The sequence below is a fragment of the Rhipicephalus sanguineus genome, chromosome 2 (genome assembly GCF_013339695.2).
Source record: "Rhipicephalus sanguineus isolate Rsan-2018 chromosome 2, BIME_Rsan_1.4, whole genome shotgun sequence".
Lineage (NCBI taxonomy): Eukaryota > Metazoa > Arthropoda > Arachnida > Ixodida > Ixodidae > Rhipicephalus > Rhipicephalus sanguineus.
In genome coordinates this window covers 52058983-52203161 of record NC_051177.1, presented here as the reverse complement: position 1 = coordinate 52203161, position 144179 = coordinate 52058983, and the positions used below count along the sequence as shown (strand labels likewise).

General features: G+C 46.1%; 4 protein-coding genes across 4 annotated transcripts; all 4 read right to left on the bottom strand.

Moving 5' to 3' along the window:
- Positions 1 to 2329: 2329 nt before the first annotated feature.
- Positions 2330 to 11881, bottom strand: LOC119381585 (cytochrome P450 6B3). Its single transcript, XM_049412835.1, has 7 exons — positions 11835 to 11881; positions 8067 to 8175; positions 6807 to 6898; positions 5488 to 5628; positions 4736 to 4898; positions 3503 to 3618; positions 2330 to 2470 (listed from the first exon to the last, which is right to left on the bottom strand). The coding sequence occupies exons 1-6, from the start codon at positions 11879 to 11881 to the stop codon at positions 3520 to 3522; spliced, it is 651 nt and encodes a 216-aa protein (XP_049268792.1). The 3' UTR covers positions 2330 to 2470; positions 3503 to 3519.
- A 3088-nt stretch (positions 11882 to 14969) lies between these two features.
- LOC125757343 (cytochrome P450 3A1-like) lies at positions 14970 to 40953 on the bottom strand. Its single transcript, XM_049412834.1, has 4 exons — positions 40895 to 40953; positions 22479 to 22575; positions 18895 to 19020; positions 14970 to 15248 (listed from the first exon to the last, which is right to left on the bottom strand). The coding sequence occupies exons 1-4, from the start codon at positions 40951 to 40953 to the stop codon at positions 14970 to 14972; spliced, it is 561 nt and encodes a 186-aa protein (XP_049268791.1).
- Positions 40954 to 66709: 25756 nt separating this feature from the next.
- Positions 66710 to 96971, bottom strand: LOC119382948 (cytochrome P450 6B1). Its single transcript, XM_037650885.2, has 14 exons — positions 96891 to 96971; positions 91885 to 91981; positions 91169 to 91221; positions 90932 to 91028; positions 82827 to 82952; positions 81318 to 81555; positions 76696 to 76826; positions 75866 to 75953; positions 74922 to 74991; positions 74235 to 74343; positions 72411 to 72502; positions 71571 to 71711; positions 68837 to 68999; positions 66710 to 66844 (listed from the first exon to the last, which is right to left on the bottom strand). Exons 1-14 carry the CDS (start codon positions 96947 to 96949, stop codon positions 66722 to 66724), a joined length of 1587 nt encoding a protein of 528 aa, XP_037506813.1. The 5' UTR covers positions 96950 to 96971; the 3' UTR covers positions 66710 to 66721.
- A 2755-nt stretch (positions 96972 to 99726) lies between these two features.
- LOC119382949 (cytochrome P450 3A14) lies at positions 99727 to 128622 on the bottom strand. Its single transcript, XM_037650886.2, has 14 exons — positions 128510 to 128622; positions 120425 to 120521; positions 119613 to 119665; positions 118843 to 118939; positions 117327 to 117452; positions 115219 to 115456; positions 112627 to 112757; positions 109196 to 109283; positions 107234 to 107303; positions 104313 to 104421; positions 103282 to 103373; positions 102380 to 102520; positions 101527 to 101689; positions 99727 to 100518 (listed from the first exon to the last, which is right to left on the bottom strand). The coding sequence occupies exons 1-14, from the start codon at positions 128566 to 128568 to the stop codon at positions 100429 to 100431; spliced, it is 1554 nt and encodes a 517-aa protein (XP_037506814.1). The 5' UTR covers positions 128569 to 128622; the 3' UTR covers positions 99727 to 100428.
- Positions 128623 to 144179: the final 15557 nt, after the last annotated feature.

Genomic DNA, 144179 nt, shown 5'->3' with positions numbered 1-144179 from the left:
GCGAACAGCGATTACGTCGAATAATTTTGAATCGAATAGTTCGAATAGTATGTATCACACATTATATAAAAAAAATTAGCATAAATATTGTCGAGGCCCAACGAACCTGCACAGCGTTTTTTTTTTTTTTAATTGGAACGAGGCATGTGCGACTGTCATTCTTTTTGCTGCAAGTAAAGGCTACTAAACTAAGCGCTACGCTACTAAATGCTACGTTTAGTAGCGTTTAGTAGCATCAAATAGCAGCAGAATTTCAATTTCAGTAAGATGCAAGTTATAACCGATAAAATACGTCACACTTCAAAAATTACTATACATATAACATATTATAACATATAAGCCCGTATAACAAGCTTTTAAACTTAAAAAAATGTCAGGGGGTAGCCAAGAGGAGGGTTGGGGGTTTGAACCCCCCCCCCCCTCGAAATTTTTCCATTTTGCTTGCGCATATATTCACGCACACATACAAACACACGCACGAACATACATAAAGTATGGTTGAGGCCCCCCCCCCACCCGAAAAAGATTTCTGGTTACGCCCCTGAAAATGATTAATCTATGTCGGAGTAATATGTTAATTTAACCTTGAAGTGGGGCTTCGCGGCTTTGCGCAATTTTGTTGGTTAGGTGCTTTCACGGCATTGCAATTTCAGGCTGCAGTGAAACCACCTTCACAGGTGGGTTACATGCCGTCCAATATACGCCTATTCGTTCATTATGAATACTTTGAAATTTCGGAACCTTAAATTCGTGTCGAAGCGAATTCGAATACTATAATATTCCTTCGAACATTCCTAGTGCTCGAATATTCGCACATGCCTACTTCGCGGCAAACAGACGCAGACAGTCTGCCAGTATGTCAGGACGGCAGCAAAATATTTTCTACCCTCGTTGCTCGCGAGGGTAACATGCACAAAGCAACAAATTTAACCACTCTCGGCTGACCTGAAAAAAAGGTTAAAGATTTAAACCGCTCACATAGAGAACAGTGGTAGTTGCACGCTCCCCAGGCCTTCTGTAAACGCATCGTGTCTGAAGAAAAAAAGATCACAGTTTCACCGCAAGCGCGAAGCAATGAATGCAAAGGCAACAAATTGTAATGTTATACGAAGGAAGGCTGGCAGCTAACTGTTTTGGATCCGATCTCGCGTAACTATACAAAACGTTGGTGTAAGAGAATACGGCCGCTCCAGGGAGAGGTGCGCTTTTCGCAGTCTCTTCGCGTTGAGAGCGCGCGTAAAAGAGTATACGAGCCGTTTGCTGATGCCTGCGAGATAGCGAGCGCGCAAGCGATCGTGAACGCGCTTTTAGGATCAAAGTTCGCAGTTGCTGCTCAAGCACCCCCCCCCCCCCCTCGCATCCCTCCATGCTCATTCAAGACGGGCGGGGCGTTTCGTTTCTGCTTGAGCAGCATCGACGGCAGGTCTAACACGCGGGGGGATGTTATCGCATGCGCCCTCCGAGTGACGCAGATAGGCCAGCTCGTTTGATCTCTGCATCAGCCGCTATCGTCGCCGCTGCTCGCGAGCTTTTGCTCACGGGTAGAACCTACGATGCGCGGTGGGATGTTATCAATTTGGACTTTATACTGAACATGACGGTGACGACAGGAACCCGTCGAGAGTGCCAATATAATTGCTATCGCAAGAAAAAGTATCCACGTGACGGTCTTTGGTTGGAAAATAACTTAACAGCGCAGTCAACTTTAAGACTTTTCGACTTTAGGAATTTTAGGACTTTCTTTTTCTTTAGGACTCTAGAACACTCTCTCCCTAAATAAAAATAAAGCAATATGTCCGTTGGCAGTTACGAACATGTACTCCCTATTTCCATATAATGTGAGCCATCTGTAAGTTCTACGTAGATCTTGTTCGTGGATCTGAAGGAATCTCAAGGACAGTTTTTGCAGTGCAGTATGAACGCGGCTCGATTTACCCCCGCTGTCCTAATCCGAAACGTGCTCGGAAACCATACCTTATTAGGTACCAACTACGCGATTGTGGGTGGCGACGACGCCTTTACGAAAGCCTGTGGCTGTCTCGGCTGTGCGCGAACACTATTTTCGTTCCCTTGCGTCGCATTTTTGCGGCGCTTCGCTGTCGGTGCTCTCCGAGGATCATCCGAATTAACCTTGTTGCGGCCAAGTATCACCGAATTAATGAGAGTTTGATGCCATTAAACAATGCACACGCGGCGGGGACCAGAGAACACGTCCGAATTATCCGATTTTCTGAATTGACGAGTGTCGAATTACCGAGCTTTTATTGTATAGAATTTCATTGACGATGTTTTGAGATCTAATAAGCATGCGGCTCGGTAATCACTTTTCACACAATATTTATTTGACTATTTACACTGTTCGCATGCACGTTCAGCTTGCAAGATTCTCTTTCGTCGATATGTGCAGCAAGATCCAAGGACCTTTAGCCTGTTTTGACACCATGGCTCACAGACCAATCACCACGGTTCCCTGAATGAGATGAAAAAGAAATTATTTCGTTAGTTCTTGTAGGTCAGCAACCCAGATTATCACACTGTTTGCAGCAGCTTTTGTTCTTTCACGACATTATTATTCTGCTACACTGCATACGCTGTTCTTGACATTCTCGAATTCCGGCATATTGTCCACTTCATCATTTTATATGCTCTGATTTGTCCTGGGGGCTGCTATTATGTGACCTCACTGACTGCCTTATAAAGCACCGAAATTATGGTGTGAGATAACGCTGCGCAATTTAATAATGTCCATAATATCAACCTTGGTCTTCTGTGTAGTGTGTTGATAACATTTCAACGGCCGGGTCATCAACACTGCCTGAAGCAATGTTGAGACATCAACGGATCTACGCAATCACAGTGTGCTCTATGCAATCGCACGGCTCGCGCCAGACTATACGCACGAACCTAATACAGCAGACTATTGGGTCCAGTCTACCTGGTTTTCCGCTGACTATCCTTTTGTCCTTCCTTTCCACAAGTCCTTATTTGTTATCCTAAAGCGGCTGATCGCTGATCTGAGCTTAGCAACAAAACTAAGGTGTCCGCCACACGTAGTTTCTCATCTTAGTTTCTTAGTCATCTTAGTCTTGCCGAGACACCTATACATCTTACTCTAATGTAAGAAAATACGTTCTGTAACTTTATCTAAGATTTCCCGACTTCATGCTCCCGAGGGTTAAACGCGCTGCTCAAGCTAACACAGACTAAGTAACTTGCTGCAAGCGCGTAATGTTAGTTGAAGGCCTGACATCAAAGAGAGAGCAGATGACGGAGCACGTCTAACGTCCATGACTTTTCTGGTGGTTAGCAAGATTACTCACAAGCCGCGTACAATTTCGCACATAATTTTATCGCCGTATCTTTCCGTTTTCTTTTCTGGGAAAACGTGACAGATCCTGTTCGATGTGCGTGGAAAGCCTCAGGGCATCGTATTTGAGTGGACTCCGAGTCAAGAAACGGACACCACCGAGAATACCACCGCTAAAAAAATTTGGCTATTTACGCTGATTCCTTGCATGTTCAGCTTCCAGGGTTCTCTTTTGCCAAACTGTGCAGCAAGATCCAAGGACCGTTAGCAGGTGTCGACACCATGGCGTACTGCCCAAGCTCCATTGTTCCCTGGATGACAATCAAACGAGAAATTCGTTTCCTTTTGAAGGTCAGCAACGCGTGTTATCACGTGGTCTGCAACAGATATTCTTCTAGCGCCACATCATAATTCTGCTAGCTTATACCCATAGTATAATCAGTACTGCATTATACCATTGCTGTATAACTGGGCGTCAAGATCCAAGCGATCCTTTTTGCCTTTTGGTCATCTTTCACTTCCCTCATAACTGAAGGACGCCAAAAGTGCAAAGAATCTGAATATGCAAGACCGCTCCAAGATTGCTGTCCGGTCTGTGGAATTTTGGAAGTCGGTCGCTTTGAATTGTCGCGCGTAATGGCAGCGATCGGCTAAAGAAAGAAAAAGCAAAAAAATGAAGTTTCTACATATGTGTCAAGGCATAGTTGCATACTACTTTCCACAATTCTTCCTTATCTTACCCTTTTCACTTTTATTCATCAATATTAATCCAAACCTAGAAACTTCTAGTAGCTTTGTACGTCCCATCTTTTTCAAGCTGTCAGCCAGGTGGCACAAATCGATAATGATATTTGTATATGAGCCAACATTATTTGAGAAGCAGGAATATACTGAGCGTCCTCGAATATACTTTGCATGCACGCGTATTATGTGTTCACCATCTTTCATGCGAAAGCAAGTAGCACAATCAAGCTTACTTTTCTTTATGGACGCTGTACTGGAGTTTGCCAGAGCAGTTTAGTCAGTAAGGGGCTTCCCGAAGAGAATAGTTGTAGCAAAAATCTTACGAGCAGTGAGTCTCTTAGATCAGATTCACCTTCAACAATTCTTCGCATAGGCGCTGAAATATCATTTTGCAGTCCATTTTTTCAGATATGTATAGGCACAATGGACTATTTACTTCTATTTTTCACTGAAAACATTAAATTCTTCGGTGGCCATGTCATGGCCCCTTTGGTAACAACGAGCACACCATACTATAAAACATTATACTGAAACGTTTGTCACAGTCGTGACCTTGGAGCAACAACGGGAATAATTAAAACAATGCTTGTTGATCAATTAAAGAAGAAGATTTGTGACGGGGCTTGTGATATCTTTAGGCTAGAAGCGTGCTTTTCTGTGCTTGTCTTCTCATTTGTTGCTCACCTTCTGAGATGGGCCCAGTTCCAAGCGGTACTTCTGCAGAATCTTGGCGGCGACGCACCGCATCTCCAGCATTGACATTCTCGTCCCTACACATTGTCGAGGCCCGACGCCGAAAGCCGTGTACGCCGTCTTTTTGAAGGTCCCTTCGTTATCGGGTGAGAACCTGAGGTGTCGTCACCAGAGCGACACCGTAAGTCAAGCGCCGGCGAAGCAAAAAAAATCAAGTCGAGTCAACTTAGGTTGCTGTCCATGTACATACCAGAACATACTTTGATTAAAGTAGAATCATAACACTTATGCTACTATAACTGCGGATAGCCGACATTTGCAACAATAGCCAACGCCAGCCATTATCTGACATAAAACTACTCTAGCCGGCTGGCATGCCAATAGCAAAGCTTCACTATAGCCAGAATTAGTAGCTAAGTAGTAATCATCTAACATTGTCCATCATTATAAGGGATTTTCCGTATCGACCTCTCGAGAGCGTGTCGTGTGCACAGAGGTGACTCATCTGGAACGATGTCTCAGATAATTATGGTTGCTTCACGCCTTCCTGCTTTCTCTTTTATTATCAGCCGTGTGATTAGATGTGTGAGGACGTGCTTGTCTTAAACCACGATAATACTATCTTTAAGTTCGTAATATGTATTGCACGATGTTTTCGACTTCTGTTTTCCCCCACATGCTTTTGACATTCCTTCGATTGTGCGCTGAACGCCTCCGAAATCTTTATGAAGAACCGTTCTCACCTTTCGGGTTTGAATTCCAACGGGTCCGGCCAATACCGTGGGTCCCTTTGCACGTAGTACTGTGGCACCATGAAGCACGTTCCCGCCTTAAAGCGCGTGCCATTGTATATATATTCTTCCTTGGCCTGCCGAGTAACAAACCTGTAGATGGAAAGAGTTATCAAGGATCTATAGACAACCTGCTTTATTCTCAATCGAACAACTGTCTCAGCTTTACACCCTAAATTCCTCACAGATTGAAAAAACTAAGTTATGTTTGATTTTCCCAGTGGCTCACTTTAAAGAGTCCATAAATAGCGAATGCGGGAATTTGAATTCTGGAAAAAATTAACTATACCACTTTTTGATAGCATCCTGATACGGCTCTGAACTAAACAAAAAGAACGAAAGCGTTACAATAATTCGCAATGTGGAATAGAAGCCCATTTGGTCACAATTTCTACGCATTTCTTACGCTACCCAATTAACTGTGTCGTGACCAACGCAAGAAGCTATATCATGCGTTTTTACAAAGTCAGATATGAAGATTCTTTTGGCTCCGTTTCGCTTGACTACTAGACATTGCAGCCGCAATCAATTGTGGCAGATAGCGAATATTATACTGAACTTAAAAAAGATGCTTGATGAAGGACAGAAAGTGACCTGTAATACACAGATTACGGCGTGTGTCACAGCCCACACGCACGGTCTTTAACAGGGGTCTCAAACATGCGGCCCGCGGACCTTTCACTTGCGGCCCCGGCCCGCAGGTGACTGTCTTTGTGACATATTAAAAATTGTTTAAATAAGTATGTTTATAAGCTACAGAGACATGACTGCTCTGAAGCATTTTTTCGTGAGACACTCCATGCTGTCTCCATGTGCTGAAAGATAACCGTGAAACAAATGCTCTATAAATAAGAATCGGCGTCCAGATTTTTGTCATTTTAGAGATCGGTATCGATATGCTGTTCTGCTACAGACGCCAATCCCCTTCAGAAATGACCTATATATGAAAAATGGGAACGGCCGCCTTTCAAATGCCAACTTTATTGTACTAATTACTCCCCCCCCCCTCCCACTTCCCACTCCCACCGCCCCTTCTACCTTTTTCACTCCACCCATGCGGGCCCCTTTAGCTGAGGTGAGCTTGAAACCCTCGGTCTAGCATGTTAAACCCCGTTAATTATTACCGTGAATTCATCGGTGTTTTACCCCCTTCCGTCGTTGTTAAATACGCAAATCATGGTTTCCACGAAAGTCTTGCTTCGGTTCCCTGATATGTTTATGTTGAAAGAATACTGCATCAATACTTGGTGCCAACTTTTCAGCGCACTTACGAGAGTCCCGGTGGATACAGGCGCATTGTCTCGTCCACCACTTGTCCCGTGTACTTCAGCTTCTTCATGACTGTTTCGTAGTCGAGTTCGCCCTGATAAGCATATCAGCAACATTCAGTTGTGTAATGGCGCGCGATAACGTAGAAAATGCGCATTGTACGGAACTGCACCGTTGTAAGAATGCTGCAGCACAGTTATCTTTGTTTTTTTAGACAGGAAATTAATCTCAAGCCAAATACCATTAAACTTTTAAGAACGACATTTAGCAAATTCACACAATGTCGCTTGATGCAGGCACTGAATTTTGTACTGTAATATATTTAGGAGACGTGGATGCCTTTACTTGGAACCGGCTACACTTTTTCACAGAAAATTCGGAACAGTTTAGGCCACATACATGAAAAAAAAGAGAAAACACTAAATGGTACTGTAAGCAACCATGTATAAATCAGTGTTAACGTAAAGTATTAAGCAACAAACACATTAGCACAACTCCTGTCCCACAACGACGCCAATGTTCACACAAAGTTCATGCCACACGGACATGGATATGTTGGCACATAACGCGATAGCCAGCCACGTCAAATTAAATACGGACATTGAGCTTTCATACGAAATACCGCTCTCAATAACTTTCAGTGGCTTCACTCGCTTCTAGAAATCTGCTGAGTGCAATAAGTGTATCTGTTGTCCGTTATTCAGCGGGTGAAGTTTGGTTTTAGGTTAATCATCCTGAGCGAACATTTATCTCTTACAAGTCATATTAGGCGACTGGGAACAGAAGTTCGAATATGTCTATAAGGCCTTCCTTGCATACTTTTTTTTAATATATATTGAGCTGCGTCTTAGACTCTGCCCATGGTAGCCGCTTGTTATCAACACCACCATTCTACATGATGCTTGTCGTGGTCATCGATTCTCTCTTGCCAAGTACCAGCACGCACATATTTACAACTCTTCATATTCCCCCTGAAGCTGTCAACCTGACTTCGCATATTACTCCTATATGTTGCTTTGCATTCATTCCTTCGCCCTCGCGTGAAAACTGACCTAACAAAATATGTCTCAAGTTTGCCGTGCTTTCGTTACTGCCGAGTGTTTGTGTACCTAATTGTTTTTTGGCAGTCCATGAGGAAACACGTATTTGCAAAGTGTACTTTTCGTTGATACAATAAGTATAGCGTCGGCCTCATACCATAAGATAATATTTGAAGCAGTACGCTTTCGCGTAAGTTTCCGTGGGCCACGTTTGTTACTTACGTTAGCGCCGACGGCATCGATCACTTCCCTTCGAACCTTTTCTTGTACATCTTGATCTTTGGCAAGGACGTATATCACATAACTCAGTGCCGTTGCTGATGTCTCGAACCTGTGTTCACGTCAGAATAACATAGTTAATGCATGCATTCCGATGCACTAACATTACACGTAAACATTCCGTGCACACAAGAAACTGCAAACACTACACCGGTTTGTATTAGTGCGATAGCGCTACTCCTCCCAGCACGGTCCCAGATGACAACTTTTTGTATGCCTGTGACCTTGAACCTCAGCCAAGGCCAATTTCCTCATCCTCCTCGCGCGTGCGTCGTCATAGCAACGGGCGTGAACAGTGTCGGTTTGTTCTCGTAGGTGGGCGAGAGCCGGCGGGCGCTTGCCTCGTGACTTAATAAAACATCGGCTGCCCCTGGCCTGCGACCCGGCATGCCGCCTTGCTCGAGCCGCCTTGCTTGCCGCACTCCGTCTCCAGGGTCTACCCGCGGCCTCATAAAAGGACCTCCTGCTCCCTGCACACCACCACACCCAGGTCTTCAAAGCGATTCTTCGCTTCCTTGGGGACACTGGACCGGACAACCTGCGCCCACAGCGTCCTCGGTCATAGGCGCCATTTCTCATCTTCTCCTCTCCTCTTCACATCTTTGTTACCCTCTCTCCATTCCTCAACAGGCGCTGAGCCGTGCTCCCAACTAGAGCTGCAGAAGTTGCGTCTTTTCCTCTCCTTAACCTCCTTCCTCCTCCTCCTCTAGACTTAATCTCCTGTCACGTGACTCCCGCGCCGGCAATTCGAAGAGAAATGTGGACAGCGTGCGGGTGCTTGCAGCGTGGGACACCTCTGTGGCATGCTTTCCACGCTAGTTGCTGCTGTCGCTCGACAAGCTTGGATTAACCACGTTCAACAACGGCATTTTTAATGAGTATAGTAACAATGCGAGGTTAGCTAGATGATCATTAGTATATGGGTCATTCCATGCCAACTGTCCCAGTCTGGGCGCTCGACAAAAATAAATTTCTCTGGAAAAATCTGAGAAAATTACACACGTATAGACATTATTCCTGCAGTATTTTCCCGAAATATTTTGAGCGGCAAAAATTTTTCGGGCACGTGAGCGTCATTTGAACTTCTCGATATGGTGGAAAACCAAGTACAAAAGAAAAATTCGCTATAAATGGACCATTTCACGCATTCATTCAAAACTTGCTTTTTTGTGTTTTTAGAGCATCGCGCTTTTATTATAGGACAGTTGCTTAGAGTAGCTTTATGTTTTTCACTCCTTGGCGCGTAGGTAAAATTGGGTAAATCTCAGCGTTTTCGGGAATTTTTTTACAAAAGACGACTGTAGATCAAATACATCAATTATTTTTATAGAACTTTCCATAAAACGTACTATCGCCTAAAATTCTTGTTATGCTTGTGTGCGGCGCACAGGGTTTAAAATAAAATCCAGAATTTGGAAAAAACGCTACATTGGCCTATGTTCAGACGTCTGTAGCACCCTAAGGTGGTCCATGAAAAAATAAGCAGAAAAGCGCATACGATTGAGAATCATAACAACTTCGTCCACAAAAAGTTTAATCGAAGTAGTTTTTGTTTTAATGAAGAAAAACTTTTTTGAAGTTTAGTCCCACCATTGCATTATTTTGCTATGGGGGACACAAACCGACTGAATTTACTGCATAAAAAAAAGAGGTAATGTATTCGTAGCACATGGTTTTCAGCTCCTTTTGTTAGTATTTTATAATGTATATTACATATCAAGGAGACGGTAAACAGAGGTAAAAATATAACAATACCATTGGCTTAGGTACCGAAATTCCCCAATAATGAATCGCGTTACTTATTGCATGCGGCTCTGAGAATCATTTGGCGTCAAAATAAGTTAAGTCTCAAAGTTCATGTAAATCGGAGAAAGGAGGCGTGAGCATGGTCCTTCATAGCGGGTCCAAACGGAGCTCATCTAAGTATTCCGCGACGAACGGCACATGATGTGACAATGCGCCGCGTATTCGCGCATTCCGTCCGTCGACCGCGACACTACGGACGGGATATGCCAAGCTATTTTTCACATCCTTATTTGGATGATTGCAGGCAGCAGATTTTGGTTAAAGTAGAATTTTTCAGTCTGGTAACATGCACTGTTTTACAGCTGTTATGAAATCACAACAGCCTATTTATGTGGCGTAGTTGTGCGGCGCCGCTTCCTCCGCCTCCGGTGTGCGTAAACAATGCAATAGGTAACGCGATTCATTAATGGGGGAATTTCAGCATCTAAGCCAATGGTATTGTTATATTTGTACCTCTGTTTATCGCCTCCTTGATATGTAATATACATCATAAAGTACTAACAAAAGGAGCTGAAAACCATGTGCTACGAATACATTACCCCTTTTTTTATGTAGTAAATTCCGTCGGTTTGTACTGCCCCCATAGCAAAATAATGCAATGGTGGGACTAAACTTCAAAAAAGATTTTCTTCACTAAAACAAAAACTACTTCGATTAAACTTTCTGTGGACAAAGTTGGTATGATTCTCAATCGTATGCGTCTTTCTGCTTATTTTTTCTTGGACCACCTTAGGGTGCTACAGACGTCTGAACATAGGCCAATGTAGCGTTTTTTCAAAGTTCAGGATTTTATTTTAAAGCCTGTGCGCCGCACACAGGCATAACAAGAATTTTAGGCGATAGTACGTTTTATGGAAAGTTCTATAAAAATAATTACTGTATTTGATCTACGGTCGTCTTTTGTAAAAAAATTCCCGAAAACGCTGCAATTTACCCAATTTTACCTACGCGCCAAGGAGTGAAAAACATAATGCTACTTTAAGCAACTATCCTGTTATAAAAGCGCGATGCTCTAAAAACACAAAAAAGCAAGTTTCGAATGAATGCGTAAAACGGTCCATTTATAGCGAATTTTTCTTTCGTACCTGGTTTTCCACCATATCGAGAAGTTCAAATGGCGCTCACATGCCCGAAAAATTTTTTCCGCTCAAAATATTTCGGGAAAATACTGCAGGACTAATGTCTATATGTGTGTAATTTTCTCAGATTTTTCCAGAGAAATTGATTTTTGTCGAGCGCCCCGGCTGGGACAGTTGGCGTGGAATGACCCATATATCAAATGATATTCGATACGCGGTGCACATATCCCGGTGGCCAATAGGAGGTGGAGAATGGGCTCACGTTGCTTAGGCTGATTAATCGCACAGTGAGGGCGTTTTGCTGCAGACTGCATGCCGCGATAGAATTACGTAAAGAGAACCAAAAATCATATTCATATAACTTCTCTTAACTAGGTATCGTTAGCCGCAGCCACATATTGTCAACGTGCCGCCCGTTGTATCAAGAGTACGGGCGCCCGAACGTTTGGATAATCTAGAAAAACTCGGGCACTTGTTTGGCTTTTAATCTTTAAACGTTGAATTCATTACATCAGTAAAAAAAAGCTTTTTTTCTTCACCGTATCTTGTATAACATTAAATAAAGTTTAATACAGGTTTGTGCTTTAATTTAAAGGTTATTTTCTAACCATCCAAACCCTTCTGGCATCTTGTGCTTTGTTCGCTTTGTGTTGTAGTGGCACCTCCAGAACACCTCTGGGAACATCAACCGCTCAATGGGAACAATGCCTTCTGTACACATGCACGGCCTTCGGGACGTGACGAAAAGGGGAAGCCGAGTTGAGAGCATAACTAGTAAGGCCGCTTCCATGGCCAATGCAGTGACCCCCTGAGGAAGGGACCTCACCGGTCTCCAAACGTCGGGTCCACTTCAAAGAGTGTGGCTGGAGTCATTTTCGCTTCTAGAATCTCTGGCCTTGTACAGCTCCGATGTTCACGATCGAAAAATTTTTCTTGGGGAAAGGTAACGGTGCAATATCTTACACCATGGGCAAGGTGTACAACTGTAAGTAATATTTGTCATGTAGATGGTGCATTTTCCGGCTGTTCTTTGTAACAGTGTGTCGCAAGGAATTCTGGCTCGCGTATTGTACATTCAGTTCTTACCCAGCTATGAATAGTGACGAAGCAGTGATCAGGACTTCTTCATTCGTTAGCGCCCTTGAGTTGATAATACCTGTCGAAGAGAAAGTGGTTTTCACTATTAGCTGCACGTTTGAAATTCCGAGAAAGAAAGGTAATAATGAGGCAAGCGAGAAACACCGACGTTCAGTAAGAGCGTGCTATAGCTTGTTAGGCAAAAATACAGAATCCCGTTTAAACAAACTGGTCGAAAGTTGAGCTTGCTGGTACGCGATATTCGAGTTTGGTATATGTTGGTACATCATGTCCGAGAAGGACCAGACGACTCTTATGTGTCGCCTAGCCCTTATGTGGTCGTTTTTCCTGTATTACCACAAGCCTATCCTGAACAGTGGTTTCGTTTCATTCTTGTCTCTAGACGTGAAATGCGACTACATGTATATGTAGGCCAAGTTGCGTTTTCTCTGCGCAGGATGCCCATAACAGCGTCGCTGGGGAAATGTCCATTGTTGTTTTGGCGAATTTTAACGCATTTGCGTAATGGTACCGGTCTAAGTAAAGCGATCGGTGCATGTCTAAAGCCAACGGGCACCACCTTATCCGGCGCCACATCGCCCGTGTCACGTGACCGGTTCCGCTGCTCACATCGCGTAATGACGTGGCTCGTTATAAGACTCGTCACCATCGTTTTTGTGCGCGTGTTACAATATGCACACGTGATCAACAGTATTTTCTAGGACATAGACAAAAGTCGTCGCTGTTGTCGTCCGGTTGTCAGTGGCTGCCTTCAAAGTTTGTTTTACTAACTTACATAACAATAATAGCATATGAAAGTACACTTTGGTTACAACATAGTTAATTTAATCATTTCAAACATGCTCGTTATAGCACAGGAAGTGGTGACAAAGAGCGGTAGCGTCATCAGCATCAGCAATAGACCAGTATGGCACTTCGTTCAACAAGGTGTCATTTACCTAAACAGAGATATATCTTTCTAATTGTCTTTACTAGGCCATTCGCCGTATAACCGAGGTTGATAATCTTGACTCCAATTCGGAAATTGGAAGTATCCGTGTTTTTAATTTGAATCCGCATTACCTTTATCCGCGTTGGCTCTCACATCTTCGTGTTCATTTTCGTCGACATATTCGGCGTCAAGAAGGTTTTGCAAAATGTCGGGTCTCCGAAGCTGTTTGGAAAGACATAAAAAAATCAAACGTTACTACAAGATCAGGGCCAATGTTGCGCACTAAATTGAAATGTGCCATATATTAAATAATATTTGCAGTGGGCACCCACAATAATGAGTTGATGCAGTATTACGGGTCGCGCTGTGTCTGCATTAAGACACGCTGCTCGTCTATTAACCAAGTGGGTGCGAGCCTCTTAAGAAAGGTAATTCATTTCTTCCCCACTGAGCATTATTACCGCATGTATTGTAATCAAACATTTGCCAATAATATTTGGACAATTAATTGTTTACATGTCACACGTCCAAAGAAAATTTCTGATACAGCAAAGCGAAGGATTTCCAGGACATTTTCAATGCTTGATTTTTAATGCTTCATTTATAGACGTGTATTGTAGCCATCTCGAAAGCAAACGCGAGCAGGGATAACTATGCAGTCGGCCGTCAAGCGCTTACATTTTTGACGTTCGAGAGGAAACTTTTCGTTCACTCTAACTTCCCGTCCAATGCCGTCTAGTTTCGCATCTCCTGAAGTACATCAGCTCAAACTCAAGTTTCGCCACCTACAAGGCACTTGTTGCCATCGTAACAAAGAAAAAATAAGGAAATAACGAATAGAAAGTTTATAGCCTGTTAGCCAGTATATGGTTCACAGCCATGGATCGAGCTCAGACGGTATAATGATAATAATAATTGTAGGGTTTTCACGTCCGCAAATCACGTTATCATTATGAGAGACGACGTAGTGGAGGGCTCCGGCAATTTGGACCACCTGGGGTTCTTCAACGTGCACCTAAACCTAAGTGCATGGGCCTCTAGCATTTCGCCTACATCGAAATGCGGCCTCCGCGGCCGGGATTCGACTCCGCGACTTTCTAGTCGGCAGTCGAGCACCATAGCCAAGCGCAGAAGGTATACAATTGAGACTTACGGACGGGTTGTTCTTTCGAAGCTTGATCACCTCCAATGTCTGGGCGTTCAGTGGATCGAACGAGTAGTCTCCGATAATCAACGACAGCCAGAATAGCGGTTTCATCAGCGCACCGAATCTCGTCGTGCATTCTAGACGGGACAGAAAAAGAGCGTGAAGCAATTTAGTACACGAAACTAGGCGCGCGAACCTGGCAAAGTTACCCCGTATTTGTCATCTTCGTTTCGCACACTCACAGCAAACATGTTAATTGGCTATTTCGTGACATCCGCAAAGACGCGGTCATAGTCAACTGAAGAACTGTTTTTTTTCACGGAGCTATTGTACACGTATTTTGTGTACGATTTGCGCAAGGTTATTTTCATTCTTTCTATATCCGTAGCACCTAGAAGACGCCTACGTGACATCTCTCTAGAAATGAGCGGCAAACGCTGCTTATTCGCATTATCAGTAGAAAACATCGTTGAAAATTTGCAATTTTCAACGATGCTTGCTCTACTTACAGTAGCACATACACCGAATTTTCTTGCTATCACTTTCATGTTATTTTTTGTTGTTATTGCCAACTGCACCTCTCAGAAATACACCATCACGTGTCTCAGATAACAGTTCCTTAGAGGCGAATGCGAGCTTACAAAATTAGGTATTTCTGTGCATTAGAATCATCCGGTTATTTCTTTTTCTTTATTTCAATATCCCAAACTTTTCGTTTCACCGCATGATCCCTAGTTGCTTCTTCTCAATTTACCTTGATATCCTCCAATTTTTAGTTGTCGGAGCTATAGCAGCGGCCTGAAGCAATCGTTGACGCATAACTCACGTGCGATAAAGTGGAATGGCCCTTTCATGATGTTCCTGGCGACAGCCTTCGACGTGATTATGAACGGGTGATCGGGCTTTCCCACGAAGCGCTCGTTGATGCCGAACGCACCCCTGGCCGTCAAGTCCATGGCGAGCTCTTCAAACTTGTGAAGCATCTGCACCTCCTTACCCGTGTCTGCGTACTGCTTCATCGCTTGGACAAAGACATTGAGGTCTTCTTGGATCTGGGGCATCATCTGGGTGGATCATCAGTGAAAAAAGAAGAAAATAATAAGACGCATTACCTCGTTCACGTTTTGTATGTGAAAGCGCGTCTATAGGAGCACCTGCCGCGATTTGTGAAGGAGCGATTAAATATACCCAAAGGCGTCCTCACCCATCTTGTTTAGTTCCATACTACTAGCGCACACTTCCGTGCAGGTTGATGTTGGCGAAGCCAGGCACGTAGGCAAGGGGACCTCCCCCCCCCCCCCCCCCGGAATTCGTTCAGCCTTCTATATTCCCGGGCAACTGTTTTTTTTTTCTTTTTGCCATGCAAATACTTTCTTTCGAGCAATTTGGCCTTGCTCCCCCCCCCCCCCCCATCCCCCCGGAAAGAAGTCCTGGCGTTACTAACAGCGCAAAAAAGGACGAGGGACCAGGAAGAATCACAGACAAGCGCTGACTTACAACTTGTCTCGTTTCGGAAATAAAACTTCAGTTGTAAGTCAGCGCTTGTCTGTGATTCTTCCTGGTCCCTCGTCTTTTTTTGCGCTGTTAGTAACATTATGGATCACCAACTTCCCCAACGAATTGCTCTCTTAAATCCTGGCTCTCTTAAGTCCTCCCTTAAGTCCTGGGCCAATGTAGGCTAATACGGACTAATATTGGCTAAGTAATGACTAATGTTGACTAGTACATGTAGAGAGGTAACAATCTTGAATGAAATTCCCGGAGAATGTCACCTGGTTCATCGCCTGGCTTGCTACTCCAGGTGTCGGATGATGACTATTATATATACAGTGATTACATACGCACATAAATACGTAGTCACAAACACATATGTACGAAAAAATGCCATTCATAGTAAACGCAAGATATGGCCTTTTAACGCGTCCCTAAACAGCCTCTAAAAATTCGACCCAATTCGCATTGCCAGCTCTCTTCCTTTTTTTGCGACATAGACTTGCCCTTAAGGCATAATGTGTGTTTATGTGTAATAAACGTGTGCCGTAAGACCGGTGTTGTGTATGAAGAGAAGCAGTGTCTTGTGGAATCTGTTATCATGTATCCAGCGGTCATAGCCTGTCGGGTCACTGTGGCGAAAGCCGGCTTGCAGGAGGTGACAGGAGCATTCCGACTGTAGCTCTTGGTATGTCCATACAAGATGGCATGCACCTGCTTGTATCACTGGAACGGAGCGGTACGAACACGTAGTACCCAGTGGTAAATGGGACCAGCTTCACGTTGATATGACAGCTGGTGTAAGGGCCACTCCGGCACGAAGCTGCCTAAGCACGACTTGCTCCGCCCCAGTAAAGTGGAGGTGGGCGAGCGGACAACCGAATGGGAGCTGTCTGTTCACGTGCTGGCATAATGAAGTAAGCTTTCGACTGGTCCCTGTACCAGCAATCATCATCATCATCATTATCATCATCATCATCACCATCATCAGTCTGACTACGCCCACTGCAAGGCAGAGGCTTCTCCCATGTTCCGCCAATCAACCCGGTTCTGCGCTTTCGGCGGCCACGTTATACCCGCAAACTTCTTAAGCTCATCTGCCCACATAACCTTCTGTCTCCCCCTCGGGCGTTTGCCTTCTCTTGGAATCCAGTCAGTTACTCTTATTGACCAGCGGTTATCTTTCCTACGCGCTACATGCCCTGCCCATGTCCATTTCTTCTTCTTCACTTTGACTAAGATGTCCTTAACAGCCGTTTGGTCCCGAATCCACTCTGCTGTCTTCTTGTCCCTTAAGGTTACACCTATAATTTTCCTTTCCATTGCTAGCTGCGTCGTCCTCAGTTTCAGTTGAGCAATTTTTGTAAGCCTCGAGGTGTCTGCTCCACAGGTGACTACCGGTAAGATGCAGCTGTTATATACCTTCCTTTTGAGTGATACGGGTAAACTACCATTCACGATTTGAGAGTGCTTGCCGAATGTGCTCCATCCCATCTTTGTGCTCCTATTTACTTCAGTCTCATGGTTCGGCTCCGCGGTTACTACCTGTCCTAAGTAGACGTATTCCTTTACAAATTCCAGTGGCTCACTACCTATCGTATTGCGCTGTTTTCTCCCAAGACTGTTACACATTACCTTAGTTTTCTGCATATTCATTTTCAGACCTACCGTTCTGCTGTGCTTGTCTAATTCGGTAATCATGAGTTGCAGTTCGTCCCCTGAGTTACTCATAAATGCAATGTCATCAGCGAATCGCAGGTTACTAAGGTATTCTCCATTAATTCGTATCCCTAACTCTTCCCAATCTAGGGTCCTGAAAACCTCCTATAAGCACGCAGTGAAGAGCATTGGGGAGATGGTGTCTCCCAGCCTCACGCCCTTCTTTATTGGGATTTTGTCGATTTCTTTGCGGAGGACTATGGTGGCTGTGGAGCAGCGGTAGATTTCTTCAAGTATGTTTATATATGGTTCGTTGACACCCTGATTCCGTAGTGCCTGTATTACTGCTGATATCTCGACCGAATCAAATGCCTTCTCGTAATCTACGAAGGTTATATAAGGAGTTCATTACATTCCGCGCATTCCTATATCACATGATTGATAGTGTGAATGTGATCTATTGTCCAGAAGCCAGTACGAAATCCTGCTTGGTCCTTTGGTTGATTGAATTCTAATGTTGGCTTAATTCTATTAGCTACCATCTATTAGATATTCTATTAGCTACCAAAGAAACAGTAAAATTGATCGGCTTGTAATTTTTGAAGTTCTTGATGTCCCCTTTCTTATGGATTAGGATGATATTAGCACTCTCCCAAGATTCTGGTACCCTCACCGTTAAGAGACATTTCCTATGCAGGGTGGCCAGTTTTTCTAACACAACCTGTCCACCGTCTTTCAGCAGATCTGGCGTCACATGATCCTCACGTACCAGCGGCTTTGCCTCCTTGCTTTCCCTCTAAGGCTTTTCACAAGACTGTTGGCGTAATTGGTACTTGCTTAATGACATTTTTTTCCGCGAAGGAGCACATACACAGAGCAAAGAAATAGACAATGAGCGTACTGTCCTGTTGCCGCCCGTCCTGTCGTTGTGTGTTTCCGTGTGTTTCTTTGCTCTGTGTGTTGCTCTGTGTGCAAAGAAACACCGTGTGTTTCTTTGCTCTGTGTATGTGCTCTTTCGCGGCTAAAAAAATGTCATTAAACATTGTCATTAAACATTGTCAAACACATGTCATTAAACCTCTAAGGCTTCCTTTACTTCCCATACCGTTACTACCCACCTAACTTCCTGCCTCCCCCTCGCACGCTTCCCCTTGCGGCAAGAGCTGTGCGATCGCAATCCTCCAAATATACATCCATCTGCTTAATTAAATACATGCGAAATAAACACTGTTCATCGGAACCGTGGCGTCTTGCGCGTCGAATTTTGATGCTGCCCCCATTTTTTGTTTCACGTTTTTGTTCAGTATCCTCTGAGGTGCACCTCATATACGGCTGAGATTCATTCTGGGCATGTCCTGTTGTGAGTTGAAGTTTGGGCAGCGCAGCAACATCGTGCAGCTAAGCTGGATAATAACACCGCACACGCGCAAACGCTCGTTTTAGTGCTGCTGTGGAAATGCTTTACTACCACGGTGCGCATGACTGTTTCTAGGTATATAGAGCCGCAAACACTGGAGATGCGCATAGTTGTCAATGATCTGCATATATTTGCCCGCTCACCTGCTTAAGCTTTTTAGAAGTCAGACTGAAGGACACAGACGTGCGGATATTCTTCCACTTGTAACCGTTGATGTGCAGTATCGACTGTCCCAAAATTGGGTGCATTTGATCCGTCATCATTGTGATCTAGTAGAAAAAAAAGATGGTGCTAATCAGTTATTTGCGCAGTCAAAACAGATCACTATGGATCGCTGTGGTACAATATATTTGAGCCATACTGTTTCCAGTGCTGGGCAGTATCGAAGATACATGTATCTTAGATACTATCCTAGATACTCTGTGGGTATCTTGTATCTGTATCGCGATACGTCTCGAAAGACGAGTATCTGTACCTGTATTTCCGATACATTCGATAATGTATCGTGTATTTTAAGATACAAGATACTTCAATCGCAACACAGCCGTCCGAAACCATAATCGCTGGCCAAACTCCGCTTCTCAAGCTGGTAATGGTGCCACTAAGCGATCTGACGAAGTCTAAGGGCAGTGACGTTATTTTTACGCCAGAGTCGTCCAGTGAGGGTAGATCAGGAAGACAAGCACGCGGACGTCTGCGCCCAGCCCACGTACTTTTTGTTTTCTCGATTTCTTTTCTTTTTAGTTGCTCCAATGCCGCTACACTTGCTCATAGCCACTGTCCTGCGCCGCGTACTCCACTGCGTGCGGCGTCTATCGCGCAAATTCTGATGTTGTTACAGTGTCGTTATTGCAGATTTTTTTGCGTCTTGATCCATAACGAAATGTGATGCGTGCAAGAATGGGGTTGCTTTCCGTCGCGTGGATTTTACATATTAGCCATTTAAAAGATCTCGAGGATATAAGTTTGAGATCCATGCAATGAATTAACTTATATGCAAATAAGATTCTAACAACTTTAGCACCACAGGTACTGATGCTAGATCTAATAGAGCAAGCGTTTACCTAACAGAAAATATCTTGGCGTACGGTATTTTTCACTTCCATCTGCATTTATTCAAAGAATTTATGAAATCATAATTTGATTATTAGCACAAGACAAAAGTGCTTTCTTAGCTGTAATTTTGCGTCACATACATTACCTAGGTCTCTGCACTGTTTTTCCGGTCTGGTCACTGCAGTATGTCTTGTGTAACGCGCTCCCAAACAAAGATGGCTGCTTTATTCTTCTGACTGTCTGCTTTATTTCTACTACTGTTTACACATTTAGACGTTGCCAAGGCGATTTTGAAAACAAATATATTATTATGTGGGCGTGCCTTGAGTATACAGCACAAAATATTCTACTTACCGCTTAAGAAAATAGCGAAATTGAGTATGCATTATAAAAATAGAAGAGCCATCTTAAACATGTTAGGAAGGGGATTCGAGAAACGTTGTTTTACTGAATGCTCCGTTTTACTCATAATAAATAATGAAAATAGGTGTTTTTCTCAAATAGTCAAGGTTTTCAGCAAGTGCCCCCCCCCCCCCCGAATAAATTTTTGCTTACATATGGTACCTCGCTTCTCCGCAGAACAACGAATAATGTCGTGCTGGGTGCTTCCCAACTTCCCAAAAATTGCGCTTTGTGGCGTAGTGGGTACGTTGCTAATGTACCTGTATTAGTAGCCCCAAGAGAGTTTACAACGGGCTCTAGAAATGCCGCTCTTCCAGCTTTCGCTGTGACTGTGCTGCGCTTCCCGCGCAGGCCTGGCGTTTTTCTGGTTTTAGGCCTTCTTAAATATTCTTCTTATCACTAATCGCTACGTAAAGGGAGCTAAAGGCGGCAATAGCGCGAATAGCGGCGTTGTCCTGAGACATTTCTATGTTGTACATGTTCTTTCGTTCAGGCAAAATTGCTAAAAAATTGCACGTTAGTGAGTATATCAACAAAGAATTCCTTACGCCAGCAGCTAAGTAGAACATGGAAATTCGTTGCAGGTTTACGTCATCTACATATACAACAGGCGTCTCAAATTCAGCTTATAGCCGGCGGGCCGCAGTCGCGAAAGTTAGCCCCAAAGGCCGGGGACAGTGAAGATTGTGGGGTCGGAGAGAGTTTGAACAAAATGACGTTGCCATTTGAAAGGAGGCCTTTGACATCTCATATATAGGTCATTTCTGAAGGAGATTTTGAGTCCGGGTTCCAGAAACAACGATAGGGATGTACATAACGAGTGAAATCTGGACGCGGATTCAAATATAGTTTTTCTCCACGGTTATGTTTCAGCACATGGTGACCACGTGTTCCTCACGAAAGAAATGCTTGAGACCAGTCATGTCTGTGTAGCTCAGTAACATACTTATTTAGAAAACAAAAACAAATGGAACGGAGACGGTCATGTGTGCCGGCCGGGCCGTTAGCGAACGGTCGCAAGCCCCGTATACACCATGCGTTCCCCGCGCCACTCCCCCCCCCCCCCCCCCCCCCCCCCAGGAAGAAAAAAGTCGCTATTAGCGTTGTTGCTGCTGTACACCTGTCCGTATATACGGTATTGTGCAAACTGTCTTTTACGGACAAGGTAAAAGTCTACACCGGTATTTGCGCCGTCGTGCGAAGGCTTCTTATTGACGTTATTGTAATTCCATGGCAACCCGCTAGCTGGTCGGCAAGCTGAGCAGCGACTCCCATCAATTACAAAAATGACAAGCAAGAACCGCTGTCAGCGAAGTGTATAAAGTGTTCTCCTGTGAACAAACTAAAACAAGCCCCAATAAGTTGTTTTGGAAGGAAACTAATGTACTTTGAGCAAGAAGGGCAAAACTTTTGAGATACTAACAGACACTTCATGCAAGTGAAACTAAATAGGTCACAGTTCAGAAATTTATAAGGAGACATCTTTGTGTATAGGCGTTTGCTACTACATTGTATGGATCTATAATAACAAATTTTATTATGTATCGAAGTATCTTAAGATACAATTGCCAAGTATCGTATCGGATACAATTAGTGTGGCAGTATCTTGTATCTGTATCTCCAATACTTTTTGCCTGAGTATCTTGTATCGTATCGCGATACAATTTCAAAGTATCTTTGCCCAGCCTTGACTGTTTCCTACGAAAATTGCTCATGAATATCACGGCGCTCTGATTGTCTGGGCACTAAAGAATGGCGGTTTGTGTATGAATTGCTTCTACTTTTATGCTTGCGGCTTCAAATTTGTGAATAACGGCGGCTCAACCCACTCAGGAAAACACCAGAGTTTGAGATATTCCAGACGTAAAATTTACCAGTTAATCTCTACCCGAGATTCCTCTTTAGTAAGTTCCTTTTTGACACAATATGTGGTTAGCATTTGGGCATTTGTGTGTGCTCTTTTTTATATACACGGCTATGGCAAGAATTGAGGAAGTGACTGATTTAGAAGTCCGTACTCTTTGCTTTTTAAGGATTACTATTTTATATCAGAACCGACAAAGCCGTTCGGTTATTTTCGCTTCTCTTAATATTTGATCTTGAGAAAGTTCGATTGTTTGCCGCGGCTTCTGGTAGCGTCAGAAGCATCGGTATAACACCACGGCTAGAACACACCAGCATCATACAGCGGTGATAACTTCCAAATGCCCACTTAAACCATACGTGAGATCTAAATTTCAAGACAAGAGAAATACAAAGTGTTCCTCACTCCTCGGTCCACGAAATTCTGGAAGTTGCGCACGAACACGTCTTCTATAAAGTCCAGGTCCCTTATCACAACAAAAGGCACGTCGCCGTTGAAGAACCTGCGAAGTTAAATTGTTAGTTCCTGTTAGCACTGCAAGTGAATGAAGGTGGTTGTACAACACAAAGAGCTCAGCAAATATAGTAGATATTGAATATTCTAGCGAAGCGTTCGAACTCCTTTACAATATTATTTCTGCATGGATATCTACAAATTGAACAACAATAAAAACATCACCTGCGATTTAAAATTTTATTTCATTATTTTAACACGAAAGTGTTTTATGCCGGGGTCCACCAAGTACTTCCGTCACGGTTATGACGTTGATAAAATCGACAGCGACGGGTGAGAAAGAAAAAAACTAGGAAAAAGATTCGCCGCTAAGAATCGAACCCACGACCTTGCGGCCGCGACGGTAAGCGCCCGACACTCATCCGACTAAGCTAGCTTAGGAGATGGTGGACAACTCACGAACGCGCCTTATATCTTTCACACATCCTATTTCTCACGGTGCTCTCTGTTGGCGGTGTAGGTAGGCGGGGCTGAGCGGGGCGGTGCCGCCGTCTGTGAGAGGTGAAAAGAAGTAATGCGTCACGATCGACACTTACTAGCGCTTACTCCGAGATTGCGCGCGATATCGGAGGTCATGGTTAAAGCATCTCGATACCAGCGAGGGACATTGGCCGCGCTGGCGTCGCCGAGGCACCCTAGACGAAGTTACGTTCTTTGCCTTTCGCGGCTTCGTGTTAGCGTGCGCCGGCTCATCGGAGTAGTGCAGCTTCCACATGCACCAGCGGTATTTCTCCGCCGCCGACAGCTTCGATTGCGAGAGCACAGACTAACAAAACTGCTGCAATAAGCGTTGCAAAAAGGACACGATTTCGACGGGCGAATGTCATACCTTGGTGGAGTGAGACAAAGGCCAGCGGGACGCACGTGTTTGCGGCTCAAGCTACGAACCTCTGCCTCCCCTGTTGCTGAAGCGCAGTGTGGTAGTGTATGCATGAACACAGGTGTCGGTAACCCATTACTAGTAAGCGCACACCGTGCCGCTTCTCTCCTTAATTGACGACGTTTTGAAGAAGTGCTTATCGGGTACCAGTGTTGATTATGAGCTTGTTGATGTCATCTTTACGCGCGATACACGATTCGCTGATTCCAAATATATGTTCCCAACTTCAGATACCACAACGGTTTAATCATGATCATGGGCGTTAGTCGTCGCGATGAAGACATGCCACTAGGCGTCAACATGGGTGCATCGACGTCAAACGGTGCTGTAGCTGCCAAAAACCAATGAACATTGTAGAAGCTCTCATATATCACTACACGATAAGCACAACTTCTGTGAAGACACGTTTCACTTTCGTGTTATACCGATTCCTATGACGGAGGGATCAGCCATGTTTTTTTAACACGAAAGTGTTTTATGCCGGGGTTCACCACGGCCACTGACGTATTTCCGTCACGGATATGACGTTATAAAATATAAAGACTAACAGTGAGCAAAGAAAAAAACCAGAAGAAAAAGTTCCGCCACCGGGAATCGAACTTACGACTCCTCGCTCCGCAGCGCGCATTGCGAAACGATTCGGCCACGGACGGCATGTTCTTCGCCATGCTAACGTCGAGCTATTTATATACACCATTTGCCGGTGGCCGTACTCTGAGATCTGTGTTACATAGTGCGTTTTTGTCATCACTAGCCAGATGGCGCGAAGGGCTCGAATAGCAATAGCGCGCTTTAAAGGTTGTCGCCGTTGCGATGAGCGGCTGCCTCTACAGGGCGTGGTCGCTAGTGCGCGCGCTTATCTCGTGATCGCGGTGGTTTGTACGTCTTGCGTTGAGAGCACGAAGTTCACTTGGCTCACTGCAGCGGCCGCTTTTGCGAAAGGAGCGCGGTGCCCACGAAGAAATGTTACAAATACGACAGTTAGTTCGCGCTCATCCTGTGTATGTTCGTTCCGTGCGTTCTTTCTGCTTAAGCAGCGCGTTGCAAGTTTCGAGCTGCTTGCCGTTCTTCGCGTGTCATTACAATTTGTTGCTGTAGCATTCATTCCTTCGCCCTTGGGGCGAAAGAATGCACAACAAACGCTTAACTACGTCGGTGAAGACACGTTTCACTTTCGTGTTATACCGATTCCTATGACAGAGGGATCTTTTAAATTTATTCATTATCATTTTCTGTTTCGGTGACGCGAACTGACAACTGTTTACTTTTTTACAGTGGCGCATGTTTACGCAATAACGGCAGTAAATTATGGTATCAACTTCAAAATACACTGCATTAAAGATATGAGTTCTGTTATTTGTGTGTGTATGAATACTTTTAACGACAGGCTCACTTCAGCGTGGTTCTGCGAATAAATAGTTTGAGTATAAGACACACGTTATCAAATATTGATCGTTGGAGTCGGCCTTACCCAAACACGTCACCGTACTTGTCTAGCCATTTTCCTATAACCTTGTAAATCTCCTGCCAAAGAAAAAAAAATGTAAACAGGAAATTTTAGAGCAACTCTCACTCGCGAGTAAATGTTAAGAGTGGGGCTGTCACTTTCCATTATTTATTACTACCACCTGTTTTCTAAAGTATGTTAGTTTTTTTCCTACAGGTTCCCTGGATTTGGGGACATCTGTACGTGGCGTCATCTCTCGTCGGCGGCGGCGGCGCTCTGATATAAGGGAATGGGAAATAGGCGAAAGAAATATCGGACGAAAAAAAAAAACAAACAAGTTCTCAAAGTTGCCTCCCGGGTCTATAGCAGCAGAGACCCGCTGCGAAATTGCGGTAAGATTGCAGTATCGCAGTTCCGAGGACATTGGAATACCGCCTATAAGAGCCATGTGGGTCGCGTTGTAAAATGTGAAATATTCTTAGGAAGCTACACAATTTTGACCACCCAGCTGGAATTTCACCAAAATGTTCCAATGGGCCTCTTCTGTACAGAACCTGTAGTTGATTTTGATAATTAGATTTTTTTTCGTCAGATATGATTTTTGCCGCCTTTTTCCCATTCACTTACGCCAGAGCGCCGGTGCCGCCGCCGAGAGATGACGCCACTAGCATATGTCTTAAATCCTGGTCTTACAGATGACATAGTTCTGAGGCAATTATATTTGATTCCGGTAACTTTTGTTTTTCGGCTACCAGCAATTACGAGCCCACGTCATTTTCATTGCCCCTGTAGCCACAGGATGACACTGATCAAACTGAAGGGTCACGGTCAGAAATACTGCTAAATTCTGGGCAACGCTAAGAAGCCTCTCCACCGCAATGTAAATGAGCTTACTTCACCCTTTCGGAAATGTGCTGTCAGGCGAAATGCCACGCTAACATCTACAGTATTTCATTAAGGCATTTCTCTCTCTCCCTCTCTCTTCGCGAATTTGATAATCTAGTGGAAATAATTCGCACCCGTTCGATTCGGAAGCCCTCCAATAGCGCTTCTTTAGGAGGAATTAAGACCCTGTCTCTACGACACAGGCACCTCTTCTCGATTAATGGCGCTTTTTACTGGTCGATACGGAGCAGGATATCTAGCTCCGCGGCGATGCCTCATCAAGCACGAAAAGCAGCCGTCGGCGTCAACACGAGTGATGCAGAAAATCATCATCATGAGACGACATCACTCTATGACGTCATCATTATGTCACATATCAGTCACAATTTGTCACTTTCGTCACAAATTGTGACTGTGACACTGCGACTTCACTAGCCTGACGTCACATGATGACGTCATCACATGGCATCGTCACTTTGTCATAGGTGGGCGCATAGGCGTGCGCAGGGTTCCCCCTAATGGGGGGCAAAGGTTCATCGCAGCGGCCCCCTCACCCTACTAAGTCAATGTACGGCGAAGATTTTGCCCCCCCCCCTTCTTATGTGACTAGAAGGGTCTGTACGGGTCGGATTTAGCGGCCCCCCTCTTAGATGATTAGGGGGGGCGGCCGCCCCCCCTTCCCCCGCCCCCCCTTCCCCCGCCCCCTGTGCGCACGCCTATGGGTGGGCCGATCCCGGAGACACGTGCGGTACAGAAAGCTTGCAATGCCTCTGATCTCGGAGGCGATGCTAAAGCACGCTAGGTGCAGAAAGCTTTCTGGGGCGGGAAAGAACAATACCATCAACTGAGAAGAAAAATAAAAAAAAGAAGTTAGGTTTCACCTTCGAGTCACCTTAGGCGAGTGCATAAAGGACCCCATGAGTTTTTCACTGGTCAATCTTGAGTGGGTTCGCGGGTTCCACTGTTCTTTTCGGAGCAACACGCTCCGCGCCTCATCGCTCCCACTCGCTCCGCCACCAAGTCGCGAATTCGGGCGGAAATAGCACTAGCAGCATACGTCACATCCATCATTGTGCGAGCAACATTGGTCGCGCTTTTCAGCGGCGGCCATGCTTGCCATGGAAACGTAGAGAGTGGAAGCAGGAAGTTTTCGAAACTGGTTTACTCGACGTGCGCTTAAAGAAACACGGATTCTTGGCGGGCCAGTTGGTACATACTGAGAGTGAAACAGCGCGCCGAGATGGGACAGAAAATGAACATGAGCACACATACACAGCGCTGTGTATGTGTGCTTCTTTCACTTTTCTGTCCCGTCTCAGCGCGCTGTTTCATGCTTAAAGAACTTCCGCTGTGATATCACGCGGAGCGTTCCCGTGTTCCAGTAACAGATTTGGTTTGGTGCAATTCGAATGCTCGCTCCAGGATTTTGGCAGCCGCTACAAATCTCCCACTTAAAGAAAAACACCATAACTCTTCGCATTGCCACACATTGGTCTGAAGTGCGGTGCATTGACCCCAAGATCAGCCCTTCGGAAAATCGTCGGCGCTTGCATTACTAACAAGTATTATTCATTTGCGACAGCAAACACTGCGTTTCCGAAATAACATCCTATTAATAATGTAACATTATCTCCAGATACCGTACTCGGAAGTACGGTATCTGGAGAGAATGTGTCCTATAGCATGATTAGGTAAGCGAGCATGTTGCGCATGTGTTGATGAGAAGTGGGTGTATATTAGCCTGTTTCTTCAAGGAATAAACAGTTGTAAGTCAGCGCCCGTCCTGTCTTGTGTTTCTTCTTCTGTGTGAATGTGAATTTGGCGCGAAGTTGACTATTTAATTCAGACATGTACCAACTAGCCCGACAGCGAGTTCTACTAATGTAACACAGTGTTCCCAACAACTGTTGTCTGTTCACTTATGCCGCGAAGCGGCCCTGGCGTAGTAATATTCGCGCCTTTGAAACGTTTGATTAGTGGTTCAATCATAAAAGAGATAATTTCGTTTATGTAACACTATACGGCATGTGATTCAAATTGTTAGGAACGAATGGACTGAACGGCCTTTTACCTGTATTTCATGACGGCTATTCGTTGAAAAAAAAATACTTTTTCTTTCTTGCACAACTGCAGTTCATCAACGGCCGTGCAGGTTGAAGACACAGAAATGTACATGATCGAGTTTGACATCAATGATGCGGAATGATCCACCAAAATTTACAGCTGAATGTGCAAGAATATTATATTGAGTCATCTATAGTATAGCTGGCAATTTTTGGAGTGCAACAACGGACAACTCACTTGCGGGGAAAAAAGTCATAGGTGCTTTGGCTCATGAGATACTCCTGATAACAAGCATGTGCTGCTTGTTGGGGGAATAAAAAACTAGTGAATAACTCAGCAATTTTCAGACTACTGTCACGTGGTTATGCTTTAAAGCGTGACGCGAACAATCTCGAGGCTCCCACAACGCCAACGTGAAACAGATATTTCTAGCTTTGCTACTTAATACAAAAAGCAAAACAGGGCCATATATAAGATGGTACCAGTACTTACCGCCGAATGGTACTCTCTGATGTTTCCCCAGATCAAGTTCGGCTTTGGTCCAGGGATACCCAACTCATTGAAGTAGTTAAAGTGCCGCCACCGCCATCTTCAAAAGGAAAAAAAAAAGAATGAACGCGTTGTTTCACTCGCAGCAACCGTTTTTTTACGCAACAAAAATTTGCATTTATTGCCTAGAACACCGAAACTTTCAAATCCGATAATCTATAGCTGAGCCGTCGGGGGACGTTCTTATCTCTCATCGTTTCCAATAATTCACAAATGTCCAAGAAGGACGCTTTCTGTATGCGCAACAAACTGTATTTCGAAGGAGACACGCTAGTCGGCATATCCGCTGTCTTCCTAGCTCTCGAAAGATGCGGTTAAGGCGCGATGGCTGCCTACTGGGCTAAGTAACATAACCCTAGTCGCCCTTCGCAAGAAGCTCAGACGTTACTCCATGTCCAAGGATTCAGTTTTCGCGTTGCAGAAGGTTTTGTTTGGATTTCGCTATCACCGCGTTCTCCTTGACATCGTTTGACACGGAAGCTCGTTTTGCCGAAGCAGCGACTTGACATCTCTCGTCGTACCTTTCCAGTTTGTCCTCTGTAATGAGCTTTCCCACATGGCTGCGTTTTCCATGGCATGTCTTCTATTTAAAAATTTTTATCCCGAGAATTATCCCAATCGCTCTTGCAGGCACTGCAATGATTTCGTTAGCCTAGACAATATACTCTGGCATATTGTCCTAATTGATTTGGTCCGTGCCTATGCTCTGGCATAGGCACGGACCAAATCAATTAGGACAAGTGGCTATCCGCCATCAAGCCCCCCTATGCCAGGGCTCAACCATGGTCTGTCCAGAGGGTCCATGATGCGGCAGTCGGGTTTGGCCTGACTTTCCCATTGTGGGAGCGGCCGGCTGAGTCGCGCACCTTAGTACTTTCAATAAAGTTTTGCATCTATCCATCCATCTATTCAATACACCCGACACTTGTTGACAGTTTATTGCTATTGCTTGTAGCATTTTATTTCACCTTTGATATTTAAGTTTAGTTCCAAACAACCGCGCGCGGCACTAACTCGGTGCAATATCCTCAATACCGATGCATGCAGTCTCCGCAACCGGAACGGGCCACTGGGAAGAATCGTAATATCTAGGCTATGCAATTATACGTGAGAAAACTTAAGAATGTAAAGTTACTGCCAGGTACACAATGAAAATTTCCTCTCTGCTTCCTTCGTTTTCTCATTTGCGCTTTTTTAATCCTATGCACGTATTTATCTGAAGTGAAGACAGGAAAACGAGTTGCCGACGTTGGTTAAGCAATCTTGGTTTTACTGCCTCGTGATCCTCAATTTTGTCTTGTTCACCGACGAAGCGTCGTATTGTGTACAACCCGTTTGGGCTTTCTTAAGCGCCATAAAAACAGACTGTTGCAGTGTCGTAAGTTCATTGAAAAGGAAAGGGTGAGTTCAGGGTACGCCATTGAGAAATGCAGGATTCGCTCCTTGCGTAGTAACATAGCCGAGCCGGAATAAGTATCTGCTAGCACGTAGATCGTGAAGGTACACCAAGTTACCTAAAAATCTACAGTGTCGTACTTAATAAAGACATGACATCTTCCGGTTCATCTTCAGCTAATATTATGCACACCCGGCGGCCTGTAAGTTTACGGGACGTTGGCTACATTGCAAACGTGAATTTCTGCTCTGTTAGTGTTTGATGCTTTCAAGGCCGTGTTTGCAGACAAATCAGCTTGGTCGAAAATTTCGCGTTCCGTAAACTTTTGCTGCTTGTTGTACATTGGGTTTGGCCCAAGCTGCGTTCTAATTTCTCTTCACGTTTCGTTAACACCGTACTCATTCTCAAGAATAATGAAAATAATTGGTCAGTACAGAGTGTCAGTGCAGTATATTCCACAATATTTCACTGCGTTCTCTTTCTCATCTGAATGTACCAACTATAAGCAGCTCTCTTATGACTCTCGCTGTCCGTGCAAATTAAATAACGCGCATCTGCTTGACTGTGAGCAACTAAGCTTTTTTTTCTTTTTCTCTTTTCTTTTCTTTTCTTTTGCTTTTTAAAGCGATAGCATTAAGTGCCTCATCAGGCACCTACCTTGAAATACGTGGCGTGCGGTAGAAAAACACGAGTGAGCTGAGTGAGTTTAATGAAAATGGGATATAATCATGATTCCAGCCGCAATAGAACCTAAATTTTCTGCGTGGCAGTCAAGTATTCTACCGCAGAGCCATTCCAGTGCATAAAATAAAAAGAGACCGCATACAGTCGTCATGTCGGGTAAGCAGTCACGTTAACAAACGTAATATTGCGTGGTAGAAGTGTGAAATCGCCCCATGCGCCACACCTTGTGACTTTTGTAATCAGTGTTGGGGGTTGTAAGCTGTCAAACCATTACAAAGGGCTGAGCTATAAGTCATTATCATCATTAGCAGACGCCAAGCATCAACAACGTGTGCAGGTCCACATTTGACCTCTCAAGCTCCGATTATGATGACGATAATGATAAAATAGTGCAAGCGTATAATTTTCGCGTTCTAGTCGTCTTAGGCGAATGCATAAGGGAACCAGTGAGTTTTTTTTTTTTTAATTTGCTGAGCATAACAGTCGAGCTTGGCATTACTTGTGTGGTTCGAGGAGCAGGAGAGGCATATTTTGGGCTTGTGTGTGGCTTATACTGACTGCAAAGAGCGCGGAAAGATTAACACTGGGACGAAAATCTATGTTCCGCCTGTTTCCATTTCGTCTGCGGGTTAATTTTCGCTCTGTATACTGTTAGCATTCTAAAGGCAGTTGTATCAGCTTCATCGCATAAGCTTGCTTATGTATACCAACTGCCCAGTGGTCTACCAAATGTCTACCAACTACCCAGTTGCGTTTAGTGCCTTCGACAAACAACAGTCATCTCCGCCATCCCTGTTGTAGTCGTGATGAGAAAGGTGAACGACTATACCTGATTCCTTGCTAAAGTAATCCGACTAGCCCGGTAGGAGTCGACGTGGAAAGCAGCTGCTACTTAAAGGCGTTATAGTATAACGTGGTTGCGCTTCAAATGCAACCGGTGACGGTACTGGGGAGCGCACTTCGCGATCGACATTGTGATGAAGACTACCATTCACTTGAGACGTGTCATTCCAGATTTTTTAACCTGATTAGGACTAGCGTATTGAGTTATCAGGTACGTATGATTTTTGTTGTTGTTTTGAGCTCGCTTATATCGCAGGACGTTGTATCTTTTTCTTATATTTCATCAAGGGTGATTTTTAATGGCATGACTAATGTTTACTGCTGGCCTGCGCGCGCGTAAGTATATAGAGCAAGTTGCCCGAGTTTCGAATACTGCGCATTGCTGCGAGATAAAATTTTGTGCCTGCCAACAGCTGTTCACGTGGACGCACCCCTGCTCCGATAGCCTTGACATAAATATAAATCAGGCTGACCCATGCTGAGCCATATTATTGTTTTCAAGTGCGGTGTCCGAATATTCGCAGCCGCATCGCCACAAAACACAGGCCATTAACAAGGCGAGCATCGCTTGTCGGCAGGGCGTCCTTCAGCTGTGCTAAATTTCACTTGCAGAGGCTCAAAAAATACGCCAGTTCACTGTGTACCAATTCGTTTTGTTCGCCTTCTCGGTGTAAATTATTGCGTAGTTCCGAGCTACAGCGTGCCTGCTAATCATACCGTGGTTCTGGCCTATGAAACCCCGAGATTTAATTAAATTAATCAACATGGTTTCCCTTAATAACTTCGGCAGACTGCCCTCATAGTGGCGCAACCTTTTTAGCTTCAAATCTGGAACTGACAGTATCAGTGCTGAATATCTTCAGTGTCAATGACGTTGCAGTTTAAGTCACTCGATAGCTCCACGCGATCGAGAAACAAGAGAATCAATGAATGACGAATGGGCGAAGGCATGCTGAAATAGCCGGTGGGCTACGAAATGTATGTCAAAGTGTAGAACAGAGCGCTGACTCAATAGTCTGCAATGTCTCCAGCCTGTAGTTGGCTGGACTTATTATTCTAGCGACGCGCGGGCCTGGGGCCATTAAGAAGGCATGAAGGATTCTGCTGGCAGCATTCCTGCTGGTGCATCGCGAGTTACACGTGAGGCGGATTTAAAGAGGCTGCATAGATACGCCGGGCAAATTATTTGTGTTCTTTTTCTTTAACGACGACGGGCTGTATTGCTGTTTCAGTATCTTGGTTCGCTCGCAATAAGGAAAATCGGTTGTGCACTTGTCCGTGACACTTAGTTTTCCTACGGGGAACGCCTTGTCCTCGCTTGATAGCGGGCTCGCATTCATCGTACCCAAGGCAAACGTATGATTACTTTGCGGAGCCGCTGCCCTTGTAAGGCAGAATCTGCAGCTGGCTGGCCAGGCGCCGCCGTTACAAGCGCGTACGCAGAATTTTTTACACGCATAGGCGCACCTCCAAATCGTGAGATCCACAGCACTTGCATCTATTATCCCCAAAGCAGTACTTGTTCACATTCCCGAAGCGCTGGTGCTTGAAAGGTCGTGGTCGTGGCTCGACACACTCGACAAGCTCCTCCCCTGGGTTGCAGTTTGAACTGTACAGTGCAAAACTGGGCGAATTGGTCAATGTGCATTGCAATGACAGTGTAGATGGTCAACATTATTATTATTATTATTATTATTATTATTATTATTATTATTATTATTATTATTATTATTATTATTATTATTATTATTATTTGATATATATATACGCAAGGACACAGGGGAAAAGAAGATAGGTAAGTACAGATGTGCAACATAAGACACCGTCGCCTATGCAGTCTGCCCTGCCTACATCCCTGCCCTCGGTTGCCGCAATTTTTTCGCGGCATTTATAATGAATGCTAGTCCGAATACCATGTTGGAGCTCGTCCAGTGATGAACGGTTTTTTTCACGTACACCCGTGAGGCGCACGTGTACCAGCAGTTTATTCGCCATCAATCCTGAGCTGAAACGTTAGCTCGCTTGTCTTTACATCCAAGAACAACACTTCCCGGGCAATAAAGTAGTTCCGTATTTCATTTGGCTTTGAATATTGCAAAGTCGGCGCCAACCTTCACATTTCATCCCAAATAATGTGTCTGTCATCTCAGCGGCTACAGTTTATCTATTGCAATAATTACAGGGACAAAATTGATTAAAATCACTCTGTGAACATCGGATAAGGCATCTCCTACGTTTTTCCATTTCTAGCGCGGGTAATGTCCCGCTTGATGTAACCGATTTCAGCAACTGCAGTTATGCCATTTGTCGCAGTCTTGTTAACATTCCATCTCGTCAAAAAATTTATATGCGTTGGGATTTCCTCCTACAAAGTTTACTGTACCTGATATCGCACACATATCACCACTCCTCGATTACGACATTGTCTGCGGCAAGAGCCATTGTCAGGTTTTGTTTCTCTGTTTCAAAGAAAAACAAACGTCCCCTTCTACCGTTGAATACAAACTGTACGCAACTGGGCAGCTTCACATGGAAGTTTTGATGGGATTTACGTACAAGCCATTCCAAAGTATGTAGCTCTCATTTACCTTGATGCAAGAGCTTCAAATGGATAAACGAAAATAATCCTATCATGCCTGAAAAAGGAATGCAGCGAGCGCTTCTGATCGTTCTCGTTTGCTCGCTCAATCCTGTTTTGAACACCTGTTCTTTGTAGTGATGCACCAGCTGCAGTCGCAACGCGAAACCCAATTTCTTGAGGCCCGTTCAGCAAGTATTTTCATCAGCGAGACAGGTCAGTATGATTATACACAAAGAAGTATGGACCGAGTAAGGCGGAAAAAAATCTTTGAATGCTGCAGTGAGTCACGTGGGTGGTATGCCGCAGAAATATACATACAGGAGGGTTCGGAGAGGTTAATAAGCTTGGCTTTCAAACGTAAAAACAAAAATCGTGGGCGACGCTGTAACGTACAAGCCTTAATTAACTAAACAGCTTTTCAGTTTAACCTGTGGCGTCGTTCAGTTATATGAACACATGTGTGTTTGTGTGCCAGGTGGTAAACGAAGGAAATAACGAAATAATTAAGCAAACATGAGTCATGGTTTCGCAGCAAATGCGATAGTAACAAATTGGAATGTTATACGAAGTAAGGCTAGCAGCTAACTCCATTAGAATCCGACCTCGCGTAACATTAAAAAACGCTGGCGCAAGGAAACACGACCCCTTTAGCGAGCGAAGTGGTTTTCGTGCTGTCTGTCTCCTCAACGCGAAGCAAACCGTGAGAGCAGAAGACGTACGCGGGTAGGAGCCGTCAACTAATGTCTGTCGAGACAGCCAGCGCGCGCAATCGAGCCCTTTTGATCAAAGTTAGCTGTTGTTTCCCGAGCGACGGCCTTCCACCCCGCCACCAAGCGCGCGCGCACACAAACACGGGGCGATGTTCTAATATAATAATAATAATAATAATAATAATAATAATAATAATAATAATAATAATAATAATAATAATAATAATAATAATAATAATAATAATAATATTATTATTATTATTATTATTATTATTATTATTATTATTATTATTATTAGTGCAGCGATGAGCCCTGCAGCTGCTCTCAAACCGGTTCCCTCTCCACGTGTGCCCCTACGGGTGGTGAGCTCGCCGGGCTGCGCCGCCTCCTCCTCGACGCGTTGGAGGGAATCTCGTTCCTCAGCGACGAGGTATCCCAACTACGCGAAGAAAACGAGCGCCTCCGCAAGGATCATTCCCGCGGTGTTGAACAACAAGCCCGTGTGGTCGCCTCCCTTCGTGCAGAGGTCCGCTTCCTGCGTGAGGAGCTGACGCGCCGCACGGCCGCCGTGTCAGTGAAGGCGCCTGTGATCCCTCCAGAGCAGGTGACCGTTGGCCGATCTGTGACCTCCAAGCAACCTGCGTACTCTGAACAGCCTCTGTCCAAAATTCTTTCATCTTCGAATTCGCCGCCATGTGACGTAGACACGTCCGAGCGTGTCAGTGTGATGCCTGCGACAGCCTCTTCTGCAGCGGTAACTGAGGGTGTGAGAAAGAAGAAACCCGCCTCGTTTGGAGCATTGAAGACATCCACTATATCTGTAGCTCAGCGGCCACAACGGCCACAACGGCCAAAGGCCATTTTTGTTACGAAGCTGAGCCCGGACACCACTGCTGCTGACATCAAAAAACATATTGCTTCATTCGATATGTCTCCCATTTCCTGCCGGCGACTTCAAACAAGATTCCAGTCATATTCTTCATTCTATATCGAAGTTGACGAGGAAACGCTACAACGCCTGAATGACCCTTCGATGTGGCCCCTCGGATGCCTCTTCAAGCCATTTCGTGGGGAGCTGCGCGATGACATGCTTCATCCCTCTGAGCAAGTGACTGGAAACGAAAGTGCCGTGTAACGTAGACATATTCTACCAAAATGCTCGGGGTCTGCGTACCAAGACACTGGAGTTTTTCTCTAATGTTCTTTCGTCTTGTTTTCCTATTATCGCTATTTCTGAAACCTGGCTCGGCACTGAAATTCTCTCATCGGACTTTTTTCCCCCGACTTACACCACCTTCCGCCGTGACCGAGATTTCAGTGAAACCAAACAGAAAGGCGGTGGCGTGCTGATTGCCATTGACAATTCACTGAAATCCGTTAGACGGAAAGACCTAGAAACTATCGAAGAATCGATCTGGCTAGAAATCAACCTTGAGCGCCGTGAAAAATTGTTGATTGGATGTTTCTATTTACCGCCCAGCATTTCCCCTGCCTCGTTTCACGATGTCATGTCTTCTATTGAACTTGTGATATCTTCTCATAGTGGGCACAGAATTATTGTTCTTGGGGATTTCAATGCACCTGGAATTGACTGGAGCACGCTTACCTTTTCTCATTACAATCATTTCTCAGAGAAAAAGTGCAGCCTGCTCTTGGACTTTCTGGCGTTTAATTCCCTAGTGCAACATAATTCAGTCGTCAATTCCAGTGGCAACGTCTTAGACCTGTGTGTGTCAAACGATCAACCCCTTGAAGTTTCCCGCTCCAACATCTCTCTTGTACGTCCGGACAAATTCCACCCACCACTTAACGTAAGATTATCTGCATCAGCCGAAACAACGAGCTACAGCAGTTACGTAAACAAATCTCCAAGATTTGCGTTCAAGCGAGGTGATTACACGGGCCTCTATCATCACTTGTCCACCGTTGAGTGGTCACAGGTTACTGACAAACCTAATGTTGATGACCAGGTTGATCGGTTTACGGAGCTTGTACTGAGCAGCATGCTTAATTTTATTCCCCAGTATACACCTAAACAACGTAAATATCCCCACTGGTTCTCATCTGAACTTATCAGTGCACTGAAGCATAAAGATCACGCACACAGGAAATCTAAATGTTCTCCATCCAGCGAGTGGAAGGAAGAGTTCAGCTTTTTTCGAACTCTCTCTAAACGCCTATATAAACGGGATCATAGTTCGTACATTCAATTCTTAGAAAAAAGCGCCTCTGACAGGCCGGCTGAGTTTTGGAAGTATGTGCGTAAACGGTCTAGCAAAAGCGGAGAGTCCTTCAGACTACTAGACTCAAATGGGGTAGAAGTGCATGCCGTCGCTGACTGTTTTGCCACACATTTCTCATCCGTTTATAAGGCCTCAGACTCCAGCACTGATATCAGACAACAGCCCAAGGCAGTTAGCTCATCCAGTGCTTTGTCGCTGGATGAAAATCTTATCAGCGAATGCATTAAGCGCTTAAAACCATCCTTATCATGTGGCCCAGATGGCATCCCCTCCGCCATACTAAAAGCATATGGTACTATATTTGTCCCAGTACTGACTACGATATTTAATAACTGCCTGGACACTTCCACATTTCCTAGCATGTGGAAAACTGCTCGTGTTTTCCCAGTATTTAAGTCGGGCTCTAAGACAGATGTTTCTAATTATCGCCCGATTTCTCTACTATGTGCCACATCAAAGATCTTCGAACTGGCTCTTCACAAAATATTGTCTTTTAGTGTGAAAAACTCACTGATTCCAAATCAACATGGTTTTCTTGCTGGCCGCTCAACTACCACAAATCTTGCTAGTTTCATGACGCAGATCTCCACACCTATTTCTCAGAGAGGACAGGTTGACGTAATCTACTGTGACCTGAGCAAGGCTTTTGACGTAGTCAGCCACACACTGATTATGGTTAAACTTGCGAACTTTGACGTTGACTTGTCGATTGTGAATCTCTTGCACAGCTATCTGCTCAATAGATCTTGTTATGTTGCCGTAAATGGCCAAACCTCTTCTTTGTATAAAGTGACTAGTGGGGTCCCTCAAGGGTCGGTATTAGGCCCACTCCTATTTTTAATTTACGTTAATGATGTTTCTTTTGCCATTCGTAATTCTTCTTTCCTCTTGTATGCCGATGACATCAAGATATTTAAGGAAATTCATTCAGTTAACGACTGTCGCTTGTTGCAGTCAGATTTGTGTTCTTTTTCCGAATGGTGCAACGGCAATAACCTTTCTCTAAATACCGCAAAGACAAAATTCATGTCTATCACTCGCAAAACATCTAGCGTGTCATTTCAATACTTTGTCAATTCTGTGCCGTTATGCAAGGTTTATGAAATCAGTGATCTTGGTGTTGTTGTTGACAGCGCGTTAAACTTTTCTTCTCACGTTAAGCGTGCTGCTATGCGGGGCCTTCGTTCTCTCGGATGTGTTTGTAGAATATCTCGAGAATTCAGGTCTCCCATGGCCCTACACAAATTGTACACGGCAATATGTCTTCCGCAACTTGAGTATGCATCCGTGATATGGAATGGCATTGCTCAATCCAGCGGTAACACCATTGAACGAGTCCAGAAAAAATTCCTCAGCATATATAACCATCGCTTTGCTAAAAATGACTCTGGATCTCGTTCAAATACTGCTGAGTCATTATCACTGCCATCACTTCACTGCCGACGAAATCGTTCTGATCTCTTATTTCTCTACAAGCTAGTCCACGGTTTCATATCCTGCCCTGTACTTCTCAATTGTGTTAATTTTCGAATTCCGCGTAAGTTAACCAGAGAGAACAGACCGTTTCATGTACCCGCCTGCTTCTTCCAACACTCTACCGTTCACAGAATACAAAGTCTTTATAATATTAATTTTCTTGATCTTGACGTTTTTCATAGTCCACAATCACTGTTTTTATCCGAGCTTTGCACTGTTTTGACATAGTATGGCACAGTGTACAAAGTCTTCCCTTCTCCGTCTTTCCGCATAGTTGTATATGTGCAATCTAATTTTTTATTCCCCTTCAATATTTCTCATATTGTCTTATTTTACTCCTCCCCTTTAGTGTTCATTTCTCTTTGTCTACGTGTTTTTGCTCTTTTTATTTCTGAAGACTGTCTGTATTGTATTGTTTATTTTTATTGATTTTATTTTTGCGTGCGCCTGCACAAAGACCTCACGGTTGTTCCTGGGCACGTTAAATAAATGATTGATTGATTGATTGATTGATTGATTATTATTATTATTATTATTATTATTATTATTATTATTATTATTATTATTATTATTATTATTTGGTTTGGATACGCAAAAAAAGACGAAGACACAGAGGCAATAGGGAGGGAACAGGCTGACAACTGCCACCTGAAGAGGCACGACGCTTGCCTGCTCCTTGGAGAAGGGGGAAACGTAAAGGAAAAGAAGATAGGAGGAAAGAGAAAGGAAGGCAAAAGAGGAAAGAGAAAGAAATCACAAATATATTTTAAGAACTATCCGGTTCTTGGCCAATCTCCCATCGTGGGTGTGTGCCAGAGTTTATAGGATCTACTGTGCTCTACCCTACTCTACACAGACGGGGACATGAATAAGCAGTCACATGACGGCGACGGAAAAATGCTCCTGGAGTGACCTTATAAATGCTATCGCAATAAAAAAAAATTGTGCTATTCACGCTCTCTTCCATCAATATCTATCGCAAACTTCTGGATCATTCTAGCAACGTTAGCACTTATTGTCATTACTAAGTTTTCCTTTTTTCTTGCTTGTAGTGAGAAGTTGAGGAACTGCGCAACCACCATTAAATATTGGCCCATTTAAGCTAAACTACTTACCGTGACTAATGCCACACGCAACCACCGAATCAAGCGCATACAGGGCTCGTTGTCGTACCTACAAAGTTAGTTAGTTAGTTAGTTAGTTAGTTAGTTAGTTAGTTAGTTAGTTAGTTAGTTAGTTAGTTAGTTAGTTAGTTAGTTAGTTAGTTAGTTAGTTAGTTAGTTAGTTAGTTAGTTAGTTAGTTAGTTAGTTAGTTAGTTAGTTAGTTAGTTAGTTAGTTAGTTAGTTAGTTAGTTAGTTAGTTAGTTAGTTAGTTAGTTAGTTAGTTAGTTAGTTCATGCATCTATAACACATGCTCGTCTGCATCTATAACACATGCCCGTCTGTTAGCCAGTAGTATTAGCTAGTGAGTCGCCTTGTTTCTTTCTTCAATTTTCATTGATGTCCATCACATGTTTATGCATTTTTACCCTTGTATAACCACACATCTGCATTACTTTACCTGTTTGCCTAATTTTCATTGTTGTTAATTGAAATTTCCGTGTATCCTTGCATATTGCGCTGCAGTATGTGTAAATAAACGAAATAAATAAATGACACTCATAATCGAGGAAGTGAAGGAGAAATAGAGAGCGAAAAGGCACCAGCCTTATAATTAAAGTCTGGCGTTATATGCGTCAAAAACTGCTATCTTATTGTGAGGCACTGTGCGTGGACACCCCGTAGTAACTTTCACCCCATGTGGTCGAAATTACGCAGTGCCAGATTACGCGACCGCCATGGCCGGAATAGAATTCACTCACTCCAACGTAAGCACAGTCACTTACTTAGTCACTCAGTCGCATTCTCACCCACTCACTCACTCATTCACTCGGACACTTTCTCACTTGCACACTCACTCATTATATCAATCAATCAGGTACTCAGTACCCACGCATTCATTCACTCACTCAAGCATTCACTCGCGCCATCAATCATTGACACACTCTCACACGCTCAGTCGTTCTCACTCCAACGCTCACTCACTCACACACTCCCGCACTCACTCACTCACTCACTCACTCACTCACTCACTCACTCACTCACTCACTCACTCACTCACTCACTCACTCACTCACTCCCGCACTCACTCACTCACTCACTCACTTCTATTCACAAACACGCAACAGCTCAGTCACACAATCAATCAATCAATCAATCAATCAATCAATCAATCAATCAATCAATCAATCAATCAATCAATTCTACGGCCTACGGCATTATGGAAGTTAGTCGACTGCGTACTCACATGAGCAGAGCTGTGAGCAGCGACGCGGCACAAATCGCCAAGGCTACCGTGACTAACATTCTGCGTACTTTCAGTTCTCAAACCGCCGTTCTAGCCATTTATAGCCTCGAAGTGAGGAGGAAACGAGCGAAGCGTTCTCCTTCCCCTCATTTGCCCTCGTCAAGGTGAACGCCGCCTGTCGGCCGCCGTATCAGATGACATACCTTGTGTAGTTTTCAAAAGCAATGTACGGGCTGGTTGGAAACATCTGTCCTGGGATCATCGTGTGCCCAACAGGGAGAATGCACTGCTTGCGTCATCGGAGGAACCCAAATATATCAGACTCTGAACCACCTGTCATTATCGAATAGCAGATAATAATGTAAGGCCGGATGTCGAAAGCAGAATTGTTTTGCGTTTACGCCGGTTGACAGGGTTTACCGCTCTACCAAAAAAAAAGCAGGAAAAATTGCGGCAATATCTGAGAGCAATACGAGAATTACTTCGTGTAGCACCTGGCTTGATTTCACCCCTTCAACTGCATGGACAATTCATGAGAGGCATGGCAATTCATGAAGGTGGCGACTAGATGCGACTAGATGCGATATGCACAGGAGGCGGCTAGATGCGAGACGTATGACAGCGGCTCGTGAGCACTCGAAAGACTTGTCGCCTTGATGCCTAGGCTGCGAGTTACGAATTCGCTTTATAATGTGAGCTTGCTTGGCGGGCCCAATGGGAAGTGCAGACGCCGGCAGCAGATTGTGCTACAGGGCGACTGTGACGATTACCAGCTGCAAGGGCGACACGTGCATTGCGGCGTAGTGGCAACAGAAAGAAATGCAGAGTGCGTTCGGAGGGCCAAATTCAAAAATTATTTTCTTTCTTAAAACAAAAGATGCTCTGATCAGACTTTCTTCATTACTTCGGGATGAAGTCTTCTATCGTGCGCCGCGTCATGAGGAGTTTTACTTGTACGCATCAGTACAAAAAAATGCGATCAAATATGCGGAAAATCGCATATCTTCACTGATATCATTCTTTTTTTTCGAAAATATTTGAAGTCTATTTCACTCCTATACACTTTTCTACAAAAATACTCTTTCCTGAAAACCTAGTATTAAGATTGCTTAGGGAGATATTGATTTAGTTTAAGAAAAAATGGCGAACTTCTAAGATCTTCGTTATTTTTGAAAATAAGTAGCTAGCAGTTCAACGCAGCATTTTTGTAATTGTTAAATAGCACCATTAAACAGAACGTTTGTAGTAGCGCAAGTGCTGTTTAGAAGCTCAACAAACAAAAATCGACTTTATATTCGCATTTCTGTTAGGCACAGTTTAACAAAATTAGGCACAGTTTAACAAAAGCAAGTGAACTTCGAGGGGGCGCCATGGTACTGAAATTATATATATATATATATATATATATATATATATATATATATATATATATATATATATATATATATATATATATATATATATATTGTCGAGGTGTTTATTAGACGGCAGTCGGCGACGATGCTCAATGGCGACAGTCAAGCAAGAACACGAGCTCAGAGCGCGAGCGGGAAGAGCCAAAGAGGACGACCCACTAGAAGGCTATAGAGAGCGCAACCCATTACTCATCTGAAAGGCTTCGCTACAGTTACCCCGGGTAAGAAAAGGGAGCCGTCCGGCGACCTAGCAGCTCGTCACTATGAGTGGGTCATAGTAGGCCTTGAGGCGCTCCACGTTGACTATGTCGCGCCCTCGACGGCGCATGTCCGAAGATGGTTCGATGGGTTCGATCACGTAGTTGACCGGGGATGTGCGCTCGACGACCCGATAGGGGCCTTCGTATTTCGGCAGTAGTTTTGAAGAGAGGCCAGTTGCAGTGGTAGGGACCGAGAGCCATACGAGCGCTCCAGGGAGGAACGTGGACTCAGAAGTGGTGGTGCCACCGCGAATGCTCTTCTGCCGCTCTTGTTCCTGCGTTGTAAAAGTCTTGGCAAGCTCGCGACACTCTTCCGCAAGCCTGGCTGTGTCAGAAATCGGCGCACACTCAGTTGAATCCGGCTTGTATGGGAGTATCGTGTCGATGGTGTGCGACGGGTGCCTTCCGTACAATAAGAAGAAGGGTGAAAACCCAGTTGTGCTTTGAGGGGCGGTATTATAGGCGTAGGTGACGAAGGGCAGAATGGCATCCCAATTTGTGTGATCGGCGGCGACGTACATTGAGAGCATGTCGCCGAGCGTACGGTTAAAGCGTTCGGTTAGGCCATTCGTCTGCGGGTGGTAAGCAGTAGTTTTGCGGTGAACAGCATGGCACTCTTTGAGAATGGCTTCGACGACTTCCGACAAGAAGACACGGCCTCGATCGCTGAGAAGCTCCTGGGGTGGACCGTGACGCAGCATGAATCGGTGTAGCAGGAAGGAAGCAACATCACGCGCTGTAGCCGCTGGGAGGGCGGCGGTTTCGGCGTATCGCGTTAGATGGTCAACAGCGACGATGGCCCAGCGGTTACCAGCCGATGTCAGAGGAAGTGGTCCGTACAAGTCGATGCCCACGCGCCCGAACGGACGGTTAGGGCAAGGTAATGGTTGTAGACCAGCGGGTGACACGTGCGTTGAAGGTTTTCGGCGTTGGCAATCGAGGCAGGAGCGAACGAACTTCTGCACATAGCGGTACATCCCTCGCCAGAAGTATCGTTGTCGAATGCGGTGGTAAGCTTTGGATACCCCAGAGTGCGCGCATTGTGGATCAGGGTGGAAGGACTCGCATATCTCAGAACGCAGACTGCGGGGTATCGCAAGTAGCCACTGGCGGCCATCGGCGTTGTAATTGCGTCGGTGCAGTAGGTCGTCACGAATGGCGAAATGGTGGGCTTGACGACGCAACGCGCGAGTGGTTGGTGTTGCCGATGGATCAGTGAGCAAGTCTGTCAGCGAGGCGATCCATTTATCCTTGCGCTGTTCGGTAGCGATGGTGTGAACGTCGATGGAAGAAACAACAATGTTACGTGACGAGCAGGGGGTATTGTCGTCAGGCAAGGGCGAGCGCGAGAGGGCGTCGGCGTCAGCGTGCTGGCGTCCGTTGCGGTACAGCACGCGGATATCGTAGTCCTGTAGGCGAAGTGCCCAGCGGGCGAGGCGGCCTGAGGGATCCTTCAATGACGACAACCAGCATAGTGCATGATGGTCGGTGATGACATCAAATTGGCGACCATACAAATAGGGTCGGAACTTCGTAAGGGCCCAGATGATCGCCAGGCATTCCTTTTCGGTGACGGTGTAATTGGTCTCGGCTTTAATAAGCGTACGACTTGCATATGCCACGACATATTCAGGAAACCCTGGTTTGCGCTGCGCAAGGACAGCGCCACGGCCAACACCGCTGGCGTCTGTGTGTACCTCTGTAGGGGCCGTAGGGTCGTAGTGGCGTGGTATGGGAGGCGACGTCAACAAACGACGGAGTGTTGCGAAAGCGTCGTCGCAATCTGACGACCACGAATGGAGGGGCCCGTTACTTCCGAGGAGCTTCGTCAGCGGCGATATGATAGTCGCGAAGTTTCGAATGAAGCGCCGAAAGTAGGAACACAGTCCTACGAAACTGCGCAGTTCCTTGACGGACGTAGGTTTCGGGAACTTGGTCACGGCCCGAAGCTTGGCTGGATCGGGGAGAATTCCGTCCTTGGACACGAAGTAGCCGAGTATTGTCAGCTGTCGTGCTGCAAATCGGCACTTCTTTAGATTCAGTTGCAGACCAGCGTTGCTCAAACGCGTCAACACATGCAGGAGGCGTTGAAGATGCGTGGAGAAGTCTGGAGCGAAAACGACGACGTCGTCGAGGAAGCACAAGCACGTGTGCCATTTCAGGTTGCGCAGAATAGTATCCATCATGCGCTCGAAGGTGGCGGGCGCATTACACAGCCCAAACGGTATGACGTTGAATTCGTACAAGCCGTCGGGCGTGACAAAGGCGGTCTTCGGTCGAGCGTCATCAGACATAGGTACCTGCCAGTACCCTGAGCGCAAATCGATGGATGAAAAGAATTCTGCTCCTTGCAGGCTGTCAATCGCGTCGTCTATTCGCGGTAGTGGATACACGTCCTTACGAGTGATCTTGTTGAGTCGTCGGTAGTCCACACAGAACCGCACAGAACCGTCCTTCTTCGCAACAAGAACGACAGGAGATGCCCAGGGGTTGTTAGATGGTCGAATAACATTGCGTCGAAGCATGTCGTCGACTTGCTCGTTGATTACGCGGCGTTCTGTGGGAGATACGCGATATGGACGTTGCCGCAGTGGCGGTTGGGCGCCAGTGTCGATGCGATGCGTAACGGTGGACGTGCGGCCGAGAGAAGTTTGAGCGATATCGAAAGAAGCGCGAAATTCTTCCAAGAGACCCAGAAGCTGGGAACGCTGGACCGGTGTAAGGTTGTCAGCAATGGAAGAAGCGAATACGTCATCGGGCGATGAACCAGACATGGTAACAGCACTGAGCTTACTGGAGTTGGGGCAGTACGTGTCATCTGGGTCGTCCATAACTTGTGCATCTTCGAGGGGTTCCACGCTGCCGAGACATTCTCCTCGCACCAACGTAACACTGTACGGAGATGGGTTGATAACAAAAATTGACGCGCTGCGCTGAGTGACTTGCACGGTCGCGAAAGGCACCAGCAAGCCTTTCCTCGTGCAAACACGGTCAGATGGCGAGAGGAGTGCAACGGTGTCGGAGAGACTGGCGGAGTAGACGGACACCGCCGTTGACGAGTTTGCAGGCACTGTGGTGTCGTATTTGACGAGTACCTTGCTCACAGACGATGGACTGTCAGCCGGCGTCAGATCAGAGAATGGTGAGAGCTCTATTTCAGCTGGTGCGCAATGAATCACGGCGTCGTGGTGAGAGAGAAAATCCCATCCTAGGATGACGTCGTGAGAGCATGCTGGAATTATGATCAATTCGACGGCGTACAGAGCATCGTTAATCATAACGCGGGCTGTGCACACCACTGTAGGGTGAATACTTTGGGCGCTGGCTGTACGGAGGGAGAGCCCGGGAAGTGGCGTCGTCACTTTTCGCAGTAATCGGCTAAGTTTGGCGTCAATAACGGATACGGCGGCTCCAGTGTCGATAAGGGCAGATGCGCGAACACCGTCCACAAACACGTCTAACACGTTCAGTGGGCTTCGCTGAGGGCTTTCGCAGTTCGATAGCGTCGCAGCCCTTGCCTCGTAGACTGCGACGACTAGTTTTCCTGATCACGTGCGACCGGACGTGGCCGCATCGGTGACAGTGATCGGCGTCGTGGTGACGGCGAACGGCGTGTAGATAGAGCTGGGTGAGACGACGGTGACATAGGCGGCGGTGAATCGTAATACGGGCGGCTTGACTGGACACGAGGCGGCTGCACGCGATTGCAATAGCGGGCAACATGACCGGCGCAACCGCACGCGAAGCAGATCGGGCGGTTGTCAGAAGTGCGCCATCGATTCGTCGGGGTAGGTCCCATCCATGACGCAGGACGCGGTGGACGAGGCGTCTGCTGATACGACTGCATGATGGGCTGCATCGGTGGCCTAGGTATGACGTCGGCAAACGCAGCCGGCACATTCGCTTCAAAGGCCTGAGGTCTGGCGACGGCTTCGGCGTAAGTGGGGCAGCCACAGGGATCGCTTGGGGTGGCCTGGCTACAACTTGCGCGTAACTGAGCGGCGCAGGCGCCGGAGGGGGCTGGTGGTATTCCGGCATGACCTCCGCGATTTCCTGCTGAATAGCGCGGCGTAAGGGAGGCAGCAGCGTGGTCGATGGCTGTTCAACATGCTGCGGGCGAGGGATGGCCAGTAGGGAGAACTGGCGGGCAATTTCCTCCCGCACAAATGACTTGATCTCGGCGAGCAAGGCGGACTGATCAGAAATGGCCGACAAGCCAGCGAGATCGGCGTCGCGTGGTGCAGGTCGACGGGTCAGCAACCGCTGCCGGCGCAGCTCCTCGTAGCTTTGGCAGAGCGTGATCACCTCGGCCACAGTACGAGGGTTCTTGGCGAGCAGCATAGAGAAGGCATCGTCGTCGATGCCTTTCATAACGTTGCGGACCTTGTCAGACTCAGGCATAGCTGCGTCGGCTTTCTTGCACAAGTCCAGGACGTCTTCTATGTAGCTCGTAAAGGACTCACCGGTCTGCTGAGCTCGTTCACGTAAACGTTGTTCGGCTTGCAGTTTACGAAGGGCATGGCGGCCAAACACGTCGATGATGGCGGTTTTGAAAGCAGACCACGTGGGAAAATCGGTGGCGTGGTTGTTGTACCACAGGCCCGCCACACCCGCCAGGTAGAAAACCAAGTTGCTGAGTTTGCCTGCCTCGTCCCATTTATTGGGTACGCTCACACGCTCGTACATCGCAAGCCAGTCCTCAACGTCGGTCCCATCCGCGCCGGTGAAGACAGGGGGGTCGCGGATGCGGGGGACACCGGGGCAGGAGGTCGTTGTTGGAGGAGGCGTTTGCTGAGCAGCGTCTTGAGACATGGTAGTTGGTAGGGTACGGGATCTTAGCTCCAGGGGCATCGAATGGGAGCACAGCACTCTCCACCAATTTGTTGAGGTGTTTATTAGACGGCAGTCGGTGACGATGCTCAATGGCGACAGTCAAGCAAGAACACGAGCTCAGAGCGCGAGCGGGAAGAGCCAAAGAGGACGACCCACTAGAAGGCTATAGAGAGCGCAACCCATTACTCATCTCAAAGGCTTCGCTACAATATATATATATATATATATATATATATATATATATATATATATATATATATATATATATATATATATATATATATATATATATATATATATATATATATATATATATAGCTAAACCCAACAATATTGAATCTAACTTGACCGCATGTGAGGCATGTATTACGAAACCCGCCGCGGTGGTCTAGGGGTTATGGTGTTCGACTGCTCACTAGTGATGCAGAACTATCGATAAATTGGCTATCGATATTATCGATAGTTTTTTGAAACTATCGATAGTGCAAATAAACTATCGATAGTGCAATCGGTAGTACCATCGTTAATATTACTAGAGATAATACTGCAACGCGTGTTTATTGCTTTGTTTTGACGTATTCGGGTTTCACCCACAAAGACTGTTAGCAACGTTTGACGCAGACGCGCCGTAATGTTTGAGAAGCTTCACAATTGTTTGAGATCATTCTGTTAAGATTACGTGCCGGGCGCGAAAAGTCAAGTTTATTCGAGAGCTTACGCGAGCACCAGCGATAACGCTGGAAGGTTTGATGACTGATGTATAAAGGACGACGCGTTCCACCGATGATCAGATTACTCAACGGCTGGCGACTGCTCCCGCCGCTGTCAGTGCGCAGCATGTATCGCTTGCATTTTGAGTTTTGATTTTCTGGGCACAAGATCACCCAAATAAAGAGCTCCGTATTTCCTTGTCTTGCTGGATCATTCTTCACCGTCACAACCACGTGACAATACTATCTATTGTGGTGTGAATAATGATGCGGTTGCTGGCCGGCCATATTGCCAAAATATTTGCGATAGCCTACTACCAGCTTCGCTTAATTAATGAGCAATTTTTGGCAGAGAAAATACTTATTTCCGCAGTGAAAATGGGGGATATACCATCAATAAATTTGTATCTAAAAGCAACCAGTTGCACCTTACAATTACCTTCTTGATATTTTTTTTTATTTTGAAATCATAAAATGCAATATCAATTTGAAGCCGCGCAGTCCCACCACATATAAAGGCTTCCTTTCCGCTACAGCTGAACAGTTCGACTTTATGATCATGTGTCAGCAAAGCACTCTGGTGAAGAACACAATCATGTCAACTTTCTTGCACTTCAGCCTGCTCCTCCGGCTCCCCTATTCACCACGCGCGCGGGGAACAAAGTTTATTGTACAGTGAGTCCGCGCTGTTGATTTTATACTATCGATAGTACCTCAAATTTTTTACTATCGATAGCACTATCGATAGTATTTTTCATTATCGATAGTTCGATAGTGACTCAGCTATCGATAGTATCGATAGTACCATCGATAGTTATGCATCGCTACTGGTGACCCAGAGGTCGGAGGATCGAATGCCGACCGCGGCGGCCGTATTTTCGATGGAGGCGAAAACGCTTGAGGCCGGTGTTCTAAAATTTAGGTGCACTCTAAAGCACCGCAGGTAGTCGAGATTTCCGGAGCACTCCACTACGGCGTCCCTCATAATCATATCCTGGTTCTGGGTCGTTAAAGCCCAACGATTATTATTATTATTATTATCATGTATTACGAACGCTTTCTTCATACGCAATGCTTCAGCAGCACGCTGAAACACGCAGAGGGTCACGCTGGTCCGTCATTAAGCCGGTTAAGCTTGCAAGCTTATCTAACACGCCGGGTATGATAGGAAGAAAGAGAGAGAGAGTGAAACTAGACACGATGGGAAAGAAGGCTAACGGGAAGAAAAATATTCGGTTTGCTACGCAGACTTCGCACACCTTGAGCACATTGAGCTCGATGGCGAGCGGCTGAAGGTATATCGTAATGGTATGGTATGATGAACTTTACTCAACTCCTAAAGACCAACACCTTGAGTTGTCGCAGGCGGCTCCCACGTCGGCACAGCAAGGTTTAACCTCATTGTCGCAATAAAAAAAAAGATTGTTTAAATTCTATTTGCTCCGCAGTCCCACTGTCATATTCTGTTTCTCGCAATATATTTTTATACGTGGGCACTAACTGTTCTAGAAGCGAACGTCACATGAGCTCGTATTAGTGTGTCGCAAACCCTGTCAACTTCCGCGCTTATCATCAGCACTTCACAATCTCTTAATTGACATTATAGAGGGAGGCTATTTCTTGGTCGTCGAAATAAATGTTGCATGCCACATGGAAAATGAAGAAAGAGAACTTTCTAGGGCTCGTTCCTTTGTTTGACCCAACCTTAATAAAAACCAGCAAATAATGAAGCCAAGGAGGGTATAGAAAACGTTAATTGTACTGTTTTAAGTGTCTTGTAATAATTGTTATATACAGTAGATGTGAAGAAAGTAAAGTGGACGAAAAGACAACTTGCTGCTGGCAGGTACCGCATCTCGGAGCTTCGGATCCGAAGATCGCACGTTCGGCTCCTGCCGGCGGCAAGTTTTCTTTTCGTCCACTTTACTTCATTCACAGTTATTACAGCTATCACAGTTATTACAATACACTTAAAGGAGTACAATTGTCAAAAAAAGAGTGATTGTCAAAATACCAACACTACGGCGTTGCAAAAATATATGAACACAACCTACGTGTACGCCGTTATCACGTACACATTATGCTAACACCAGACATTTCATAGGAAACTGAAGAATGCGAGTGGTAATCATTCATAGACGAGCGCAGGGTTTCTCATGAGGTGGAAGGAGGGCGAAGTTTCATCGCCCCCCCTCTGCACCCCCCCTCCTTTTGATCGAGTCCAGAAGACAACGCGCTTTACAATGGATGAAAAAATATAATAATAAAATAAAGCGGTAACGTGCTTCTCACAGTGGCCTACCCTTGGTCCCTGGCTTTCATTAGATGGGATGTAAACAGTTCTTGGAATGCAACTTCGGTGGCCTTGGGCCGTCATTATCGCCAGAAACCTGCGTGGCCATAACCGTGCTCTTTAAACAATGACAGGACATGTCCGACTTGGTAAAACTATGGGATAACTTTGAATGGGTGGCGTACTGCGCCAATACGAAGGACAGAAGGAGAAAGAGAGACGTGTGGTATATGCGTATGTGCGATACGTGGTGCCTGAAAATTCATTATTATTATTAGTATTATAATAATTCAGTTTTTTTTTTTTTGCATACGTGTGGCCGTTTTTCCTTGTGACACTTAAGCAATAGCAGAGGCTGGGGGCGGGTTTGCGCACAAGGGCGGGGCATGCGGTGTATATGCCTATGTATTGGGTTGTTGATCTGAAGAAAAAAAAAACAGTTGGAAGTCTCCGCTCTTTCCTGTTTCTCTTCTTCTATCCTTCGTGCTCGCGCAGAACGCTACCCGTTCAATGATGTGAAGCTGCAAAAAAAAAAAAAAAAAAGGTCTTACGGGATGACTTTGCACCCCCACTCCCTCCCCCCGTGCACTCGCCTATGATGGTAACTACGTTATAAGAAGAAACTCTGATATCCAACCGGCAACACTCTTTTGCCGTTTCGCGCAGTGTAGAACGATTGAGGCAGGAGAAATTAAATCGTTCAGTTGCGCTTCAAAGATGAGCAATACGGAGAGCGCAAGCGAGTGTACCAATGCGCGGCAAAAATAGGCTGTAGCCAACAGATCGCAGCAGCTGTCCCTCGTATGCTGACACGCGTACTTGTTTTTCAATGTGAGCTAGTTTCATCGACTAAAACGGCTACAGGTACGTGCTATTGCTATAAGCAAAAGCTGCACCTCAATGCATCGCAAGTGCGCGCGTCAGTTCAGAGGGACATTGACACGCTTTCTTGTTTTTATTTTTCAGTGTGAGCGAGCTTCACCCTCTCATACTGTTGCATGCGTTATATATTTACACGATCCACGACTGTGCGTTCTCGTGGCTGTCACTCTACTGCGAGTGTTTCATGCCTTGCCGACCGCAAGTTCGTCAAATAAAGAGCTCGACTTTTATTCATTAATTCCTGGGGTTTACCGTCCCAAAACCACGATATGATTACGAGGGACGCCGTAGTGGAGGGCTCCGGAAATTTCGACCACCTGGGGTTCGTGCACCTAAATCTAAGTACACGGGCATCAAGCATTTTCGCCTCCATCGAAAACGCGGCCGCCGCGGCCGGCATTCGATCCCGCGACCATCGGGTCCGCAGTCGAGCACCATAACCGCTAGACCACCGTGGCAGGTCGACTTTTATTCAGGCGAAAACCTTATGTGTCTCATTAGTTGAAAAATCCGGCGTCCGGAACAATTCAGTTGACTGAGAACGTGGATGCCATTTAGCGATTCGTGAGAGATATCTGCGCTCTCCTTAGCTTGAGCTGAAAGGACTGTAACTTATTTTTCATACCTTGGCTGCGGCAGCTTGAACCGTCACAACAACGTGACCATAGGAACGAATCAAGGATTTTTTTCTTCTTTTTCTTTTGGAAGTCGGGGGGGGGGGTGTTTCATATCACTTGCACGACCCCCTTAGTGTCATGAGATACGAAGAAAATACGAGACCAGCTCCTAACAAGCACGCGATCTTGTATCCACACGTATGTTCACAAATGACGTGCAGCAGATTAGAAGAAACGGTATGTCTCTAAATCGATCGCTCAAGGGCACTCACTTCAGAAGAGAACCAGCCCGGCAGCAAAAGATCACGCGTACGCAAACTGATAAAGTTAAGCAAAACATCTCAGATGTAACCTATCCTCCCAACACTATCTTGTATTTGTGTCTCTGTGAAATAGATGCCTATGCAGCAAGGACGATGTACTGAGTACCGGCGCTAGGCAAAACCTTGACGTTTAAGCATGCAGCTGGTTTTCTCCTATTACAGCCGCTGAAAATAAACTTACAAGGACGCTAATGCATTCACCTAAGATGACTCAAAGGCGAAAGCCCTCATCTTTTTCTTCGTAGTCGATGTACTGGTCCAACCCCACCCCCCCTCCGAAATATCTCTGCACCTAACGTGGATTCCACTGCCTCCTGGATCGAGGCATTCCAAGCTTTCTGCACTGCCTCCGCGATCGGGCCACCTTTGACCAAGTGACGATGTCATATGATGACGTCATGACGTGACGTCTCGATGACGTCTTCACATGACATCTTCGCCTGGTCATATGTGTACGGTCACACATTCTGGCTTTCTGTGACGACATGATGACGTCATGTGGTGACGTCATCACGGGACGATAAGTCTTGCATTACTCGTGTTGACGCCTGCGCTAAATTTACATGCGTGTAAGTAAATTTACAGGCATGTAAGGCTTTCGCCTTAAAAGTTCATCCCATGGCTTCCGACGAATGGGATCAAGAAAAGCCACAAACGGAATGCTTTCGCTGTAACAGTAGTTAAATGCTCGAAATTATGAGTCAGCCTGCTTGTTGCTCCCGTCGCGCTCGTTATGTGTCATCCCAAAAGCCAGTTTAATTGTTATCGAAATAAAAGAAATACTAAATTTTTTTTACCCTAACGACACACTTGAAAGGTCATATTCAGGGGAAAACTAGAGCTGTAGAAAAATTGTGTAACATGGCAATTAAGCTTTGTTGTGCGTATGAAGTTGTTCTAATGGCTATCACAACGCCTGACTGTCGTCACCAGACAGATGCACCTTTGCAACGCCGTTTTAAGGCTCCTTTCAAGTTTGGTAGCCCTGCCATATAACCTATTTTATGGTCGTGTTTCGGTGCCTCCATATTGTGCTGTTCCCCTTGCCGTTTTGAGTCGGTAACAACTAATGGAACAGTGGTACGGTGGACGTATACTCATGAAAACGGTTGGGCTGGTGCATTCGACGTTTCCTGACCTTATCAATTCACGTCACGAGATACTACAAATGAGAAAACATTGGTTTAACAGCCCAAGGTAGTTGCTCCCATTTGTCTTACGTAAAACTGTCTGTATTGCTCTGAAAACAGGTGTTCAGCATCCGGTGCGCAACATCCTGTACGCAATTAAAGGGTCATACTGAAGCAAGCAAAATGGGTATGGGAGGCTTCTCTTGAGGGATGATAACGATGATGATGATGATGATGATGATGATGATGATTATGATGCAAACTTTATTTGGGTTCAGAGAAGACGCAGGAGAGACCCCGCGACACCCGGCTAGTCCAAGGACTAAATTTTTCTTTAATTGAGCACTCTTTTACATTATTGTACACATATCAATGTACAACACTAGTCTATAAGCTTTACATTAGGTTATTTGTGTGCGGCTGTTTGTGGCTATTACTTATTGGCTATTGCTAATCACGACGTAACGGCTTCACTGCCTCATGAAATGGGGCAATTTGCGGGTACGCTCGTGTGCTTTCTGTGTAATTCGCTTCAAAGGATGTCCCGATGGCCAAAATAACCTGTAGAATTTACTCCTACCTCCGACTAACGTCAAGATTTGACGACGACGTTGTAAACAATACCATAGTAATAAGTGATACCTAAAGCGCAATATTCTGACATATTTTTGTTTTCTTGCAATTTCCAACTTCACTTTTATTCAACGCTGATTTTACTACAGAGTAGAAGTAACTGCTAACTTACACGCAAGTCTTATAAGTTATACCCGAATAGGTAAGCTAGTGTAGCGACCCGCATTAACTGGTTGTACACGTTACGTGATTTTCGGCCACTCTTTGTAGCATGAAACATAAACCACCACAAAATCTCTATAGTGAAGGAATTTCTGCGTTGTTAGAAGTATTTTAACAATAGACTGCCCTAAATAACCGACATCGTAGATCAAGAGCGTTATACCTGGCGAAGTGTAATTTTCTATATACATTGCAATATCCGGTATCAGCTAATGGGTCGCTCCTTCTTCAAACTATGCAGAATGATCCAGGGTCCTCTGGCGGGCGTAGACACTGTCGCGCACTGGCCAATTTCCAGTGTGCCCTGTATGCAGGAGAGAAAATGTACTGCTTAGCGATGGATGGTAAGTTCTTCATGGTTGTGGGATATCGTGGCAACATTGATTGTGAAAATGCTGACATTCGTGCTAAAAACAGATGGTAGGGGGACGGCCCTTCACTCGGTTTCTTGTACATGAACATCACTGGCCTGATCCGCTTCTTTAAAAGTTCCCTGGAGCGGTTTCTTGAAGTTATACAAGAGATTAAGCAATAATGATAGTCAATCATTAGCACAATAACTTAAGCTGAGCAGTTTTATCAAGTTAAAGGAGTTTGTTAACGCAAATTCTTCATTTCCTCCTCAGGTTTTTCGTCTGTGACAACACGGGCTAATCTCTGCCTTCCTCGGTCCACCGCCGGTGCGCCGTTGGTAGCGCAGGCCGTAAGTTTAGTGTTTAGGTTGTTGATCCTCGCGCCGCCACCCGCTGCCGCAAATTCAGCCGCTGCCTTTTTCTCTTCCTGTACAAACCCTAAGAATGCAATCATAGCGGTTTCTCGAGTGATGTTCAAAGCAAAAAAAAATTATAGTTCTTCCAATTACTGTTTGTGAAAAGAGAAGACCAGCGAAGCTGGGAAAGCGTTCCGACGTCGAGGCGTCGCGCGTGCGTTTTTTGGCTTCACTTGCCCGATCGTCATTGGTGGCATTGACTCGACGGCGACGCGCACACTCGCGCTTCTGGGCTTGCCGACGTTCCACGTACTGCCACTACTCCCTTTGGAACGTACGACAGGCATCCGACCCACGACTAGTACAGAGAGCAACTGAACACGTCATTAGCGCGATCTCTTACGTCACGATAAAATGAACAAACCCGATTGGTTGAACAGAGGTTTTGGAGAAAGAGTGACGTCTTATTAAAGACCGCCACGCCCATCTCAGCGCGCCTACTGGCGTGGACGCGCTCACGTGGCTGCCAGTGTGAGCTAGGTCATGTAATGAAGAAGTAAAACCTAAGGTCCCGCGAAGAGCACCAAGTAATGCACGTTTTTTGTAAGCCTAAGTTTGAAAACACCGCCAACCCGGCGTTTCATACGACGGCACGGGATGGCACGAAGTGTCTATCTGAATGAGGGTATACCTCGAACTCAGTGCCGCCTCCCTCGCGAGCGGGGTGGTGATTAGCCATTTGTCCAAGTAAGGGACATACTGAGTTGAAGTGGTTGACACCGAAGCCGCCTCTTCTTAAGGTGACGTGCAAACATGATGATAGACACGTGCGTGAAACTGCACAAATAAAAGGAACTCGGACATTATTAATACGATAGCATTAAAGGTCTCGTTTCGCAGAAATTGCGGCGTCGGTGTCAGCGTCGTTGGTTGTGAGTGAAATGTCATCATCTTGACCGCGTCCGGAAAATCGAGAAAGATGCAAATAAAAGACGGCCTGGGTTCGAGTGATCGAACCCAGGCCGTCTGCGTGGCAAGCAAGTGTTCTACCACAAAGCGACGCTATTACTTGAAACTGCTTCGGAAAAAAAACACTATATGAAGGTCTTATGAGGAGTCTCCTTAGCGCATGCGATATTGCGCGACAGAAGCGTAGAATTGCGCCAAGCAGCAAAATATGTGAATTGCGCAACGAGTGGGTGTTTTAAAGACCCACCCATTAGAAAGCGCTCAGACATATTCAGTCATCAGCTGGAAAAATTGGCCGCGTATCTGCGTGCTTCGCTGCAAATGTCGCCTAAAGACGATAGAACAGGCGCTGCGTGAGATATGGACGCCATCTGGCAATACGTCGGGAACATGAGTGCTGTGTTGCGGACTGGTAGTCCCGGCGCAGCAGCAGGCGAAGACCGGCGGTGACCAACACGACCGGCGGGGACGCCAGCCAGCCCGAACACGCGGTTTGGCGCGAAGCGCTGAAGCAGAAGAAACGTCCGCACACTCTTTTATATACACGTCGCCTGGGTAAAACAGGAATGCCAGAGCGGCGCCACATGGCATTTGTACAGTGTAATACGGAACCGAAACCGAAACACAACAATGAGCTCGTGCAGAGGGCACGGAGGAAGGCAAGTTTCAGCGCAGTCGCATTTTCAGAGCAGCTTAATTACGTATGTATACACTTTCTATTAGAGGAACACACCACCTAATACTTACCTAGTGATGTTGCGCCTCAGATATGCGTAGTGTTTGCTTTTTGATCGACAATGTACACAAGAATGAACCTAGTGAGTCGTTCAAGATGCCTGGCCCTTGGGCAAGTGGTTCAACTTTGGCAGAGTGGCTGAGTCGAGTGACGTGCTGACAAACAGAAAGACAGGAAGACAGACCAAAATTTCTCCGTTTAAGTATCCTAAGAAAGACTATCGTCTTTAAAAAACATCAACAACGTGAGCAGCTGCGTAGGTTCGCGTGTTGACTTACGGACGCGTAGTGGGCCCATCGCTGATTCGTAAAAGGAAGAATTATGGCGTAGTTGGCGTAGTGGACAACTGCACTTGAAGTAGGCATTCCAGGATATTTTGAAACGGCCCATGTTACGCGCACAGTCGTTTGTTTTCTTACGAGAACGGCGCTGTTATCAGCAGCGGCTTTTGCTGTAGCATCAGCTAGCACGTTGCCTGCCAAGCCGCAGTGTCCAGGTGCCCATTGGAAGATGATAGAGTGACCATTTCGTTGCGTGATATCGAATGTTTGTATGATTTTGGAAGCCAATACGTAATATTGTCCTTTTCGTAAAAATTCCGTATTCGCGAAGTGGCGTGAACTCTTTGTTAAGATCGCTTATGCGAGAGTTCACGACAACTTACTAGTCTAACCCAGACCATCGGCATAGGCGCCTGCGGGAAACAGACCCTCACATGACCTTTCGACTCCCGGCTAAAATAAAGCGACGCCAAGCCAGTCTGCTGCACCCGATTCGACTAGGCGTCGCCTTCACTCGACGCTACGCGCACCTTATCGGCCGTGCGGACAGCCCGAACTGCGAGCGCTGCCAAGTAGATCAAACTTTAACCCATACATTGTGCGACTGCCCTCTGTTCGTGTCCCAACGGAAGACGCTGGCTTCAACGTTGGCCGGCATCGGTGTGAACACCTTAAGTGAAACTCATCTATTGTCCGCAATGTCCGACCAGACAGCATCAACGACTGCTACAAAGGCATTCATAGGTTTTCTCAAGAGTACAGGACTTGACAATAGACTTAAGAAGACCACTGTGCTAAGTGGTTATTGTACATACGCATTACCTCTTCCTGTCCTCATCATCATCTTCACTACTCTTTTTCCCCTTCCCCCTTTCCCCTGTACAGAGTAGCAGGCTAGAGCTCTCAAGCTCAGGCCGACCTCTCTGCCTTCTAATAAATTCGCTCTATCTATCTATCGTTTGTTTTCTTGTGGCACGGTTGAGGCACGCATCGATAACCGCATCCAGGCTAGCATTTGAGAAGGCGATGCGCACAGGGCCCGATCGATTACGCTATCGCGTTCTGCTTTTGTAGGCGAAGCTCAAGCGTCCTCCAAGTTTTATTCAAGACGTCTGCCATAGCGCGTATCTGCGTACTCCGACACAACATAGCGCGTGTCTATGCTCCGACACAACATGGTGCTTTCGGTGGAGTTGTTGCCACCCTTAACCTTGCCTACATGTATCCTTTGATCCTTCCACTAGACAGCTGCGCCATGTCTCAAAGCGTGGGCGGCTGAGAACTGTGTTTGCAAGCGGGCTGCGACCTGTACGATGCGCATGCGCACTTTACACACTTATAAACTTGTCTTAAAAAAACGCCTTGCGTTTAATTGTGTTTGAAATTTTTCGAACTCCTAATCCTCGGCTTTTTTTATTATTTAAAGGGCAAGATCGCTTCCTATGTACAGTGGCCTGTACTACTTTTATCTCGTAGATCATCCCAGATTTTTGATGATGCGTACACAACTACTGCGTAGATCTCGGAGGAGATAGATCTCTAGCGCTGCGTGTTCGTTCTTTTGTCCCTTGTCTGTGTTTTGCGCTCAGAACTGTTCATTACTAATAATATGTCGCGAGACGAAACTTACTTTTTGAGAAGGGCCCAGCGTTAGGCGGAGCTTCTGCACAATTCTCGCCACGGAGTATCTTAACTGCAGCAGTCCCAATCTCGTTCCGACGCAGTTTCGAGGTCCTGCACCGAAGGGGATGTAGGCTGCTTTCATCAGGGTACTTTCATTCTCTGGTGAGAATCTGAAAAGAGAAATTCGTAGGGGCCCCTTATGCGGTTGCCTCAGGAGACGTAAAGGCGAAAGCCATGGGCAGGAGATCGCCTTTTTCTTTTCCTTCTTCGTCACCTCGGTGTCAAGATTTCGCAAAGTCACCGGAGCGGCGTCTTTACCTAATCACGCGCACGCGTGAAAGACGAAGTGGGCGAAGTTAACGCGCTCCTCGCCAGACGTGGGTCACGTGACAGGGCGAGGCACGCGAGCGCCGGTCTTGTTTTTTTTTTATTGCTATAGTAATTACATAAACAGTCTCGGCTGATTTTTGCCGTCGCCCCCGTCATGCACCGTATATATATATATATATATATATATATATATATATATATATATATATATATATATATATATATATATATATATATCAAAAAATGACCAGACGGGCACATTTTGATTCCCATGAGTCACTTAAAGGGACACTAAAGAGAAACAATGAATTGGTTTAGATTGATAAAGTGTGCTCGGAGAACTCTTGTGTAGTTTATTTCACCACCATAGGTTTATTATTAGAGGCAGGGGCGTAGCCAGAAATTTTTTTCGGGGGGGGGGGGGGGTTCAGCTATACTTTATGAATGTTCGTGCGTGCGTTTGTATGTGTGCATGCCTATATATGCAAGCAAAACTGAAAAATTTCGGGGGGGTTTGAACCCCCCCAACCCCCCCCTTGGCTACGCCCCTGATTAGAGGAGAAAACCAAGTTCAAAGTTTCATTTTTAAATTTCGCGCTGAACTTTGTAATTCGTTACGTAAAAGACTTCAAACAGCATTTACCGTATTTTGGCGCCACTGGCTCGACGAAATTTCCACAAACTCGTTATGTCAAGTCTCTGGCCCCCTCAGAGGACAATGTATTTGATTTAAACGATTAGGAACTACGTAGGCCCAAGCAGGCGCCGTCAAAAATATGTGACGTCACGGCAAATGGTGCGGGAATTCCAAGGTGGCGTCGCCACCTGTATTTTCTTTTTGCGCGTTTTCTCGCTTATTAAGCGTCTTCGCGCAGAAAGCGTGGTGTTTTTGGTTTCCTGGAAGACTACTTTACTAATGCGAGAAAAATCGTTTTGCTCTTTAGTGTCCCTTTAAGGTTTTCGCCTTAAAAAGAGGTATGTGCTCACTTAATTGGTGATGTCCTGTTCACTTCCAAGCGAAGGCTCTCTATTAACAAGAAATCCACATCTTAAAGGCTGTGCTTTTGCTGATTATGTGTGCTGGATCAGAATATTGCTCAGCCGGAAGTACGAATATACGTAATAGACACAATGTTTACGACACCGCATAAACTTGGAGCTTTGTCCAGCCTTTGCACTTACACAACTTAAAGGGCTTACACAAACTCATCAACCCTCCCCCCTGTCCCTTTTTTTTAACACGAAAGTGTTTTATGCCAGGGTCCACCACGGCTCCACTGACGTATTTCCGTCACGTATATGACGTTCTAAAATATAAAGACTAACAGTGGGCGAACAAAAAAACCAGATGAAAAAGTTCCGTCACCGGGAATCGAACTTACGACCCCTCGCTCCGCAGCGCGCAGCGCAAAACGATTTGCCCACCGACGGCATGTTCTTCGCAATGCTAACGGCGAGCTATTTATGTACACCATTTTCCGGTGGCTGTATTCAGAGATCTGTGTTACAGCGTGTTTTCGTTATCACTAGCGAGATGGCGCGAAGGGCTCGAAGAGCGCGCTTGAAAGGTCGTCGCCGTTGCGAGGAGCGCCCGCGTCTACAGGGAGTGGTCGTTTGTGGGTGCGCTTATCTCGTGATCGCGGTGGTTTGTACGTCTCCCATTTAGAGCACGAAGGTCACTTGGCTCACTCCAGCGGCCGCTTTTGCGAAAGGAGCGTGGTGTTCACGCAGAAATAAGTGACAAATGTGACAGTTCGCTCTCATCCGGTGTATGTTCGTTCCGTGCGGAGCACGGAAAACAACGTTGCCATTATTGTCGTTGCTTGATGTGACTCACCGCATTTTGTCTGTATATCTTTGTACGCCACTATTAGAACGCCTAATTCATGTTACTACCAAAATGCACAATCTTCGGGATAGGACAACCTTTTCAGGTTTTTTTCTGTCGTTCTCTCTCTCCCCCTCTTTTGGCGCTGATAGATGTTTTCAAGGGAGTTGCTCGCTTAATGCTTCCAATTAAAATGACTGCCAGCGTATTCGTCTTACGTACAGCAACCATTTCACCGTCTATAATCAGTTCAAATCAAATTTGTTTCCGTTGATTACTAAGAAAGAATCACCACATAAACGCTGCTAAACTAATTGGCTCGCCTAAGCGGCTGCCCCCACCAACGGCAATTTAGGTCAGCAGTTACACAAGTACAAAAAGCACCAGAACTGTTTTCAAGTAGTTTATTTATTTATTTATTTATTTATTTATTTATTTATTTATTTATTTATTTATTTATTTATTTATTATTCGGAAAGCCCCACAGGATTGTGGGAGGGTTTTTGGAAACGTAGCAATAAAAAACCATATCTATTACATACATAGGCGCGAACATGATTATTGACATGTTCAGGCTTCTACTCTTGTTTGCGAGCTTTAGCCTCACTTTTCTGACTTTCATATCTGATATCGGCTACTGAGGTAATTTCGGGGTTGCCCTATAGTTTTCAGTGAGAGAGGGCGTAGAAAGGTAACGATAAACAGCAGCGCAAAAGCCTCAAGCGATAATGTCAGCTTACTTGTTTCTTTTTGTATTGCTTCAAACGTTCAAGGCTGGTGACCTTTTCCAACCCTCTGCATGTAGGCCCTATGGTATTTTACAATTGGCATAGTAGCCGAGGCATTTAAATTGGCGGCGGGACGCTTGAACCGGTTCATGTGACCCGTTTCTCGCTGGGAATCTCCGACGTTGCCTAGAAGGATGTTACGATGAATGCAAAGCAGCTTACGAAACAACGTTGGCCTTACCATTCAGTAATATTCCTTGAGATTTCCCCATATTACGTTTGGCTTTGGCCCAGGAATGCCAATGTTCTCGAAGTAAGCGAAATGTCGCCGCCGCCGTCTACAAGGAAGACGCATTTTTAAACACTATTTTTTATACTAATATACGTACTGTAAGACTATCAACCACCGAAACACTGTAGTAGGTCCTTGAGGCACTGTGTGAAAGAAAACGGAGTTTTGGACTTTCGAATGGCTACGCCAAAAGAAATGGTTTTAGCTCTTCAATCGAACCTCGCAAAATACAGCTTAACACACCGTTTGACCCCCTCCCCCCCTCTCTCTTCTCTCTCCTCCCCACACCGACTATGACATAGGTTTGAAAGTTGTACCTTGCCATATCCGTCGTCGTCGTCACTCCCCCTCTTGAAGGATAAATTAAGTTCATTCCTGAAATGTCGGCAACAATAAACCCATTTTCTGTTGGGGCCATTCGAAAGTCGTAATTAATTAACTCAGCCTGAGATGCAATTCTGTAGAGATGTCGAGCTTCCGTCCTGAGTTTATCATTTACGACATTCAGACAAAATCCACGACAGTCTGAAACTGACAGCTGCCATTTGTTACACGATAAGTATAAACATGTTATAATAAAGATTCACTCTAAACCTTGACCTTTAGAACCACCGTTGTACCTCTGAACACATTTCATTCAGTGCGCTGTGAGAATTGCATATCTAAGTGAAGAAAGTACATTGCAGCCCTGAATGCTATGCACCGCGATGTATTTGGTACGCGCGGTATAGAAACAGGTATAAAATACGCATGCTCATACCAGTAAAAAGGGTTCTTTTCAAAGACTTTCCGCAGCTGCGGGAATATAACGCGAACGTTCTAAGAGAGCTATACGGCCGCCGTCTTGTGCGCTGTTCATGCAAATGCCATCTTGAGTAGCTTCATTTTACCCGTCTTAACCGTTTGCGTAAGCCAGGGAAGAAGACAACACAGAAGTGGGAACGCGAAGAAAGTTCAAATGCGGTTTAGAAACACGATTGCATAGTTTTACAAGTTCTTGTGAAACACGTCGTTATCATTGCAAACTTTCTCGTGCCACTGAGTGAACGAGAAGGGTTGTGGTAAGGACGTTGTGGCGGAGTTCCTGTGGCAGCGTTCCTAAAGCTGATAGGCCCTTAGCGGAGAAGAGTGGCACCATTTATCTTCTTTGCCATGGAAGCAGGAAAATTTTGCGAGAGCAGATATGGTGGGCAGCTCTGGTGACAGCTTTTCTTGTGGGTGTTTCGCGTGCGAGCCCCTTAATGCATGTGGCGCACTCTTCCTTGTGCATGAATACGTATACTGCCATGTTCGTCCCTGTATTTCCAGCACTTCACAAGCTGCCGTTCTGAAGCAACATACAATTATAGGACGCCGGAAGATAATAACTCTATGACTTTTGTTTTTACAGCGCAAAGCAGTTGTGAGATATAGGTCACGTCGCTCTAACGTCACGGTAATTTAGCTTACTGCTTTGAAGTCTTGGCAACGACATTACAGCAAAAATAAACATTGCTGTAACTTCAGTGCTTTCAAACCAACTCCGCTGCTTCTCTGAAACGAGTTCCCTACATTCCTTTCACAATGGCAAGCTATACGCTGTGGAAAAACATGTGCTTGAGGCTTACTGTCGACATTCACAAAATTGTTTGAACGAGTCATGCTAATGGCAGAATCTGTATCTATGAGCTCTCATGTTTTGATGGTAAACTTAGGCTTAAAATTAGGGCGCGAGCGGGTTCAAGGTCCAACCGAGAAAATAGCAGTCTTGTTCCCTTTTTTTTTCATGTCCTAAATTTGTATTCATACTTCTAATGTTTTTGCATGACCACGCTCAAGGTAGCATATATAGGAATATTAAATTCAGTCCTTATATATTTACATTCAACCTTAAAAGTGTGGTAAAAACGCGCTGGAAATAGCGGCCCAAAGAAGGCCTACACGCGCACACACCTAGCGCTATGTGTGCGCGTGTGTGTCCTTTCTTTGTGTCGCTGTGTGTAGTATACTGTTCTTAAAGATGAGCTGCCAACGGGCCCAGATTGCCACAAATGGACATGTTAAAGAACGAGCGACATGCCCATATTGGTCTCTCAATTCCAGCTATCCGTCACACAAGATCTCGTGAGAGAGAGAGAGCTAAAAAAATGAGGGAAAGGCGGGGAGGTCAACCAGAGTTATAGCATCCGGATTGCTACCCTACACTGTCTGGTGGGCAAGGCGGGTGATGACAAGGGCAGCATGCATGAACACGGTTGTTCCTTCAGAACGCTGCTTTGATGAACTTGCTAACTTGAACGATTTCACAATTGCATAAGTTTGCCAGTAATGCTGTGGATTGATTAAAGAGGCATCATCCTCTAGCATCACCCTTGTCGAAACGTTCATTTGGTCATAAATATAAAACGAAGCGCACGAATTAGGACAGACACAGACGCATCTATGCGCCTTTTACTAACTATTATAACTATGTTACCGCCAAATGCACAAAGAGTACGCCTATGGTTCGTTGGGTTATACGACTGGGGTTCCTGAGTAACGTGAAGAGGTACGTTACAGTGAGTTCCGTGGCACTCACTGACGTGCCTCTTCTGATGTTTTGCCTCTTTCGCCGTGTTCGCCTTTAGTGTGATTTATGGTGAATAATGCCCCGAGACCGATAAGCGCGGTAATTGTCTGCACTGGAGGTCATCACAGCAGAGATGAACAAACTTGAATTGACTGAATATATATATATATATATATATATATATATATATATATATATACATATATATATATATATATATATATATATATATATATATATATATATATATATATATATATATATATATATGGTACTTTGTATGGGAAGAAATGGAAGACGAACCATAAGAAGATAATGAAGCCGTCGGATGGCCAATAGCTCGCATTACAAGCAGCACCAGCAAGCAAGCCGAGAGGATAAGGAGCGTGTCTGTGAGTAACATAACTGAGCCTTTGCGCTCGAAAAAAAGGGTAGTGGTTGTATGTGAAGGGACGCTAATTTCCACAACCTTTTAGGGACCATGGCACAATATCAGAAAGCTGCGACGATGAGTAGCAGCGTCGTATTGCCTCGTTCGGAGGCAATAAGACGGCATTTTTTATTCTCCTTTAGAATGAGAAATCCGGCCAAACAAGAATCTCTCCTCTTGCCAAGGCGCCCTTACCACAGACCTAACGCAACGCGTGAATAGTCGCGCGTGCGCAGAACGTAAATTTCGAGGCTCCAGCTGGGCCTTCAAAGAAAGAACTCCTGTAATGATAGCATAACATATTAGCGGAAGTTCTCTATAGCAAAAGAGAAAAACGTATCTCTAGTTGTGAAGTTCGGCGTCTTTTTGCTTTGTGGCCAATCGTTTGGTTGATGTTCATTTTGAGAGAGCATTAGCAAGAAAACACAGATGATCTTCTACTGGAGGTGACCCACCGCGAAATGGTGACCCGCTACGTTCACTATCTCAATTAGGTTCACGTAACGGACATAAATTCCGCACATGAAGCTAACCTTAAGTTTTCGGTTAGACTAGCGAAATTACTGCTGTGATGTAGAACATGGCTCATCGAGTAAACGATGACGAAGCGCTATTGAGAAGCCGTTTCCTTGAAAGGAACCAAATGTGATAAGGGTTAGCGGGCATGAGAAGTGTGTGTGTGTGAAGGGGGGGGGGGTGCAAATGTTTGGTTGTAGACGACGCACTGCAGTGTCAGTTGCCTGCAAATGTCACACTGTTGACTGTGCTTATTCAAGCCCCAGATTATTGCTAACAAATTTACAGAGCTGACTTCGCCGTCATCTGACCTTAGTCCGCCTTTACGTCTTCATATTCCGCAGCCGCGGCGAAGAACACAGAGCGGGCCAGCCGGCCCCTCATGCCCACAGACACAATATGCACTGCCAATGCACTTGTCAATATCCATCATCGAGGTACCAGCGTCTTTTCATTCAAATTATGACAGTAAGAGCAGGAATGATCTGCCTTGCCCTTCACATGTGGTACGATCGATGCAGAGCTCATGCAAGTCACTGAATGGATACGACAGTGACAGCAACACATTCGGTACACCAGACAGTGACGCAATGACGCTTTTAGAGCGCAGCTCTTAGGCGCCCGTCCTTGCGTTGAGCGGCGTCGCCGTCGGTGACGTAAACGATAGATATCAATAAAAAAAACGAGAAAAAAATACCCATGATCTCATGAGATTTGAACCCGGGTCGAGCATTCTACCGCAGTCCAAAATTATACCACAGAGCCACGCTGGTGCTTGAAAGGCACTCGCAAAAAGACCTTATACAGGCGTCATGTCGGGCAAGGAATCGCGTTAACCTATGTAATATAGCGTGGCAGGAGAGTAAAATAACAACCAGTCATCACACAATGCTAATTGCGTAACGAGTGTGCGGTTTAATGCTTCCCACACACTGCAACGTGCTCAGCCATAAATCTTCATCGTCATCAGTCACATGCAGCATCAACGAAGTGCGCATAATACATTACAGATGTATAACGGATACTTCGCTTATCCACACGAATAATGGCGGAGCGGGTGGTGTACTACTTCATAAAAATTTTTATTTATGGCGTACTCTATACCTTGAGGAAAGCCAAAACTTCAAACACAGTTGGCCTTGCCCCAACACGAAGCTGCGCTCAGAATTCGTATTAGGCAGTATCGTAATCGTCGGTGAATGTTTATTCTTTGGGGTGCTGCATTTCTTACTGACAGTCTTGCTGCAGCACATCCATTCCGTCTTGTTGTTGGTCGGTTTGTAGCTGCACCTGATAAATTCTTTTATTGCGAATCTGTGCACATAAAACCTACCAACTATCCTCGTCTGACAGCCATGCAAGTTTACCTTTCGACGTCCTCTACGTACAAAATTTGTTGAATGGGATCATAACTTGTATCGGTCCAGTCTTCTATAGACGAAGTTGGAGACAAATCAAGCAACAAATAGTGTACCTACACGGCAACCTATGCATCCGATGTAAGTGAAAGACTAGTGGCGCCTGTCGCCGGTATCATTTGAGAGCTGTTTGACAAAAAAAAAACTTATGTTAAACCGAAAGTTTAGCATCAGTACAAATAGGTACACAAATATGATCTGTGTTAGAAATTCGCTTTCAATATTCACATTAAAAAATAGGTCTGGAACGAAAGTTCATATGCGTCGGTTTAATGATAATCATGTTAACACAGGCCACAGTAGCCGCGGTCTTAGCGACGATGACTGAGAGAACAGAACGATTTAGTACAGGGATTGCGTATGACTATTTACAGTGCGAATAATGCGAATCGCTGCCACAGCGTTCATTCGCCAAACTGTGCAGAACAATCCAGGGGCCCCTTGCAGGCGTTGATACCATAGCATATTGGCTGAGTTCCATGGTTCCCTAAAGAGATGAAGAAAATATCATGGAAATGTTATTAATCATGTATTACAAACAGCCGGTTCTTCTAACCATGCTATGACACCACATATTGGGCGTTCAGCAATGACAGTTCGCGGCCGCCTTTATGAAGAAACAAGTATAGTAAGTGGTCCTTCTATAAAGCCACCAAACATAGTTCGTTTTTATTCTCCTCGTCTCGATATATGCTTCTATAATAGCGTGTCTGGCGGCTATCCTTGAAGATCCTTAAAAGGGCACTAACACCTTTTTTCGAAGGTGAGTTTACTCTGCCAAACAAATCTTCTGTATGGAGAAATGGCTCTGAGCAAGTGTGAAGCTCAGCAAATGCTGATAAGATATTTTATTTTGCTAATAAAGTCAGTTTGTCCATGGCGCACCTACCGACATCGACACTAGCTTGACGTCAGGCTACAGTACTAATTCTGGTGGCCTTACGCAGCAGTCTGGCTAGTTTTGATGACGTCGGGTATACCAAAACTTTCAAGAAGGCCGCTTGTGCGTCAGCAAAACATTCAAAATGGCCGCTTGTGCGCTATATATTGTGATAGCACTTGACGAGAAGCTCATACCGTGTTGTGACGTCACGGTACAATAGGAACCGAAACTAGCTTTTAAAAACATGCTGAAATTACTTTTTCAGGGAGCACTCGCGTTTAGCACTACCTTTTCTAGGCTCTTGAGGGCTTGGCCTTTCATTTGACGCAAAAAAACGACAACTGAAAATTTTCGGGTCAGTACCCCTTTAAAGATGCCATAATCTTAAATACAAATACTTCTTATCCGTTGTGCTAGCTTAGAGCATATAAGGTTATGGGCTATAGTACACAAAAGTACACAAAGAATACTTCAGTGGCGGGGCAGCACAGATTACGAGCCGCGTAACTGGTTATTGCGTCAACTTTCTTTTTTTTGTCTTGTTTTCTTTTTTGGGCTTCAATAACGTCAACTTGTACATCCCGCATAATCAAATACAGTTGATAGACGACAGATTCAAGTTCTGATCCCTTTCTTTGAGTGCGCTCGCTCACATCTCTGCATTAACCATGCTCTGCGGATGCAGGCTGCGAGCCATTTCAAATGGAAGCCTGCGTTCTCATAGCTGCTTCGGACGCCGCTTCGGCACTGCGTACTTTGCTTCCGTAACGGCGTTGCTTACATAAGAGCGCCACGTTTTGCATAGAGCGCGTACGCAGAATTTCTGCTCATGCGCACTGCGCCAAGCACGGCGTTCATAAACGTACGCAACGCCGTTACGGTCGCAACGTATGTAGTACTAAAACTCATCAGGAGGTACGAGCTGAGCTGCTGAGACGTAGTAAGGAACCGCGGTGTAGCTTTCGCTAGAGATTTAGTCTCTTCTCGAAATTTCGGTACGAATTGCAAACGCACACTTCGTTGTGATGCCTTCACTAACCATGTCTGTAGAAAACGTACACCCACCAACTAAAAAAACACAAAACAACCGATTGAGCAGCACCATAAGGATGTAGCCAAAGGACACACGGTTTCCAACACCCTGGCAGAACATCATGGAAAAACTGGACACTGTATTGATTGGCAATCAGCTTCCGTCATCGAAGAAGAGAAAATAATGATCATCACGCCTGCTCATTGAATCCTCCTGCATACATTCTACTACTAATACGACAAATCGGACGCGAGGTCCACTCCTGGAGTTATAAGCAAGCGGATTACGTCTTTCAACGTATATACAATAAAGACCGCCATGCATTCGTTCATACTGAGCAAAGAACCCGTAATGGGTGCCGAAACACCCATTCTGTTGTTCTGTGCGCTGTGTTTTTTTTTAAATTTTTTTAGTAGGCGACTGTACGTTTTCGTCAGCCATGGTTTTTCCTCGCCACACGAGTTTTCGTGAAACCCTAGACTTCTTTACTGACCATACAGATGTGAAGTTACACAGCGATGTTAGTAGACCTATTATTTGTGACGCAATGAAATTATTCGCACCTTCTGAGAAGGCCCCAGTTCCAACCTGTACTTCTGGACCATCCTGGCCACAGTGTACCTAATTTTGAGCAATGCCAGCCTCATTCCAACGCAGTTACGAGGCCCAACACCGAATGGTATGTGCGCCGCTTTCGTAAACGAGGCCTCATTTCCTGGTGAATACCTGCGAAGGTAAAAGAAGAATATGTTGCACGCTGAAAAAGGAAAATCGCGAACGTTGCATGTGGCTTGGTAATATGTCTTTTCGCGCATAGCGTATGGATGTGCGTATGGGAGCACAGGCGAAGCCGCTCACCCTTTACTGTTAAACCAGATAATTCATAGCTAACGTGAGTTCGGATGATCACCAGTACCGCGTGCACCTGGCGGCGCTGTCTTGCAATGAGGGCTATGGTTCTGCGTGACGAAAGAGATAAGGAAATCTTGAAAAATGTCCCACATTTCAGACTTTATTATTATTGTTCGCCAGTGCCTTGCGTTCAGCTGTATCGGCCACACTGTTTAAGGGTGTGTTAGCTGCAAACCCTCCAAGCTTCCGAAAAAGTCATCTAACCGCACGGTTCACGGCGGCGACAAAAGCTTCTGTCGTCATGCCCTCGAAATATGAAATAAAGAAAGTAAAACAAAGTACTTCCTAGACACTTAACTATAGTAACACGTGGAAACTAATCTACAGTTTAACAAAAACAGCTTGTGGGGTGATATATTCTTTCTTCAAATATTCCAGCTATATTTTTCGCGAGTACAGGACAGGCGCTGGCTCCAACTATAGTTTCAGTCAGCGTGCATCCTTTCATGCGCTTCTCTGTCCTGTCCTCGTCAAAAATAGCGCTGGAATATTTTGAGCAATCCACAGCTGTCCTGTGAGTGAATTTTTATGTTGATATTAAAACTTTGTATCGTGTCGGAGCATATACATTACAGTGATGGATAAAATTTTTGTTTGTAAAGACATGTATTTGAAATTCAACTTTTATTACACCTCCCCCCACCTCTGGTCAGTGTGACCCGTATTTCTGTAGTACCAGGGTGGTCACGCTAACGTAAGCCGTCATTTAAGAATATAAATAAATGAAAAATCGAGGTGCAGTATTAAGTTAGATACTTTTACACCAAACCATGTTGGCACAGCAAGCCAAAACGCAATTGTTTTCTTAAACAATCGAATTGAAACTTAAGGAAATGTTCCTGTAGAGCATAGAGAAACACAGTGGTGTAATAATTGCAGCATGCTCAATATACACCACAAAGCATAACATGCTCAGACGCACACATATCTAAAGCTCTATTTCGCAAAGCAACGCATTTGTTGATAGCGGGAAAACATTACTCTGGTCAAAGATCTATATATATTAATTTAAACCTCTAATGATGATAATACACTGCTCATGAGAGATTAGAATACGCTTTAACAAAAGTACTTTATACTTTACAAAATATGTGTACATTTTAGACTAGCCTTTGAATATGAAGTAAATAAGCTCAGCAGAAAAGGCCTTTTTACAGCCACATCTGCGTACATGCCTCTCGGCTAATTATCGCAAGGCTGAATGCAGCAGCACTAATTTTTATCGATGAGTTTAATACGTTAGCACGAGTTATTTTATGCATTACAGTATAAATTACAGCGAATGAAGTATTTCCGAATGAAGCAGCTACAGCAGCATTTTAAACACCACACATGCTGATGGGGGGGGGGGGGGTATGTTTTATTACTACTTTACAGTAATGGCAGGGATAATCGCTTTGTGGTCGCTGTGGTAGACCGTGATTGGTTCCGCGGCCATTGTCAGCAAGACGAATTTGTTCGTTTCGTCGAGCATTGTATTCACGCTGTTCATCTGGTGTCTTTAGTTTCCGTGGCCTACCCAAGGCAGTCTTAGAATGAATTGAAGGAGTTGCTAGAAGGGCCTCCATTTTGTATATGAAAGAAGGAAACACACGCTGGGAGAAGGAGGGGCCGTTTGACATCATTCGAAGCCCTCGTGTGAAGTGCAAAGCAGCTGCAACCTATATCTTTACTGGAGACGCGTGGGAGGGTGTTCCCATTGTTCACAGTCGCCTTATCACTCAGCATGTGGGTTTGATGCTTGATTTGCGGTTTTGTTTATTGAAACGAGTACTGAGCTCTATGTTGTACGCCTGATTGCGAAGCAAGACATGCCGTTTGCCTTCAGTTGTTAAAGGGCCCCTAAACCACCCAGAGGTCGAAATTTAGTTGCGGCGTTGCAGCTGTGCACGAGTCCACAGCGAAAGCTTTCGCCGGCTCGTCTGTCCACCTCTCCGAATGCTCTTCCTCAGCGTCCGAGGTGAAAACGCAAGAAACGAGCGCATCTGCTGGCAGAGGAGCACGCGAGCGCGAGCGCCTGTTGGTGGTTTAGGGGCCTGGCGTTTTGTGTTTACACCACGTAGGCCACGCGTTTTTCTGCCCACGGAGACAGAACCATTTGGGGGTAGATGTATGCAGCTTCGCCGTAAAAATGCTACTTTAACACGAGAACACAAATTACCTTAAAACACTTGCTTGCCCACATTTCAAACAAGTATAATAATCGGTATCACTTATATTTCTTTCAAGTTGTACGTTCTTTAAGTTAGAAAGAGACTCGCTTCTGTGGCGTTTCAGTAGTTTTGTGTCTGTTTCCTTGCTCGCGTACCTGCTTCCTGGTGCATGTGACATGAAATTATGAGCCAAGAGAGTGTGTATAGGAGGGTATGCGAATATAATCCTAACCTGTCGGGATTAAACTCCATGGGGTTAGAGAAATATCGCGAGTCCGTTAGTATCTGGTACTGCGCTGCCATGAAGTTTGTGCCAGCCTTAAATTTGATGCCGTTGTACTCAAAGTCTTCTTTCGCTTGCCGTGTCACAAACCTGCAAGAAGAATATCAGAAACATTATGACCCAATTGAGTATGATATTAATTCATCTATAGCGGAGATGAATAATGAGTTGACTGCGAACGCTTTCAATTTGAGTTTACTTCAATCGTGATTTGCACATTTTACAGGATTATTATGAATGCAGAAAATATCTGATACTTGAGCAGCTCTACTTTATTGTTACTGAGATTGTTTGAAGGTTACGTATGGTACTGTTGTTTTGCTCATGCGATTTTTGTAACTGTACATTTATATGAAAATGTGTTGATATCGTTGAGCTGAATGACACATTTAAAAAGGTATGTGGCTAATTTATTGCGCATTACGATCATGCAGAGGGTGTTTTCCACTTAACTTGTTTGTTTTCTACAGAGCAGAGCAGTTGAAGCCAGAACACCTTTCTTAGATTGGTAACTTTCTTCGCACAACAAACATTTTGTGGTATTTAACAGTTCTGCTGACAGCGGCTATACATGACTGCACAAGAAAACGCCAGCCCTCGCCGTTTCTGTTTAAGCGGCTCTTTTGGTAGAAGATAGCGAGGCGCCTTTAAAACAGACAGTACAAAATGCATTTATTAACAAGGGAAGTTGCTTGTTGCACTTCTGCTCAGTAATAAAAGGCTCGTAGTTTTGAGCTATGCGCAGATTTTCGTAGGTTATTATCGCAGTGTCACAGAAAGCATACTCACGTTAGTCCCGGTGGATAAAGGCGTAGCCCTTCGTCTACTACTTTCTCCAAGTACTTCAGCTTCTTCATGACTGTTTCATAGTCCAAAGAACCCTATGAAGGTAGACATGAATGCCGTTTTCTTGAACATTGCGAGATTCTTGACACATGCGACGCACTGTTTGAACACCAAGAAGGACGCACAAAAAACACACGTAGTACACAGGACGAGCTTGTGTACTGCGTGTGCTTTTTTTGTGCGTCCTTCTTGGTGTTCAAACAGCACGTCACAGGTCTCAGCTATGCACAACCGACTGGCCCCTACTATGGCTCTCTTAATGCTGGATTCCCAAAAGAAGTACAAATTTCTCGTAAAATGTATCCAGCATTTCGTTAAAGCATTTCTCTATCCTTCTCTCTCTCTCGTAAAATGTAGCCTCTAACATAAATGTTCTCTCTACTCTGCTCTGGTCATTCAGTAAAATAAGACGATCAAATAATGCTCTGTTCCCCAACTGTCAATTTTTGAAGCGTAGTTTTCGTTGCCTACCCTCTAAATTTGGTGAAAAAAATGTGTTTCGTGACTTCGGCACAAAGCCGTAAATGAGCAAATACGTTTTTGCAAAATCTGATTGTGATTCTAGGTGCGGCTTTGTAAATCAAGGCAAGGCCCGACGTAGAATAATTCTGGTTATCTAGAATTTTGATGAAACCATGACCCTTCGCTGGCAAAGGCTTAAATATTTATTAATATATGTCTGCATTCGACCTGTGATAGAGTATTTAAGTCAATGTTCCGCCATTTGGACTCATATGTCCGGCGGCCTAATGAACTGTAGCATTTGCAGGGTGGTTGCAGGGATCAAGCGTCCATTCTACAAGAATTACGGCAGTTTCTTCATTTATTTTGTGACTTCCTTTTGAAATTAGTGAATTAAAGCCGTTGTCTGTGAATTCCTGTTAACATTATGAAGTACATGACAAATGACATTTATAAAAGTTGTATACGAATGCATAAAAGAAATACAGCGCTACCTTACATGGTGTTTTTTCGTCGTGTAGGCATTACAAGTTGACAATAATGCAGCCGTGAATCACGAAGAACAACTCATTTCTATTTATCTTATTGTAAAACATTCATATCTTGCATCACTTATAATAGCGCATATGGTCCTGCATGTATTTCATGATATCGCTTGTATGGCTCTATTACTGTGAATTTTACTGTGTACTGGAACGACAAGTGGACACGCTTAAAAATGATGTTCAATGGAACAATCTGTACTTGTTTAACTATAACCCGGCTATCTCAAGTATATCTGGCGGAATGTTTGTTCTGCTACGAACACAAACCACACTGTTTTGCTAGTTAATCTTTCATGTGGATACAGGCGCATCTTTTTTTTTCTGATACAAGAGCAAGGGGATGTTTACGAGTAGTCATCAAGTATATAGAAGGTATCCCCGAGGCGCTGAGAGTAATGATTGCAGGTTACAACTTTCCCCGTGACTTAAACTGAAAATTGACGTGCGTACGTCTTAGGAATCAATGGTTACCAAAGGATAGCCGAAACATAGACGAAGGCTCTCCTAGATGAAGCATTCGAGCAAGTCTGTGTCTATGGTTTGTGTGCATATGTTCGCGTGTTTCTCTCTCTCAATCTCAGGATAATTCTTCGCCCTTCATGTCTGTCCGCAAGAGAGGCTCGGATGTAAATTCCTAACATCTCTTTATACAACACAACCAATATTTTTCTATCTATATGAATATCGCCTAAGACCTCTGAAAATGATAAAGAATCACACATAATGGTTTGTTTCTCTTCCTAAAGGCGGCGTCACTTACGTTGGTGCCGATCGCATCGATCACTTCTTGCCGAAGTTTCTCTTGTACATCCGGGTGCTTTGCTAATGCGAAGAATATGTAGCTTAGAGCTGTTGCTGTAGTTTCAAACCTGCGTTCGTTCAAGTGAAGTTTGTCATAGTGAACGTGTACAGGCGTTGAAATGAAAATAAGAAAGAGACATGCAGACAGATGGAGCCGGTGTGATCAAATGTGGCCCATTGAGTGATGTCTCGAAAATCACTTTTACGACAAGGGCACTTCCAATTGTTATGTCAGCAATTACGTTCCTTGACCTCTCTCTCTTTTTTCATTGATTGACTTCCTTACCGTACATTATGCGATCTCTTATTCTCTTTTCATATTAGGCCCTGCGGAGAGTGGGCTGTATACGAGCTGCCAAAGAATGCATTTATTAAGCTCACGAAGAGGATTTCGCTTACTGAAACGAAACGTTTCCTCCTTGCAAACAGTTTTTCGTAAACCGGCGTTGAACACAAACAATTTAGCATTTGGCTAAAGCCTTTCTCCCGAAGTTTAGTGGTATATCTAAATCGAGGGTATCGCTGTATATTAGTGCCACATAACCTTGTCTGTATTCTCAAGTTGTTAAAGCATAGAATAAACCCCAATGTTCAAGTTTCAAGAGATCCATGAATATCCGACAATTCGTGTTACTTTGGTTCTTACCCAGCGATGAAAAGCACAGAAGAGGCGTTTATAATTTCTTCGGTTGTTAGAGCTCTGCTCCTAACGCTTCCTGAAAAAGAAGCGAGGAGAATGTTTAATTCATAGCATTTTAAAACCATAAGTTTATTTTCATAAGAAACAAGATTATGTTCTGGCTAGCGACGTACCTATTAGGAACACGGATATTGAATCCAGTGAAATCAACGATGAAATAGTTTTTCTATTTATATTTAATGCTAAAGTAAAGAGACCGAACGTAAATGAACGCTAACGAAGAATCCAGCATTCATTCGGTACACTCCTCTGACTCGCGCGTTTCTTTTATTGCGATAGCGATTATATGGACAGTCTCCGCTGGATTTTGCCGTCGCCGCCGTCATGCACCGTATATGTATAAGTACGTATATATATATATATATATATATATATATATATATATATATATCAAAGTCCCAAAGAAAAGTAATACATAAAAATGCTTCCGAAGCGCGGAATCGAACCAGCGACCTCTCTTTCCGCAGCGCGTGGCGCTAACCACTACTCCAGAAAGCGCAGATCCTTCAGGTAGCTAACGGCGAGCGTTATATGCACACTCTTTACCGTTGGCAGGACTCAGAGACGGCAGGCGCTTATAAGCTTTTTTTTTTTTTTTCTGCGGGAGTTATCATACCGCGATGCTCCCAAGAACAAATGTATCCTGATAGTTCACAGGAGAGCTTAAAATTCTTTTTTCCAACTGCTTAGTCATTTCTAAGCCACCTCGTTGTATTTTGATAGATCATATCCACTGCGGAATGATATCGCTATCGCGACAAGAAAATGATAAAGCGCTCCAATTAGGTCTCGTAGGGGCTCTAAGGGTGGTACTAACCAATTATCAGCTTTATGTAGTACACTTTATATCGCAAAAATGAAATGAAAACGAAACTAATGTCAGGAGCTACCATTTCCAACTTTGTAGTCGCCACGTTCCTCTTCAGCCTCGACGTACTCAGCGTCGAGGAGATTTTGCAAGATGTCAGGCTTTCGTAGCTGCAGAAGAATAAAAAAAAATGAAACGGCTAGTTTCTCGTAAGTCAACAGATGGCAATGAGTGCTTTAGCTTTGCGAGAGTATTACAGATATTTCGGACAGTAAAGTAGTTAACAAGGTTTTTTTTTTTTCAGTTTCAATGTTTGCGTTTCAGCGAGTTATTAACTCTATGTAATAATAACCCTCCAGTCGTAGAAATTCACAGTGATGCTCTTTTCGATTTGTTTGGCAAGGGCTTCTTTACTGATAAAAAGTTGTGAGTACTTGTGCAAAGAATGATTCACGAACTCAAGAAATAGCCGTCCACGCTCTGCTATTCATGCTACGCACTAACTTTAAATCACGCCGCGTACTTTAGACATAGGAGGTGCTACTGGGACCCTGACCGCACAGCTCATCATCCCAGAAGGCCATACTGACCCTTCTGCGATAAATACTCTAGGGAAACTTATCAATTGGTTGCAGTGTATAGCTGCAACGCCCTCATGTCTTGAGCATTCGAAGAATGCAACACAGTTTCTCTCTCTCTTCAGTTCCCGCTTCCATTCCCCACATGTATAAGAAGCAAACCGAACAAAGCATATGTAGCCACCCTCCCTTTCCATCACTCCCAATCTCTCTATTTCTCTCACCGCGTTTACAATAGTGTACTTTTTGACCTGTGCATAAAGGTAACGTAAGCGCAAATACATACAGGTAGCGTGCATTCTTAATTCACGATTGCAAAAAGGTATCCACTCACCGAGGGATTGCTTTTTCTCAGCTGAATGACCTTGGCTGTCTGTTTATTCAGGTTCTCAAATGTATACTCTCCTAAGAGAGGCGAGAGCCAGTAGAAAGGCTTCATGAGTAGCCCGAAGGCTGTCGTACTCTCTAAAGAAAAAAGAACGAAATAAACTGACTGAGAATGTTTTCTACGCGAGGAAACCTTCATCGCTGCCACAATCATTGTACGGCGTGTCTGCGTCGAGAGAGAGAGAATAAACGTTTATTGCGAGCAAGCGCACTGTGCGCCTAAGTTGGGCGGCTTCCTTATTCCAGGTAACCGAGGGTCTTCGCCATCTCCCGTGCCCGTTGAACCAGGCTGCGCTGATTTTTCAGGCCTGGGTCCGATAGCTAGGCCTCCCACTACTGTTTGGTTAGTGTAGCTGTGCTAGGGTTTTGTACGCATCCCCATACCATATGGCATAGAGTGTCCAGGACATCACAGTACTTGCAGCTGTACGAGAGCTCAGTCGGTGAGACGCGGTACGAGACATCCAAGACATCTCACAACATCTGACATCCAAGAGAAGGCAAACGCGGGAGGGGGAGACAGAAAGTTAGGTGGGCAGATGTGATTAAGAAATTCGAGGGTATAACGGGGCCGCAGCAAGCCCAGGACCAGGTTGATTGGCGGAACATAGGAGAGGCGTTTGCCCTGCAGAGCGCGCAGTCAGGCTGATGATGATGATGGTGATGATGATCCTGCCAAACTTGACACTTTGTGGCACTCGACAGTGCTTGACAATAAGATAATTACTTCCCCCGTATTCTTTCATGGGAATGAGCACATGCGTGGGATAATAAAGTGCTTGAAATGTGCTCGGAACGTCTAGGCATAACCATTGATCCTGCCAAGATCGAACGAGCACATCGCTTGGGCAAGTACAGCAGCGGGAAATGTCGGCCAATCATTGTGAAATTCACGTTTTTTTAAAGACAAGCAGCAGATTCTAGAGAACGGTCACAAATTGAAAGGCACGCACTTTTCAGTGCGAGACGATTTTTTCCCTTCAAACAAGGCTCGCGAGGAAAAAATTGTTGACGTTTTCGAAAACAAAAAATACGCCGTTCAAGCTCAATGTCGACAAACTTCGAATAGATAACTGTATTTATATGTACGATACTACGGCTGACTCTATCAAGCAATGCACAGAATAGCTAGCGCGTAGAAACAAACCCACACGTGTTCCTACTAATCCTCCTTCCTTGCCTCAAAACAGAAATTTACACTCGGCGCTATCACTGTCCTTCACTAACATACGTAGCATAATTCCTAAGGCCACGGAACTCTGCTCATATCTCGAAAACAGCGATTGCGATATCCTGTTGCTTACCGAAACGTGGTTAAATTTCGATATTGCTGATACAGAAGTCCTACCCGACTTAGATCAATTTAGCATCTTCAGAAAAGACAGGGACGATAGGCGGGGAAGGGGCGTTCTCATTGCTGTAAGGAATCACATCGTATGTTCCATCATAGACACTGCTACTACGATAGAAATATTATGGATCTGCATTACGCATAACATGTCTAAATCCGTTCTTGGCATTTGCTATCGACCGCCAGATAGCCCAGACACATTCCTTACTAACTTGCATGACAACATTGCCGAAATCAGAAGCAAGTTTCCAAAAGCCAATATGCACATTTTCGGTGACTTCAATTATCCTGAAATTGATTGGATTAACTTGCGTGCTTCCTCACGAAACTGTCGTGATTTTATTAATCTCACCCTGGATTTTTCATTCGCACAGTTAGTCGACATACCCACCAGAGATAAAAACACATTATATTTAGTACTAACATCTGCTCCAGAGACTGTCGGTGTCATAGGTTGTATTGATGGCTTTAGTGACCATCGCCTTCTAGAACTAACAATTGAAATACCGTCCACCACTCGCCACGCCAAGCCAAAGAACATATTGAACTATAAAAAAGCTGACTTTAGAGCGATCAATAACGGCCTGAAATCATTTTCCGAAACTTTCTTAAAAACATTTTCACACAGGTCGGTTAGTGAAAACTGGATTGCCTACAAAGAGAAATTAACGGAACTAACCCACGCTCATATACCCCGCACAAGGCTACGTGTAAGCGTATCAAAACCTTGGTTCCATAGGTCACTTCTAACACTGAAGAACAAAAAGAAACGCCTTTTCAAAATTGCGAAACGAACCGGCACAGAAGCATCACGGAAAAAACACAAGGATTTCGAAAGGGAATAGTGTAACGCTATTCTTAGTGCTAAAAAGCAATTTTATTCGCATGGACTTCCCGCCCTCATTAAAGACAACCCCAGAAGGTTTTGGCAAACGATTGCTCCTCCAAATACCCGTGATGACATAGTGTTATTGGACAGTAGTGGGAACCCTGTTGCACAAGAGCACTGCTCAGGAATACTGAATAATTACTTCACAGCTGTATTTACTCAGGAGGACCTCTCAAATATGCCACTGCCTTCTGAAGTAAACTATCAGTACATGGCACCTATAGTAATTACATCCCAAGGTATTTTAACGTTGATCAACAAACTTAAATTATCTAGTAGCTCCGGCATAGACGGCATTAACTCGAAAATCCTGAAAAACACTGTCAACATTTCCAGCACCATCTTGGCCTACATATTTGAACAATCCTTATTAACAGGTGAGATACCCAACGATTAGAAGGTGGGGAAAATTATTCCCGTCTATAAGACCGGAGATAAACGCTGTGTTACAAACTACAGACCCATATCACTAACAAGTATTCCATGCAAAATGCTCGAACACATCATCGCTTCTAACTCTGCTCAGTTTCTGGAAAATAACGACTTCTTCTTTGCGAATCAGCATGGTTTCAGGAAAGGGCTCTCATGTGAAACACAACTCATCGAATTTACTCACGAACTACACCAGAATATGGAATATTCTGGTGTAGTTCATCGACTCTGGTGAATATTCTGAATATTCGACTCTGGTTCATCGATTCTGGTGAACATTCATCAACTTTTCGAAAGCGTTTGATCGCGTCGCCCATACCCGCCTTATAGCTAAACTGTCATCTTTACATCTTGATTCGTTAACAACATCGTGGATTCGCAATTTCTTATCATCTCGCAAACAGCTGACAGTCATAGGCGATCATTGCTCCAAGTGACGTCACATCTGAAGTCGCACAGGGAAGTGTATTAGGCCCCTTATTGTTTCTAATTTTCATCAATGACCTTCCCGACGGAATTGTATCTAACATCAGGTTATTCGCGGATGATTGTGTCGTCTATCGTAAGATTTCCTCGCATACTGACCACATCACCTTGCAGAAGGATCTTGACAGAATCACCAACTGGTGTTCATCTTGGCACATGACCCTCAACACGGATATATGCAAGTTGCTTACTTTCAGTCGTAAACACACCAACTCGACATTCCATTACTCGCTTAGCAATAATTTTGTAAACGAGGCATCTATGTACAAATACTTGGGTATACATCTGACATCAGATTTAACTTGGTCTATCCATATAGAAAAAGTAACCTCAAAGGCATCGCGTACACGTGGGTACCAAAAACGAAATCTTCGGGATGCACCGTCAGCTACACGTAAACTTGTCTATTTATCATTCCTCCGTCCGCAACTCGAATTTGCATCACCCATATGGTCACCCCATCAGGCATATTTGGTTCATCAACTCGAATCCATACAAAGTCGTGCAGCTCGTTTCATCGTTGGCGACTACAGGCGAACATCGAGCGTGACTGATATGAAGTCGAAGCTATCACTTCCATTGTTAGAGACGCGTAGGAACATTGCACTTACCAGCCTCCTTCATAAAATTATCTGGTCTCATCATACATCTACACTACCGCTTATTCATGCGCATCGTATATCCCGTCGCCTTCACAACCATCGAAGTTTGCAGCGTCTGTTCGGACGAACGAAGGCTTTTAATTCATCGGCTTTGCCCCGTGCCATAAATCATTGGAATAATCTTCCAGATAATGTGGTGGACTTACGCGACCCTGACGACTTCAAGCGAGAACTTCACGTTATGTTTTCGTAACTTTTTTTTTTCTTTCTTCCTTCTTTGTGCTTTTTCTTTCCACGTACATACGACATTGTTTAATGATGTTTGCATTGCGCAAAATGTGTCGCTCTTCTTTGTTTAAACATTTGCTTACTGAAGTGTGGTTTTCTTTCCAGATGCAAGAATATTATTGCGCATTTCCTATCGTTTCCAGCCAAATCACTACTAATACGAAACGTTCAGTGTGTTAAAAACAATTGTATTAAGCGTCACTTACCTGTTCTTGATCTACTAACACATGCTCCAAACTGTTCGGATTATGATGCAAGACCTCCCTCACATAATGTTCCAATGGGAACCTGTGATGTACTTGAATAAATAAATACTCTCGAGCATATTCATAGAAAACGCGAGTTTATTCTGCCTGATAGTTTTATTCAGTATGGCTTACAACTGTGGACCTCCTGCTGAATATTGTGCCTTTAGTAATCTGCATCTCTCGCGCAGGTCGATCAGCTTCCTTTATAACCGGCAAAAAGACTGAATTAGGGACAGGTGGTGTATTTTCTAAAATTCGGTTAGTAGTACTCACGTGCGATCTTGTGAAGAGGGCCCTTCATGGTGCCCCTTAAAGTAGCCTTGGCGATGGCAACGAGTGGGTGATCAGGATTCCCTTGAAAGCGCTCGTCAATGCCGAACGATCCTCGTGCCACGTAGTCCATGGAGAGTTCCTCCAACTTGCGAATCATGAGCACTTCTTCCCCGGTATCCGCGTGCTTTTCCAATGACTTGATGAATATGTTCGCATCTTCTTCGAGGTGAGGCATCATCTAAAAAGTTTCGACAGTATATTTAGGCGATTTGTTCGGTAATTATCGAGGATGGCATACTCAGCCATTCTTTAGGCTGCTGTACTCCTATACTTCTTGCAGTGATGAACGGAGCAGAGCATCAATGTTTCTTGTAACTTGTAGGAGACACAGGAGGAGACTCCTATAGCACTGTGTCGTCGTACGTTTTTTTTATTATTATTAAATCTGCTTAAGGAGACGTTGGTACCTATACATGGCTCTGGCTACTCCTCTTCCCTTACTTATTAATTAGCACCACGAACTTATAAATAACAGTAGAGTACTGTAAAACTCACTCACGGTAATGTCCTTTTAAAATGAATGTTCTCCCGTCATGCACAATGTCCACGTTTCTTTCTGGCGTCCATGTCCCTTGCAGCGCCGCAACGAAGCTTGAGAAATGATCCTAAAACCTCCGCATCAGTAATTAGCTAACCATACCTTGCGTTTTAATATTAGCCAACACGTTGCCTTAACTTCTTCAACGTTTATTGAATGGTTTATATTTTTCTGGGTTTGTATTACTATAGACTTACGCAACTAACTAAACGCTCATTTGCAACGCATAACTCTGGTCATGAAGACTTCGAGCGCACGTCGTCGGTGCAAAGCAGTCGGCAAACTTTTCATACGTTGTATTGTCCATAAGAGATATTCTCTCCATTACGAATAACTTTAGAGGAACGTTAGCCTTCTGCTGTTCCATACGTTTCATTTCTCCGTTTTTAGCGTAAATGCAATATTCTCACTAAGCTTAAATGACATATTTAGGACTGTCACCAAATGTACTCTTGACATGTAGTAACTGTGCCATATTACTGAAAAGTATTTCTAATAACCACGCGTGACATTTTCACTTGAACTTCAATTCACGTAAACTGCAAACGCCTTGAAAACCAACGAAATAAAACAGAATAGAAGAATAATTCGCAGCTGCTTACCATGCTAATCCCACTTTTTGAGCTTCTCTATTGAAAGTACAATTGTTTCTAGGCTGAACCTTCAGAGAACCTTACTTTATTTGCAGTCATTAGAGTCACATTCATCAGGATTGATTTCTTAAGTATTTATTTCTTCTCAGTTCTTAATTGCATTGAATACACTGATAATTAAGAAGAGCAACAAATGCTAATGCATTTGTTGCTGTATTTATCAGCGTATTCTAAGCCCATAATTTCGGGCCAATACTTCGCTGCGTGTATGTGCCCTGTACTAAGAGGTCATCATTATGATCATTGTTTGATGTTCACCTGTTTAAGCTTGTTGGCACTCATCCCATAGGTCACAGACGACCGAATACTTTTCCAGGGAAGCCCTCCAACGTGCATGATGGACTTTTTCAAGACGGGATGCATTTGGTCAGTCATCATTGTAAACTGTAACAAAGAAGAAAAAACATGCACGACAGCATTTTAAGCGTCAAAGTGATCATCTTATGTAAACCAATATGTCCGTCAAGGCCCTAGGGCAGAACCAACACTATATGTTAACCAGTTTCGAGTGTTATGTTGTTTCGGCTTGACAAATTACACTCGAAAAGCTTTTAAGTAAAATTGATAATTCACCTTTCAGTAAACATCACTCCAAGAAGATCAATGTAGCATCCTATTTAAAGTACAGCGCTGTACAGCGCTGTACTTTAAAGGGGTCATGAACCACTTTTCCAAGTAATGATCTAATGGCCTCAGTATCGGAGTGTACTGCCTCCCGAATCGATTGCCGCAAAAATTTCTCGACTCCGTCAAGAATCAGCGGAGTTACGGGGGTTTGGCGCACGCTCCCAGCGCTTTCTCTCTTTTCTCGTGCCGGCGAGCGCAGTGGAAGCTAGACAGGGAGGGATTGCATGGGGGAAAGAAGTTACGCCAGCGCGCGTCATGAAACGCGATCGCTCTCCCGCTGTGATTCGCTTGCGCGAGTGCGGCTACCGTGTACTGAGGAGTGCGGCGCCGGCAAGTGGCGGCACCCCGCGGCAAGAAGCGCATCTGATCCGAACGCCGCTCTCGATTTACGTCGGCTATCGGCCAATAAGCATGCTATGTCTCTTGCGACGTACAGCGGACAGATGCCCCGCCCACCGACGAGAGTGAGAACCGGCCTCTGTTTGAAATGAGGGTGCCTGGGGAAACGGCAACTTCGCGCTCCGCTTGTGGCCATTACGCGGCGCGCACGACTGTAATATTTGGCAGAGCACTTCATAGCCGTGTCAGCTTTCCGCAGGATGTGTTTTTTCAATCAGCCCAAGGGGTGCTTCATGACCCCTTTAAGAACAAGAGAGTATGCATCGCAATTCTAAGGCAGCAACAAGGACTAGAGCAGCTGTTTTTATGCGAAATGCCGTCTTTGTGTTTAAACATCTAAATATCATGCTTTTTATCCATTTTTATCGACACTGTTTAAGGTGAGATTTAAGGTCGAGGTTAGTTCAGGTCGAGCATAGTCAACAAGCCGCACGAATAGTGCCGTTACGTATTCGTAAGGCGGAGTCGGCGTCACATACAGTTAATCAATCAATCAGTGATTGATTGATAACTCTATGTGACGCCGACTTCTCATTACAACGTAGAAGAAACTCACGTCAGCAAAAAAAAAAAAACTTCGGCAGATCCCACGCCTTGTGGGAATCGGTTTCATGCGAAGCCATCAGTGAGTACTTCTGCTCTGTATTTTATGGTTTTGAGCCAAGCGTTACGAGGTGGATCGTCGTGTTCTTGTAAGTGTAGTAGCGGTGTGAACATTGTTGGCTTACCATGCACGTCGACAACACTGGCGTTCAAAGCGTAACTTATGGTGCGACGTAACGTCAGCCCTCACGTTAGAGTACATACTCCAGTATTATCGAAACTAAGTTCACTTTATCGTGCAATAATGTGAATATCATATGTAACTTTCGCTAATATATTCCTCCGGAGTCGAGCAATGTTTCAATATAGCATGTTGAATCACATAAATACAAATGTAATATTTATTAGAATACTACAAAAGCGGAGCCAACACTGGAACCACAGACGTTAATCTGATATGACGGCAGTATCGTAGGAGTACATATGTAGTGTTTATTGCTTTCTTGTAAAATTAGATATCCAACACCACAACCACAATTGATGTTGCACCGACATTACGCCTGCATAGGCTGTTTTTCCAAGCCAGTTTATAGGCCTGGCGTGGCTGTGCGGTAGAATACCTCATAGTCACTCAAAATGCTTGGGTTCCATTCCTGCTCGGATCCTATTTTTCTTTCCATTCATCGGGTACACGCTACCGATGTCGGTTTTTCTTAACGCCCTCGCATTCAAATTACCAATGCCTGTTCTCGCAGTTCATGGGCAGATATAAACTGTCAATCACCTGTGGCGGATACCCGTACACCGCGGCCCGTGGTAAACGGGTATGAACCACACGTTTCTGGAGGAAAGGGTTTGACGACGTACGCGACAGGATTTTCACGTTATTAGTGTCATGACCCGAGAGTCATATTGATCAAATCCTCTTACCTTCCCACGCCAATATTGGTCTACACGAAGCTAAGGAGGCGATCATGAGAGCACCCAGACGTACGCGGCTAGATAGAGTGATATATATATATATATATATATATATATATATATATATATATATATATATATTAGCGAAGCGTTCCTACTGCGTAATGGGTCGTCCTCTCGAGCGCCTTCCAGTGGGTCGTTCTCTTCTCTGAGAGCACGCTCCTCGTGCAGAGTGTCGGCCCCGCTTTGACTGTCGCTGCCGTGCGCCGTCGATGAGTCCCCGTTAATAAACGTCTTGACAATTTGGTGGAGAGTGCTGTGCCCTTTAAACAACTACGGTCCGCATTCGATGCCCTTGGAGCTTCGATCCCGTACCGTGCCTGCTACCATGACTCAAGACGCCGCCCAGCAAACGCCTCCTCTTGCACCGACGCCATGTCCGGGTGTCCCCCGCATCCGCGACCCTCCTATCTTCACCGGCGCAGATGGCACCGACGTCGAGGACTGGCTCGCGATCTACGAGCGTGTGAGCGTCCCCAATAAATGGGACGAGGCAGGCAAACTGAGCAACCTCGTTTTCTACCTCGCGGGTGTGGCAAGTCTATGGTACAACAACCACGCATCCGATTTCGCTACGTGGTCCGCTTTCAAGACCGCCTCATCGATGTGTTTGGCCGCCCTGCCGTTCGCAAGCTGCAAGCCGAACAGCCGTTACGTGAACGCGCCCAGCAGTCCGGCGAGTCTTTCACGAGCTACATTGAAGACGTGCTCGACTTGTGCAAGAAAGCCAACGCAACCATGTCTGAGGCCGACAAGATCCGGAACGTCATGAAAGGCATCGACGACGATGCCTTCACCATGCTACTCGCCAAAAACCCTCGCACTGTGGCAGAGGTCATCACGCTGTGCCAAAGCTACGAGGAGCTACGCCGGCAGCGGCTGATGACGCGTCGACCTCCATCACGCGACGCCGATCTCGCTAGCTTGTCGGCCGTGTCGGACCACTCCGTCTTACTCGCCGAAATCAAGTCATTCGTGCGGGAGGAAATTGCCCGCCAGTTCTCCTTACTGGCCTTCTCTCACCCGCAGGATGTTGTATAGTCGTCGACCACACTGCTGCCTCCCCTACGCCGGGCTATCGAGCAGGAAATCACGGAGGTCATGCCGGAATACCACCAGCTCCCTCCGGCGTCTGCGCCGCTCAGTTACGCACAAGTTGCAGCCAGGCCGCCCCCAGCGCTCCCTGTGGTGCCCCCGCTAACATATGCAGGAGCCGTCACCAGGCCTCAGGCCTTCGAAGTGAGTGTGCCGGCTGCGTACGCCGACATCGCCCATACGCCCCGACTGCAGCCAACCATGCAGTCGTCACATCAGCAGCCGCCCCGTCCCTCGCGTCCTGCCACGTGGATGGGACCTAGCCCGGCAAACCGATGGCGCACTTCCGACAACCGCCCGATCTGCTTTGCGTGCGGTTGCGCCGGTCACGTAGCCCGCTATTGCAACCGCGTGCAGCCGCCTCGAGTCGAATCAGCCGTCACCAACCAGTCCAGCCGCCCGTATTATGACCCGCTGCCGCCTATATCACCGACGTCACGCCCAGGTCCATCTACCCGTCGGTCACCGTCCCCACGACGCCGCTCACTGTCACCGATGCGGCCTCGTCCGGTCGCACGAGACCAGGAAAACTAGTCGTCGCAGTCCAAGAGGCAAGGGCTGCGACGCTATCGAACAGCCAAAGCCCTCAGCAAAGCCCATCAAACGTAGTAGACGTGTTTGTATATGGTGTGCGCACATCGGCCCTTGTCGACACTGGAGCTGCCGTTTCCGTTATGGACGCTAAATTTAGCCGACTACTACGAAAAGTGACGACGCCACTTTCCGGGCTCTCCCTCCGTGCAGCCAGCGCTCACAGTATTCACCCGACAGCGGTGTGCACAGCCCGTGTCATGATTCAGGACGCTGTCATCACCATAATTTCCTCATGCTCTCATCATCATAATTTCCTCATGCTCTCACGACGTCATCCTGGGATGGGATTTTCTCGCCCGTCACGCCGCCGTAATTCGTTGCGCACCAGCCGAAATAGAGCTCTCACCATTCTCAGATTTGACGCCGGCGGACAGTCCACCGGCTGCGACCAAGGTACTCGTCAAAGACGACACCACGCTTCCTGCAAACTCGTCAGCGGCTGTGTCAGTCTGCTGCACCGGTCTCGCCGACGCCGTTGCACTCCTCTCTCCATCTGACCGCGTCTTCACTAGAAAAGGCTTGTTGGTGCCATTTGCGACCGTGAAAGTCATTCAGGGCGACACCGACATTTTTGTTACGAACCCATCCCCATACATTGTTAGGTTGGTGCGAGGGGAATGTCTCGGCAGAGCTGAAGCCCTCGAAGACGCACAAGTTATGGACGCACCGGGTGACACGCACTGCGCCAACTCCCATTCGCTCAGTGCTGTTTCCACATCTGATTCGTCACCCGCTGATTTATTTGGTTCCTCGATTGCTGAACACCTTACGTCGGTCGAGCGTTCCCAGCTTGTATGCCTGTTGGAAGAATTTCGTTCTTCGTTCGATGTAGCGCAAACTTCTCTCGGCCGCACTTCTGCTGTCACGCACCGCATCGACACTGGCGCCCAACCACCACTGCGGCAACGTCCATATTGCGTGTCGCCAACAGAGCGTCGTGTAATTACCGAGCAAGTCGAAGACATGCTTCGCCGCGATGTTATTCGACCCTCAAACAGCCCGTGGGCGTCTCCTGTCGTTCTCGTTGCGAAGAAGGACGGCTCTGTGCGGTTCTGTGTGGACTACCGACGACTCAGTAAGATCACCCGTAAGGACGTCTATCCCCTACCTCGAATAGACGATGCCATTGACAGCCTGCAAGGAGCAGAGTTCTTTTCATTGCTCGATTTGCGCTCAGGGTACTGGCAAGTCCCCATGGCTGATGACGCTCGACCGAAGACAGCGTTTGTCGCACCCGACGGCTTGTACGAATTCAACGTCATGCCGTTTGGGCTGTGCAATGCGCCCGCGACCTTTGAGCGCATGATGGATACCGTTCTGCGCAACTTGAAATGGCACACGTGCCTATGCTACCTCGACGACGTCGTCGTTTTCGCCCCGGACTTCTCAACACACCTTCAACGCCTGCGGCAGGTTTTGACGCGCTTGCGCGACGCCGGGCTACAACTGAATCTCAAGAAGTGCCGATTTGCAGCACGGCAGCTGACGATACTAGGATATGTGGTGTCCAAGGACGGCATCCTCCCAGATCCAGCCAAGCTTCGGGCCGTGACAGAGTTCCCCAAACCTACGTCCGTCAAAGAACTGCGCAGTTTCGTAGGACTATGCTCCTACTTTCGGCGCTTCATCCGAAACTTCGCGACTATCATATCACCGCTGACGAAGCTCCTTGGAAGTAACGGGCCCCTCAATTCGTGGTCGTCAGAATGCGACGACGCTTTCGCAAAGCTCCGTCGTTTGTTGACGTCTCCTCCCATTCTACGCCACTACGACCCTACGGCCCCTACAGAGGTACACACGGACGCCAGCGGTGTTGGCCTCGGTGCTGTCCTTGCGCAGCGCAAACCTGGGTTCCCGGAATATGTTGTCGCATATGCAAGTCGTACGCTTACTAAAGCCGAGACCAACTACACCGTCACGGAGAAAGAATGCCTGGCAATCATTTGGGCCCTTACAAAGTTCCGACCTTATTTCTATGGTCGCCCATTTGATGTCGTCACCGACCATCATGCACTGTGCTGGCTGTCGTCATTGAAGGATCCCTCACGCCGTCTTGCCCGTTGGGCACTTCGCCTGCAAGACTACGACATCCGCGTGCTGTACCGCAACGGACGTCAGCATGCTGACGCCGACGCCCTGTCGCGCTCTCCCTTGCCTGACGACAATGCCCACAACTCAGCGTCTCACTTTGTCGTTTCTTCCATCGATATTCACACCATCGCTACCGAGCAGCGCAAGGATCAATGGATTGCCTCACTGATAGACTTGCTGACTGATCCATCGGCCACACCATCCACTCGCTTGTTGCGTCGTCAAGCCCACCATTTCGCCGTTCGCGACGACCTGCTCCACCGACGCAATTACAACGGCGACGGCCGCCAGTGGCTACTAGTAATACCCCGCAGTCTGCGTTATGACATATGCGAGTCGTTCCACTCTGATCCGCAGTGTGCACACCCTGGGGTATCGAAAACCTACCACCGCATTCGCCAACGTTACTTTTGGCGAGGGATGTACCGCTACGTGGAGAAGTTCGTTCGCTCCTGCATCGATTGTCAGCGCCGCAAAACTTCAACGCACCTGTCGCCAGCAGGTCTGCAACCTCTACCTTGCCCTGACCGACCGTTTGGGCGCGTTGGCATCGATTTATATGGGCCGCTTCCCCTGACGTCCGCTGGTAACCGCTGGGCCATCGTCGCTGTAGACCACCTCACGCGATACGCTGAAACTGCTGCCCTCCCTGCGGCTACAGCGAGCGATGTGGCCTCCTTCCTGCTCCACCGATTCATGCTGCGTCACGGTCCACCCCAGGAGCTGCTCAGTGATCGAGGCCGTGTCTTCTTGTCGGAAGTCGTCGAAGCCATTCTCAAAGAGTGCAACGTTGTTCACCGCAAAATTACTGCTTACCACCCGCAGACGAATGGCCTCACCGAACGCTTCAACCGCACGCTAGGCGACATGCTCTCGATGTACGTCGCCGCCGAACACACGAATTGGGATGTCATTCTGCCCTTCGTCACGTACGCCTACAATACCGCTCCTCAGAGCACTACTGGTTTCTCACCATTTTTCTTATTGCATGGCAGGCACCCGTCGCACACCATTGACACAATCCTTCCCTACAAGCCGGATCGATCTTAATGTGCGCCTATTTCTGCCACAGCCAGACTTGCTGAGGAGTGTAGCGAGCTCTCCAAGACCTTTACTACGCATAGCCAAGAGCGGCAGAAAAGCATTCGCGGTGACACCACCAGTTCTGCGTCCACGTTCCTTCCTGGAGCACTCGTCTGGCTCTCAGTCCCTACCACTACACCTGGCCTCTCTTCCAAACTACTGCCCAAATACGAAGGCCCCTACCGTGTCGTCGAACGCACATCCCCGGTGAACTACCTCATCGAGCCCATCGACCCATCCTCGGACATGCGTCGTCGAGGGCGCGACATTGTCAACGTGGCGCGCTTGAAGCCCTACCAAAACCCGCTCATAGTGACAAGTTGCTAGGTCGCCAAGCGGCTCCCTTTTCGTAGCCGGGGTAATTGTAGCGAAGCGTTCCTTGTCCTCTCGACCACGTTACAGTGGGTCGTTCTCTTCTCTGAGAGCACGCTCCTCGTGCAGAGTGTCGGCCCCGCTTTGACTGTCGCGCCGTCGCTGAGTCCCCGTTAATGAACGTCTTGACAATATACATATATATACATATATATACATATATATACATACATATATATATATATATATATATATATATATATATATATATATATATATATATGCGGAGATAAAAACGCTCAAAGTACCAAAGGTTCGCTAAGAAATGCTTCGCATTTAAAATATAGATACAAACTTAACTCGCAATTGTCTGGACGACAAATTTCACATTTTGCATATTCGCACTTGAAGTTATTGTAAGGCAAACACAGCAGCGATACAATATCAACAGTCTGGCACAAAACCAACAGTATATAATCTGTCAAATAACTTTTGCCTTAAGTAAAACAATGCATGTAATAGCGAGAATTTCAAATCTGCAATTTCACTACAGCATGTAAGTATGCTGTCATGCACGGCCACTACGACGAAGTGGGATCCGTAAAAAAATTGAAAGACGGACTTGGCAAAATACTCACGCCTCGATCAACGAAGTTTTGAAAGTTGCGCACAAAGATGTGCTCGACGAAGTTTATGTCCCTAGTCACGACAAAAGGAGCGTCGCCATTGTAGAACCTGCACAGGGAAGTTGCATTGGCTTCTGTAAAATTATGTACACAAGCTGCCATGACGTGTTCTCACTTGCGAGCGTGTCAAATCTGGCCACCCGAAAGTGTGCTAGTCATCGCTCGAGAACAACTTCTCGGAATACTTACCCAACAATGTCCCCGTATTGATCCAGCCATTTTCCTATTACTTTGTAGATTTCCTGTTGAAATATAAGCCAAACATTGCGTTAAGACACCATTTAAAAACGCGAATATTCTGAAACCAAGCGAAGGCTGGCATCTCCATAATTGGCGAGTAATTGCTCACTACGCATTAGATATTATTTCGAGATGTCACCGTACGCGTACGTACGTACGTAATGAGCTCGTACCGAAAACCCATTAGCATGTCCGCCGTTGCATCTGTTTTTCCTTTCTTTTTTTTTTTTCCTTTTCTGAGGGCGAAGGCAAGGAGGGTTTTTTTGCGGTCACTTCCTGCAGGTGCTTTTTGTGCATGTGAAACGTTTTTTTTTCTTTTTTTTACGCACAGTGTCGTGAATAGCAGGGATGTTATCTCTTTCGTGAATCTTCAAACAAATGGTCTTTTTTTTTTACTTGTAGCAGCGTGCTGTAGTAAACTCTCAACCTCCCTCGATTTCTCGTGTTGTATTTGATACGATGAATTAATAACACATGTACTTGTCACACTAGTAAGTGTGAAGAATACGTGTGAGCTGCCTGGAAGCTTCGTGTAGAACAATGCTAATTAGTTATTTAGCTGACTAATTAAGAAAGCGCTGCACGTTCCTTGGGAAACAGCTCTTTTGCACAACTGCAAGGGGATACCACGACTGCAATTAGTCAATGTTACCTGTCTATCTTACCATCGAGTGATATTCCCTGAGATTTCCCCAGATTAGGCTTGGTTTCGGCCCCGGAATGCCGATCCTCTTGAAGTACGAGAAGTGCCGCCGACGCCATCTGAGAAGAAAAAAACGCAGCACAAGTTGTAGAATAATTCGAGAGTGTATGTTTGTTTGGTGCATTTTTGCGTGAATATTTCGATGCAGCGTAAAACTGATAACTGTTGGGGTTTAACGCCCCAGAACCACGATGTGAATACAGCGTAAAACAATGGGTTCAGAAAGGGCAACACGAGCACACCGCTTTCCGGCCTTGTCTCATCATTTAGCTATGTTTTCACACACGCAAGAGCCCTGCACACGCGCCATGAAGTTCAGTCAGTATTCGCAGATAGCAGCGTCTTCATATAAGCGTTGAAAGTCTTTCATAGGGCCATCATAAAGCAACAACATCGACCTTTCTCGGAATTCGCAACAAAAATAAGTGAAGGTAGACGGAGCTAGCCTATGGAGGTATCGCGACCTCTCTGTGGCTTTGAACGCCGACAACCTCTTCGGTACTTCGAATTAGCAGCTGGAGAGCTTTTGAAGCAGGAAATACTGTAGATATTTCAGTTATCTACTGCAGAAAAGTTGTTAAGTGATAAGAAAGAGAAGAGTACCACTGTGTAGGGATCAATAAACGTTCGATTGGTACACGCGCTTCTGCGCAGATAAATCGCTTCGCAGTCTTCGACCTTTCGTAAAGGAGTCCTCAGTGTACAAACATAATTGGAAGGTCCGAATGAACAGCCAAAAATAACACAGTATGTGAACGGTATCATTCGATTGTGAGAGTACTATGCAACGCAGCTCATCACAACGACTTACTTGATATTATGCCCGCTAAGAAATTTTGTTAACAAATTGGTATGTCACATTAGCTGGTATGTCACAATAAAATGGTATGTCACAATAGCTGATGTTTCAGTGACTGCTCGACATTTCGTGCCATGAGGTGCTTATTAAGTTTTTCTGGTGGATTTGCTCAAATCACTTGAGGTACCTCACGTAAACATATTTGTTTTTGACAGAGATAGAGAGAGAGAAAAGAAACATTATTTGATTAACGAATTCGATGTTCGACTGGGCTCGACACCAAGCAGATACTTCCACTGACGAGAGCCGCATGTGAAATTGCTCATTCGTACGCATTGCGTGCGCATGCTAGACACACACAAGTACACAGAAAAACAAGCGACTTGAGAGTCCGGTCGGTGCCTGTGTCCCTGAGAAAGACTAGGAGCGTCTTTGTTGCGTACTGAAGCACCGCCTGAGCTTCAATTGCCGCTGGTATGTGATGCTGCCACAAGGATCAGCGGCGTGCATTTAGAGCAGCTATTACAGTAACTTCCGAGATCACAAAGCCCGCGCAGGCGCATAAAACATGTCTCAAATAATGGAGCACGTCGCAGCCGTAGAACATATCACTTCCCACTCGCGCAGGTTTACCGAGCAGTAGACAGTGAAGACAGTGAGGCAACGCATAGCGCTGCCGTTCGTGAAGAACAGTCACGTGTACTCTGTAGCACCAACGCATACACACGCAAAGGAGCAGTTATAGAAAACTTCCGAACCAGTCATAGCCCAAGTTCCTTTTTTTTACATTTAAAGTATTCAATCACTGCGGCTTTTTCAAAAAAATGACTCTTTAGGGGAAAGTATTCACGAAGCGCTATTGAAACTGTCGTACCAGATTCTACATTTACGTAATCGCCGGTTTAAAATGTTTCGCCACTACAGACACCTTTGCAATCGCTCATCGCCTTGACCTTGGCTGTTGCGCTCCCCCGCCCCGCCTTCGTCGCCTTTTTCTCAGGAAGACTTTTTCCACGCGGATTCACGTGCGCGCGCTTTGTGGACATACACATTTTTAGCTTTTTTTCTAACTTATTTCCTGAACAGATTCTTGGCAGCAACAATGACTATAATAAGGACGTGTACCAGCGCCACTTGTTACATAAGATGTCCAAAGATCGGGTGCTTGTGCAATTTACATGGCAGAAGCGAGCGGTCGTGAGAGGGATAATGCATTCTCGAGGCCACACGTTTCAAGCCCGTTGTAGGACTTCCTTATCCGTGTCATTCGATGATACTTTCCTTCGGTTTTGGTAATGCCAGAGAAGTTAGGCGCCACCGAAACGTCGGTCTTGTCTCAGTTTCTCGCCGGCTCACTCCTTGAGAATCTCAAACGCTGATTCTTCTTCTGTCGCGAAACAGTGCTACCGTCCACATTAGGCAGCACATATACAGCACACTTTACAAGGTACAGTATTCCTGCGTGGAGGTTGCAATAATCCATGTGCACCAAACCCTTCGTTCAATTTTCTGCGATGTAAGGAATTCGAAAGGAGTTTATCATGCTGTCAACAACATTTCTTGCAAAGAAGCTCTTGTGCTTTACAGCCTTTGCTAAAGCTGAAATATATTACCTTTAGGCCGGTATGGAAAAACAGCAACATTGCGTTTATATACTCAGACATCGTGCTTATAGATCACTCTATCCTGCTAGTTTGCAAACTCACAGCGATTAACAACATATTGCAGTAGTAGTACAAGAATTCACAGTGATTATGCATGTGTGCCAATCCCTATTGCCTTCGAGCATTTAAAACAGTGTGATAGTTTATATGTTAGAATGTGTGCAATCGCAAGAACGAAGGTACAGAAATTTATACGCCAAGAACCATGATAATTGCCCGCCGCTTCGGTCTGGTGGTTATGGTGCTCGAATGCTAACCCGAAGGTCGCGAGATCGAATCCCGGCCACGGCGGCTGCATTTCGGTTGAGGCAATGTGCTAGAGGCCAGTGTACTTAGATTTAGGTGCGTGTTAAAGAACCCCACGTGGTCGAAATTTCCGGAGACCTCCACTACTGCGCCCCTTATATCACAGGGGTGCAACAGCTGGGTGCAATGAAGTGGATTGTAACAATGGCGTGATCAGCCGATGGCGTAGGCCAGGTGTAAAGGATCTTGGTGAAAAACCTTGGTGCAAAATCACCATGCACAAGGCCTTACTGGTTTCCGCAGAATTCATTGGTCTTATTCAGCATGTTATGCGCTGAAAACATGATTGTGGTAACATCGAAAGGTTCGCATATATTTTTTGTTAGTGTTCCAAAAGCAAGCTTTGTTTGTGAAGCTGCTTCAAATTTGGAATTTAGTGCTCCAAAACGGAGTTTTTTTTCTCCCGTAACCTGCTCCAAATTTGGATTTTCCTCCTCCTAAAATTGCTCCAAATCTTATTTTGGCTGTTGCACCCCTGTTATAATCATAGCGTGTTTTGGGGGCGCAAAACCCCAACAATTATTAAAGAACCATAATTCCCATAATAGCTGAACGACCACTTTTCAGTAGCTCTCTGTAGGGGTGTTTGTAGGAAATCCTATGGCATGAAACCATGTAGTGTCACGTAAGTACGTGTTATTGTCTGCCCTACGGCAAAGTGGCAATCAGCGCTGCCCTCTTTCTTACAAGGACGCAGGGTGTTATTGTGTTCGCCGCCGATAGAGCGCACACGTACTTTATCGCTTTATCATTTCCCTCGACTTTTGCGCCATTCTACAGAACCATCGTGACGTCGATAAAGGTTGCAATTCTGACACGTTGAGTACGACGCGTAGAAGCTCTATTATTCCAGTCCGCTGTAATTCGCGTAGCCTTTGCAATTCCCGAACACACTGATCCCTTATTCTACTGCATGCAGAAGTGGGTTCAAGCTGTTACGCGGTTTCTACTGCACGTTTGTCGTCACCACCATGAGACAGTGAAACCGTACGTTTGTGTTAGCTAAGCGTTCACCTGCTATCATTTGATTTATTCAATCTTACAGGGAAACCGTGTGTTTGCATAATGAATGCATTCATCCCCCACCATCTCATTCATTCAATCGTTGCGTGATACTCGCAAAACTCTCGCTAATATGGCAGACACTGTTTTCTTTTCTTCTTTTTATTTTTGCAAAAATGAGCCGAATAGAGAAACGTTGACAATGCATTGCGTGCCCTCGCCCAGCAGAAACAAGTTATGTAATATGCATATGTGCCGTCGAAGAGTGACTGCACTGCTGCCATTCGTTTATACCGCTGGTAAAAAATCTCTAGCCAATGGCCTCGAAGATGTTGAAAACCACGGTGGAAGCATACATTTCATTTGCTGTGTCCTCTGAGGCCGCATTTCGACCGCGAAGAAGAAGACCGGTGAAGTGCTACGATAAGTTCGATGACTGTGGCAATGGGAACGACTACAGGGCTCACTAAATTTGACGTGTTCGATTAAAGACGCCATAAAAATTGACACTCCCTTTCCCTAATGCTAAGCAATGCTAAGGAGAGCACAGGCGAAATCCTGTACTCTCGCGTTTAATTCACTGTTAATTCACAACCTTTCATACCCATTCATACCCCTTTGATTTCATTTGAATCTCTTTAACGTTTGATTCAATGCTCATTCACATTTTATGCACCTTTAATTAATCTTAATTCGCATATGGTTCGCGTTTAATTCACCTAAACTCACACGGGATTCCACTTAGTTGACCTTACTTCACCTTTGATTCACCGAATGCACTTCAAGGTCATTTGTAATTCCTCAGAATACACTGGCTAATTTAATTCACTCTAATTCACATTTTATTCGCCTTTAATTATCTTAATTTCTCACGCGGGGAATGCTAGTTTGCGCCCCAGGCGGCTTCTGTTGCCATTCGTGATGTGAACACCGGACGCCAGATTTTTTTTTTTTTTTGTTACTCACGAGCCACATAAGGTTCTCGCCTTAACAACGAACCTTCCCAAAAACGGTGCTACAGAACAACTCAATTTTCCGAGCTTACCGCACGTAATCCGGCTGTCGGCGAATATGTTATTCTTTCGTATGAGAACAATAAACTTTGCATGTCCTGGCGTCTACCTTACTTCTCACGTACAAGACAGGCGTCAGCCGCTGCCGGTGCCTCCCTCACCCATTACGATGCCCTTGACTCACATGAGAAGCGTGGCCAGCAGCAAGACCGAGAGGATCAAGAGCGTGCCCGTGACCAACATAGTCGAGTCCACGTGAAGTATAAATAAAGGCGCCGTGGCAACCACGCTTTTATTCCCTTCGGTGGCGAGAGGAAAAGCCGTTCGAGAAAGACACCTCACCGGTTCGCCTGTCTACCTCCTCGCCACTCTACCATTTCACAAGCAAATAGTGCCGCGGCGGTATAATGCTGCCGTGGCTGATGCGCTGCAGCGTATAAGTATCCGGTAACATGTAAATTGTTTACCGGAAACGTGTACACGGCCCACGAGATTCCTAGCTGTAAAGTACATGCATGTGACGAAATTTACAACCCTGGCTCCTGCGTTAGAGATCAGCAATTAGATGCGTGTTCCCTTGAATAACTGATTCGTTCATTGATTAATTGATTTAGGTATGTTTTCAGCCATTGATTGATTGATTGATTGATTGATTGATTGATTGATTGATTGATTGATTGATTGATTGATTGATTGATTGATTGATTGATTGATTGATTGATTGATCAAGTGAGTGAGTGAGTGAGTGAGTGAGTGAGTGAGTGAGTGAGTGAGTGAGTGAGTGAGTGAGTGAGTGAGTGAGTGAGTGAGTGAGTGAGTGAGTGAGTGAGTGAGTGAGTGAGTGAGAAGATAAGGCTGGAAAGCTAGCCATGGTTACACCCAACTCCCTGCCACTATGCTAAACGTGAAGGGGGAATATAACAAAAAAGGAGAATTAGTTTGCGCATACCTAAACAGACCTGTGTTCGCTGTATAGATGCACGCCTACTTTATCTTTGAAAATATCGGCAGCCGTTGTGTTCATTCCTTATCGAAGTAAACTTATTGTAGCTGTTGCTACATCCGCGGTGGTATCGAAAAACAAAAATTTACCTCCAATATCGCGTGCTTAGTTCCCAATCTTTTGTGAAAATTTCATTGCAACCTGGAGCATCGTGGCAAATGTCAAAACCAGTGAGGTAACGGCAGTTCCAACAGATCTTTTTACTCGCGGAGCATACTTTTTGTTGGATTTTAAGTATTGCAGACATTTAAGCTCGGGTACTCTCAGTAAGAATGATGTTGATATTGACATATAGCAGAATTCTATGAATGATCCAGTGCGTTTTTCTTTTCAGTGTACCTCTGAGTGACCTCAGTAAACTTGCTCTAGGCACTCCATCATGCTAATACAGCTGGTGCAAACGTGCTGTAAGTACGAGCGACGTTTTGCGGATGCGCATTTTCACATAATGTCAAGGAAAGAGAAAACTCCGCTAGCTCGCTCGAAGCTTTGAGGGCAGTCATTTTCGTGACCTTGCGGGCATAAATCGCTGTCAAAAAGCATTAGCAACATTAGTTCTGTCGCCGTCTGAAGGTAAACAAAGCGTTTAGATTCAGCCTTGTGAGTGCAGCAATAAATCTTGCCTCTTGCTACAAGCTGTCACGTGCGTGAGTTGGATGCTCGAGTGATCATGGCTGAGGTTGCTGGCTTATGCTTTTGTTTGTCCTTTCACTGCTTTTCCCACTATCAGGCGACACTCAGCGCAGTCGGAGAGCGCCGTTTGCTAAAAGGAAGAAGTGAGACTCGTAATGGCAGCCGTCAGCAACTTAGCCCGGAGGGCAGGCACGTCGGTAGCTTATTTCGTCATCGCGCTCGCCGGCAGCCCGGCCTATAAATTATGCATGAGTGGAAAGAAAGCAGCAGTATAAGTAGGATAGGTGCGCAACAGACCATGCGCCTGCGTACTGCATTTCACTTTTCGTGTTCTCGCCCACCGCACATTGAAGGTCAAGGCGGCGGCAGCCTTCACGCCTTGAAGTGTAGCAAACGAGCGTTTATCGGTCAGCCTTCAGCTTCGAAGTTCAAACCCGTCCCCGCCATCCCCGCGAAAAGAATTTCCGGCTAGGTCCCTGCCACCTGCGAAGGTTCCATGGAGGCAACACACTGACTTTTGAAACAAAAAATTTATTTCTCGTTTTTTTTTCCGACTGGGTTCCCAGGCGGTACGTATAATCTGCTTTCGGGAAGCAGTCATTTATACAGGCGGCGCTGCCCGGTGATGATGAAATAAATCCCCTTTGGTGAGGAGGATGAGTGCTGGTTGCTGCAGGCGGCAGGCAATAGAACAAAAGTACGGGTGCAACAGCTTTCTTTTTTTCAGGTTTGTTTCAGGTTTGTTTCAGGTGTGTTTAGCGAGTAAGTTGGTGAAATGACAGATACTTGAGGATGCTGTATGCCAATGTTTGGTACATTTTTACCACCAGATAAGGATGAAAAGCCATAGATCAGTATTTTTTGTATAGTTACTGTAATAATACGACGTTCGAGACACGATAAGTGTGTAACAATGTTCGAGAATGCACTGTTAGCAGCAGCGAGTACAGAACGCGCGATATGCGTAAGCAACAGCGCCCACTATGCTGAGCTTTTTAAGTTTCATGCATGTTATTCCTAAACTTCCACGTTTCCAATGTGGCAGATTATCTTTTTTCTCTCTTTTTTTGCTGAACTGATATTTCGCTTGTGCTTATTTGTTGCTGCGTGTCATTTTCATGTGCAGTTGTTTCCCGTTCTGCCACAGAGCCGCGCCAGTGTCCCATCTTCATTTCCTCCATCTCTTCCTTCCTGCCGAAAAAGTAGGCAGGCGTAGTGCCCCTTTAGGTGGCAGTTGTCAGCCTGCTCTCCCCCTATTTCCTCTGTGCCCTCGTGTACTTATGTGCGCAAATCCGATCTAATAATAATAATAATAATAATAATAATAATAATAATAATAATAATAATAATAATAATAATAATAATAATAATAATAATAATAATAATAATAATTCGCATTATTTCTCACTAAACCCGCTAAATGATTTGTACGAAAATAAGCAATCATCTGAAGGCTCTACTTTTGGAATGTATGAAGACAAGATATTACGTAGAAAACACCGAACAAAATAAAGGCATGGTAAAAATATGAAAGTATGAGACAACAAGTACTCTGTCAATTCATAAAAGAAACATACAAGTATCAAGACGTGTGCATGAAGGACTCAAGTATACTGCTTGCCAACATGTGGGTCAAACTTTGGGACAGTAGTTTGAGCAAATAATCACAAGTGACAAGACCACGTGTCTAGTGTCTAAGGTAAAGCCCTTATAATTACTAGGCTTAGCATCGCCCATTCTATATATGTTGAGTGCTACTAAATTTAGAAGCAGGAGCAATGTGCCTTAGTGATACGCGATATATGATTAGTCTAAAGAACTTCTGCAACTGAGATGTTAATTGATCGATGAAAGACGACAAACTGTGCATAAGTGACCTGCTTTTAGCCGATACCATGAGTGGAAATGTGTGAAGCCATCATTCGATAACTTCGTATGTGCAACGCTTGTGTCAGAAATGGACATGTTCGCCGCCTCTAGGTCGGTGGTATGCATTTTTTTTCTTCCCTCGTATTTTCACTAAGTGTTACATGAAATGCATAAGGCTCATCAAGAAGCCTTATCATTGCAAGTAATGGTTTCGCCATTAGTAGGTTTTGTTGAGGCGGTGAAAGGTTATAAATGGTCCTCTTGCTGGCGTCGACACCATGGCTCGCGAGCCCATGTCCAGTTTTCTCTGAAGGAAAGAAGAATAAAATTTAGTAACCTTTTTCTTGAAAGAAATTAAGCAGTAACTATATGCATGAAGGGCACTGTCGTTTCGGTTGCTTCTCTGTATTTCCTTTTTTATAACATTTTATTACGATAGCAGTTATAGGAACACTCTCGACGTGTTGTTGCCGTCGCTCGCATGTTCTGTATAAAGTTCGTATCGATAACATCGCCCCGCGCATCGTATGTTCCACCCGCGAGTAAAAGCCCGCAAGCGCTGTCGACGAACGGGGCTGAAGCAGAGATGAACCGAGCCGGCCATCTCCGTCGCACGGACGGCGCGTGCGATAACATCACCCCGCGAGCGAAGCCTGCCATCGATTGCTCTTCAACCAAGTGGAAACGTCCCGCCCGTCTTTCGTCGGGCGAAGGAACATGAAAGGACACCGGGGGAGGGGGGCTGCGTCGCTTGGGGAGCAACTGCGAACTTTGATCGTAAGGGCGTGGTCGCGAGCGCTGGCGAGCCTGGTATATCGGCAAACATCAGTAAACGGCTCATATATCCTTCTACGTGCTGTGTTCCCACTTCTTCGCGTTGAGCCGACAGACTGCACGAAAACCGCTTCTCTCCCAGGAGCGGCCGTATTACTTTAGACAGGCGTTTGACTGAGTTACGCGAGATTAAATCCAAAAGAGGTAGCTGCTAGCCTTACTTCGTATAACATTACAATTTCTTGCTATCGCATTCATTGCTTCGCCCTTGCGGCGAAATTGTGATTTGTTCTAAAAGCCTTTTCTTGGTTGACCCGCCTATAGAGAGCTTCTACATACGCACAAGCGTGCATACATACATACATACATACATACATACATACATACATACATACATACATACATACATACATACATACATACATACATACATACATACATACATACATACATACATACATACATACATACATACATACATACATACTGTGTGCCGCGACGACCGCTGTTTTGTGCGTTAGTCCGCACGTTCGATGCTCACCATCTGCGATGGGCCGAGCTCCAGGCGAAACTTTTGCAACACTTTGGCAATCGTGTACTTTGTCTGCAACGTGGCGATCCTCACGCCGACGCAGTTGCGGGGTCCTATGCCGAAGGGACAAAACGCCATCTTCTTCAGCTTCGCTTCGTTTTCTGGGGCGAATCTGCAAATCGGACAAAGAGGGAGACGTTTTTTTGTCATTAAAACGACAAAAAAGGACGCCCCAAGAGTGCAAGAAAAGCGTAGCGCATTCGGAAGCAACGTCGATGAAGCCAAAGGACGTCATCGTCGGTGCCTCCCATTTCTGAAGACAGAGCGACGAGAAAGCGCTGTATTATTACATGACTTTTGTGCCGTGACGGTTGACGGCGTTTTACGGCAGGGAGTTTTACGTTTGTGTCAGCCTTTATTTGAGTAGGAGTAGTGTTGCAGGACATTTATTAGCTTTTACAAAAATACGTACGCTGGAGGTTGCATCCCCCACCCCGCAAATTTGTTTGCAGCATAAGTCAGAGCTTTCCAGCTTATGTCATTTAAACTTGCCCAGTGGTACTGTCCCTCAGAATGTGGCCTTACATACGGAAAAACATCGTCAGTTCAGGATCCTTACCCGCCACGGTGGTCTAGTGGTTATGGTTCTCGGCTGCTGACCCGAAGGTCGCGGGACCGAATCCCAGCCGCGGCGGCCGCATTTTCGATGGAGGCGGAAATGATTGAGGCCCGTGTACTTAGATTTAGGTGAATGTTAAGCAACACCAGATGGTTGAAATACGGCGTCCCTCGTAATCATATCGTGGTTTTGGGACGTTAAACCCCAACAATTATTATTATCAGTCCAGGCTACGATTCTCACCTGTCCGGGTCAAACTCCAATGGATTGGACCAAAACCGCGGGTCTCTTTGGATATAAAACTGAGGAACCATGAAGCATGTCCCTGCCTTGAACTTTAACCCCTTGTATTCGAAGTCTTCCTTGGCCTGTCTCGTGACAAACCTGAAACCCACACAAGAAAAATATCACACATTCTATGCTGAAACTGAAAATTAAACAATATTGTAGAGCAGCGATACGTAGGAGCGAATATGTTTCTTTGGATCAATCAATTATGTTCGGAAAAAAGTAATACGTGAAGACATCAATTAGCACTAGCTAGGGTTCAATGTTATGTAAACTTGCGCACCTTATTTATTGAAACAAAGTGTCCGAAAAACTCGTTCAAGCAAGAGCTCTCCTGTTGGTTGCTCCACAACTTAATCTTTTTTTTTTTTCTGCGGCATACTTCATAGTAATTCAGTATCACGTTTTTGATGGAATGCACGAGAGCTTTTTAAGACGGCTTTGTCCTTCGGAGGACCCACATTTACGTGAGAAACGGATAAAAGCAGCGTGTGACTTTTCACCATCCGGGTGTTTCATGCGATGAACACTCTCTATTGACCGCCTGTCTTAATAATGGGGATTTATTTCTTTGGTTATCTTGATATTTGTAGACCGCGTTTCTCTTAGTTTTTTTTTTCACGTCTAACGATACGTAATTTGCGTTACCTTACGCTGTGTCCTGCCATAAATATTATGTCACAATAATACGAAACGTCTACAATGTTGTAGAGTGTCAAAGACAAAGTTTTATCGTATTAATCAACCATCGTGAGTACAAGAACGCGTCATCTTCAGTTATGGCCTTTTTTCGTATACTCTCGTCCGCAAATGAAGCCTTCAGTTAAGGTAGGCAAAAGTGTTGCTTCAATACTCACGTGAGGCCCGGTGGATAAAGTCTCAGTGTTTCGTTCATAACTTGATCCAAGTAATTAAGTTTCTTCATTACTGTATCATAATCCAATTCACCCTGCAGCCGCGATGCAGAGAAGAAGGGTAGCAAAATTTAATATATTTAGGCGCTGATTCACAATCAAGCACATAGCCTTTGAGTTAATAGTGAAAGTTCTTGGCCGCCCATTATTGAGGCTTGTGTTCTTCATCTAAACGAGAAAAAATGCACACAAAGGCTTCTTCATAATAGCATACACCTGACGGCACGTTGGACGTTGATGTCATCTAGCATGATGCTCAAATCGAAAGTAAGGCTTATGATTGCAAAGTGTGTGCGTGTGCAGAGTGTGTTACTCTCGCATTGTGCTTGTGGGCTATTAACATTTTTCTGATGTTGCGATCGCCAGGCTTTACTTGATGTAAAGAAGAGAGAGAGAAACGAAGAGGAAGTTACAACGAAGACAGGGGTCGAACTTGTTAGAATGGTAGCTTTGCCTGCGCTCTGAAAAAAAAAAGAAAAAAAAAACGAGCGCGTAGAACGCCTGTCTTCTTGTCCAACAACAATAATCGCCATCTGCCTTGCTGGCGTTTCCTTTCTTGAAAACTCGGCGCTCGTCACTTTCTCGTGAAGAACGCTATGTCACGCTGACAACGCTCATGCCGTTCGTGACCGGAAAGTACACCGCGCGCTCGACGATAATGCAAGGCAGGCAAGATAAATGCTGAATATTACTGTGGGACAATAAGGCACACTTTTCACGCGGTGTTTTTGTTTTTTTAGAGTGCATTTGGTGATTTAATATCGACATGTTTGCACAGCGCAAATGGAACGGGGATAGAGGAGAGGACACAACGCAGCCGCTGTGTTGTGTCCCCTCCTTTGTCCTTGTTCAATTTGCGCTGTGCAAACATGTCGATAAGGGTTTAACGCCGTTTAGTCGCCGCAAGGTAGTTACGATAAAATTCCGTTAGGCAGCAATGAACTGTGTCACTGCACACGCTTTCTTTCACTTACCCCTTGTGAGATGACATCTTCGATTTCCTGGCGTGCCCTCTCTTGGACGTCGGGATACTTTGCCAGCGTGAAGGTCAGGTAACTAAGAGAGGTGACGATTGTTTCGTACCTGCGTTGTAGTGCAGATTGTGTAAACGCACGGTTTTGAATAATAAGACTTCTCTCAGTGCCTTAACCAAAGAAATAAATCTTTAATATATTTTTTATCACTACAATATTACTCAATTGCTGGAATTTGATTTTTGTTGATTGGAATTGTCTGGCCATGTGCGGACTAAACAACGCCTACACATTCGCTCGCCGCTGTAGAATTCTCCTTCATTGCTGTTATCAACCGAGTTTGATTGTGTGATTCAGTTTTCCTAAGAACTTCGATGGTGTTAGAACGCCCTGAAGTTAGGCATTTCCTTACGTCTCACCAAGCGCACCGTCACGTTCCCACATGCGTTAAAGGGGTCATGAACCACTTTTCTAAGTAATGATCTAATGGCCTCAGTACCGGAGTGTACTGCCTCCCGAATCGATTGCCGCAAAAATTTCTCGAATCCGTCAAGAATCAGCGGAGTTACGGGGGTTTGGCGCACGCTCCCAGCGCTTTCTCTCTTTTCTCGTGCCGACGAGCGCACTGGAAGCTAGACAGGGAGGGATGGCATGGGGGAAAGAAGTTACGCCAGCGCGCGTCATGAAACGCGATCGCTCTCCCGCTGTGATTCGCTTGCGCGAGTGCGGCGCCGGCAAGTGGCGGCATTCCGCGGCAAGAAGCGCATCTGATCCGAACGCCGCTCTCGATTTACGTCGGCTATCGGCCAATAAGCATGCTATGTCTTTGCGACGTACAGCGGACAGACGCCCCGCCCACCGACGAGAGTGAGAACCGGCCTCTGTTTGAAAAGAGGGTGCCTGGGGAAACGGCAACTTCGCGCTCCGCTTGTGGCCATTACGCGGCGCGCACGACTGTAATATTTGGCAGAGCAGTTCATAGCCGTGTCAGCTTTCCGCAGGATGTGTTTTTTCAATCAGCCCAAGGGGTGCTTCATGACCCCTTTAACTGCTGATGCATGACTGCGGACCTTCGGGTCAGCAGCCTGAGCATTGTAACCACTGTACCGCCGAGGCTGACCAGAACGCGTTTTTTTAGCCGCTCTACAGGCGTGGTGTCACAACTTTCCTTCGCTCAGATATAAAATTTTGCGATACTCCCAAGCTGGTGCATCGAGTTCGACACTTCCGAAGGACTGCGATGTGGTTGGATACAATCGACTGGGCACAGCAAGGTAACTGGATGCGTGTCTCTCACACTGCGGCTCGTTAAGTTTGCGATTATATAACTTAAGCGCTACCGGTTGTGCGCAACGGGCTCTCGCCTTCGAGTGTTAGTGTCGCATGCTGCCGAACTGTTTTTTTTTTCAGCAGTGTATTTCATCCCGATCTTTGCAGCATGTCGTGCTTCTAGTGATTCAGGCTATTTGTAATTCTCTCGACCTGCATTCTTGACATCCCAGCTGTCTCAAATCTACCGCACAGCCAGCGAACTGCCTCTTAAGACCAGTGAACACATCTCAAGCCCGAACTCAAGCTGGTAAGTAAAGCGGACGTTACGTGCAACAAGAATTGTGTGGAGATTTACTATATACAGTTGGAATTCATCTGGCATGATTATTTGAATTCGAACTTATTAATTATGGACCTTACAGAGAGAGAGAGAGAAGGAGCGATGAAGAGGATGGCCGGGACCTTACATAGAATACATAATTAGATCAGTGCTCTTGTTGAGTAGCTCGATTACGTACGTAAAACTCGAAGGATTCCGAGAACAAAGTCGTGTCATGATCATTGTTAGCCTATTTTATGTACACTGCAGGCGAAGGTTTCCACTTGTGAGCTGGCTCTATTTTATGCCTGCGAACTTCCTTGTCACTGCATCTCACCCTCTGCCGTCCTCGGCTACGTCTTACATCTATTGGTGACCATCCCGTCGCTCTAACTGACAATAGGTCAACTGCCCTTCGAATTTCATGACCTGCCCAGGTCCACTTTTTCTTCTTAACGTCATCTAGACTGTCAGCTAACACTGTTTGTTCTCTAATCGGCTCTGCTCTCTTCCTGTCTCTTAGTGTTATACCTTTCATTTTTCGTTCAGTCGTACGTTGTGTGGGTCTTAACTTATTCTCGAGTAACTTTGTTATTCTCCAAGTTTCCGCCTCATATGTTAGTACCGGAAGTATACAATGGTAGCACACTTTCTGCTTTCGGAGTACTGGTTAATTGCCTGCCAACATTTGGGAGTGTCTGCAGTAAGCGCTTTAGTCCATCCTTATTCTTCGGTGACTTTCATGTTCGTGACATTTAGCATAACTGCCATACAAGTTGATGACGTTAAAATCGCAACTAGAACGGAGACGAATGAAGAACGTAGGATCCTTTTCGTGAGTAGGCTCCTCAGTCGGTAATTCGCCTGGGCCTTGTACCGACCTACATCGATAGAAAAAAAATCTAAATATCTGTTTACACGAATAGTTAACAGGTTCTAAATTGATGTGCAAGTCATACGCCATCGACACACAAGCCGCAAGTTGACAACCTAAGTTCGCATGCTAAAACACAAAGTGCGGTTCAATATACAGACAAGAAAAGCTAAAAAAGGAAGGAATACATAGATACCACCACCGTGTACACCTTACGCCGCAGTGTAAGATGGCAAAATGAACAACGAACCTAGTAGAACACATCTCTGGAATCGGGAATATGCGGAACCCCGCAGCAAATATCTATGCAGGTGCCTTCTCTTGAACTTCAAGATGTCTCTGATTTGAAAGTCACACTATTTCTAAAAGCACTCTTCGTCAATTTGTCATGGTTGACAAGCGTGCGTAACTGACGTTAGGGTTGTTATAGTAAACTCAGCGTTTCTCTTGACTTACCCAGCAATGAACAGTGTGGCAGCGCTGGTTATTACCTCTTCAGTCGTTAAGGCTCTTGTCTTCAGCACTCCTAAATGATACAAGCAAAAATACGAAATTCAGAAAAAACACAAGAATATTGAATGTGAAACTCGCCACATTATATATGTACGCCGTAGTTACACTGGCGTTCGTAGAAAAGTAAAAAATGATAACCTCGCGTGAGCAATTGCTGTCACATCATTATATGCTCCTTCCTAATCTAATGAATGTCTAAGTAATTAATGTCAAATGCTGTTAACATGTGACTTCGTACACGTGACTGTGCTAATGGAACTTAGCATTGTAGTCAGTGATGAAACTGACCCCGATATATTAACGAACAAAAGATAACGCACAGACGACAGAATTTCTAACACGAACGTGTTTTATGCCGGGGTCCACCACGGATCCGCTGACGTATTTCCGCCACGGATATGACGTTGTAAAATATAAAGACTAACAGTGGGCAAAGAAAAAAACCAGAAGAAAAAGTTCGTCACCGGGAATCGAACTCACGCCAGCTCGTTCCGCAGCGCGCAGCGCCAAACGATTCGGCCACGGACGGCACGTTCTTCGCAATGCTAACGGCGAGCTATTTATATACACCATTTGCGGGCGGCTGTACTCAGAGATCTGTGCTACAGTGTTTTCGTTATCACTAGTGAGGTGGCGCGACGGGCTCGAAGAGCGTAAGAAGCGTAGAAGAGCGATCTCGAAAGGTCGTCGCCGCTGCGACAAGCTACCGCGTCTACAGGGTGTGGTCGCTGTAGCATTCATTCCATCGCCCTTGGGGCGAAAGAATGCGCAACAAACGCCCAACTACGTCTGTGAAGACACGTTTCACTTTCGTGTTATACCGATTCCTATGACAGAGGGATCATCCATGTTTTTTTTGTCATTTTTACGTGTCTTACGTTTTGTTTGTCACAGTGATTCCAACATAAATAGTCCTATTAACGATATTAACTCCCTAATTAACTTCCAACACTGTACGTAGTGATATTGTGACAACCAGAGAGCTTTGACCAAGAACATTCTGAGCTTATAACTGCTGCTAAAGTGCGTCACAATGTTGCTTATATACAGGCTGAGTCGGTGCTGACTCTCTCTTCTGCAATCATCACCCTGCGTATTCGTAAAATGCACTTTAACCAGAGACTTGTTTCACGTTTTCACCGGTAGAGTATCGAGTATCTATCAAGAGCTTGTTTCGGCAGCGGCCGGTGTTCTGCTCAGACTAGTGCCAGTAAACTTCCACGCTTAGGTAAACAATTGTGCTTCATCTGGGAGGCTTCGGGCCGTGGTGGCCCTTGCACTTTCTGTCCTCTCAACGTGGAGCTGGTCGCATTTATCACTACGTGATACGTGTCCGTACTGATCTATTGCAGTGATGCAAGCAGGTGCGTACTATCTTATATGGACATGACAACGGGTAACAGTAAGAACGCTCCCGTCACCTCCTGCAAGCCGGCCTTCGCTACATTGACACGACCACTTAAGACCGCCAGGTACATGATAAAGACTTCACAAGACATCGCTTCACTTCATACGCAACACCGGCCTAACGGCGCGCATCTAATACACGTACGCATGCAAAATATTATGCCTGATGGGAGAGCCTATGTCGCAATAAAAAAAAAGAAAAGAACTAGAGTTACCGCATTCCTACAGGTCCTGAATATATATATATATATATATATATATATATATAATATATATATATATATATATATATATATATATATATATATATATATATATATATATATATATATATATATATATAATATATATATATATATATATATATGCTAAATGAACGACTCCAAAGCAAGCATTAAAAAACGCGCTTGTTCCATGTACCTTGTCCTGCAAGGCCTTCGCCTTGCGGGTTCTTGTTCCGCACATAATTCACAAAAATGCCGAGGCCGTGAAACTCACCATTTTCCCCTTTGCTCGAGCCATCGCCGGATTGGCTCTCGACGTACTCTGCGTCGATCAAGTTTTGCAGTATATCCGGCTTTCGGAGCTGCAACAATTAAAGAAAACAGAGGAGATGTTGCGACAAGCAGTGCCCTAAGCCGATAGGAGGACCGGCCGCAGGCCCTCTATGGATTACGAAACAATATCTTACACTAGTATGCCATGGCAGATGTATAAGCGTAGCTGGAGAAATTTCGCCATCCACCGAAGCGCAAGAAGAATGAGTTGCGGAAGAAGTAGAAGCGCTAAGTAGAAACAAGTAGAAACGCTAAGCTTGCGCCATTTCGTAACTTATACATTTTACTTATTTCTTTTTTTTTTTTACTTTCCCGCTAACGCAAGTGAGCAGGTGCGACCACTGGCAATGAAAGACGTTAGCTGGCGCATAGAACGAAAGGTATTACGTTGCGAGTAACTGTTACAATATATCTGCAAAAGCTTAAACACGTTTTTTTTGTTTGTTTTTGCCAACTATACCAACATAGTAGCTTTGCATTAGGAGTTTTGGGACTTGCGATAAAAGATTGAAACAGCCAAAATTTGTCACAGTCTTTTTAGCGAAAAAAAGAAGGAAAGGAAAGGGGGAAAAAACGATGACTGCGCTAAGCAGTTCCCGTGCACTATAGTCCTTCGCATGACTCAACGACCCTAGGCATACAACTCAAACAATGTTTACATAAGCCAGAGGTATCATACATGCGGCCCGCGGACCTTTCGCTATCGGCCCGGCCCGCCCATGGCTGTCTTCGTCACATCCTTTTTTTTTTAATTTCTTAATAAACATCTTCATGAAATACAGATATGACTGGTTTCAAGCATCCTTTTCTTCAGGCACATCCCAACCGCTATCTGTGTCAATACGTAACCGCAGAACAAAACCTATATATTTCAGAATCGGCGTCCAGATTTCAGTCATTCTGGCGATCTATATCGACATGTTTCTCGAAAGCTGACGCGGAATCTCCTTCAAAACTGACCCATATAGCAGATATGTAAAATACCTTTTTTTTTAATTTCTACGGTAGCTGATGTTTTGCTCAATCTACATGCCCCCTCCCCCCCCCCCCCCCCCCCTATCCCGCTCCAACCTTTTTCACCATGCCGGTCCATCGGGAGACTATGTTTGTGTTGTCCTGACTTCTCTCTTGTGTCTGTGAAGTTTCGTGACGGTGGCCCACTAGTTGAGGTGCGTTTGAGATTCCTGACATAAGCAGTGCTGAAGGGATCAAGAATAATCTTTATTTGAGCACCACTCTGCGTGGTTGTCGATTTCTACTCTTGTCAGCGAGCGTATTCAACCTAAGGTTTATTTTCAATTGCGAAAACTCGGTTGCCATGTCACCGGGATATCTCGAGACTTTGCTGACACCTACTTAGCGCAGGTACGCGATCGCTGTGGATCATACAGTACCGTAGTGAATGAGGTAAGCGCAAACAGCGGTGCTCGTACTATGCGAAACAACGGTGCTAATACAGCCTATAGCCATAAGGGGCAATCACGAAAGTTCATCTACGACGAACGTAGCTCGTGAAACATTAGTATAGTTCATACATGTTCCCACTATATTGTTTGCAAGAACCGTTGCTCGGATTTCACTCGTTGAGTTCAGCACTTTTCCTTCACATTACCTCCTAAAGATTTCTAAATAAAGGCTACAAAACATTTGTAAACGTACGTCAGAGTTAACTATAAAACAGCGTGAATCATTTGAGTACTCAGAACCTAATCTTCCTACTTCAACATCATCCGCGGTTGCTGTAGACCTTGTTTGGTCGCATACATGCCGAAACCCTAAAAACCGCGTCATGTTGTACTTGAAAATTTCATCTGCAGTCAAAACAAATAGGCCCCAGATTAGTGCTTAGGCGGCTCCCTCGTTCAAAACAGAAGCAAGCATATCTCCCACTTAAATTATATCGATGTGTACATACATTGCAATCGTCTTGAAGGAGGTTAAGTTCACTACTGAGGCCTTCGAAACAGCATGTGGTGCATATAGGTATACTCGCGCAACGCGGCGTTCGCTTAAAAGCCGCAGAATTGTGCTCTTCGTGGGGCTAATAAAGGACATTTTTTTCCAACCAACCGCGCTCACGCAGCTTCAGGTTGTAGAAGCTGGAGAGGCACCAGATGTCATCTTTCGCGCTAGTTATGATGTAAATTCTTAGTGCATGTGGCATTTGATAACAAGCTGCTCCGGTGCTTCCAGGGTTATCTTGTTCTATATATCCTTAATCTCGGCAGGTTAATATATTGATTAGATTTTTTTTCTGTTTTCATTTGTATCCGCTATCACTATCCGAGCACGGGTCACTTGAGCACAAATCTTGTTTTTGGCTCTCATGAGGTTCTCTGAGAGCAGACGCTGCTTGTTGTTGAAAAAACTCTAAAAAAAGTCTGCACAGGTGGTTAGCAGGAGGACACGCGTAATATACGCACGTACCAGTATCAGGATTAGTTTCTGTTTTTATACGCCACTAGCCTATGTAACCTATACATCGTTAAGGCGTAAAATGAGATAAGCCAAGAGGCAACTGCATTAATTATATCTTGTTCTGCACCACAAGCTTTAGTACCTTTGTGGTAAGCAAGACGCCTTCCTTCCAGCCACGAAAAAAAAAAAAGAATTTTTATACGCGATGACGCTGTATTCAATTGTATCGAGTACAATCCATGGGTATTAGCAAGAACAAGTGCATCTTTTTTTATAGTTTACAACCTGACAATCATATCAAGCTTGCTTAGATGCTGCGGCAAGAGAGAGAGAGAAAGAGCAGAGGAAGGCAGGGAGGCTAACCAGAAGTTTGTATCCGGTATGCTACCCTGCACTGGGGTTGGGGAATAGGGGGTTGAAAGCGAGAGAGAGAAAATAAGTAATAAATAAGGGAAAAAAACAATCACAACCACACACACATACACAAGAGCGTTCCGCAACCGCCCTGCAGTGCCTATAGTGCTAATGGTATTGCCAAAGAAAGCACTGCAACAGGGCGGCTGCATGCGTATTTCGCGCTTTTTTGTGCGCAACAACTTGCAATTTGCATTCCTTATGTGTACTTTCTCCGCAAGGCACAAATAAACCCTTTGAAAACCATATTTCTATTAAATCAAACCGAAATTTATATATATATATATATATATATATATATATATATATATATATATATATAAATAAATTACTGGTCGTTAAGAGTTGTACAATATGTGCAAACAACGCTCTTCTCCAATTCACAACTGAAATCTAAACATGCTGAATCTTTAGAGCTGTCGCATCTATAGAAGCACTGGAATAGTATCAATGTACTTTTCACACGACCACACAGCAGACCGAGCCATCTGCCAGATTCTTATTTATATACCTCTGCCGGCGGCCAGTTTTGTTCCTTACCGATGGATCCTTCTTTCTCATCTCGACGACTTTCGCAGTGTGCGCCGTTACCGCGTCAAACACGAAGTCTCCGATCGCGAGAGAAAGCCAGCAAACTAGCTTGATGATTGGTCCCAGGCTTGTGGTGCTTTCTATTTAAAACAAAAAGTTCGATTAGTGGGTCTGTATTTCTCAAAACCAACGGCACAAATTAAAAAAGCTAAGGTTACGTAATCATTTTTTTTCTTTCTCTGCACAAGCATTTCACCAATATGTCATTTTCCTTTCTTTTTCTTTTTCTTTTTTCTTTTGGATGGGGGGGGGGGTGGCACAATTTGTCTTAAAAGCCATGGGAACTCGTACAGGACTCGCCGCGGTGGTCTAGTGGTTATAGTACTCGACTGCTGACCCGAAGGTCGCGGGATCGAATCCCGGCCGCGACGGCCGCATTTTCGATGGAGGCAAAAACGCTTGAGGCCGCTTTATTATGTTTAAATAGCCCCAGGTGGTCGAAATTTCAGGAGTCCTCCACTACGGCGTCTCTCATAATCATATCGTGGTTTTGGGACGTTACTGACAAAGCGCTATTTTCTTTGGCTCTTCTGAACGAAGGTTCAAAAGAATAGCGGGACGTTTCGTCCCCGATGCAGGTAGCATCATTAGTAGACGAATGGTCCATACGTACGAATACATTCTATTATCTACGAAGCAGCCGTAAGCATTCTCCAACGGGATGTAGGTAGCATAAGAAGCCGACCGATAGCGAAGCAAGTCGACTTTGCGATGTTATTAAAATCAAACGCGTGTATTTTTGTCAAGCAACCGCACGTCTTTTTGAGGTGAACGGATGCGCTTCACAAACCGTTAAAGGTGTACTGTAGGTTGGCTCACGTCATAAAAAAGAAACACCGCCGGTTTTTTAAGCTTCGGTGCTAGCGGCATTATATTATGCTGAGTGTAAACGCGTATATTTTTCCTTGGCTATCATGCCTACAGTTCAGTGACATAGCAGGCCCTGAAAAAACGCCGACTCATGTATGTATCCCTCCGACCCTTAGTACTAAAGTTGTCATTGCCGTAAACGAATCCCATCTGCTCTGATAACTCCGAAAGTAGAGATACTTCACTTTTTTTACTGAAACACAAAAACAATGAGTGCTTTGAACCGTTCTTCTCAATGGTTTTTATTGCTCACGCATCTGTGAGTTACAGGCGGCAGGAAATGAAGTAACGATAAAAAAGGAGAGATATCTGTCAGTGGTCATTGAAATCTATAGCTTCACTTTTTTTGTGATGTTGTTGTTCTTTCGCGACGTAAAAGTTTACAATCTATTTTCGCCCCGGGCCACCTCTCCCTGGTTTTACGAGGTTGACTGTGTTCCATGCTCGTAGCCGCATATCCTTTGACAGTGCAGCGGTATCGCAATATAATATATCGCACAAGGGCGTTGACGGGAACTACAATACATTTTGATCGATAGACGTGCTTACTATTGGAAACAAAACACCCAAGATTTCTCCAGCAGATGCTGCTTGCTTGACTTTTGCGGTTATTACGAACAAGGATGGAAGATGAGAAAGCATCAATGGTTTTGGTAGAGTACTCAACGTCGACACGTCCATGCAGTCGTTTGTCAACTTGAAGTGTATACTTCCCCACTCTCTCTCTGTCCTTCTTTCTCTATTTTCACCCATTTATATATCTCCACCATAGCAGCGTGGTAAACAAGTAAACAGACGTGCGCCAGGTTAACTTCGTTATCTTGCCTGTGCATGCCTCTCTTGCTCTCTCTCTCTCTCATATTGCGTCGTGATGATATGGCATTGGATCACCAGCAGGCTACTAGGAACGCTGAGGTGCCTGAGACATTGCTGGGCTCAATCACTCTTTGATGTCGCTCATTAATCATTAAACTCCACTGTCGAGCGCGAGCATGGGATATCGATTCCCAATAGTGCTGGAAAGCAGTTTAGTGTTAAAGAAAGGCGCCAACGCTCTCGTGTACGTTTGGCTTTACATTGGACACCTGGAGGTTAAAACTAACCCGCAACCTTTATATAAGGGACTATTAAAATGCGCGGCTTCCGGAGCCACTAGCTGTACCTATTGAACTCTTTTGTGGCAACCTCACTTCTTGAGAAGTAGATAGAACAACATTATTTAGAGCAAACCCCAGGGCGGGCCCGCTGAAAAAGCGAGGCGTGATGTTTGTTACGACCTGCTGTGATGGCATCTCTATTCCCTATATTTCTCCTGTTATATCTGTCTTTACACTACGACATTTCAACAACAAGGGGCAAGGTCAGTTGAATGAACGCGACCAACCTCTCTCACTCTAGCCAAGTAATAAACAAAGCAAAACAATGTTCTGCATGCAATTGCCAGTACGACGTGAACACAATGAGGTCTGGTTTCCGCAATGTACCGTCATTACGCAGCAGTGCATCGCCTCTGGATTTACTTGTTTTTCCACGAACACACTATGTTAAATGTTGCTGTTGTTGCTTGTGCAACCTGTTTAATGTACCACCTAATAAAAACTTATTTTTCCTTTTATTGTTTCTAATTACTCTGCAAGTACATCATTAGAATGAAGGTTAGTGGTCACTCACGTGCGATCATGTGAAAAGGACCGGTCATAAGTTTGCAGCAAGCTGACCTCGCCATATCGAAGAGCGGGTGGTCGGGATTTTCCTGGAAACGTTCATCGATGCCGAACGCACCTCGAGCCACGAAATCCATGGAGAGCTGCTCGTATTTGCGCATCATTTGCACTTCCTCTCCCGTCTCGGCGCTTTTCTCCAGATATTTCAATAGGAAGTTGACGTCTTCTTCGAAAAATGGCATCATCTGTTCGAGGACAACAACACAGCATGGCTAAATATGTTTTTTCGCTGCATACTAAGCTAGCGCGCTAGCGTTCCTAATGAGCTGTAGTGTGCGTGCGTCAATCTGAGCAGTCTACTGCAAGCTGACATTATTCCGCCTTGGTGATACAGTGGCTACTGTGCTCGGCTGCTGACCCGAAGGTCGCGGGCTCGATCCCTGCCGCGGCGGTTACAATTCGATGGAGGCGAAAGGCTAGATGCCCGTCTACTGTGCGATGTCAGTGCACGTTAAAGACTACCAGAAGGTCAAACATTTGCGGAGCCCTCCACTACGACGTGCATCATAATCATGTCGTGGTTTTGGTTCGCGAAACTCCAGATATTATAATATTATTTTTATAAGCTGTCGTTCATTCGTGATGACTCAAATATCATACAGAGGGCCCGTGTGGCGGCAGAAGGGCATGGCCTCTCTGTCCCGACGTAGGAACGGCCCGCATCAGTCCTGGACTGAATCCTCAGGACATCAACAAAGTTATTCATACCATACCATACAAATATCATAAAGGTACCAAATCAGACAACAAATGCTACGTATTCTTGTCTATATCTATAATTTCTTAGCTCTCCTATTCTGTGAATATTTCTGTTTTGTGAACATTTTTTTCGGTACAAAGAAATACCTTGTGGTCATTTCAGGTCATAAACATTCGTGCTGCCTTCACATTGTGACATTCAGACTGTCCATGTGAATGCCCGTCAATGTATTCTTTCCTAAATTATGTTTTTCAAGAGTAATACAAGAAAAATTATTATGTCAGAGAAGAAGAGTAGATGGCGCCAGTGTATCTTTAAATGCATTTGTTTACAATATAGAAACAAGCGAAATGAAATGCGAGCAATTCTTTAGATAAGTAAACAATCACAGTTTCGTAAGGGCGAAGCAATGAATGCGATAGCAACATATTTGATTGTTATACGAAGTAAGGCCAGGAGCTAACTCTTTTGGATTCGATGTCGCGTAACTCTACGAAACGCTGGTTAAAGCGTATACGGCCGCTCCACTAAGCGAAGCGGTTTTCATGCTGTTAGTCGTCTCAACACAAAGCGGTGAGATCGCACCACGTATGCGAGCCGTCTAGCGATGTCTATCGGTATAGCGCTCATGCCAGCACTCGCGACCGTGCCCTTATGATCAAAGTTCGCAGTTGCTGCTCGAACAACGCCGCACCGCCCCCCCCCCCCCGACCCTTTTGCGGCGGCAGAAGAAGGGCGGGGCGCATCCTCTCTGCTAGACGAGCTAGGCGATGTCATCACATGTTCCATTCGTGCAGACGGCTGGCTCATTTCATTTATGCTTCAGCTGCGCTTGTTCCCAGCGCTTGCGCGCTTCTACTCGTGCGTAGAACAGACGATGCGCGGGGCGGTGTCATCGATTTGGACTTTATACGGAGCATGACGGCGATGGCGATGGCAAAAACCTGCCGAGAGTGTCCATATAAATGCTATTGCAATAAAAGTAATGCACGCTTTCAATGGCAGGACACAACTCAGTGGGTATCTTGTGGAAATTAAAAACGCAGTAACAGATATAAGCGTAGAGCGCACAAGCTCCTAGTCTCGTGCCTTCCAGTTACTTGATATTTCTCAATCTGAACCATTATCAGTAGGCACCACACCTAATCAACTCGTATCAACTCCTTATCGTCTGGAGGTTTAAAATGATATCCTGATAAATGTTTAAGACATAATTTCTGATCATATACACGATGTTAAGTGCACTTTTTCTAGTTTTTAGGGTATCTGTAATAAGTGTCAATTTAATGCGCTAGCTTTAAAAAAGTGTCGTACAACCACTTTAGAAGCTTATTCAAAACTTCACATTTCCATACCTGTTTAAGCTTAGCCGCACTGAAGCCGTAGGCCACCGAGTTTCGAATGCTCTTCCACATGGGGGCGTTCACGTGAATGATTGACTTGCCGAGGTACGGATGCATCTGGTCTGTCATCATGGTTAGCTGTAAGTGAAATAAGAGTTTGTTAATCTCTAGCGAGGTACTCAAATCGTACTTGAAACAAGCAGACAAATAATGGTTGCATGGAAAACCAATGGGGCAGTCTTAAGCTATATGCTAAGTATAAGTTGTATTATCCGGTCACGGCTTCTTGTTTCTGACACGTGCGCGTCTAGCTGAGCTCGAGTAACAACGTCAATGCGCTTGCACAACCTTCCAAAAAAGCCTGTTATGAATATTGGCGGTCTTTCTAGGAGTCCCCGCCGTCGTCATTTTTTTTCGCTTATAGCTTTTTTTTTACCTTGTGTTGGTAAATTAATTAATTAGAGCTTGCTGACTTATCACTGGCACAATTATTCATTTGCTATATCAGTTGTCAAGCAAACTTTTCTTTTACAGTGAAAGCTGTTATGACAACACAACAGCAGCTGCTTTTGGTGGCGTCGTTGTCCGCCGCCGCCGGTGTCAGTAACGGCTATCGCGCACAATAAAAAAAAAATGACCAGAATCGAATGTAGCTGTAGTAGTCTCCCCATAAGAGTTTAGAGCAAGCTCTAGAAAGAAAGCTTCTCCAGCTTTCGCTGTGACTGTGCTGCATGTGCCGCGCAGGCCTGGCGTTTTTTCTAGTCCAGCTATGTGCGCACTAGTCGAGGAGTGTTACGAAGCTGAAGATCAAAGAACAAGTTCGTGGCAGAAAATTTAAGAAGGAGGCAGCCGCTCTGGTATCTTAACACGAGGACGCGGGTCCGACTCCCGGCCATGGTGGCCGTATTTCGATGGAGGTGAAATGCAAAGACACCCGTGTGCTTGCATTTTTAGGTGCACGTTGAAGAAGCCCAGGTGTGGAAAATTAATCCGGAGTCCCCCACCGCTGCACTACTGCGCCTCGTAATGATCATCATGGTTTTGGCAAGTAAACCCCAAGCAATTATTAATATTAGCAGCTTGGCTGCAGAGGTTTGCGTAAACTCACATTTAATTTCTGACATTCACAAACATCTACGCCATAAGATTTGCGCTTGTAGTACTTTCTTTAGAAAATGGTCTAGCACCACAGAAAGGCTGGGTTGATACCAATTTTCCAACATTTTTTTTATATGTATGTTCAATCCTGTTTCATCTCTCCGCTTTTCTTCCCATCTTTCTTTCTCATCACTTTAGTTAGGTTGGCAAACCAGATGTAATTCCGATTAACCTCCCTGCCTTTGTCTCTTGTATCTTTCTCTCTCTATCCACATAAGCGTGGGATGCCGCCGTGCTTTCTTTACCTTGGGACTCCTCGTTTAAGAAGGCAGATGATAAGTTCATGGCGCCGAGTCAGGTGCGAGAAATGTAAGCAGAATAAGTGTTTAATAGCGCACTAATGTCGCGCTTTCACGCGCATCATACTTACTCCTCGATTCATGAAGTTCTGAAATTTCCTAACGTAGACCTGCTCTATCAATTCCAAGTCTTGCGTTACGACGAACGGTACATCTCCGTTGTAGAACCTGCATGAACAAAAACGTTCGGTCAGTGCCAGCTGAACTATATTTTACTTGTCTTTTTTTACAATTCCGTCCCTTTTTGAGAAGTGTGCCTGTATATTTACTTGTGCATCTGAAGGTTCATTTAACAGGTTACAGAGATTATCCGCATGTGCGCGCCTGGTGTTCAGTAGTCAGAAGGGCGAATATTGAAGCTTCCCTTGTGGCGGCATTCGAACCCCTAACCTGGTAGCCTTCGCCGCTTTGTGTACAGAGGAAATCACACTTGCCTATAGCTCCCAGCTGGCCGCTTCAGCTGCAATACCAAACACCGACGCCATAATGACACCTAACACGGTCATACTGCATGCTCGGTCCTTGTGCTATTATTCAAGCACGAACAGAAGCTTGTAGCTAACGTGAGGCAGCAGCTGCAGACAACAACAGCGTCCACGGCCACGCGCTCCGCTGCTCTAGACAAGTGTGATTTCGTCTGTACTAGAGACGTTAACCGCTACTTTTTTGGCTAAACGCTGATGGCTGTGCATCGTGAGTGATCTGCAAGAGCTACGTCGGCCTAAGTTAGATGCAGAGCCAAATTACCAGAAACGATATTGTAGTCTGTCATTGTCGCTAATTACTATACGCAATCCTGTTTTGCGAAAATGCAGTCTTAGATCGCTCGGTTAATGCTCACCCAAACATGTCGCCATATTTTTCAATCCACCCTCCCACAGCTTTGTAGAGATCCTGCAAAAAGAAAGCGCACTCTTTTTATTGTTGAGCTGTTCGTGAGCAGCTTTCTAGATTAACGTTCTAGAACGTATTCTAGTGAATTGCTGCACTTCGTATCGAGAGGATGTTGTGGTACATGCTGTTGTAAACGCAAGCAACGTGTATATTCTCCAGGAGCGAGTTGACTAAGCCTACTTTACAATAAGGGCATGTGCGCGTGACGTCATCTAATTTGCACAGTTACCCGTGTATTTCTGCATCAATGCGGAACCGTTAAAGCATCGTGAAATTGCATTTTGGAAGGTTATAGATCGAGATTTCGCTGTACTTTATGTATGATGGGCACTCCGACATCCGGCAATAAGCAGAATGGAAGTTTATACGCTGCAGTTATTTGGCGATGGGTGCATCGCACCTCAGGCAAGCATGTTTTCTCCCATTATCGACCTGTGACAGCTCTTGATGTCGATTTCTAAAGCCCTGTGTGGCCGGAAAATACTTGTGAAAGAAAATAAAGACGCTCACGAGTTTATGCTAGCCCCCAGCTGGCTATAGCATCCGGCTGCTGTGAGCTAGGTAATGAGCTATGATACTTCAGCTGGCGGCAGCGTTTCGGTGACAAAAATTTTCTCTGCTTTAATAGTATGTCCTAAATCCTAAGGCAACCCACGGTAATCAGAAGCCCTCGATTGCGGTATCACTTATTTGGACCGTAGTGCAGTTGCCCTTTAGACAACGACATTTATTTGCGCTTTCATCGTATAATGCACTGACCGTAGAGTGGTATTCCATAAGGTTTCCCCATATCAGGTTGGGCTTGGGGCCTGGAATCCCGAGCCGCTTGAAGTACGAGAAGTGCCGCCATCGCCATCTAGAATACAAGAATAAACAGAGAGAAAGACATCGCAGGTAGCTTTAAAGTGTGCATTGCCGGCTTTTGTCACCAAGCACTGAGGTCACAGAAGTCATTGACATCCGATGGTCACATTGGTGACGTTGAGATTGCAGCACCTTCTGTAATGCAGCACCTTCTGAAACGCCTTGCTGCTATAGATACAGGCTCTTAGTCAGTCAGTCAGTCAGTCAGTCAGTCAGTCAGTCAGTCAGTCAGTCAGTCAGTCAGTCAGTCAGTCAGTCAACAAACTTTATTAAGGTCCAAAGGAACTACAAACTCGTAGTTGCGGGCCGCGCCCACGTTGGGACCGGAAGACCATGGTCCTCCGCCCGTTCGCGGGCCCTTTGGACAGCCCTTAGTTGTTCCTGGGGATCGCCGCTTTTGAGGGCTTCATCCCAGTCATCTTGTTTATTAAAAGGCGCATTTCGTAACGCAGAACATTGCCAGAGCATGTGTGCTAGCGAGAAATACTCTGCATTGCACTCAGGGCAGTGTGGATCGATGTCCGGAGCAAAGTGGCTGAATTGACCTCTCGACGGGAATGATCCCGTAGTAACATTCTGAGCGTAGAAGACTGGGGTCTAGTGAGCGTGGGGTGTGGAAGGGGCAATTTCCTGCGCCCAAGCTGATAGTGCTTGGCGATTTCGTGAAAAGAAAGCAATGGGTCGGAGTTGTGCTCACAACCCGTATTGTCTAGCGCATCGGGACCATCGCGGAATGTGAGACGTCGCGCTGTTTCAGAAACAATGCGTGTCGTTTGTCAAAGGCGGAGCATTGCTTTACACAGACGTAGGTAATCGCACAGTTGTTGCGTTGATGTACTTGGTGCACCTAAAAAAGTCCTTGTTCCTCCTTCTTGCAACTGGGGTGACTGATCCTTTGTATCCTCTTCGGAGAGCCCTTACAGAGCATAGCAGCGTCAGCGTATTCAAACCTGTATCGAATGAATGATCGCGGCTGCGGGATGACCAAACCAATGAAGAATTTATAAGAGAAGGAAACTTGACGAAATATCAAAAGCCAGCTGCATATATGAACTTGGACTAAGCCCAGCTTTTCAGAAGAGAGTTGGCAAATCCTCTACACCTAAATGCTACGCGTGCAATCGTAGTTTATGTAACTTTATAATGCGATGCAGATGTTATATTTTATGCGCGGCTCATTTCACAACTTTATTTCAGACACTTTTTATGTTTACATTCTTCACCGTTGACATGCTATACAGAAGGGGTCGACAACCTGCGGTTCGCCAGCCAGTATTATGCGGTCCCCTGCACGACATCAGACGCCCCCCCCCTCCCCTTTTTCTTTGTCACTTCCTATCTGAAAGAATGCATGATAGTTTTGACTTCCAATTGAGTTAAAGAGAAACAAAGAAATATCAAACTTGCATTCCCGATTAACCGATGAACAACTCCACGACCTTTTTGCATCTCTCGTTGAAAAACCTCTGGTTATGGAGCTCGACTGCTGACCCGAAGGTCGCGGGATCGAATCCCGGCCGCGGCGGCCGCATTTTCGATGGAGGCGAAAATGTGTGAGGCCCGTGTATTTAGATTTAGGTGCACGTTAAACAACCCCAGGTGGTCGAAATTTCCGGAGCCCTCCACTACGGCGTCTCTCATAATCATATCGTGGTTTTGGGACGTTAAACCCCAGATATTATTATTATTATCGGTGAACAACCTCGACGTAGATATTTGCGAGTTGGCTGAGAATGTTCAGCAGCAGAAGTCACATAAAAAAGTTTTTTTTTTTATTTCTTGGCTCGTAACCTACTTTTGTAAATTGCAACCTTGTGACATGCCTGCTGAAAATAAACGTGATTTGTATTCGATTCTTGTACATTATTGTCAATTCGCCGAGTGTTTTTCTTTGGCTGCAGAGCCCCCCCTCCCACCGATTTACCGTCCGGCCCCCGCCGTGTCGCCTTCACGCAACTGGGCCCTCCACCTGAAAAGGTTGCCAAACCCTGCTATACAGAAATGAAAATACAGCCCTTCACGTCGATGCATTTTGTTGGTCTTCGACGCTGTAAGGTCAAGGTTGCGAAGGACACGTTATATGTTTAATTAATATCGAGGAAAATCATGATATGATCATTAGGCACGTTGTAGTGGAGGGCTTCGGAAATTTCGACCATCTGTAGTTCTTTAACGTGCAATTAAATCTAAGTACGCGGGTCTCTAGAATGTCGCCTCCATCTAAATGTCTGCGACTTCCGGGTCGGCAGCCGAGCATCAAACTTCGTGTTCGTCGATAGAAGAATGAGCAGAAGGATATAGAGAGATGATGACGACCCTCATTTAGATATATCAAATGCTTCAGTACACTCTTAATCAAATCCTGGCTAACGCACGCCCTGTAGGTGGGACGCTTCAAAATTCAGAACTCCCGTCTATATAGTAGGCCTTAGGAAAGGAGTTAGCCGTGACCAGTGTATATAAAAAACGTGCACCCTTCACCGCCGCCTTATAGACGACCTGCATTATTAGTGGCGCGTGGATATGGCCCGCATAAAGTGAAGCCTCACTACAGCCCAGCCCAGGTATACGCATGGAGCAATAACTACGCACTCTCTCCACCGTGCGTGAAAGATAAGGGCCGTTACGCTCTCCGCTGTACTGCGCTTCTCCTGTTTGTTTTTCTTTTTCTTTTGCGGAGAGAAAAGAAGGAGGTAAAAACGAGAGTTCGAAGATATTGTGCGAAAGGAAGGGGGTTGCGTTTTTGGCGCGTGATGGGCTAGTTTTTGCGCATCCACGGTGGCGGCGGATGTTTGATAGGTTGCTGTGGTTCGTTGAGCGTGCCGCGTGAGCCGGTACACGGCCGCTATGGAAAAATACATTTATCTCAACATTAAGGGGATGTCGCAAGGGCGTGGCGACATCCCCTTGCACGTGCGTTGGCTACACACGAGCTGTTGACGCAGGATTGCACGACGCTTTCGGGCCATTTCAGTCTAGCTAATGCGCTTACTGTGGACACAGCCCGGCGCATCATGCCCGCCTGGGTGAGTTCTTCATTCTTCACATATATGTTCGCGCTGTTAGCGTTCACATTGTTGCATGCTTGCGCTGATATATATGAAGGACGATATTGAACTGTCAGAATAATCTTCTGACGGCTTTCGCAATAACTATACGAGTATGCGCGCGCCTGTCTTTTTTGTCATAGTCGCGCACGTGTTGGGGTGCTGGTCGCATTTATTGTGAATTCTCATACAGCTCAAGGCGCTTTCGTCGCTCTTGACAGGTGTCACCGAGATAATCTGTTCGTGTTGTTTAACAAGCTATGTAATTTTGAATCACGCGTGGCTTCTTATCTCTTAGCTAACAACTGTTTTCTGCATTTCTGGTCAATGATACAATGCGGCAATCAAACGAAGCATATTCTTGCTAGCAGTTGAATATTAGGATTTGCTTGCATGGTAGGTCGTTATACTTCGCATTTACATTTTTTTACCTCTGAGAAGAAGCGGCAAAGTTTGTCTATAGTCAAAAAGTAAATAAAACTGCACTTACGAGTACCGAAGACGTTAGTACCATTTCATAGCACCGGGGGCTGAAATATACGACTCTTCCAGTGGTCCTTTGCGGTTTCTTTATTGTTCTCGGATACTGTAGACGCAATGTTTGATAATTACACGGCATCACAATGAGCCGCGGTGACAAAGTTGCAATTACATTGGATTGTTCAGTGTGAGGCTGGGGGATTTAACTCTGGGTCTGAGCACGCCGTGTTCTGAATGTGGGAGGATGCAACAATACTCGTGTTAGAATTTCGGCGGAAGTGGAACAAATAAAAATCCTGTTGATGAAATTATTTCGGCGTCAACTTGAATTTGTGCGGCGCGCCTGTTGGCATGTGTCTTATTTTTAGGATGTCACACTCGGCAATTTGACTTTCTGAATAGCGACAGTCTTTAAAACGAGTTTTCCTGCCTAATTTTTAACAAATTTTATAGCCAACCTCATTCATTTTCGTGAATACACGTGCATATTTACTGTGCCCCTTCAATGATTACCGTGCTTTCAGGTCCCATTTGTCCAATGGTCCTATGCAGTGTCAAGTCAAGTGTTGCGCAAGTAGGCTACATCGTGTGTCATGCATCCGCTGTGGCGCCTGTGCGAACTGCAGCTCTCGAGGAAGGTAAAATCGATGCGTCCTATACTGTTAAGACGTGAGCTAGTTGATGACATTTTTGTTCTCTAATGTATTTTTAATGTCATTCAACAGCGATATATAACTGTGGTTGTATAAAATTACTGCTGTTGTCGTTGGCGGCTTATTATTTATGTTATTGTAATGTTCATTGTTAATATCATTTCAGAGAAGTGAAGTGCATACAGCAGTCGTCATAAAGCATATAATTGTTGTTCATCCTCATGATAGTATACACACAATTTGAATACGTTTGCGAGTGACAAAACCTTGTGTCACAAGAGCCAGGCGAAGTTTTATCGAACTGGCCAGGAGCTCACACCTCACAGGATCTCCAACAGCAGCAGCAGCAGAAGCACCGACCATGGTGTTGTTTACAATGCAGTAATTGAGCATACGATCCTTCGATTCGCGTTTTTTAGATGCGAAGCATCTTATGAGCGAGCTTGATCCGGTGGCGTTCGCGCTCCACTGCGCATGCGCCTACTCTCTCTCCCACACTCCTCCTTTACGCAGGCGTTCAGGCGCCTTCTCTCCTCTCTCCTAGCCAGGGGGGAGGGGGTGGGGGCTCAACCCCCTCCCCGGAAGTTTTTCAGTTTTGCTTGCGTATATATACACGCGCACATACAAACGCACGCACGAACATACATAAAGTATGGTTGAACCCCCCCCCCCGAAAAAAATTTCTGGCTACGCCCCTGGCTATAAGAAAGCTTCATTAGCAGCTTCTGAAAACACTTTTTTTAATTTTTAACTACTGTGACGCTATGTATTAAAACAAAATTCGACAAGGTGTATAACAGAATGAGAACAACCGTTTACCAAATAAAAGTTCTTGTGTGATGGGCGAAAAGAGCAGGGTATCTAAGAACATAACGTCGAATGTTTCCTCTTGCTTTTTTTATTGCGATAGCACTTAGATGGACACACTCGGCTGATTTTTGGCGTCGCCGTCGCCGTCCCGACCGCGATTCGAACCATCGATCCCTCGCTCCCCAGCCTGCTGCATTTTACAACTCAACCATGCCCCATGCATGCGCCGGCGAAATAACAGTGAGCTATTTATATACACCATTTACCGCTGGTGGTAACCAAATTTTGGAGGCGCTTGACCGTGTTTTCTATCACGCAACGCGCCTAATTTTCTTTCGCTTTGAAAACTGCCCTTGAGAGGCGCGCGACAAAGTGGCCCTTTTCTGTACCCACTCGTGATGGGGAAGAAAAAGACAACAAAGAACACCGGGCACGCCTTACATCAGACGCCCCCACGTGGTAGAAGACGCAGGGGGTCACTCCACGCGCCGCAGTTTAAAAGAAAAAGGAATATCTAAGAAATTCTTATTCTCTATTGTCGACACTTGCAGACGCAACGCTCCTAAATTTCTTTCAATGTGAAAACTGCCCTTGAGACGCGCACGACAAATTGGCCTTTTTCTGTACCCACTCGTGATGTGGAAGAAAAAAAAAAACAAAGAACACTGGGCACACCAGGCACACCTTGCATCAGACGCCCCCGTTTTGCAGGAAACGCAGGGGGTCACTCCACGTGGCGCTGTTTAAAAGAAAAAGAAATATCTAAGAGCATTTGATTCTCCATTAGAGAGTTTGAGAATTGAGAAATCAAGACACTGGGTCACCAAGCTGCGTTGGGTAGGCTACTCTTGCGATCGGAGGATCAGCAGAGCTTGAGAACTGGGTCAAACGCAAGCTGCGTTGGCGCAAACGCACGGGGCGCGACACGTGGTGAAATTAAAACATGCGAGACGCGGGCCATACACCGCCGTGGCCCGCACGGCATCTGCGCACTCTCGCGGTGACCCAAGACGCCTTGGGGACCCTTGCTAGTTTTCAATTTTCGGGTCTTTGGCCAAGGCGAGCACAAGAGCCCAAGAGTGGCTTGGGTTCTGCGCATGTGCCCTGGTGTCTCGCAAGCTTCTTGGTCCCCAAGTTTTTTGGCGCCCCAGTTCTCAAACACTATATTGTCGACACTTGCAGCGCGTTGCTCAAGCACAAAGACGTAACAACTGCGACAGTTGTTAGTTCACGCTTGCCCTGAGCATGACTGTGCGTTCTTTCCGGACGCCCTTCTTTGTGCTTCAGCGGCGCGCTGCAAGTATCGAGCTGCTTCTCATTCTTCGTGTGACGTTCCAATTTCTGGCTATTGGTAAGCAGCCGCTCTGTGCTCTCGGCCATGTCTCTTGTGACAGTGATGATGTTTGATGCCCTCGTTGGCTCTTGTTGTGATCTCATAACAGAGAAAGCTGTCATGAGATCGCAACAAGAGCCGATTTTGGCGCCGTAGTTGTACGCCGCCCGCCGCCGCTGGTGTCCCTAACCGCTATCGTGAGAAATGAGAAAAAAAAATGAAACAAAAAATTTCTAGGAACGGATGGCATTTGAACCCGAGCCTTCGACGTGGCAATCCAGTGTTCTACCACATAGCCGCGTTTTTTTTATTTATTATTGTACCACATAGCCACGGTGGTGCTTGAAACTCCTTCGCAAAAAAATACCCTATACAGGCATCATGTCGGGTGAGGAATCACATTGATATATGTAATATAGCATCATAGAAGAATAAAGTAATAACAAGGTGTCACAATGCGCAACGAGTTGGTCGTTGTATGCTTCCAACCCATTATATAGAAGGTTCAGCCATAATTCTTCATCGTCGTCAGCCACAGTACAAATAGGTGCACATAATGCCTTACAGATGTGTATCGGGTACCTCGCTTATCTTCAGAATGGCGGATATTGGCATAGTGGGTGCTTTTTCATTTCATGAAAGTTACGGTGGTTTATGGCGTAGTGAGTACCTTGCATGTGTACTTGTATTTGTTGCCCCAAGAGAGTCTACAATGGGTTCTCGAAAGGCCGTTCTTTCAGCTTTTGCTGTGACTGTGCTGCATGTTCTGCGCAGGCCTGGCGATTTTTTTCATCCTTTAACCCTTTTACCCATTTGTGAGCCCTGAACAAAATGAACTGATAATGAACAGAATAAAGAACGCGCTTCATTGCACTACTTTGTCGTCATAGACGCAAGTGTACACGCAAGTGTGCTCGTTGCATTTAGTTGTACGGCATGTAAGTGCCCTGCTCTAAAGCTTCACTTTACATAGACAGCAATACGTGGGTTTATTCTGCAGTTTTCTCTATTTTTTTTTAACCACTGACAATTGCGACAACATGTAATCAGCAAGAAAAGCAGGGGTTAACATTTCGCAATTGCGTTCTTCGAACTGTTGTCAACTGTCGCGTAAGAGGTCACGCCCGTTTCATCAGAGACGAAAGCATGCGACACAGCTGACGTGTAAATATCGATGCGTGTAAAGAAATACCGATCCTGTGAAAATAACTGTTTTGACTCATTTTCAGGGCCACCTTCTACGGTGTCAAACCATCATTTTCGCATCAGTGTAATTTTTCAATGTATTTTTCCCACTTCGTAGAGCAAATCACATTTGTTCCTTCTCTGCTTTTGAAGCTCTGCTCTTATAAGCTCCGTTTTTATATATCTGTTTCTGTAAGTGCTAGGAAACGCAGTCGTTACGAATTATTCCCACTGTAGCCATGGTAAGAGACTGGGAAATAGAGGTCGCAGGTTCGATACGAAGCAATACATTTCTTCCCGAACTTGTATTCTAACGAGGGATGCAATGGCATAACGTTGATATTTTGCTTAAACGAGTTAAACTAGTTAAGAGTAGTGAAAATTATCCAATGCGTCTAGCTGCGGCTCTTGCACGCGAAACGCCGCCGTTTATTTAAATTGCGACGATTTCTGTATACTTGCAACCGCTTACGTGAACAGCAGCACTAGCAGGACCACGATGAGAAGCAGCAGCACAGCAGTCGCCGACATACTTCCTCAGGCGTATCGCTCGGAAATGGTCCACAGAAGAGCGCCTGTGTGGATAGGCGTACGAAGTTCACAGCTGCCTTCCTAAATTCATCCATGCAGGTGAACGCACTGGCCATATAATTGCATTCCTACGGACGTCAAAGGGAGCATGATAGGTTGACGTTTCTAAATAGGCCCACGGCCGAGCGCTCTTAGTTCCTGCGTAAAGGACTATAGCCAGGAAACTAGACCGGACGCTCCAGTTTTCTAGACATAGCTAGCACTAATTACTATATATATATATATATATATATATATATATATATATATATATATATATATAGAGAGAGAGAGAGAGAGAGAGAGAGAGAGAGAGAGAGGTACATTGGCTAAAAGCTTTTATGCACAGCGTAGCCATTGCTAGGGGCAGCCAAGCTGCCCTGGATATATATATATATATATATATATATATATATATATATATATATATATATATATATATATATATATATAGATATTGTGAGGACGAAGATCGACAACGGGGCTCTGGCGCGCGTGGACAGCTAGCGGGTAGAGGCAGAGGAAGAAGATGTCAGAGAATAGAACAGCTGGCCCAGGAACGGGTGCTGTCTCTATGTCTGAGTTCATTACAATGGCGCAGTCTACAACGCAAGCCGAACCTTGCACCTGAAGCCACCTGTCATCGCGCGTCGTCGGCAGCGCGGGTCTCTCCATCCTAGGAACGCCGTCCACGCTTCCTCGACAACCGCTCCGCCAAGCTGTTACTGAGTACCTGGGTGTATATAGATGCACACCACATGCCACAACCGGCGTTGCGCCAGCAGTGTTGTTGCATGGCAGGATGCCCCGAACAAGGCTGCACGTAGTCGGCTTTTCAGCACCAGCTTTTGAAGAAGATCCAGCTAAAGAGCTCTCACGATTACGCCAGAGGATCAAGAAACAGCAGCAACGCAGCAAACAATATGCGGACCGAAGAAGAGCTGCCAAAGAGACTGCAATCGCAGTAGGTGATTTCGTTCGTGTCAGGAAGCCGTCTATTCGTTTCAAGGGAGATAGTGTCTTTTCACCACCAACAAAAGTTGTGAAGAAACAAGGGCCTTCCTCCTTCCGGCTACAAGATGGTAGGACCTGGAACGCCTCAAAACTTTCTAAAGTTTCTCAGAGGAGCCAGTTTCAACCTTGTGAGTGTTCCAGTGAGCTGCTGCCACTTCCTAGCGAGTGTGCTGTGCCGTGCTATCATTCTGTGCCTACTTCTACAACGGTGCAAACACATCAGTCTTCTGCTCTGCCAGCTTCTCCTGCCGGGTTGCCTACACCGCAGCCTTCTGCTGAGCCAGCTGTTGCGGTGCCAGTGCCACAACCTACTGGTGTACACCCAACATCGTCTGATTCTGTGCAGTCTCAGCCTGTGCCGGCGCAGACTGCTGCCACACAAGCAACAGGGCGGCCACAGCGAGAACGACGACCTCCTGCATGGTCGAAGGACTATGTGTCGGAGTAGTGCCTATATATAACTGTTCTCTATTTGCACTAACCCCTACTAACACCACTAACCTCCTTAAATAAGGAAGGGAATATGTTCTAATGTGATTTTAGTTCCAGTTTCGTTCTGTTCTTTGTACCCGAGAGGGGGCGTTGTGTATGTGTCCCTGTCCTGTATATATGTCTGTGTCCTGAATAATAAAGGGGATTCGAGTCCATGTTTCGGACTGTTCAAGGTCGCTCTTCAGACACTACAGACACCATGGCCCGACCGCTGCTACAGCTACCCATCAAACCATCCCAGGACTGCGTCCAGGCCTCTTCGGTGGCTCAAGGGCACGCTTACCCCGGCGCCGCCAAGACAGTGCACGGCCTACCGTTGCCCGGGAATGTCGCTCACGCTTCCCGTGGCGACACCCTCTCATTCAGGGCTCCATCCGCACCTGAGCCGCTTTGGGATGCGGTACGAGCTCCTTCGGACCAGCAGCCCGCCGTCGTGGGCTCAACCACCACCGCCTACTGGTCCGACATTACGGGCTCCGCACGCGAACCATCGGAGAGCGCCGCGCACCTGCGGCGTACCATTGCGCGACTTCGCGTCACGGCCAACGCCTTGACAGCGTCGAGCTCTGCGCTGTTTCCTCCAATAATTCCCGCACTGACAGCCATCAACACCATGTTGGACGTAGCCACCTCGCTAGACCTCGAGGCCAGCTCGCCTGAGCAACGTAGAGAGCTCCAGTCTATCCTCAGCCAGGTATCTATTCAACTTGGTGACTTCGCGTACACAATCTACCGTTTCGCACCTGCCGTATCACTATCCCAGACTACCTTCGTACTACCAGAGTTCCGCGGCTTCCAGGACGACGCCGAAAAATGGGTGGCGACCGTCAACGCCCTAGGAGCTCGGGAAGCCTGAACGGAGGCACAGAAATGGTCCATGGCGGTAGACCGCCTTCGAGAAGGTGCCGCGGCGTGGCACAAGTACGAAGGCGTGAGGCAGCAATCCTGGGACGAGTGGAGCACCAGGCTCATAGCTGCCTTTGGGCCGATCGACTACCACCTCGCTACCACCACCCAGTCCAGCCTCACCTCTACCGAGGATGGAGCTCTGAAGGGGCACCACCTCGAGGCTGCTACTGTACAGTGGACCTTACCACCACGACAAGTCGAGACAACATTCTCTCCACAGCACTTGGTAACGCGTGCCCCAAACTCATCTTCCCTTGGTGACCCGGACGTGACGGCTCCTCTTGGACTCGGCACGCTGGTTGTCCAGAAGCCGGACGAATCTAAGACCATTACTAATGTGTGCGAAGAGCCATCTGAGCTAACTCATCCGCAACTTCAAGCGCATTCATTGCCCGAATGCGCAGATGGCCACCTTGCTTTCAATGAGACCAAGAATGTAGTGGCGACCACGTTTACCCGATGCACCCATCTGGAAGATTCCAGGACATGCCTGTGTGGAATGGTGAGAGCAGCCGTTCTGAAAGGAAAAGGCTCGCAGTACCTGACTACAGACCATCAACGGTTTGACGCGATGGAGTGCAATGTGTCCAACACGCAGGCATTCAGCGAGAAGGTTTCCCGGGACGAGCGCATGAAAGTTTCCCCGTCGCTATTCCCACTGCCTGCTGACGGAATATCAGTCATGAAGAAACGTGCGCTGGACTTCACAACCACGGCTCCCGAAGAGTCACCTAGACCGCCTCCAGAGACATCGGGCGTCAATGGAAAGGAGGAGAGCGAGCGCCCCCTTGACAGCGTGGAGGATTCGGCAGAAGAAGGGAATATTTCAATTCCCACAAAACCGCAGAAGGTTCCTGACGAATGTCCTGACCTTCTTCCCGGTGTTTACAAGCATGGGGTTTTAACCGAAAAGAAACGCCGAGACACCTTGCCAGCTACGGTGCCGCCTCGGATGCTGTTTCGGCATCCGTCCCCGGGCATGCCGCATCCGCCGTTACCTCCGAGACAAAGCCAAAGCCGGCCGCCGGAAGCATGTTTTTTGCGATTTAGCCAGGGTCGCCCACCAGACCCACGAGCCAAGAAGGCAGATGCACCAGCCAAGTCAAAGCGTGGCCGAGACCGGCCACCGCGATGCAGCCAAAGCCGCCCACCAGAGACACTTTCGGCAGTTCCGCGCGCTTGCAGTCATGGCCGAGTGTGAGGACGAAGATCGACACCGGGGCTCTGGCGCGCGTGGACAGCTAGCGGGTAGAGGCAGAGGAAGAAGATGTCAGAGAATAGAACAGCTGGCCCAGGAACGGGTGCTGTCTCTATGTCTGAGTTCATTACAATATATATATATATATATATATATATATATATATATATATATATATATATATATGTGTGTGTGTGTGTGTGTGTGTGTGTGTGTGTGTGTGTGTGTGTGTGTGTGTGTGTGTGTGTGTATATATATATATATATATATATATATATATATATATATATATATATATATATATATATATATATATATATATATATATATATATATATATATATATATATATATATATATCCAGGACAGCTTGGATGGCTACGCTGTCCATAAATGTTTTTAGCCGATGTACCTCTCCAGAATCTGTTCTTTCTGGGAAATAAATATGACTTGATTTGACCTTACACAGGTATATCTTAAGAGGGTATCGAAGAATTCATATGCATCACTTAGACTAAACTGACCATGCTGCTTAGCATTGTTGATAGCTTGTTATGTTATTCCGTTTAAAAAAAAAGAGTCGTTCTGCCAGCATAGTGATTGAATGAAACCGGAGCAAGCTCAGTTTTTGGAATGTATCTTCCCGCTTCTCTTATTTGTTTTTTTTATTGTATTTTTTTCTTAAGCTGGCTTGCGTTGTGCATTGTAAGGCTCCTTTTTAAAAAATTGTTCTTTGGCCTCCTCTGTTTAAGAATGCTATAGATACTGCCACGCCCATTTCTTGTCTTGTTTTGATGTATTCGGGTTCGACCGGCAGGGACGGTTATCAACGCTCGACGCTGTCCGCGAAGTAGTGTTCTAGAAACGTCGCGATTGTAGTAGATCGGTTTGTTAAGATTGCGCCCCGCACGCGAATGTTCCAGCTTTGTCTAGAGATTAGGCCGCCACCAGCGATATTGCTGGAAAGTTCGATAGCGCCTGTATAAAAGCCGACGCGCGTGACCGCTTGTCAGTTGATCGACGGTCGACGTTCTGTCCGCCGCTATCAGTGTATTGCTATAGTTTGACTTTTAGTTTCTCGGCCACAAGTTCGGCCAAATAAAGAGTTTCATCTCGGACGTGTTCACTGCTGCCTTCGTCGACGTCACGACCACGTGACATCTGGTGGAGGTGCTGTTCCTTCATGATCCGGACGCCCCCGTCAAGCCGTGAGCCGAGCCCACACCTGAAGTAGACTCGATTACTGACGTCGTGCGCCAGGAAATACAGCAATCCCTGCGAGCACCTCAACTAGTGCAGCCTGAGCCACAAGGGATCAACTACGCCGCTGCAGTCCGCCGCAACGCTCCTCCTCGCCCGCGTCAAGACGCCGCGCCGCCGCAGCAGTTGCGCCGCCAGGCACCGCCGCCGCCACCACCGACGTCATACCGCCCGCCAGCCGGCCAGCGATCCGCGCCGAGGAAGACCGACGTTTGGCGCGCCCCTGACAACCGCCCGCTCTGCTACCACTGCGGGGAGGCCGGCCACGTGTACCTTCGCTGCCAGTACCGACAGATGGTACTACGAGGATTCGCCATCAACGCGCCGCGACCGCAGCCAGGCGAACGGCCTCGCGACATCGACGACTACCTAACCGGAACGCAGTGGCAAGAACGACGTCCTTCACGCTCGCCGTCGCCCGGTCGCTACATGTCACCGTACTGCCGGCCGTACACTGGCCCAAACCGGGTCCGGTCGCCTAGCCCGTATCCGGAAAACTAAGGGCAGCAACCGATGGAGGTGCGGTTGCTGTACAACGAACTACCGAAGATCCTCCGCCGACGACGACGACGTCGCGACGAAACCTTCAGAACACGACGCGAACCAGACAGACCCCTGACGACGAGATCTTGCGGACCGAAGAAGACCCGACGACGCAACATGGAAGCAGCGGAACAAACCGACGCAGCCGTGACCCGACGCCGAGACCCAACCGCAACGCAAGACGACGAACTAGCGACCTCGACGTTCTCATCGACGGCCACAACGTCACCGCTCTCGTCGATACTGGAGCCGACTATTGCGTCATCAGTGGGCCCTTCGCCACGAAGTTGAAGAAAGCTAAGACCGCTTGGGAAGGCCCTGAAATCCGCACCGCTGGAGACCACCTGATAACGCCGATTGGTGTCTGCACGGCGAGAGTCACCATCAATAACCGGACTTATCCTGCGAGCTTTGTAATCCTACAAAACTGCTCCAGGGATGCAATACTTGGAATGGACTTCCTAAGTGAACACGGCGCCGTCATCGACCTGAGGTCCGAGTCGATAACACTAACCTCAGATAAAGCGCTCCCGCCCCGCGCGACGCCAGGGAACCATGCATTGAATGTGATAGAAGAGCAGGTGACCATTCCGCCGCGTTCCAGCGTCATTATTTCCGTCGGCACCGAAAAAGCTGAAGATATCGAAGGTGTCATCGAGAGCGATCAGCGTTTGCTGCTAGACTGTGACATTTGCGTCTGAAGGGGCATTGCTCGGTTGTATGAAGGAAAAGGAAGCGTGATGTTAACGAACTTCAGCCAGGAATACAGACACCTGAGCAGGGGCACCACGATTGCATACATCGAAGAAATCTTGGCCGTCAGCGATGCGTTTGCCTTTTCAGATTCTGACGAAGCTACGACGACGATCCCTGAGCCACCCTTCGACGTAAACCCAAGTCTTCCCGCTCGCCAACAGCAACAGCTTCGACGCCTTCTGCAGGAATACAGGGACTGTTTCTCGTCATCATCGCGCGTCCGACAAACGCCCCTTGCTAAGCACCGCATCGTAACAGAAGAAAATGCTCGACCACTCCGTCAGAGTCCCTACCGGGTTTCGACGCGGGAACGGGAGACTGTTGAGAGACAAGTCGATGAAATGCTACGCGACGACATCATCCAGCCGTCCAACAGCCCGTGGGCGTCTCCCGTGGTGTTAGTGAAGAAGAAGGATGGGACCCTACGTTTCTGCGTCGATTATCGTCGCCTGAACAAAATCACAAATAAGGACGTGTACCCTCTCCAACGGATAGACGACACCCTGGATCGACTCCACAACGCGAATTACTTTTCGTCAATGGACCTCAAGACCGGCTACTGGCAAATTGAAGTCGACGAGAGAGACCGAGAAAAGACCGCCTTTATAACACCGGACGGCCTGTTCGAGTTCAAGGTCATGCCTTTCGGTCTTTGCTCGGCACCTGCGCCTTTCCAACGAGTCATGGATACTGTATTAGCTGGCTTGAAGTGGCAGACTTGCCTTGTTTACTTGGACGACGTCGTTGTGTATTCCTCGAACTTCGACGAACACCTTCAGCGACTCCAATCCGTACTTCAAGCAATCAAGAACTCCGGGCTCACCCTGAAGCCAGAAAAGTGCCGCTTCGTGTACGAGGAGTTCTTGTTTTTGGGTCACGTGATCAACAAGACTGGAGAGCTCCCAGACCCGCAGAAAACAGCTGCCATCGCCGCTTTCCCGCCACCCACCGACAAGAAGGCCGTGCGCCGATTTCTCGGCTTGTGCGCCTGTTACGGACGCTTTGTCAAAGACTTTTCACGGATCGCCGAACCACTAACGCAGCTCACGAAGACCGACGTCGAATTCAGGTGGCAAACAGCGCAAGTCGAAGCATTTCATGAACTGAAACGACGCCTGCAGACACCTCCTATACTTGCGCATTTCGACGAGTACGCCGATACGGAGATTCACACCGATGCAAGCAGCGTAGGACTCGGCGCCGTCCTTGTGCAGCGGACGGGCGGACTGGAAAGGGTTATCAGTTATGCTAGCCGGTCGCTGTCTAAAGCAGAGGTCAACTATTCCACAACAGAAAAGGAGTGCCTCGCCATCATCTGGGCTACGTCAAAGTTTCGCCCCTACCTCTACCGCAGGCCCTTCAAAGTTGTGAGCGACCATCACGCCTTGTGTTGGCTAGCTAACTTGAAGGACCTTTCAGGTCGCCTCGCACGGTGGAGCCTAAGACTTCGAGAATTTGACATTACTGTCGTGTACAAGTCCGGAAGGAAACACTCCGACGCCGACTGCTTGTCTCGTGCCCCCGTCGACCCACCAACGCCCGACGACCAGGATGATGACAGCTTCTTGGGAGCCATAAGTACCGGAGACTTCGCCGAACGACAGCGAGCCGACCCGGAACTGAAGGGTCTAGTGGAATACCTGGAGGGCAGGACCATCGTTGTCCCAAAAGTATTCAGGCGAGGATTGGCATCATTTTCCTTGAAAAACAACGTCCTCGTAAAGAAAAACTTCACTCCGGCCCGAGCCAGCTACCTTATCGTTGTACCTTCGGGACTGCGACCAGAAATTCTGCATGCCCTGCACGACGACCCAACGGCTGGACACCTCGGACTTTCCCGAACGCTCGCACGAGTACAAGAAAAGTACTACTGGCCGCGCCTTGCCGCCGACGTCACTCGCTACGTAAGGACGTGCCGAGACTGTCAGCGACGGAAGACACCGCCCACAAGACCAGCAGGCTTCCTTCAGCCGATCGAGCCTCCTCGGCGACCATTCCAGCAGATCGGGATGGACCTCCTGGGGCCGTTCGCAACGTCGACTTGCGGAAATAAATGGATCGTCGTGGCTACCCACTACCTCACCCGCTACGCCGAAACAAAAGCCCTGCTCAAAGGCAGTGCCGCTGAGGTAGCCAAGTTCTTCGTTGAGAACATCACCCTTCGACACGGCGCCCCAGAGGTTCTCATCACCGACAGAGGTACGGCGTTCACGGCTGACCTGACTCAGGCGATCTTGGAATACAGCCACACAAGCCACCGCCGCACCACCGCGTACCACCCACAGACCAACGGCCTCACCGAGCGTCTAAATAAGACCATCGCCGACATGCTGGCCATGTGCGTCGACGTCGAACACAAGACGTGGGACGCCATCCTTCCGTACGTGACCTTCGCGTACAACACGGCCGTACAGGAAACGACGCAGATGACGCCATACAAGTTGGTCTACGGACGGAGCCCGGCAACGACGCTCGACGCCATGCTACCAAACGTGACCCACGAGGAAAACATCGACGTGACCACCTACCTACAGCGCGCCGAAGAAGCACGACAGCTCGCCCGCCTACGGATCAAGAACCAGCAGACGACTGACAGCCGCCGCTACAACCTTCGACGACGCCACATGGAATACCAACCCGGTGACCGTGTATGGGTATGGACGCCAATACGCCGACGAGGACTTAGTGAGAAGGTTCTTCGACGATACTTCGGACCGTACAGGGTACCTCGACGCCTCGGCGCACTCGACTATGAGGTTGTCCCTGACGGTATTACGAACTCTCAGCGGCGCCGTGCGCGACCTGAAGTCGTCCATGTCGTGCGCCTTAAGCCGTTTTTTGCACGTTAGCGAGCCTGGGGACTCTATTTTTTTTCCTTTGTTATTGTAATTTACTTGTGTATGCACCTGTTTTTTTTTTCTCTTCTATGTTCTTTCACAAGCATCGGGACGATGCTTTTTCAGAGGGGGGCAATGCCACGCCCACTTCTTGTCTTGTTTTGATGTATTCGGGTTCGACCGGCAGGGACGGTTATCAACGCTCGACGCTGTCCGCGAAGTAGTGTTCTAGAAACGTCGCAATTGAAGTAGATCGGTTTGTTAAGATTGCGCCCCGCACGCGAATGTTCCAGCTTTGTCTAGAGATTACGCCGCCACCAGCGATATTGCTGGAAAGTTCGATAGCGCCTGTATAAAAGCCGACGCGCGTGACCGCTTGTCAGTTGACCGACGGTCGACGTTCTGTCCGCCGCTATCAGTGTATTGCTGCAGTTTGACTTTTAGTTTCTCGGCCACAAGTTCGGCCAAATAAAGAGTTTCATCTCGGACGTGTCCACTGCTGCCTTCGTCGACGTCACGACCACGTGACAATACATAATACATTCTCAGACACCCGCAGATTCTGTTAGACCGGCATGTATAGCACTCGTTATGAAATTAAAGTCCCAGGGCTCACCAGACAGACTTTTATTTAATACCTCCTCCAAATATCTTACATCAAGCGAACGAATGTAAACACGTTTACATGTGCTGATTCGAACGGTCGTAGCACCGAAAATCTATTAAATCCTTATTGAATTTTCCCAATAGAGGTTGCCTATTAGACAGACGATGTGTACCTCTCTTTGTTTGTTTGTTTTGCTAAGGTGTTTAATAGACAGCACTCAACGACAATGAGTAATGGCGACAGTCACGGCAAGGCACGAACTCCCTGCGCGAGCGGCGTTCTTTCTTCAAGCAACCAAAGAGGATGACCCACTAGAAGGCGCTGGAGAGGGCAACCCATTACCATGTCCCAAGGCTTCTCTACAATTACCCCGGGTACGAAAAGGGAGCCGTCCGGCGACCTAACAGCTCGTCACTATGAGTGGGTCATAGTAGGCCTTGAGGCGCTCCACGTTGACAATGTCGCGCCCTCTACGGCGCATGTCTGAAGCTGGTTCGATGGGTTCGATCAAGTAGTTGACCGGGGATGTGCGCTCGACGACCCGATATGGGCCTTCGTATTTCGGCAGCAGTTTTGAAGAAAGGCCACTTACAGTGGTAGGGACCGAGAGCCATACGAGCGCTCCAGGAAGGAACGTGGGTTCAGAAGTGGTGGTGCCATCGCGAATGCTCTTCTGCAGCTCTTGTTCCTGCGTCGTAAATGTCTTGGCAAGCTCGCGAGACTCTTCAGCGAGCCTGGCTGTGTCAGAAATAGGCGCACACTCAGATGAATCCGGCTTGTATGGAAGTATCGTGTCGATGGTGTGCGACGGGTGCCTTCCGTACAGTAAGAAGAACGGTAAAAAACCAGTAGTGCTCTGAGGGGCGGTATTATAGGCGTAGGTGACGAAGGGCAGAATGGCATCCCAATTGGTGTGGTCGGCGGCGACGTACATTGACAGCATGTCGCCGAGCGTGCGGTTAAAGCGTTCGGTTAGGCCATTCGTCTGCGGGTGGTAAGCAGTAGTTTTGCGGTGAACAGCATGGCACTCTTTCAGAATGGCTTTCAAGACTTCCGATAAGAAGACACGGCCTCGGTCGCTGAGAAGCTCTTGGGGTGGACCGTGTCGCAGTATGAATCGGTGTAGTAGGAAGGAGGCAACATCGCGCGCTGTAGCCGCTGGGAGGGCGGCGGTTTCGGCGTATCGCGTTAGATGGTCAACAGCGACGATGGCCCAGCGGTTACCAGCCGAACTCAGAGGAAGTGGTCCATACAAATCGATGCCCACGCGCCCGAACGGACGGTTAGGGCAAGGTAATGGTTGTAGACCTGCTGGCGACACGTGCGTTGCAAGTTTTCGGCGTTGGCAATCGAGGCAGGAGCGAACGAACTTCTGCACGTAGCGGTACATCCCACGCCAGAAGTATCGTTGTCGAATGCGGTGGTAAGTTTTGGATACCCCAGAGTGCGCGCATTGCGGGTCGGAGTGGAAGGCCTCGCATATATCAGAACGCAGACTGCTGGGTATCACTAGTAGCCACTGGCGGCCGTCGGCGTTGTAATTGCGTCGGTGCAGGAGGTCGTCACGAACGGCGAAATGGTGGGCTTGACGGCGTAACGCGCGAGTGGATGGTGTTGCCGTCGGATCAGTGAGCAAGTCGATCAGCGAGGTGATCCATTTATCCTTGCGCTGTTCGGTAGCGATGGTGTGAACGCTGATTGAAGCAACAGCTATGTGAGATACTGAGCAGGGGGCATTGTCATCAGGCAAGGGAGAGCGCGAGAGGACGTCGGCGTCAGCATGCTGGCGTCCGTTGCGGTACAGCACGCGGATGTCGTAGTCCTGCAGGCGAAGTGCCCAGCGGGCGAGACGGCCTGAGGGATCCTTCAATGACGACAGCCAGCATAGTGCATGATGGTCGGTGACGACATCAAATGGGCGACCATACAAATAAGGTCGAAACTTTGTAAGGGCCCATATGATCGCCAGGCACTCTTTTTCCGTGACTGAGTAATTGGTCTCGGCTCTGGTAAGCGTACGGCTTGCGTATGCCACGACATATTCGGGGAACCCTGGTTTGGGTTGCGCAAGGACAGCGCCGAGGCCTACACCGCTGGCGTCCGTGTGTACCTCCGTAGGGGCCGTAGGGTCGTAGTGACGTAGTATGGGAGGAGACGTCAACAAACGACGGAGCTTTGCGAACGCGTCGTCACACTCGGACGACCACGAATTTAGGGGTCTGTTACAGTGTGTAAAATTGGGCTAGTTGGTTTAACTTCATTGTTTAAACAGCGCAAAAAGACGAAGACACGAGAATGAGGACCACACGGGACAGGCGCTGGTCTGTTACTTCCAAGGAGCTTCGTCAGCGGCGATATGATGGTGGCAAAGTTTCGTATGAAGCGTCGAAAGTATGAACACAGTCCGACGAAACTGCGCAGTTCTTTGACGGACGTAGGTTTGGGAAATTCGGCCACGGCCCGAAGCTTGGCCGGATCGGGAAGGATTCCGTCTTTGGACACGACGTAGCCGAGGATTGTCAGCTGCCGTGCCGCAAATCGGCACTTCTTCAGATTCAGTTGGAGGCCGGCGTTGCTCAAACGTGTCAAAACATGCCGCAGACGTTGGAGATGCGTGGAGAAGTCCGGAGCGAAGACGACGACGTCGTCCAGGTAACACAGGCACGTGTGCCATTTCAAGTTACGCAGAACGGTGTCCATCATGTGCTCGAAGGTCGCGGGCGCATTACACAGACCGAACGGCATGACGTTGAACTCGTACAAGCCGTCGGGCGTGACAAAGGCTGTCTTTGGTCGAGCGTCATCAGCCATGGGTACTTGCCAGTACCCCGAGCGCAAATCGAGAGATGAAAAGAAATCTGCTCCTTGGAGGCTGTCAATCGCGTCGTCGATTCGCGGCAGTGGATAAACATCCTTGCGGGTGACCTTGTTGAGCCGTCGGTAGTCCACACAGAACCGCACAGAACCGTCCTTCTTCGTAACGAGAACAACAGGAGACGCCCATGGGCTGTCGGAGGGCCGAATTACATCGCGTCGAAGCATATCGTCCACTTGCTCGTTAATTACCCGGCGTTCTGTGGGAGACACGCGATATGGACGTTGCCGCAGCGGTGGTTGGGCGCCAGTGTCGATGCGATGCGTAACAGCGGACGTGCGGCCGAGGGAAGTTTGCCCGACATCGAAAGAATGACGAAATTCATCCAACAAGCACAGAAGCTGCGAACGCTGGACCGACGTAAGGTTGTCAGCAATGGAGGGACCAAATACATCAGTAGGTGACGAATCAGACGTGGAAACAGCACTGATGGTGCGGGAACTGGTACAGTGCGAGTCATCGGGTGCGTCCAGAACTTGTGCGTCCTCAACGTGTTCCACTTTGCCGAGACATTCCCCTCGAACCAACGTAACAATGCACGGGGATGGGTTGGTAACAAAAATAGTGGTGCTGCCCTGAGTGACTCGCACGGTCGCAAAAGGTACCAGCAACCCTTTCCCAGTGCAGACGCGGGCAGATGGCGAAAGGAGTGCAGTGGTGTCGGAGAGACCGGCGCAGTAGACCGACACAGCCGTTGACGAGTTTGGAGGCACTTTCGTATCGTCTTGGACGAGGATCTTGCTCATTGCCGATGGACTGTCTGTCGGCGTCAAATGTGAGAACGCTGAGAGTTCGATTTCGGCTGGTGCGCAACGAATTACGGCGTCGTGGCGAGAGAGGGACAGGGAGAGAGAGAGAGACAGGTCGAGAGAGAGGGAGAGAGAGAGGGAGAGGGAGAGACCGGAGAAGATGAGAGAGAAATCCAAAAAACAAATGCTAGGACCGTACAAGGCACCGCCTTCGTCGGAGACGATGCTTCGGGCCATGGCCGAGCCGGGACCGGTGTACGCTGGAGAGGGTAACCCATTACCATGTCCCAAGGCTTCTCTACAGTTTGTTTGTTTGTTTGTTTGCTTGTTTGTTTGTTTGTTTGTTTGTTTGTTTGTTTGTTTGTTTGTTTGTTTGTTTGTTTGTTTGTTTGTTTGTTTGTTTGTTTGTTTGTTTGTTTTTGCGTGCCTGCTCGTCTTTCCGTTCCTCTTTCCATTTTGCCCCACCCCGCAGTGTAGGGTATCAAGCCGGATGTTTCAACTCTGATGGACCTTCCTGCCTTACCTCACTTGTGTACCAACTCTATAACAGTCACTTTCTGCCACATGACTCACCGTCCACGTGGAAAACCACTATGGAAAATGTCACCGTGGAAAACGTGGCATGCAGGTCACTCTAGTCTACGAACGACTAAGAAAAACATTGCCTTGACCCGTGATACTTGACAGGTTCTGCGCACTTCCATGTCACTTATTTAATATCGTGACAGCGTTTGACGCCGACACTACATCACATGCGAAAAAATGTGCGACATACGACTAGAGTTGAAAACACCATCCACGGCGGCCACGTGCCGCCGGCAGCGATTCATATACTGCTTGCTTTGAAAGAGCAAAGGACATGTCTGTATATGTCGCACTACTAGCTCTCTCTATACATGCGGCTCTCCCAATCATATTTCGCGTGCATTGCTCGCAGCAGTTTAGGCATGGCAAGTCACGAATTCCCGACCTCTCACATACGCGTTTTGGGCTGTCACATTTTACTCGATGATGCGCAGCAATAGAAACGCCACAAATTTGAACCGTGTGGCTTAACGCGTACGTAGAGCGGTCTGAATCAACAAGCATAATGTCACACAAACAACTTGACAGAGTTGGCTTAGAAATTAAACAAGCTCAATTGAGTGTGTAGTACATTTGATAAAGGGTTTTACTTTGCAGGCTCAAGTTGTTGTATTTGAAGTTGCGTTGTAATCGTCTTTTGTTTTTGTTGTTGTTTTTAAAAAACCGCGACTGTACTGTCTGCCTGCGTGATCACGTGGCGTACGCGGTCTCTTAAGATCAATCGTTGTTCGAGTTGCTTTGGTTACGTCAGCGCTGAGCTGCCCAACGCGGCATGATGGCGCCTGGGTAACCGTATGCACAGACTGTTCTACTGTGCTGAATGGTTCCGATGCAAAATACGCTAATGGTATTTTTACTACTTCTTTTGCCTCAGCTGTGTTACATGCAAACCCAGCAGCTTCTGTGGAGCAGTTGGGTTCCTAAGCTCAAAGGTATTATATGTGTTTTATACCACAACGAACAGTGTATAAAGTGTAGAGATTTTTGAGCAAGCGCGCCGCTAACTTTAGGGGACATTCTTGTTGTGACATAAACTGTGGGTACATGTATTTACGGATCAAGCAATGTATCTTTATTGGTGGTGCTACGGAACAAGTACATCATGATGTGAGTATATGAGACTAAATAATGCTATTCATCCCTACACAATATTATGATGGATAACTGCGTTAAAATGAGAAGGCTGCTTACCAGCAAAAAATTACTTTTAAACAAGTCAATGTGGTACTCACCATTCCTCACGCTGCCACTGGCTGGGCTCACAGACACTTATTGTCGTCCTCTAGTGCCCTTCTAATGTTATTATGCATTCGAACTATGCTTTAGGCGACATATACAAGAATAGCGAGCATCAGAGCTATATTTGTTAGCCTTGCCTTTATTTTAAACAACGACAGTAACTTAATATGTGTGTGGGCATTTATGTGAGCCTATTGTATCTACTCCAGTCCTCCAAAAAATGCGCGCGACTTAACGTGGCGCACGAAGAAAAAGGTCCCAGGACACATGCGCTTGTCCTGTGCGCTTCTTTGTCATGAACTCCCAACTCGTCCCACAGTTGGTCATTAATTTATTGTGTAGTCGACCGTGCATATGTTTTAACAACATAAGCGTCCCGTGACAGATACGAATAACACTATAACATTTCTACTATGTTTCCTGTTTCACATTCCGCAGTCTTTACTTGAGGGTGCAATCCTGGGCATGATATATTGTGAGGCACCGCTTTATTCGAGTCTAGCTCGAG

Coding starts and splice junctions, on each gene's coding strand:
- LOC125757343 (XM_049412834.1), bottom strand. CDS start 40,953: ATGATCCCAGGACAGATGTTTCCAACCAGCCCGTACATTGCTTTTGAA. Junction 22,576..40,894: donor GCTTTTGAAAACTACACAAG/GTATGTCATCTG, acceptor TTAACTTCGCAG/GTTCTTCAACGGCGACGTGC. Junction 15,249..18,894: donor CTTCTAAAAAGCTTAAGCAG/GTGAGCGGGCAA, acceptor TGATCCACCCAG/ATGATGCCCCAGATCCAAGA.
- LOC119381585 (XM_049412835.1), bottom strand. CDS start 11,881: ATGACTCCAGCCACACTCTTTGAAGTGGACCCGACGTTTGGAGACCG. Junction 4,899..5,487: donor TTGGAATTCAAACCCGAAAG/GTGAGAACGGTT, acceptor ACGACACCTCAG/GTTCTCACCCGATAACGAAG. Junction 3,619..4,735: donor AACTGGGCCCATCTCAGAAG/GTGAGCAACAAA, acceptor ATTGTCATCCAG/GGAACAATGGAGCTTGGGCA.
- LOC119382948 (XM_037650885.2), bottom strand. CDS start 96,949: ATGTTGGTCACGGGCACGCTCTTGATCCTCTCGGTCTTGCTGCTGGCC. Junction 91,029..91,168: donor CAATACGGGGACATTGTTGG/GTAAGTATTCCG, acceptor TTCCCTGTGCAG/GTTCTACAATGGCGACGCTC. Junction 75,954..76,695: donor TGAGAAAAAGCAATCCCTCG/GTGAGTGGATAC, acceptor ATTCTTCTGCAG/CTACGAAAGCCTGACATCTT.
- LOC119382949 (XM_037650886.2), bottom strand. CDS start 128,568: ATGTCGGCGACTGCTGTGCTGCTGCTTCTCATCGTGGTCCTGCTAGTG. Junction 118,940..119,612: donor AAATATGGCGACATGTTTGG/GTGAGCATTAAC, acceptor TTGTTCATGCAG/GTTCTACAACGGAGATGTAC. Junction 101,690..102,379: donor TTGGAGTTTGACCCGGACAG/GTGAGAATCGTA, acceptor TCCGATTTGCAG/ATTCGCCCCAGAAAACGAAG.